At 32.4% G+C, this 140,306-nt stretch overlaps 19 protein-coding genes across 31 annotated transcripts in view; 10 read left to right on the top strand and 9 right to left on the bottom strand.

The window, feature by feature from the left end:
* Nucleotides 1–6,277: 6,277 nt before the first annotated feature.
* LOC123206728 (phenylalanine ammonia-lyase-like) lies at nt 6,278–10,067 on the top strand. The gene is made up of 2 exons (XM_044623939.1): nt 6,278–6,818; nt 8,095–10,067. Exons 1-2 carry the CDS (start codon nt 6,445–6,447, stop codon nt 9,842–9,844), a joined length of 2,124 nt encoding a protein of 707 aa, XP_044479874.1. The 5' UTR covers nt 6,278–6,444; the 3' UTR covers nt 9,845–10,067.
* Nucleotides 10,068–13,495: 3,428 nt separating this feature from the next.
* LOC123206708 (adenosine kinase 2-like) lies at nt 13,496–16,795 on the top strand. The gene is made up of 12 exons (XM_044623912.1): nt 13,496–13,732; nt 13,924–13,977; nt 14,264–14,310; nt 14,432–14,463; nt 14,548–14,649; nt 14,731–14,798; nt 15,368–15,444; nt 15,540–15,637; nt 15,758–15,828; nt 15,906–15,972; nt 16,056–16,239; nt 16,450–16,795. The coding sequence occupies exons 1-12, from the start codon at nt 13,650–13,652 to the stop codon at nt 16,590–16,592; spliced, it is 1,026 nt and encodes a 341-aa protein (XP_044479847.1). The 5' UTR covers nt 13,496–13,649; the 3' UTR covers nt 16,593–16,795.
* A 4,556-nt stretch (nt 16,796–21,351) lies between these two features.
* Nucleotides 21,352–22,212, top strand: LOC123206723 (polyadenylation and cleavage factor homolog 4-like). The gene has a single exon (XM_044623931.1). The coding sequence runs from the start codon at nt 21,352–21,354 to the stop codon at nt 22,210–22,212; it is 861 nt and encodes a 286-aa protein (XP_044479866.1).
* Nucleotides 22,213–28,108: 5,896 nt separating this feature from the next.
* LOC123206712 (probable lysine-specific demethylase ELF6) lies at nt 28,109–40,769 on the top strand. The gene is made up of 7 exons (XM_044623919.1): nt 28,109–29,657; nt 30,060–30,138; nt 30,342–30,409; nt 31,570–31,720; nt 36,486–37,054; nt 37,567–37,764; nt 37,962–40,769. Exons 1-7 carry the CDS (start codon nt 28,481–28,483, stop codon nt 40,574–40,576), a joined length of 4,857 nt encoding a protein of 1,618 aa, XP_044479854.1. The 5' UTR covers nt 28,109–28,480; the 3' UTR covers nt 40,577–40,769.
* Nucleotides 40,770–41,074: 305 nt separating this feature from the next.
* LOC123206713 lies at nt 41,075–44,368 on the bottom strand. 2 transcript variants are annotated; one of them, XM_044623921.1, is made up of 7 exons: nt 44,192–44,368; nt 43,790–43,840; nt 43,592–43,652; nt 43,015–43,055; nt 42,636–42,695; nt 42,443–42,541; nt 41,075–41,281 (listed from the first exon to the last, which is right to left on the bottom strand). In XM_044623921.1, the coding sequence occupies exons 1-6, from the start codon at nt 44,255–44,257 to the stop codon at nt 42,476–42,478; spliced, it is 345 nt and encodes a 114-aa protein (XP_044479856.1). In that variant the 5' UTR covers nt 44,258–44,368; the 3' UTR covers nt 41,075–41,281; nt 42,443–42,475. The 2 variants fall into 2 exon arrangements, with proteins under 2 accessions (XP_044479856.1, XP_044479855.1); XM_044623920.1 differs by lacking the exon at nt 41,075–41,281 and having other exon boundaries at nt 42,088–42,541; nt 44,192–44,365.
* Nucleotides 44,369–45,195: 827 nt separating this feature from the next.
* LOC123206714 (proteasome adapter and scaffold protein ECM29-like) lies at nt 45,196–67,212 on the bottom strand. Its single transcript, XM_044623922.1, has 35 exons — nt 66,915–67,212; nt 66,617–66,784; nt 66,459–66,548; nt 65,993–66,129; nt 65,816–65,906; nt 65,651–65,733; nt 65,426–65,532; nt 64,537–64,689; nt 62,745–62,809; nt 61,870–61,957; nt 61,706–61,784; nt 61,511–61,619; nt 60,740–60,799; nt 60,467–60,585; nt 57,924–58,305; nt 57,657–57,841; nt 57,487–57,559; nt 57,073–57,223; nt 56,039–56,208; nt 55,580–55,930; nt 53,134–53,301; nt 52,725–53,018; nt 52,307–52,483; nt 51,406–51,669; nt 51,006–51,104; nt 50,734–50,918; nt 49,038–49,373; nt 48,314–48,467; nt 48,065–48,175; nt 47,654–47,821; nt 46,758–46,884; nt 46,173–46,328; nt 45,977–46,089; nt 45,838–45,897; nt 45,196–45,583 (listed from the first exon to the last, which is right to left on the bottom strand). Exons 1-35 carry the CDS (start codon nt 67,080–67,082, stop codon nt 45,374–45,376), a joined length of 5,451 nt encoding a protein of 1,816 aa, XP_044479857.1. The 5' UTR covers nt 67,083–67,212; the 3' UTR covers nt 45,196–45,373.
* Nucleotides 67,213–71,520: 4,308 nt separating this feature from the next.
* Nucleotides 71,521–73,386, bottom strand: LOC123206710 (blue copper protein 1b-like). Its single transcript, XM_044623914.1, has 2 exons — nt 73,057–73,386; nt 71,521–72,146 (listed from the first exon to the last, which is right to left on the bottom strand). The coding sequence occupies exons 1-2, from the start codon at nt 73,253–73,255 to the stop codon at nt 71,653–71,655; spliced, it is 693 nt and encodes a 230-aa protein (XP_044479849.1). The 5' UTR covers nt 73,256–73,386; the 3' UTR covers nt 71,521–71,652.
* Nucleotides 73,387–77,419: 4,033 nt separating this feature from the next.
* LOC123206726 (protein FAR1-RELATED SEQUENCE 5-like) lies at nt 77,420–80,314 on the bottom strand. Its single transcript, XM_044623934.1, has 2 exons — nt 80,156–80,314; nt 77,420–79,837 (listed from the first exon to the last, which is right to left on the bottom strand). Exon 2 carries the CDS (start codon nt 79,827–79,829, stop codon nt 77,610–77,612), a length of 2,220 nt encoding a protein of 739 aa, XP_044479869.1. The 5' UTR covers nt 79,830–79,837; nt 80,156–80,314; the 3' UTR covers nt 77,420–77,609.
* Nucleotides 80,315–88,725: 8,411 nt separating this feature from the next.
* Nucleotides 88,726–95,153, top strand: LOC123206703 (Holliday junction resolvase MOC1, chloroplastic-like). Of its 4 annotated transcripts, none has more exons than XM_044623902.1 (6): nt 88,726–89,083; nt 90,472–90,577; nt 92,374–92,426; nt 92,771–92,902; nt 93,671–93,743; nt 94,690–95,153. In XM_044623902.1, exons 1-6 carry the CDS (start codon nt 88,748–88,750, stop codon nt 94,821–94,823), a joined length of 834 nt encoding a protein of 277 aa, XP_044479837.1. In that variant the 5' UTR covers nt 88,726–88,747; the 3' UTR covers nt 94,824–95,153. The 4 variants fall into 4 exon arrangements, with proteins under 4 accessions (XP_044479837.1, XP_044479838.1, XP_044479836.1 ...); XM_044623903.1 differs by lacking the exon at nt 94,690–95,153 and adding an exon at nt 94,376–94,644; XM_044623901.1 differs by lacking the exon at nt 94,690–95,153 and having other exon boundaries at nt 93,671–94,179.
* Nucleotides 95,154–95,631: 478 nt separating this feature from the next.
* LOC123206707 (protein N-lysine methyltransferase METTL21A-like) lies at nt 95,632–99,601 on the bottom strand. Of its 2 annotated transcripts, XR_006500108.1 has the most exons (9): nt 99,444–99,601; nt 99,307–99,374; nt 98,535–98,654; nt 97,842–97,915; nt 97,694–97,751; nt 97,517–97,618; nt 97,001–97,112; nt 95,774–96,020; nt 95,632–95,729 (listed from the first exon to the last, which is right to left on the bottom strand). XR_006500108.1 is itself a non-coding variant. In XM_044623911.1 (8 exons), the coding sequence occupies exons 1-8, from the start codon at nt 99,512–99,514 to the stop codon at nt 95,900–95,902; spliced, it is 726 nt and encodes a 241-aa protein (XP_044479846.1). In that variant the 5' UTR covers nt 99,515–99,601; the 3' UTR covers nt 95,632–95,899. The 2 variants fall into 2 exon arrangements, 1 of the variants encoding a protein (XP_044479846.1); XM_044623911.1 differs by having other exon boundaries at nt 95,632–96,020.
* Nucleotides 99,602–102,060: 2,459 nt separating this feature from the next.
* On the top strand, nt 102,061–103,345 carry LOC123206700. The gene has a single exon (XM_044623898.1). The coding sequence runs from the start codon at nt 102,088–102,090 to the stop codon at nt 103,225–103,227; it is 1,140 nt and encodes a 379-aa protein (XP_044479833.1). The 5' UTR covers nt 102,061–102,087; the 3' UTR covers nt 103,228–103,345.
* A 75-nt stretch (nt 103,346–103,420) lies between these two features.
* On the bottom strand, nt 103,421–107,848 carry LOC123206699 (F-box protein At2g32560-like). Its single transcript, XM_044623897.1, has 5 exons — nt 106,067–107,848; nt 105,812–105,891; nt 105,552–105,730; nt 104,943–105,017; nt 103,421–103,920 (listed from the first exon to the last, which is right to left on the bottom strand). The coding sequence occupies exons 1-5, from the start codon at nt 106,730–106,732 to the stop codon at nt 103,733–103,735; spliced, it is 1,188 nt and encodes a 395-aa protein (XP_044479832.1). The 5' UTR covers nt 106,733–107,848; the 3' UTR covers nt 103,421–103,732.
* A 10,671-nt stretch (nt 107,849–118,519) lies between these two features.
* Nucleotides 118,520–122,392, top strand: LOC123206706. 4 transcript variants are annotated; one of them, XM_044623910.1, is made up of 7 exons: nt 118,520–118,660; nt 119,338–119,438; nt 119,565–119,627; nt 119,719–119,766; nt 119,872–119,925; nt 121,991–122,048; nt 122,181–122,392. In XM_044623910.1, the coding sequence occupies exons 2-7, from the start codon at nt 119,346–119,348 to the stop codon at nt 122,222–122,224; spliced, it is 360 nt and encodes a 119-aa protein (XP_044479845.1). In that variant the 5' UTR covers nt 118,520–118,660; nt 119,338–119,345; the 3' UTR covers nt 122,225–122,392. The 4 variants fall into 4 exon arrangements, with proteins under 4 accessions (XP_044479845.1, XP_044479844.1, XP_044479843.1 ...); XM_044623909.1 differs by having other exon boundaries at nt 118,521–118,660; nt 122,175–122,392; XM_044623908.1 differs by lacking the exon at nt 118,520–118,660 and adding an exon at nt 118,697–119,081.
* A 1,065-nt stretch (nt 122,393–123,457) lies between these two features.
* On the top strand, nt 123,458–124,286 carry LOC123206722 (50S ribosomal protein L18, chloroplastic-like). Its single transcript, XM_044623930.1, has 3 exons — nt 123,458–123,681; nt 123,777–123,938; nt 124,018–124,286. Exons 1-3 carry the CDS (start codon nt 123,553–123,555, stop codon nt 124,165–124,167), a joined length of 441 nt encoding a protein of 146 aa, XP_044479865.1. The 5' UTR covers nt 123,458–123,552; the 3' UTR covers nt 124,168–124,286.
* An 817-nt stretch (nt 124,287–125,103) lies between these two features.
* Nucleotides 125,104–126,479, bottom strand: LOC123206721 (ABC transporter I family member 17-like). Its single transcript, XM_044623929.1, has 3 exons — nt 126,139–126,479; nt 125,837–126,024; nt 125,104–125,722 (listed from the first exon to the last, which is right to left on the bottom strand). The coding sequence occupies exons 1-3, from the start codon at nt 126,452–126,454 to the stop codon at nt 125,468–125,470; spliced, it is 759 nt and encodes a 252-aa protein (XP_044479864.1). The 5' UTR covers nt 126,455–126,479; the 3' UTR covers nt 125,104–125,467.
* A 1,077-nt stretch (nt 126,480–127,556) lies between these two features.
* Nucleotides 127,557–129,923, top strand: LOC123206717. The gene is made up of 5 exons (XM_044623924.1): nt 127,557–127,740; nt 128,215–128,326; nt 129,226–129,297; nt 129,378–129,589; nt 129,683–129,923. Exons 1-5 carry the CDS (start codon nt 127,631–127,633, stop codon nt 129,786–129,788), a joined length of 612 nt encoding a protein of 203 aa, XP_044479859.1. The 5' UTR covers nt 127,557–127,630; the 3' UTR covers nt 129,789–129,923.
* Nucleotides 129,924–130,315: 392 nt separating this feature from the next.
* Nucleotides 130,316–135,496, top strand: LOC123206715. 2 transcript variants are annotated; one of them, XR_006500109.1, is made up of 11 exons: nt 130,316–130,540; nt 130,754–130,823; nt 131,796–131,920; nt 132,285–132,393; nt 132,514–132,577; nt 132,671–132,726; nt 133,089–133,196; nt 134,077–134,226; nt 134,614–134,784; nt 134,946–135,229; nt 135,309–135,496. XR_006500109.1 is itself a non-coding variant. In XM_044623923.1 (10 exons), the coding sequence occupies exons 1-10, from the start codon at nt 130,332–130,334 to the stop codon at nt 135,177–135,179; spliced, it is 1,296 nt and encodes a 431-aa protein (XP_044479858.1). In that variant the 5' UTR covers nt 130,316–130,331; the 3' UTR covers nt 135,180–135,496. The 2 variants fall into 2 exon arrangements, 1 of the variants encoding a protein (XP_044479858.1); XM_044623923.1 differs by having other exon boundaries at nt 134,946–135,496.
* A 539-nt stretch (nt 135,497–136,035) lies between these two features.
* On the bottom strand, nt 136,036–138,881 carry LOC123206698 (DNA repair RAD52-like protein 2, chloroplastic). The gene is made up of 4 exons (XM_044623896.1): nt 138,377–138,881; nt 138,249–138,286; nt 137,704–137,795; nt 136,036–136,373 (listed from the first exon to the last, which is right to left on the bottom strand). Exons 1-4 carry the CDS (start codon nt 138,724–138,726, stop codon nt 136,236–136,238), a joined length of 618 nt encoding a protein of 205 aa, XP_044479831.1. The 5' UTR covers nt 138,727–138,881; the 3' UTR covers nt 136,036–136,235.
* Nucleotides 138,882–140,074: 1,193 nt separating this feature from the next.
* Nucleotides 140,075–140,306, bottom strand: part of LOC123206727 (hsp70 nucleotide exchange factor FES1-like) — a 4,804-nt gene continuing 4,572 nt past the window's right edge. For all 4 annotated transcript variants that reach the window (XR_006500110.1, XR_006500111.1, XM_044623937.1 and 1 more), the window contains one exon: nt 140,075–140,306. This exon is cut by the window's right edge. The gene's annotated coding sequence lies outside the window, so the exon portion shown is untranslated.

The following is a 140,306-nucleotide window of genomic DNA, read 5'->3' on the forward strand; positions in this document are numbered from 1 at the left end:
AAAAAAATTAAAAGAAAAAGAAAACCCGGAACACAAATTGTAATATATACTTCAATAACTTCAGGACTTTCTATGAGTATTTTGAGTAATATTATGTATACATATTTTTTATACATAATTTAGATATATAAATGATGTATTATCATATGCTAGATGAAAACAAGTCGGTAGGAAGATATACGTTGGAAGGGAGAACTAACAGGGTTAGAGATAACGAACTATATAGTCTACAATGATAGTTTCAAAATCCTACGGGTGAAATTGATATTTTTTAAACTTTAGGTGAGGAAAAATTATTATATTTTCAAACTGAAGGAGAAAAATGCAATAAAATTTTAGTAATATTGATTTTATTGTAATTATATACTTATTTATTAATTTTTTAAGACAAAAATAATCATATTTTCAATTAATATAACAAATAATATAAAAATATTTTAGAACAATTATATCTAAGGACATTTAAATAAAATAATATACTAATATTCTTTTATTACTTCTAAAAATCAAATACAATAATTATTTATACCTACATATTTTTATTAAATTTTATTAATTTTGTAAGAGAAAAAAATCTCATCTTCAATTGATATAATAAATAATATAAAAAATATTTTACAATAATTATACCTATGTATATTTAGGTAAAACAATATATTAATATTTTATTATTATCTCTAATTAAACATAATAATTATTTATTTTTATTAATTTGTCTCTAATTTTAATAATAAAATATTTTTCGAATTAAATACACTACAAATGCACAACTGTGAATCAATACCAAATTGCTTAAAAAAAGGTGAATTATATTTTCCCAGCCAAGCATTAGATACCAAGGAATGTTAGAATTCCGAAGCTATGTAATTTGTCCGGTACGGTGATCCAGTTGGCTGCACTACTAAAATGAAATAATAATAATAATTTTATTTTTTAAAATCATTATATAACAATAAATTAATCAAAAAATAATAATAGTTTGAATATCTAAATTATATAAAAAGTTTTTAATTTTTCTTTTTTTCTAGTCTCATCTTTTTGTGTATTTTGTCATATAAATGTTTATTAAAGGTAAACTATAATATTTAAAAATATTGTGAGTCATTTTTAAATTTTGCAAAGGGTTATTGGAAATTTGAAAAAGTTCAAGAGTTTTTAAAATTTTTGAAATATCAATCTACTCTCAATAATTTAAGAAATTGACATTTACATCTCTAAAGAATTAAATAGAATATAACAAATTATAATATAAATATCATATTACAACTATTGAGAGCATATAATAGTTTCAAAATATATATAGACTTGAAAAAATTTCAAAGATTTATTTGTGAATTATTAACAAATTTTAAATATTAAATTATCATATTTAAAATTATTGTTTTTATATTTTTAATTAATATGTAATAAAATTACTATTTTACTGCTATGATAAAATTACTTATAGTCAATTTCTAATTCATCCATCAAACTTTTTTTTTTTTTAAGTAATTCAAACAAATATTTCATAAAAGTGACAACGATTCGAATTTAAGTTTTTACCTTAAAAATTTTAACACGTTTCTCATGTGTTCTAATTGGTAAAATTAGGTGAAACAATTCCACAAACAGCATGCTTTTGATTGATATAAAGGTTGGTTTGTTTGTTTGTTTAATAATGAAGTAATTAACACACAAATAAGTGCTTAATCAATGATTTATTTATTTAGTGACTGTTTCAATCAGTTGGGTAGGTGAAAGCATTTGTATACCAAACACAAGTTTAATTTTAAAATCAATGATGCATTTTTTCTAGGAAAATTTTCAATGTAATTGTAATCTATTGGGATAGGATAGGATAGAGAAATTTTCAATAAGGATAAAATTTAAAAAAAGAAAAATCATTCTTTGATGTTCCTAACTGCCCCATATTATAATATTTTTTCAGTCGGTCGAAAGATTTATTCCCATTTAAGGTTAGGTGTAATCTTAAATTCGTATTTTTCAATTTTTAAAATCTAAAGTCTTACTTATGAAAAAAATTCTGTTAAAAGTTTCAGTTAAAATTAAAGACAAAACTGTTATTTAACAAAAAAAAATTTTAAAAACTAAAGTTTTATTATATTTTCCTCTCTTAGTTTGAAAATCTAACAATTTTTTTCAATTTAAAGTTTGAAAAGTGACAATTTCTCTTATAGGGTTTTGAAACCATTACTAGAAGCAGTGAAGTTCATCATTTTCGATCGTATTAGCTCTCCCTTTAAACTTATCTCTTTCTACTGATCAAACCCCACCGACGAAAATAAAATTAATTTTGTTGGAGTGTTTTTATTTGGAACGAAGATAATTACAATCTAATTGTCATACATTTGGATAGGATAGAGAAATTTTCAATAAGAATGAAATTTCAAAAAAAAAAAATCATTTTTTTGATGTTTCCAACTTCCCCATATTATAATATTTTTTAGTAAGCCAAAAGACTTGTTTCCACCCTAGGTTAGGATCTTATATTCACACCTTCCAACTTTTAAAAACTCAGTATCCAACCTATAAATAAAATTCTATTAAAATCTTAATTAAAGGCAAAACTCTCATTTAAAAAAAAATTAAAAAAACTAAAGTTTTGTTATGTTTTCTTTTTTTAGTTTAAAAATTTAACAATTCTCCTCCCTTCTAAAGTTTGAAAAGTGACAATTTTTCTTATAAAGTTTTGAAACCGTCGTCAAAAATAGTGAAATTCACCATCTTCAATCATGCTGGCTCTCCCTCCTGACTTATCTTTTATTATCAATCAAACCCCATCCTTTGATAATGACGGATTTATCTGACGAAGACAAAATCGTCATTGTCTCGAATAAAGACGATTTCAATATAATTGTAATCTATTTTTTAGTATGACAACTAAGGAAAACTTCAATTAATCAACATTTGAGTCAATAATTAACTAAAATAGATTAGTAATGATAGTGATTAAGAATGGCAATTGACTATATTAATTATTTTAATGCTTTGCAAAAATATTTGACTTGGACCAATCAAATAGATAATAAAATTTTATTTAAATCGCTTGAATTTCAATTTGGGTTCACCAACCCTAAAGCAAATTTACAAACAAAGCGGAGGTTGGTTGTGAGCATGACTTGTGTAATCTCTCACCAACCCCCAATTTTGATTTATTTGTTTGTTTGTTTATATCTATGTATTTTCTTGTTTTCATTCATTTCAAGGATTTGTATGTAGCTTTGGATAATTTGAGTCACTGTTTTCGATAACAATAAAATTATGTGTATCTATTTAAGTATATAAATAAATACATATTTAATATATGTTATTAAAATATTGGATAATCTTGAATTAAATATAAATAATATTTAATCATATGATAATATATTTTATGTATATTTATTTATATGTTAAAAAATAGATATATATATATATATATATATATATATATATATATATATATATATATATATATATATATATATATATATATATATAGCATTGCCGTTTGAATAATGTAATTTCAGCTCCAAACCCTTGACAGTGTCAACTTTCATGGTTAAAATTTTTGTCAATATTTTCAATTTCAACAAATTAATATATTAATTATTAGCTAATTAATTATGCTTTGCGATGATTAATGATTGTCATTGTTTCTTAATTATAAAATTTTAATTTTGAACACACCTTAGAAGTAGTCCATAGGGGCAATCTTTGAATGAATTATAAAATTAGTTTGAATTTGTATTTTAATGTTATAATATTATAACATCAAATTCTAATATTATAATATTATTTATAAAATAAATAAATTATTTTTTTATATTGTTTGTTTGATTCAATAAACCCTGTTTACCACATGTCGTCCTAACAATGTTTACTATTTCAAATTCAACAGGGTGATTAACCAAGTCAAGTCAATAATCAGGCTAATATTATAATATTAATGTCAAATTAGTAATTATAAATGCAACAAAAACTAATTAACTATTAATTAACCTAATAAAGTCATTGGCATCCTTTTGCCGGTTCCTTGTGCCCATTCAAAGGATGTTAGGGAAGATTTTATTCAACAGAAATGGAATTACTCTATTTAAAATTATAAATTAAAAAAAAACCCTTGGTGGGTGGAGACCACAAGGCATGATATTGAAAATGTCTTACCAACTACAAAGCAATTAAATATTAATATGGGGTTGGTAGGTTTTCCACCATGTAAGACTGGATAGAAAAGGAGATGGGTTTTTCCGGGGAATTTATATAAAAAATAGTAAATATATTAGAAAGAATAAAATTATATATACAAATAAAATTTTTAGACTTATTTATATAAACTGAGATAATAGTACGAGGATAAGGGGTAAAAATGTCTTTTTATAAATTTTATTTTATTTATGTATTTTGTTATTTCAATACATTTTATGAGTTATTATACATATTAATTTTCATATGCGATTGAATTATGTAATTATTTTTTTCTATTTTTTTATATATTAAAATTATTTAATCAAATATGGGTTGTATGGTTAAGTTAATAAGATTTTTTTATACGTAAACTTTAAAAGATAATTTTTACATGAATAATATAATAAAAATGGACCATATTTTTATTAAACGTTTAAACTTTATATCATTCCCATACAAAAAAGTTAAATTTTGCAATGGAAATCAACTTTTGGAAACCATGCATGCTAGCACTTTATTAAAAAAAATTATATAAAATTTAAATCCTTTCCATTCAATAATAAATGTAAAAAGAAATGGGTATAAATAATTAAAGTGATTGATACATTTGAGAGAACTTTACAAATGAAAAACCTAGGAATGGTGATATATATATCATAAATAATAATATTATAATGTTGTTTTCTAAATACATATTTTTATGGATTGCAAAATTATATTTTTAACATACACATATTGGTGATAAAAAATGCATACAATGAGAAGTAAGCAAAATTAATCCTCGAGCAACAAAATGGTGATAATTGATGATATAGTAATAAAATTTGATGGTGTGATTAAGTGTAAGAGATAATAAAGACAAAAGAATAATTAAGGGAAATAACTGGTCTATGGCATGATATATGTTGAGTAGAAATTTGGGTCCAATGCCTAAAGGTACATTGTTGCTATCTTTACTAGTAGTCATTGGAGTGGAGCAGTAAGCTCGTGGTATGACACACCTTAGAAAGGATTGTATTTCCTTTGGTCAAAAACACTTTGTGGGTACCTTGTTCAATGACAATAAGAGATGGTTATGTGATAAGTATGAGACCTTATAACAATGAATGGTTGAAAGGGGTTTGTAGACCCTAATGTTGATACCAAAATGATATTATTTTATTATTGGATAAGTGTATTAATGAAATGGATTAGACCACCAATGTTATGTAGTTTTGCTTGTTTATATATATCGAACCTAGAAAGACAAAGACAAGGCTTCTCATACGGCTAATTAAGATCAAACTTCATTGTTATTGTTGTTGTTGTTGTTGCTGTTAATTTGATTAGAATTAAATAAATTAATCTAAGTACTTACTTTATTTTATTACCTTAATAATTACATATATTAATTGTAGATTATTTTTAGGAAAATTCAATTTTTTGCCACTTTATTGGGTTGTCTATACAAATTTATCACATTTCTTCATTCTAAACATTTATCCCATAAAATCTGAATATTTTCTAAAATACCCCGTTTTGATCAAAGTGTAGCATATGCACAAGATTACTGTTCAATTACATAAAAATTCTTATATTTTGTGAACAATTTTTTTTATCTACACAAAGACATAAAAAATGAACTCAAATTTTATATTTTGAGTTATCTATCTATAAAAAAATAAGTTGATATCATCAACCCTTAACGATCTCACCAGTTTTATTTTTACTCAAAATTGAAAATAAAAATAATTTATATATTATGTAATTTTTGTGATATAAATATTTCATATTTGAAAAGTGTAATAAATTTATATAAATAGACTCATTTAATAGTTAAAATTTTATTTGGAAATAAAATAATTGAAAACCATGTCTTTTTCCTAAATGGATAATTTAGTACTTTCACTTGGCAAATAGATGACGTTCTGCTTTCGTGCTTCCACACCAACCCCGAAGTCCATGGCACCTAATCACCATTTCGCCACGTGTCAAAATCTTCCCCGTTCCAATCTCATAAAAATCCAACGGCCACGTGCAACTTTCAACCAACCCGTCGGCCAATCCACCAAACTCTCAATGTGCCTCTATTTAAAGCCCTCGCTTTCGGTTAACCCAACCAAGAAATTTTCACAACTTACTCCTGAAAATTTCCTTCACAACAAGACAATTTTTGCTTTCTTTCTTTCCAAAAACACTCAAAACTGCAACGTTTTATATATACTCTCTCATGCACTAACACCATCTATAATTGTTTAAAAGCAAGATTTTCCCATTCATTTTCTTTTCTGCCAAACAATGGAGTTCTGTCACGACAATCGCAATGGAGGCTTGTGCACTAGCGACCCGTTGAATTGGAACTTCGCGGCGGAGTCACTGAAAGGGAGCCACCTCGATGAAGTTAAACGCATGGTGGAGGAGTTCAGAAAGCCGGTGGTGAAGCTCGGGGGGAAGACGTTGACGATAGGTCAAGTGACTGCGATTGCGAGTCATGATTCTGGCGTCAGGGTGGAGCTCTCGGAGACGGCGAGGGCCGGCGTCCAGGCCAGCAGCGACTGGGTGATGGAGAGCATGAAGAATGGGACGGATAGTTATGGAGTGACCACTGGCTTTGGTGCGACGTCGCATAGGAGAACGAAGCAAGGTGGCGCCCTGCAGAACGAGCTCATAAGGTAATTAAGAAATATTAATTAAATTAATTGATGAAATTAAGGTTATTTATTTCGTGTAATTAGGAGTAAATTAGGTGGTTTCTTAGTGACCTGCGAGTCTAATTCTAGGTGAATTAGGAGGCCCACATTTAATAACTTTTTTTTAATAGCCAAAAAATACAGGTAGGAGACAAATGCATTTACCTCTAAATTTTCTTTTATTTGAAAAGTATAATTATGTATACAAATAATAAGTATAAAATTATGTATAAATAATGTTAATAGGTTAAATTTTAAAATAGTGTTATATATACAATTTTATACATAAATAATGATATATTATTATATAATTAAATAATAAAAAATAAAAAATAAAATAACATCTGATTATATAATGATATATCTTTATTTGTATACAAAAGTTATGCGTACAATTTTATTATAAATTTTATATGTGTTTTTGGTAAGAAAATAGGGATGATTAAATGACCATTAATTATTTTTTACTAAATTTAAGTTTTTGTACTAATAAAGAAATTGAAGGAAAATGAAAATTCCCTTAAATGGGGATTAGATTACTAAAACGGGTTGCTCTAAGTTTGGAGAAAAAGGTAAATTTATGGCCTGTTTGAAAATTTCTACCTAGTGAAGTTGTTCACTACAAGTTTCAACATTTCTGTCTGGACAGAGAAAGTGACAAAGAATAAATAAAAATATAAACTCATAATTAGCTGGCCTACCTTAAAATCTTTTAATTTTTTGTTGCTTTCTCAAAATTAGGTGCACCATATCATTTAGGTGTAGGGAAGAAAGAGATTGAATAATACTAATTACACATAATTTTAAATACCTAATTAAATAATTAAGTGATACATTATTATATAATTAAATATAATTTTATTTTTAATTTCAAATTATTCAATCAATATCAAAATGAATACTTAAAAGTATATACATATCGTTTTATTAAAAGAAATTTATTGCTTACCCCAAAACTATGTGTTTATTTATAAGAATTCCATATAAAACATTTTATTTTTGTGCATGAAAAGGACATGTTCATGCTCAACACAACACAGTAAAATTCTTTATTTTTCAATTAGGCCGGCTGAGACCAGGACCAGGTCCTTTCAGTGGGCCGTCCAGTCGCAACATACCAAAAAAATTATTCCAGGTCCTGGAAATTTGGTTTACCCTGTAAATGTCACCATACACAAAAAAACATTACATGAACTGGAAATTTGGTGGATTTATGTACAGTTTTACTGATGTAGTTTGTAAAATTTTGTTTTTTCAGGTTCTTGAATGCTGGAATTTTCGGCAGTGGTACAGAATCCTGCCACACGTTGCCTCATTCTGCGACAAGAGCGGCGATGTTGGTCAGGATCAACACCCTGTTACAAGGATACTCAGGCATCAGGTTTGATATCCTGGAAGCCATCACCAAGTTCCTTAACCATAACATCACCCCTTGCTTGCCACTCCGGGGCACAATTACTGCATCGGGCGACCTGGTTCCATTATCCTACATTGTGGGGCTCTTGACAGGCAGGCCCAATTCAAAGGCGGTAGGGCCCAACGGGCAAGTCCTGAACGCCAGTGCAGCCTTCCAATTGGCTGGTATCAGTAGTGGATTCTTTGAGTTGCAACCTAAAGAAGGTCTTGCACTAGTGAATGGCACAGCAGTTGGTTCCGGCTTAGCTTCAACGGTTCTTTTCGAGGCTAACATACTTGCAATTCTGTCAGAAGTTTTATCAGCAATTTTTGCAGAAGTTATGAATGGAAAACCTGAGTTTACTGACCACTTGACACATAAATTGAAGCACCATCCAGGCCAAATTGAAGCCGCAGCTATCATGGAGCACATTTTAGCTGGTAGCGGCTATGTTAAAGCAGCTCAAAAGTTGCACGAAATTGATCCTCTTCAGAAGCCGAAACAAGACAGATATGCTCTTAGAACATCTCCTCAATGGCTAGGCCCTCAGATTGAAGTGATCCGTGCCGCAACCAAAATGATTGAGAGGGAGATAAACTCTGTGAACGACAATCCATTGATTGATGTTGCAAGGAGTAAGGCGTTGCACGGAGGCAATTTCCAGGGGACCCCAATTGGTGTTTCCATGGACAACACACGTCTTGCCATTGCTTCCATTGGTAAACTCATGTTTGCACAATTCTCCGAGCTGGTTAATGACTTTTACAACAATGGATTACCTTCGAACCTTTCTGGGGGTCGCAATCCAAGTTTAGATTATGGATTCAAGGGTGCTGAAATCGCCATGGCATCTTACTGCTCCGAACTTCAATTCCTTGCTAATCCTGTCACCAATCATGTCCAGAGCGCCGAGCAACACAACCAAGATGTGAACTCTTTAGGCCTCATTTCTTCAAGAAAAACAGCTGAAGCTGTTGACATATTGAAGCTCATGTCCTCTACATACTTGGTTGCTCTATGCCAAGCCATTGACTTGAGGCACTTGGAGGAGAACTTAAAGAACACTGTGAAGAACACAGTAAGTCAAGTGGCCAAGAGAGTCCTGACAATGGGATTCAATGGTGAACTTCACCCATCAAGATTCTGCGAAAAAGACTTGATCAAAGTTGTCGACAGGGAATACGTTTTCGCATACATAGATGACCCCTGCAGCGCAACCTATCCATTGATGCAAAAATTAAGGCAAGTTCTGGTCGAACATGCCATGGCCAACGGAGAGAGAGAGAAAAAATCAAGCACTTCAATTTTCCAGAAAATTGGAGCCTTTGAGGAGGAACTAAAAACCCTGCTTCCCAAGGAAGTCGAAAGCACAAGAATCGAAATCGAGAATGGAAATGCAGCTGTTCCAAACAAGATAAAGGAATGCAGGTCCTATCCATTATACAAATTCGTGAGAGAAGAACTTGGAGCAAGTTTCCTAACTGGTGAGAAAGTAAAGTCCCCAGGTGAGGAGTTTGACAAAGTTTTCTCGGCAATCTGTGCAGGAAAGCTGATTGATCCAATGATGGAATGCTTAAAGGAGTGGAATGGAGCTCCTCTTCCTCTATGCTAGGATGTGTTCACTACACAATAAGGATACTGTTTTTTTTATTTTTATTTTTTGATGTGCTTATGGGTTTAACTACACCCTTGATTTGTGCTTGGAAAATTAAAATATCCCTCTTAAGCCAAGTCCAACTGTAACGCCTTCCTTTTTTTTTATATTGTTTCAGTATATGTTTCAACAAACAAATGTAATGTTGATAAGAAGTAATAGTGTTTCAATTCATCCATTAGTTTTTTCCCTTCAATTTATTTATCTTATTTGACAGAGTCTCAAACATAAAATTATTATTTAAAAATTTTAATATTTTATCAGTTTTATTAATCTTAATATTTATATCATAAGAAAATTAGATTTTTAAGTCTCGTGTTTGGAAACACCAAAAAAGAGAAAATGGAATGTTTTAAAGCCACAACAATATAACACGTCCATTCAAAACCCCGTCGAATTTTATATGCAATGAAGAAAAATGGCTTAGTTTGGAAATCTCTTGTGAATAACATAAATATGAACAGTAAATATATATATATATATTTTTTTCAAACCACATAAAAAACGGGCCTGTTTCCCTTCAATCAGTAAATCAAGCACGCTTGTTGCTACCCAGTTGACATCTATTTACTTCCGTGCACAGAGCCCACGAACAGGACGTGACAGGAAAATGGAGGAGCCCATGATCAGATAACTTATTTTATGGGCAATTAACAAAAGGCCGAAGACTTATTTTCACCCGAAGGTTTAGCCCACACCCAAATATGTAATCATGAAATTTTAAAATTTAAATATTTATTTATAAATTGATAAATTTAATCAAAATTATTAGTTATAAAAGATAAAATTATCATTTTACTATTAAACCCTAAAAACTTATATCAGTTTCTCTCATTAATTTGAAAAACTTTAATATTTTTCTTTCATAATTAAGTTTTGAAAATTTTATTTTTTCTCAAGTTTTTTCTTCTTTCTGTGGCAACCAAAATCCGTTCATACTATCACCCAACCTTTCCGCTGTGGTAGTTTCATTGAATAAAAATAAGTCATCTTTATCTAATAAAGAAACAAGGACAATTCGTCGTCTTTATCTTTTTAATTAGATAAAGATAAATCGTTATTGTTTAATCAATATTAAAAGTAAATATATATTTATCTTTTTGTTTGTTTGAATAATTGACATGATTTTTAAGAAAAAAACGAGATGCAAATGGTAAAATCAAGAGAATAACACGGGTAAAAGGGATAGGCTCCACTATGTGAATTTGCATTTACATGGTTAGGGTATAATTTGACTTTTTTTTTTTTTTTTTGAAATTGGGGGTATTTTGACATTCTATGTTACGCACTTACACGGGTAACATAATATTTTATGGATATGATTTTATAAAATTAAATATATTTTTTCAATTTTTATTATTTTTAAATTTCTTATTATTTTCTAATATGTTAGTCTATAGATTTTATCCCAAGACTCTCGATACGACTCACAATTTTTTTTTGCCATGACCTTATAGATCATACCAAAAATGGGGGGTTTGGGTCAGCCAACCCTTTATCATGTCTAAACTCATATTATAAATACAATAAAATTATATACACTAATAATAAAAACTAATTTATGTATTAAAAATAATAATATATCATTATACGATTGAAAAATTTTGAAATAAAAATAAAATAACATCTCAAATAATTTAGATAATAACAAGTTTGTTTTCATTCTTAAACTTCTAACGATTGATAAAACCTTAACATTTTTCGTCTAACACTCACTTTCAACAATTTTATTATCAAAATCTCACACAAAAAATACTAAATCAAACAAGAAACATCACTAAATCCAAGTATAAAAATGAATATTTATTTATGTTTTCGATTATTTAGATGATTGATATGAATTTTTGAGGAAAATGTGATGGAGAAAGTAAAATCAAGAGAATAACATGACTAGAAGGGATAGGCTCCAGGTGAATTTAGGCATACTAGACTAAAATATAATTTAACTTTTTTATTTATCAAATTAAGGGGTATTATGATATTTTATGTTAGATGGGGGTGATGTAATATTTTACTGAGTGATTTTTCTTTTATTAATATTTTTCATGATGGGGTAGTCTAAAATTTTCCACTAAGGGTTTCATGTATTTTCAATATATTTTTAAAGTCATTTTTATATATTTAATTTATCATTACAGAATTAATCAAATTTTTTTATTTTGTTGTCATAGTTGGGTATAAAAGACAATGAATCTTGACGGAGAACATATGTTCGAAGAAAACAAAAAGTTGTAATAATTCAATTAGGAATGACATACCAAGAATTGGTAGAGTTATTAAGCTCTTGAGGTAGAATTGCATACAAATCACTGTAAAACTTGAATACTATATTATTGAGATATCATACAAAATTGAGGATGACGATAAACTCAATTGCATCATTACCTTGTCAAAGAAGATGACTCTAGTAGTCCCTTTCTATGTGACAACTATTCTTAAGATAAGAAAAATATCACTAATATTTGGTTTTGAAGCATTGGTTAGTCTTAGACTTTTCAATGAATTTTAAGAGGAATGATATCGTTTTCTATTAAAAGTTAATCTTGAGCTCAATACCCGTAATGTAATTAAAGAAATGATAGTGATGAATCCGAACAAGAGAAAGAGGTAATGGAACGTAGATGTTGATGAGATGATCTTGCATATGTCAGTAACTAAGAATTGTTATCAATTTGTAGCACTTGCATATTCATTAAAAGATAATTTTAATCATTTTGTTAATTATAAGTTATGTTTGATATTGATGATTGATAAAATAACTAGTTGTTGGAAAATTGTGATTTTAGTTTATTAAACAGTTATATATGAAGACTGTATACCTCTCATATGTATGACTAATTAAAATTTGATTTGAAAATTATTTTAATATTATAAATTTTAAAAAATTAGGTTTAAATTTTATAATTTATGAATTATTTTTATATTTAAAATGAAAAAATAAATTTTTAAAAATATAAACGAAAAATTTAAAAACTTTTAAAGAATTAGTGCGATGTTTGCAACCTTGGTTAACAATGGAACATACCATTTGCGCAAAAAAAAAAAAAAATTGTAGCAAATCTCAATTGTTTTCCCTAAACTATGTTAATTAATATAAATTTCACATAGTGGCAAATGTAAAAAATTCTCTCAATCATGATAGTCGAATCATTTATTGTATTATATATTAAAAATCAAATTTTTTATATTATATATCAAATATTAAATAATACATCTTTTATAAAATGATATAATAAAATAATAAAAAATTTTAATTGACATATTATTATTTTAAAAAATATCACAAATATTTTTAAAATTTTAAAAATTCTAATATATATTTTTATTTTTTCTAAAAATTTATATTAATTCTTATTAATAATATATATTTATTGTATAATATATATATTATACCGTATTAATACAATATATTTTATAGTATATTTATTTGTAAAAAGTCAAAACTTCTCGGAAAAAAGAAAAAAATAAACGAGAATTTTGCCATAAATGAAAAAGTGATCAAGAGGGCAAAACAGTAAATTAAATAGCCTTCACCAACCCGAATGAATACCAAAACGAAGCAAAGTCGGTAGGGGTTGGTGAGATCAGCGACAGTTTACCAAAAATAGCCTTCGCTACCATACTCAACAGCCGCACTCAATTTCTTTATATTCATCACAAGAACCAGTCTTCTTCCCACTGAGATCTTGCTCTTCAGCTTCACTTTGTTTTTTTTTTTTTAAGTTTCATTCCCACCAAAGCAAAACCTCACTCTCAGTTTCGAATGGCGTTCGAGGGAATCCTGTTGGGCATGGGTAACCCACTTCTTGATATCTCAGCTGTTGTGGATGAGGAGTTCTTGTCTAAGTAAGTTGCCTTCGTTTTTATTTCTATTTCTTTTATCTATACTTAGTGGGTTGTTGTTTATTTGTATTTTGGATCTGACATTTGTAATGATAGATCTCGAGCTGCATGTTAATTTTGTTTGCGTTCATCTCTTTGCAATTGTGGATCTTGTTTAATTTTGTAATTTTTTTTTTTGTTTAATTTACTTACAGATATGATATCAAGTTGAACAATGCTATTCTTGCTGAAGACAAGCACTTGCCCATGTAAGTTTTTTTTTTTTTTTTAAATTTCCATAATGGCAATTGCTTGGCTCACTATGATGATATAGTGTTTTGTTTTGAATTCTTAGAGCATGCTTTTGTTATCATTTCTATAAAATAAAGTAATATTTTCTAATTTTCTGTTAAATTATGTAATTTTCTGTGGCATAACACATTATTTCTAGACAAAATGAGGAATCGAAAATGAAAATGAACAAATCCTTGCATTTTTTGTTACTGTGGCCAATGCATTAATCTGAACTATTTTAATGTGGATGGTTTTCTCTAGGTATGATGAAATGGCTTCCAAACCTAATGTGGAGTATATTGCTGGAGGTAAAACGGCTGTTTCTTTGATTTTAATTTTTTATGATGCCATGCTCCATATTTAGCTTCACATTACTGGATCATGTATAGTCATGCCAACTGATCAGTTTTGGTTCATTGTATTTTTTAGGTGCAACACAAAATTCAATCAGAGTTGCTCAGGTTTGTTTGTTAGACACAAATCTTGTATTTTACTTTTTTTTTTTTTGTGATCTAGAGCCTTTTTGAATTTTGGGTGTCATGCAGTGGATGCTTCAAGTTCCTGGTGCCACTAGTTACATTGGCTGCATTGGGAAGGATAAATTTGGTGAGGAGATGAAGAAAAACTCAAAGCAAGCTGGTGTTAATGTATATTTCATTACATTTTCTTTTCACTATTATATTTGTTTGTTTGTTTGTTATGGTGATTTAATTATGCTATATAAGTAGGTGCATTATCTTGAGGATGAAAGGACACCAACTGGAACATGTGCTGTTTGTGTTGTCGGTGGTGAGAGGTATCTTTCATGTCTTGCCTAATCTGAAATCCCACTACAAATTTTGTTTTGAGAGTAAAATCCATTTGCTTTTTGTTTGTAATGACATTAATAGAAATTCCCGTTGCCCCATCAGTATAGTTTTATTTCTCTTGAACTATCTTTTAGAGTTCCAGTTCGTGGTATTCTGTTAAAAAAAATGATTTTTTAAAATCTTAGATGTTCACCTGTTACATGTTGGCCAGACGTTGCTATCTCTGCCTTAGCATTGGACTGAATTTATTTACTGATGCAAAAATTGGGTTTCCTAATTTGAGTTATTTTTATTGCTAAACTAGAGTTATATACATAATTATGTGGTTTGTTTTTAGATTAAATCTTCTAATTCCAAAAAAAGAAAAAAAAGAATGAAGATGTTTTTAAGATCTAGATGTGTGAAAAGTGTAGGAATGTTAGTTTTATATCAAATATCTGATGGTGATGAAATATTGGGTTGCTTCCTTTTCTTGGGTATTTGTTAACTGCATCTTGCATGGTTAAGTCAAATTTGTAATGCATAGTTTTATTTTAATTTCAAAATCCTTGGGCAGGTCACTTGTGGCTAACTTGTCAGCTGCAAATTGTTACAAAGCTGATCACTTGAAGAAACCAGAAAATTGGGCATTAGGTATATCCATTGCTTTCTTTTTTTGCTTCAACATTCAGTTCTCAGGTTGTTGTTGGGTAATACCATAATTTTTGTATAAATTCTGAATTGAACAGTTGAAAAGGCAAAGTATTTCTACATTGCTGGCTTTTTCCTTACTGTGTCTCCCGAGTCCATCCAGTATGTTGCTGAACATGCAGCTGCAAATAACAAGGTAAAATTAATTTAAACTTTTTAATTTTTAAAAAATAAAATTATGAAGTCATTTAGATTCTTAGATTTTGCAATTATTTCTCTCCAATAGGTTAAAATCATTTTTTTCATACATTTGCAGGTCTTCATGATGAACCTCTCTGCTCCATTTATCTGTGAGTTCTTCAGAGATGCCCAGGAGAAAGCTCTGCCGTAAGCTTTCTGCCTACTTCCTTGCTCAAAAAATCTCAGTTATTACTGCAAAACTGACATGCCTTTTGTTTACACAGATACATGGACTATGTGTTTGGAAATGAGACAGAAGCTAGAACCTTCTCAAAGGTTCATGGCTGGCAGGTAATACTCCAATAGTGTCCCTTCTGTTCAATTATCTATTAACACTCAGCAGTTTAACTTATTCAGTGATTTTTTATTTTCAGACTGATAATGTTGAAGAGATTGCACTGAAGATCTCTCAGTGGCCCAAAGCATCTGGAACACACAAGAGAATCACTGTAATTACCCAAGGCTCAGATCCTGTTGTAGTTGCTGAGGATGGGAAGGTGAAATTATTCCCTGTGATCTTAATACCCAAGGAAAAGTTGGTCGATACCAATGCGGCAGGTATGCCTTGCAACTTATAAAACTGCAGTTCTAATTGCAATCTTCAACTCCAAGTTCATTGTTATGCGAATTTCATTATGTTAAAGACAGATTTTGGACTCATTTTGTACATCAAAGTGACAAAATAATTATAATTAAAAGAACAGTTGTAGTTAGTCATGATCTCAGAGCTTTCATTTCTAATATACTGATATTCTTGTTTTATGGCAGGTGATGCTTTTGTGGGTGGATTTTTGTCACAGTTGATTCAAGAGAAGCCCATTGAAGATTGCGTTAGAGCTGGTTGCTATGCAGCAAATGTCATTATTCAAAGGTCAGGCTGCACTTATCCTGAAAAGCCCGATTTCAACTAAGCTTATAATTCCCAATGGGTGGTAGAGTTAGTTTTCTTCCATGGTTACTGTGATAAAGGGCGCCTGTATTATTTGCTCCAGAATCCATATATATGGTGAAGGAGTTTTGTCTACTTCAAATTTCCGATGAGAATGTGTGACATTATTTTTTCACAGATAGAACAGAATGGTTTATCTTTTATGATATCTAATTTTGAAAATAATTTAAGAGTTTTATAAAGTAAAATATTATTACTGTGAATTTTGATAATAATTATGTATAAAAAATGTGTATATATATATATATATATTATTATTATTTATTTTAAGTTAAAAATAAAATAATATTCAATCATATGATAACATGTATAAATATATATTTATTTATATATTTAAAATAAATATATATGGTATTACTTATATAATAATAATGGTCAAAAAACTATTTTTCACTTAAATTTTGATAAAAAGATAAATATATAAACCCACCGGGTGAAAAATAGTCTTGACTTATAATAAATAAATGCTTTATAGTGTTTTTGAGATGATTTTCTTGATCGGGATAAAATAAATGAAATCTGAGGTTCTTTAAGAATCATTCATTCTCATAGTTGGAGTAGATTAAATAGAGGATTTTAAAGGACGTCAAAAATTAAGTTATAATATTTGAACCCTTCTCTAATTCTTGAAATCTTTACATCTTTATACTACAGAAAAGAAAATATGTGGTAAGAAATATTACAATTAATCGATTATGCATGTTACATGCTATATTTTTTTTTACATAAAATGATGTAATATTGCAAATTAATATGATGTGAAATTTACTTTCATAAAAAGGAAATTAGAATAAATACCTAAAACTAAAGGGTGTTAAACAAAATTGCCCAAAACTCTAATGATTAAGTAAAAATACCCTCAATTCGAGAAATAACCAAACTGCCCTTGTATATAAACCCCACATTTCCCACGGATTTACTGTTCAAATTCAGGAAAATTCAGATCTCCCACGAGCGCAACTGGTTTTCGTCTTTTCTGTTAATTTTTTATATTTTTCGGCAACCGAAAATGACAAATAAGGATAGTACATTATCTTACTTTTTGTTTGAATCAATTTATTGTTAAGATTGTTGAGATTTGAGGGAGATTTTGAAGTTTGAATGTTTAGAGTTTCGAATCTGAACAATACATAAAATGTTTTGATTCTTAGTTGTTTTGCTCGAATTTCTTGAGGGATTTTATTCTATTGGATATGTAGATTTGATTTGTATTGAAATTAGAGACTGAAATGATGATTTTTTAATCGGAAAATGGGTTAGATTTGCCGATGTTACGTAATCTCTTACGGGGCACCGTGGGGTGAGGGGAAATTTAACATTTTCAAAATTTTAGGGAGAGGGGGAAGAGGGGGAGATCCACGGGGGTCTGTGGGAAATTTTACATTGAACCGTGGGCCAGTCCATGAAAACCATGGGTTGGGTGGAAATGGACTTTTTTAAAAATATAGGGTCTGTATGAGATAAACTTTGAATGATTATAACTTTTGATCCGGGAGGAGTTATGAGACCTGTAATACACGAAGCTCGTTTTGAGCTCTATAATGACAACAAGATTTTTCGATTGAGCCCAATTTGGAGGCCTAAATAAAACTGTTTCAGTGTGTATTATACAGTTTTTTTTGTTTTAGCCAAATTTAAGATTTTCGGTTTTTATGATTTTGAGCTTGTTTGTGACCGAGCTAGATTTTTTTGATATATAGTTTTCAAATTTAACATCTGTTTCTTTAGTTTTATGCTTTTCTAGACACATTTTATGATATAATTACAAAATTTTAGATCAATTTTTTGGTTTTTTTATCCTTAAATTATTATCAAATATCCAAATGCCACATTTACATGACATACAAACTATATTTAACAAATAAAATTAAGTTCTGAGTTAAGATTCATATAAATATATTTTTTTTCATGAATTAATTTTTTTTATTCGAATTCAGAAATACGAACTTCTTTCTTCTGAACGAATCTGTAGTAATTGATATTAAATAAAAATAAGAGTGAATGTTTAAATGATATGAAAAGTATATGTAATGAGAATGAGAGTAAGAAGTTTTATATAGATGTGGTGAATGTAATTTTGATATTTTAAAAAAAAATTAAGATATTTTTATTTAGAAATAAAAAAATAGACATTTTTATTTAAAAATTAATCAAATAAATATTTTTACTTAATAAAAAGATAAAATAGGTATTTAATATAATTTTCCTTCATAAAACTTCCAACTTCTATAGTGTATAGGCTGATCTGACGGCTAAAATTCAAGTACAGTCAAATTGTAACATGGAAGTATGAACAAATAATATTAATAAATGGGACATGTTGAAAGTGGTTTAATTTGTCTTTTAGGGGCATTCAATTTGGATAATATTTTTATTATCAAAATAGAAAAATTATCTTGAAGATAGATTATTTAAAAGATTATTAGGTATAAATGATTACTATGTTTAATAAAATTTAATAGGTATAAATAATTATTGTGTTTGGTTAAATGTAATAAAAGATTACTAGTAAATTATTTTACTTAAATGCCCTTAAATATAATTATTTTTATATTATTTACCATATTAATTAAAAATAAATTTATTTTTGTCTCAAAAAATTAATAAATAATAATATAATTATAATAAAATCAAATATTACCTCAATAATCTTTAAATACCTAAGGTGAATGTGGTAATCAGATTACCACCTATATTACCTGTCACGTCAGCATTGGTAATAGAAGATTACTGTAATATTTTATTACTGACAAACCAAACAAGGGAATAAAAGATAAATTACCAAGATAATCTTAAAAAACCCAAACCAAACACTCCCATGCTTAAATCCATTGTTATTTTTGAAAGCTCAAAGTGGTTCAATGATGTTAATATGGTTGGTAGTCAAATCAAGTTGATTTAACAGCTGAATTATAATTTAATATTATTCATTTTATTCAATTTTAAATTAATTTAATACTATGATTAAAATGAGTTTAGTCTTAACCTACAACAAATTTGACATTGATTGCCTAGAGGATTGACTAAACGGGTCTTAATTTTAAAACCGTTGACACAACAAAACAAAATGCTTAATGTACAAGGTAATTTTATACATTTGCAGGCTAATATATTCTTTAAAATGACAAAGATGTATCAATCAACTACATTTTTGCATTGTTTGAAAAGCAACATATTTGGCCATAAGAGGGTAGGTCGGAGTAGTAAAGAGGGGTGTTTAAATATGGAAAAAAAGATTATTTCTTATCCAAATTTTAGTTTAATCTTAAAATCATACTTACAATAGATAAAAAAATTAAACACTTATCTATGAATTAATTGTCAGTCAAATTTTTAGTTAAAGACAAGAGTAAAATTGTTATTTTATCTATAAACTATAAAACTTTAAAATTTATATCATTCTCCCTCTCCAAATTTTAAAAACTAATACTTCAATCCATTTTCAAAGTTTGAAAAGTTTAGATTTCACTCCTAATGTTTGTTTCCTTCTCTAACAACCATCATTCCGATTGATGGCTGATGTTTTCTACCCATCTTTCAGATCTAGCTAAGAAGAAAGATGAAGGACAACCATTCAGACGTGATGACAAAGGACGACGATGACAACGAAGAGTTATCCTTAATCATCTAGAAGATTAGACAACGAAGAACGACTCTTCAACGTCCTTTGTTGTCGCCTCTGGACGACTAGACGTCGTCCTTTATCTTTTCTTACTGGTCTAGATGACATTTTGTTGTCTAGATCTGGACGACAAAGGGTTGTCATTTGTCAGAGAAGACCTACACTTTTTTCAAATCGTCGATCGATTCCCTAAGCCACCGGAGAGCAAACCTAGAAAAAGAGAAAATGAATTTTTTAAAGTTTAATCATGGGGGTAAATGTGAGTTTTCTAAACTAAGGAAAAAATGATATAAGTTTTTGAAGTTTTAGGGTTTATAGATAAAATAACGATTTTACCCCTATTTCTAACTAAAAATTTGGATGACAGTTAGTCTATGGGTGGGTATTTGAATTTTTCATCTATCGTAGGTGTGATTTTGAATTTTGACTAAAACTTAGATAGAAAATTGCCCTTTTCCCTTAAATATGAGACTATGAGTTTGAAACTTTCATGACATATCGTGATTTGCTTAAGAAAAAAAAACTAGGTCTATCAATTTTGGCATTGAATCAACCATATTGAATAAGATAAATTTCAAGTACAGTAATTAACCTTATAACCACTGAACCAATTAGGTTTTCTATAAAAACTTACATGACATATCACACGATTTGCTTCCTAAAAAAAGAAACCATATTTTGAATGTTTTTCTTAAAAAAAAAGTCCATCACTTTTGAGACCGAACCACCTATATCGAACATAACAAACTTCAGGTTTAGTGATTGACCTTACAATCATTAAACTAATAAGTTAAATCAAAAATTTAATTTTGATATATCACTATAAAATATTTAAACTCATATTCTTTTATATATACAACCTGATATTTTATCACTTAAGCTAACCATCGGGATACTAACGGTCTCTTCCCCGACACTATTTTAATTAGAGTTGTATTAAGACTGTATTTACTACACTTTCCTCTTTGAACGCGGTTTCCTAATTCCTTCCCCGCCAAGAAACCACTCTTCTATTTAAACTACATATTCACCTTCCTCTTTGTTAAAGAGAGTGAGTAGCCGTTAATTTGATCTGCAAATGTCTAAAATAGGAGTAGAGATGATGAATAACACCATTCTTGATTCTTGCTTCAATGGCGGTCATAACTTTTTAAACCCTAACAAAAGATCTCACCCTTTTCGCAACCCATATTCAGAAAAACGCCCAAAAACTCAACATTACGAAACCAGGACATCACCCATTAATCATCTTCCAATTTTTCCTTTTAACCCTAATCTTGTTGTACCTCCTCTCATGCCTCCTCCGTCGTCACAACAAAGGGCTAATCTTTATCTCAGTCAACCAATTGTCAATTCTTTTCTGGAGGGACTTATTTCGCTGTCTAATAATAAACAAGCCCCTACTGCCGCTGAGGATCCTATAGGACTTCAGTTCGATTCCGCCAAACTCAAACTGCGTCATGAGATTGTCATAAGTTCTCTTTACGGTGATCTCCCGAGATGGGAATGGCATTTCAGAAAGACGAGGAACCGGCTGGTCAGGAAGAAGGCAAAGAGAGCACCAGTGTCTCGAAAGTACTTTCCGGGCGTTGATGCGAATGGAAGAATTATAAACTATGGCGAGGAAGAGAGCGAGATCGAAGAGAAAACATTCGGGGTTTTAGCAGATGAAGATCAGAGAGAGTGCCAAGTGTGCAAGGAGGGTTTTGAGGAGCTCTTTTGTGAGGAGATGAATGACTGGGTCTATCCAGGCACAGCTTATTTGGATGCAACCCAAGGATCAACGAGAGCTCCGTACAAGTCTTTGATCGGTCGGATTGTGCATGCTAAGTGTGTCTGTACAAAACAAGAAATCAAATCTTTGTTGGTGTCTAAGGGACATGAAATCTTTTTAGGTTTTGTAATTTCCAGTGGAAGTTTTTGTCTGAACATATGTATGTATCAGCCTGTTAATCAATGAGAATGACTACGATTTTGCCATGTACATGAATGTATTTAATATGAGCAATGCCATATACACATATTTTTAGCATATAATATGAGTATGCAGATATGATTTGGTGATATATTATTTACATACCAAATTATATAATGTGTACATATAATTTTATTAATTTTACATGAATAAAAATTTTAATTGGTATATACTGATATGAATCTTAGAAGAACTATACTTTAAAAACAAGATATTGAAATTAGAGAGTTTAAAATCATATAAACTTTACATTAGAAGTTCATATTTTTCAATATGAGATTTAAGTCTCATACTTTATATTTGAGATCTTGATATCCTAATATATGCTGTTCCTTTTCTGACTTTATTTTCAATAAGCTTAAGCTTTGAGTTTCAGGAAATATGGGTCAAACCACTTTAAAATTTTCTCTTATTTTTATAATTCTCTCTCATTCCTATATAACATAAACAAATCCATTTTATATGTTGATTCCCATTCATGTTTTGCCATAAATTAAAATTTTTTCTCTCTTCAATATAAAATATAGATGATAGTTCGGTACCTACAAGTGCTTTGATCTCTTCATTATTCAATTAAATTAGGGTGCATACAAATGGTTTAGTGACACAACTAAGCAGCATCAGATGATAGTTGTAGGGAGACATCAGACATATATATATACACGTATGTGACGCTACAATATATCCTGAATGTGGGCACCAAATGGGGAAACTAATTAACTAATAATGGAATTTAATTTATGGCAACTGATAAATAAATATGTTTAAATATACGAGCTGTTGATCGAGTACATCTTCTGAGAAGATTTAAATAAGAAACACTAATTCATAATCTTTGTCATTTAATACATGGCAAATTGGTATAATAAAATGTTGAATTTTGTTGGTTTCTGTTGAACTTGTAAATCTCATCTCCATCTGTGAAGCAAGAACTTGAGTGAGCACACAGGTGTTGGCAAATATTTATGCATTATCTTTAGAGCAAACAACGGGCACATAAATTTATGGATGCATTGAAAATCTCTACTCAACAACGGTTGGGGCTGCTAATATCACTTCCCTTTCTTAAATTAAGTCACTATGGTTGTCACTACATTATTTTAGGGCATCTCCAATTCCAATGGGGTCATCACCAAGCCATCCACGATAAATAAAGCCAAATGATAATAATGTCTAAGAAATTGAAAAAAAATTCTGTGTATATATATATACACACACACACACACACACACACACACACACACCTAGATAAAATCAAATGTTTATGAAAAATTATAATTATATTATTTATATTTTACAAAACTAATAGTAGATATGTCCTCTCGAGATGAAGTCTTCGGAGGAGATTCCAATTTTGTTCTTAAGTTCTATCAAGGTCAAGGAATAAAAACTGACTTGAGAATCAGATTCAAAACCAAATTTAAGGTACCCAAATAGAACTGAAACCTATCTTTTACTACCTCAATCCAATTTGTAGAGAAAGAAACCGTAGTGAGAGAGGTCGAGTTGGTGATGGTGGTGAGCCTTGCCATTATGTTGGGTCTAATCCTAGTGCTATTAAATGGGATTTATCGCTCTCTATTACTCTGTCGACGTCGACTGAGAAACACCACTTCAAGTCTTCAAATACCATAACAATCATCAATAATATTACTTCTCAGCCTCTTCAAACCCAAGCCAATTCAATCATCCTTCTCGATATCTTATATTCTCCAAAAAAGCTTCTTTTTCTTCGTAGTTTCTTCTAAAGAAAACAAGATAGAAAACAAAGGCCAAAAATGTCAACTTTATTGTGTGCTTCATATCCACATATACTTGGGAATCAAACACAAGTCCACAACACAAAGGTATTTTATATATCTCCATCGTCCCCGCCAACTTCCTTCATCACTTCACCTCACATAATTCATTAAACCCCACTTCAAGTGGGTAAAAATAGTATTGTCATGCCCATGAAGAAGCTAATTATGGTCGTAGTTTTCTTAAAACAATTCAATGAAGCATCTTAAAAATAGTTGGTATTTAAAGGGAGGAGACTGGTTTAATCAGTCGTCTTCATGTGGTGGAACCGCGATTGGCTTCGTTGTAGTCAACGAATCATGACCCATCTTTCTAAAACAAGTTATCCTTCTAAAGCTTACAAATTTAACTTCTCTATGTTTCAGTTTAGCGCAATGGCGGACCCAGAAATGATATTTAGGGGGTCAATGTTATAGTAATATAAATATATTTTAAATTAAAATAAATACAAACATATATATTAATATATATAGTGTGGCACAAGAATATTTATTTTGAAAAAGGGTTGATAATGTTACGGAGAAAGAGATAAACAAGTAAGAAATACAAATGACTTTCTTTCATATACTTTGTCTCTATTACTTGATTACAACGTTAGATTCAAGTTAAGCTAAATTCAAGCTTGACTTGATTTGAAAATGAGTTAAACTTGTGCTTAAGCTCATCAAACTCCCATTAAAGTTGTTTTAGTTTAACTCACTTGAAAGGAATAAAGTTGGAATTGAACCAAGTCAAACTTTGAGCTTAACTCGATGCCATAATGAAGCAAAAAAAAAACTAAAATTACGTTGTTTTAATGCGTACTGGTCAAAACGATATTATTTTAATTTATTTATATCAATTTTTCAAGCTTGTGAGCTTAGTGAGTCGAATATCCCTTAAACTTGAGTTCGAGTTTAAATTAAGAAATTTTTAATTTTCAAACTTAAACTTAAGTTCGAGCTCGAATTTATTTGAATCAAACTTGTTTTAAGCTTGTTCGAATCAAACTGGTTTTCAAATTTAAATAAACTTGACTCAAATTCAACTATACTTGTTTACTTATTTAAAAATTGAAAATACACTTGATAACATAATCTATTAGACATATAATATAAAGTGTTAAAATGGTGTGTGAATGTATGTGTGTGCGCATATATATATATTGATTTTTTTTAATGAGTCAAGGGGGGTTAAGTGACCCCTCTCTATCCGCCCCTAGTTAAGTGAGTAGATCAAGTTATTGTTTATGGAGGATGAAGATCGACTAAAGGGTATTGAATTTGTTTAGAAGATGAAAAAAAGTGGTTTTGTTGAAAGGTTGTATTACCCAAAGGAGTGTATCAAGGTTATTTTAGTAATTTACATCATTCATGATTTAATTAAGTATGATGTAAATGTTGGTTATAAAAAATTATGTCTAAGTTAAAAATATAAATAATAAAGTGTTAATTCATAATCGTTCCAAAGAGTAAAATATTTGTTTAATATTTGATTAATAGACAATATTGATAATATCACGACAATAAATGATTTAAATGATAAACCATTATTCCAAAGAAGTAAATGTCTGTTTTAATAGTTATTTAGTCAAAATTCTATAAAAAGAATCACGATTCACACGATTACAGTTTCCTTTCCATGTTCAAGAAACATGGTTTTACTGAAGAGAATGAAACTAGGATTGCAAAATTACTGCCGCTACATCAATAGATAATTGTGGATTGAAAACAGAAGTTGCAAAATGGAAAGCAACTGGAAACATATGCGTGCTCAATTGATCTGGCTGTTCTTCTTGCTTCCTTCTCAGTGTGTGCCTGAAGATGTTGCCTCTTTAAATGACTTTTTCTTTTATGTTAAAATGGGATACTATTACAGAGAATATCAAATTTGCTTTAAGCCTGAAACTAGTACTTTGCGTTGTGGAAATTATTTATAGAAATCACAATATCCGAATATTAGAGTAATTGACTTATTCATTAATCACTGTAATTAAGGCACATGTCAAAATCCTAATAGCTTCTATAATTAATGCTTTCCAAATATATACTTTCCACCTCCATGTAGAAACAATCAGCCTCTCAGAATTATACATCTCATCAACAAAAACAAAAGAGATCATCAAGAAGGCAAATAGCTATGAAAAGCAGAAGCGGCAATGGCTTGTTATTGGTTTTCTTGGCATTGGGTGTGACGCCTTGTGGGAAAGCTGGTGGCGCATTTTCCCCAAAATGCGTGAGAGATTGCTTGCAGACATGCGTAGCAGAAATCAAGGGAAACGATGCTGGTTGCTTACTTTACTATAAACAAGCTGAGGGACCAAACAGTGGTGATGATGGTTACGTAGGAGATTATATGAAACAAGAGACATAAAATTTTCTAGGCCTAAATCAATAACTTTTCTTTCATTTCCATGAGATGGATAATGCATTGGGTAAGTTAATTCATGAATCCAGCTCAAGGTTTCTCCGGAAGTTGGTTTTGATTCATTGTATTTATGAAATCTAAATAATAATATAGGTAATGTTATACAGTGTTATATAATTAGATGTTATTTTATTTTTAATTTAAAATTATCTAATTATTTAATAACACATATTAAATATATTTATTTGTATACTCAAAATAAATAATATAATTAAAGTAAAAGGCCAGAATGGAACTACACCAAACTAGCAAAGATAAGCCCTCAAGATTTCATTGCTTAGTCTAATATAGAAATATGGCCAAAAGTCTTTAATAAACAAGTATTTACAACTATTAAAAAAAATAAATGATTTATAAAAAAAAAAAAAACATAATGATAAGAACCTAAAAGAATTTGAAGGCTTTTTTTTTTAATTAAAGAAAACTTTATTTAAATTGTATTTTCTTTGCCAGTAGAGTTGATCATGAAAATTTTAAATTTAATAATTAATCTTATAATTATTATATAAGTCAAAATCTGCCGCGGCAATGCGAAGACCCTGAGAAAAGATTGAAGAGATAAATCTCACCTTAAAAGTATCTTTCCAACAAATTACACACATCTCAATGTTAACATGCGCATGTAGCTACTTGCATACCTACTCCACCTGTGCCTTATTGTAATTATTAGTCCAATGAACTATTTCCTTACCAGAGTTTTAACAATTTTTTAAAATATATTTGTAATGTTTTAAAAATTTAAATATTTATTTAAAAAATAATTTTTGTTAAAATTAAAAATAAAATAATTATTTTATATTAAAAATATAAAATATTATTTCATTTTTATCTCTAAACGGTTAAAAAGTGATTTTTCATTTCAACCATGATTTTAAAAATATGATATTTTACCCTTATAAAAACTTAAGGTTTTTTTTTCTCTGTGATAATAGCGACAATGACAACGACGATAATGATCACTATTTCCTCCTTTTTTTTCTTTGCCACCGTTGATAATGTCTCATGACAAAAAAAGAAATACCGATGTGATGAAACTTAACTTCGTTTTTCATCAATTTAGCTTCAGACGAAGATGAATTGCATGACAAAAGTTTTGTTTAGAAAAACCTGATGGATTTGAGAAGTTAGCCCAACCTTCTTCATCTTTGATTTATTGTTAGTTGATATTTCTTTGTCTGTTGTGGGATGTTGTTAATAATGGTTGAAAGAGAAAGGAGGATAATGATGATTGTTGTCATCACCATTATTACTATCATTGTCATCGCTGTCATTAGAGAGAAAAACCTCTTAAAAATTTGTTAGGGTGAAATGCCATTTTTTTAAAATTAAAATTAAAGTGAAATATAACTTTTCAAAATTTGAAAGAATAATATTATAAAATTATATACTTTTTAATATAAAAGATAAAATAACGATTTTTTCTTTATCTTTAATATAAAATTTTAATAAATATTAATTTATAAATAAGTATTTAAATTATCAAAACCCATATATATATATTTATCTTTGCAATATAATTTGGCGTCACCTAATTATTATTATTTTTTTATTCCACACTTTTGCCGATCCACCCCGACAATACTAAACCGAAATCCAACGGCTCACAAACTGTTCAATGAAAGCGGTGCGCCGAATCATATCAGCGCATACCAGTGTATTTTCCATATAGATTGCTATTTTGCGCCTTGTAAGAACGTTACTGAAGAGACAAGACCTAGGTGAGCTAAATGCAAAACACAATCTCTCTCTCTGTCTCTCTCTTGGCCTTCGGTTCTTTTTGAAGACAAAACCATCTTAAAAGTCTCTTGCGGTTACCAGGTTCTGTTATTTATTAGTTATTGTTAGTTCTTGTGTCTTATGGTATTTTCTGGTTTATAACACAGCAAACCCTTGTGAAATTTATATTCAGTTTTTGTCCCGGGGTTGCATTTTCAATACCCACTTGATGTTTTGATGTAAGTTTGGCAATAGGCTTAGCAATGTTCCAAGATTATGCTGTTTTGGTGGTTACGTTGTTCGTGTGGGTGTGAATCTTTGTTTGGTTTAGATGGGAAATAATAATCATAATAATGTAGAAGTGCCCACTTGGCTAAAAGGGCTGCCATTAGCACCCGTCTTTCGACCGACTGATACTGAATTTGCTGACCCAATTGCTTATATATCCAGAATTGAGAAGGAAGCTAGTGCTTTTGGCATATGTAAAATTATCCCTCCATTGTCAAAACCTGGGAAAAAATATGTTTTTGGTAATTTAAATAAGTCACTCTTGAAGTGCCCCGACTTGGGTTCTGATGGGAATTTCCTGAATGCGAGTGATGTGTTGAAAGTTGGTTCTAGTGACAGTGGCAATGATGGGGAGGTTAGGGCAGTTTTTACAACTAGACACCAGGAGTTGGGACAGTGTGTGAAAAAAACAAAAGGGGTCATTAATGATAATCCACAATTGAGTGTGCATAAGCAGGTGTGGCAAAGTGGAGAGGTTTATACATTGGAACAGTTTGAGTCAAAGTCCAAGGGTTTTGCTCGTAGTATATTGGGTATGATAAAGGAGGTTTCACCATTGATTATAGAGGCACTATTTTGGAAACTAGCTTCGGAGAAACCTATATACGTGGAGTATGCAAATGATGTGCCTGGGTCAGCTTTTGGGGAACCGGTGGGTCAGTTTCGGTATTTTCATAGACGGAGGAGAAAGGTAAAATCTTGGAAATCTTATCGTAACAGAGGAAAAGCTGATTGCAAGAATAATGAAATAGGAAGTGTAAATAATTTTCATAATGATGACATTAGAGATGCTTCTGTTAATAATGAGGCTAGTACATGTTTAGATACATCCAGTTTGTCTACAAATTCTGCAACTATCTCATTGGCTGAAAATTCACAATCTTCTAGACGAAAGATTGTAAATGGTGGTAACGATTTGGAAGGGACAGCGGGTTGGAAGCTTGCAAACAGTCCGTGGAATCTGCAAGTGATTGCACGTTCACCAGGTTCACTGACTCGTTTTATGCCAGATGATATCCCTGGTGTTACTTCTCCCATGGTTTATATTGGTATGTTGTTTAGCTGGTTTGCATGGCATGTCGAAGATCATGAACTTCACAGCATGAATTTTCTTCACACTGGTGCTCCAAAGACTTGGTATTCTGTGCCGGGAGATTATGCATTTACTTTTGAGGAGGTTATTCGCAATGAGGTCTATGGTGGTAATATTGACTGTTTAGGTATGTCAAATTTTCATTGTGAATTTTATTTCCAAAAGTTTAAGCTTGACAAAGGATAATAACCAGATGTTTCTTGGTCTAGTAATTTTTTTTAAAGTATTTGGATAGAATTGTGTGATATGACTGCCCAGGGTAGTAATGACCCTGTTGATGTATTTGATATGTTGATACAATATTGAATTTGATATACTAGCCTAATCATGTTGGGTGATTACTTCTGATCCTAAATGTTGTCTGTTTATGGTGGTTGAGAAATTTCAGTGGTTTTATAATTTATCCTCCAGTCTCATCTCATATTTAAGATATGAGATTCAGTGGAATTTTTCATTTCTATCTCAAATTATTTGGAATTATTTATTCTATATCCTTTTTTGGCTAAAATCTTGCTTCCTTTGTTTTCAGCTGCTCTCACTCTATTGGGTGAGAAGACAACTCTACTCTCACCTGACGTAATTGTTGCATCTGGCATTCCGTGTTGTAGGTGGGTACCTTTTTTAATTTTCAATTAATTTACATAGTTTTGTTGATTGATGGTTTATTAATATTTGAAAAGTGAAAAGATTAAAAGAATTCTATGCATAAATATGGTTCAGTTGGTTTTTTGGAAATAGTGCTGACCTTTGGGGTTTTCTGCTGAAAGTACTTGTTGGAGTTATACTTATGATGTTCTGGTTTTGTCTTTAGGTTAGTTCAGAATCCTGGTGAATTTGTCGTGACTTTTCCAAGGGCTTACCATGTAGGATTCAGCCACGGTAATTGCTTTACAGTTTCTATATTTACAATAACTTTTTGCGCATTATTGTTGTTATTACCTCTAACTGGCATTTGGTAATGAATAAATTAAATGTTAATTATTGAGAACAAAATTGAATATGCAAGTTTTACAAGTATCTGGATAGAGTCCAAGGCTTCTAGAACATCACATTATCTTAAAGCTAAAGAATTTAAATCCTTGTGCATATTGGATGACTATGATGTAGAAGACATAATTAAAATTCTCAAGACGTGTCCTCATTCCTAGCTCTTTATTTAGATGCCAAAACAAGCTAATTATCTGCTTGACGAGGAGATATCTTAAAGTATTGTGTGGGATAGAATTACAAGGAAATTTTATTAATCATATCTATTTATAAGAGAAAGTTGTATGGTTTGCTAACTTTTGGCCAATTGGCTATAGGAGGATTTTTAATAGACCCATGGATGTGCTAACTTCCTTAATTATCCTAATTTATGGGGGATGCTGCTTGAAAATGTGCATTTTAGATAAACTGAAGATAGCAATGAAGGTAGTAAACTCTTAACTCTAGGTGTACCATTTCTGCCAAATTCTTCATCAACATACAATTTTGAGATGGCGTATATGCATGATCACACCTTAGATCTTTCTTGATACTTCAGAAGCCACAAGCTTATTCCTGAACTCTCACTGATGGGTATTTAGCAGTACAGGTCAAAAAAGCTGTTTGATTGGCCTATCTCCTGCAGAATATTGCCTCAATGTTTTACTTCTATGAAGATTTACTCATTAATGCTGTCTTCAATTAATAATTGAGAAATTGGGTAGATAAAAAATTTTATTGAGGTTTATACAAGATGCACTCGAAGATGTCATGTGGATCTTCAATTTCCATAGCTATTAGAAAATAAACAATCTTAAATATATTTATTTGATACCTGATGTACTTTTTTACCTTCATGTTTATATATAGTGTCCTGTTCACTATATGTTGTCAATCTATAACTGTGTTTGGAAAATCTCTTCGTTGCCCATAGAATTTGGAATGCTAAATGCAATGTTTTCTACACAATCTTGTGAAGCTGCTACTCTGTAATTTCCCTATAACCTCTATTTTCCCTCACCATATCTTTACATACTTGATTGATTGCTATAGCTGTTCTCTCTTTGATCTAGGCTTTAATTGTGGAGAAGCTGCTAACTTTGGAACTCCACAGTGGCTAAGTGTGGCTAAGGATGCTGCAGTACGTAGAGCTGCCATGAATTATCTTCCTATGCTTTCCCATCAACAGCTGCTGTACCTGTTGACCATGTCTTTTGTTTCAAGGTCAGATTCTTTCAAACTTTCTAGGGGCCCTAAGTGAGTGACTGTTGACTGAAGTTATTATGTTAACATTGCTTGCTACTTCACTTTATGATTTGGGGTCTCATGTTCATCTGTCATTATAATGAAGTCAAAGTGTCCTAGCTGGTCTTGACTTCTGAAGTTTCCTTCAAGATTTATTTGTGTTCATCGGTAGAATTTGGGCTAAACAAGGTATTTTAGCCCAAAAATGCTTTAAGACATTGTTTGGCATTACATTACCCTTCTCGAAGTTATGAGTGATGTAAAAATACCAGTGTTTATCATCATTGACTTACACAGGCAGAAACACTTGTCATAAGTAGCTTGAATGCACATATTTGATATTTCTCATATCTCTTGAATTTTTTATCTGTGACTTATATGTTGGTCAAGGCTGACATATTTGTTATTAGTATCAGTTCAAACAATCTTGATCACTTGAGAGACATTTTAGTTTATAAAGTACTACGATTGGGCTGAATGGAGGTAATTATGTTGAGAGCACTAATCTACAATACAGGACATTATGGTATACAGGGAGACGGTTATCTTAAATCTGAATGGCACTAGGGATGTTGTAAAATGGTTCAAACCATAAAACCCGATTGCACTGTTCTGTTAGATCCCCATTTGTTGTTAATAAGCAAGATTTACTTATCTAGTCTTGAATATCTAAATTAAGAAACGAGTAGTGAATAAGGGTAACTAAGGGATTTACTTAATTATATTAGAATATCTAAACTAGGAAGCAAGTAGTGAATAAGGGTAACTAAAGGATTTACCAGGGTTTACTTAATTAGATTAGAATATCTAAATTAGGAAGCAAGTAGTGAATAAGGGTAACTAAGGGATTTACCGGGATTTACTTAATTAGATTAGAATATCTAAATTAGGAAGCAAGTAGTGAATAAGGGTAACTAAGGATTTACCAGGGTTTAATTAATTAGATTAGAACATCTAAATAGGAAGCAAGCAGTGAATAAGGGTAACTAAGGGATGTGTTGGGATTTACATAATTAGATTAGAAGATAGGCTAGAATAAGGGAGATGTTATCAGTAGATTAAAAGATGGACTTGGAGGGATTCTCTATTTAAATAGGGGAGATTGGTAGTGAATATTTATCCATTTTTTGGCTAAGCATTGTAAACAAAGAAGCTTTGTTATTGATGGTTAAGAACCTTGTTTCCACCCAAGCGCAACATCTAGGTTATTTAACTATTTTGTAACTTTGATTAATAATCAATAAAATTCTTCCCAATATTTATTTTAGGCATTATAGAGTCCTAACGATTGGTATTAGAGTGCAATCCACAAACATGTCAACAGTGAGAGATAAGTGGCAACAAAAGCTAGATGCCCAAATCGAACAATTCAATGCAATTGAAGGGAAGCTTTCCGTCATCGATAGGTTTAAAGAGATGTTGGCTTCCATGATTAAGTTAGATAACCAAAAAGGAACTAACTACGCTACCTTGGCCAGAGAAAGATTGTCAGGTGAGAGTAAAATAGAAACACCGCAAATCACCCACAACCTACCACTTAAAATTACCTACCATTCAATCACCAACAGAGCACCCACAGCCTGACCAGCCGCAGAACACCTCAACCTTATTCAAACAACAACCACATCTCTCCATTGGAGGGAAAAAAAACCAATTATGCTTAATCAACACCTCAATTTCACCCCTACAATCCTCAATGTAACACTTTATCCATGCATTGACACACCACGCCGCCAACGACCCACACCAAACTGCAACAAACTCAACCTACCCACCCAACCAATGTTGGTCAACTTGTCAATTCTACCACTCCTAAATTCCCCTAGCAACCTGCCCAAACTGCACTCCCAATCGCAATCACATTACCCCACATTCACCACACCAACACACACCCCACCAACCATGCAAGAATCATTTGCAAAAGACACTAGGAGTATTAAGGGTGCTCCAGAAACTAATATGACAAGAACCACATTGCAACAAGCTAAAGGAGTCCAAGATCTTGGTATCTCAATTGAGATTTTACCCTTAAATAGGCCTGGCTAGGAATTCAGTTTTTCATTTTTTATTATGATTTGATTAGATTGGAAGGGAGGAGTCTTGCTTTATTCATACCCTCAGTAGGACATGAATGGCAAGATATGAAAGATTAGCTGCAAAAGCGGGTGATTACACAAATTTATTCTACAATAAATCACCCTTTAAAGATTAAAAGATCATTTATTTGTGCTGGTACTAGTGCACTAATGTAAGAATCTCTCTTACAAAAATGAGAATATCACATTTTCCTTTGCAGAGCTATCTAAGATTAAAAGAGTTTCCATTGGAAATTCATTCCTTGGGTTCAAACCATTAAGTTGCGTAAAAGATTATCGCAAGTTGAGGCCACTAACATTTTTTTCCCTAGTGACAAGGAGGTGGTTTGCGGCACTCACATTTTTATGGTCTTTCATAGACCCAAGTTACAGGTTTAGTGGTATATAGTTGCCTTTTATGGCACTCCATCTAATACTCATTTGGTCGCCCTTGATGCTGAAGATGAGATTATTAGTTGAGGAAAGAATAATTGGAAGAAATAATATGATTAAACTGTTTTTTTTCATACAATGATTTATACCTTCCATATTCTGATGACATAAAAAATGTTGATGAGTTTCATTTTAGTACAGGTGTTGTACCACGAGCTATTAATGATCAAGTTAAAAAAGCCACTGCATGATGAAATGCATTAACTTTAAAGATCTTTCAGTATGCCAATTTGCAAATCCTGCTTGGCAGAGTCACCATGCAGTAGTATCGGCCCTAGCTCTAGAAGAAGATGAGATATCAGATATCAATGATGAAACTCTCCTTTATGAGGAAGGCATGGCTAGAGTTGGATTTACTAAAGCTAAAGAAGAATTCAAGCTTTTTGTATATGAAGAAGCTTATGATAAGGAAAGTGAGTCTGCAGGCAATGGACAACTGAGTGAGGCCTCAAAAATAAAAAAAAGGGAATGCAGTTAAAGAAAGTGCAAATTATGATTAGACAAACCTGGTTGAAAAAGAAAAGCTGAAGAAAATTTCGAACTTCAACCTTCGTGACAAGGCTGTTGCTATGGGGGTGGAATTGTTAGGTCACCAATTATTGTTAGTAATCAATCTTTACCTATTTAGTCTTGAATATCTAAATTAGGAAACAAGTAGTACTCAGGGATTTTCTTAATTAGATTAGAATATCTAAATTAGCAAGTAATGAATAAGGGTAACTAAGGGACATGAGGATAACTAAGGGATTTATTGGGATTTACTTAATTTGATTAGGATATCTAAATTAGGAAGCAAGTAATGTATCAGGGTAAATAAGGGATATATTGGGATTTACCTAATTGAATTAGAAGATAGGTTGGAATAAGGGAGATGTTATCGTTAGATCAGAAGATGGACTTGAATAAGGGGAGAAATGATCTATTTATACAAGGTAGATTAGTAGAGAAGATCTATCCATTTTTTGGCCAAGCATTGTAAACAGAGAAGCTCTATCACGGAAGTTGAAGAACCTCCGTTTCCATCTAGGCCCAACGTCTGAGTTATTTAACTATTCTGTTATAACTTTGATTAATATTCAATAAATTTCTTCCCAATATTCATATAGGCACTAGTCCAAACATGTTCGAAATTCGTGGTTTGGTTTGGGTTCAAAAAATAAAAGAATATAACAGACTGCAGTTTGAGTTGCAATTTGGGTGGTTTACAATCTGAACCAAATTATAAACCGTATTTTAATATATATATATATATATATATATATATATATATATATATATATATATATATATATATATATATATATATATTTTATGCAATTAATATGTATTTGTAAGTTATATTGGAATGATTGATAGCTATAATTTTGTTTGGCTTGTTTTTGGATCAAAATTGATTCCTACATGCGTGAGCATTGTTGATTAACTTTAGTTTGCTTATTATCATTATTTATAGTTGCTGCTATATTTAGTCACGGTTAGGAAGAATGAGTATCTTATATAGGATTTTGCACCGAAAATGAAGTACTTTAATATTATAAAATAAACCCTTATAATTAATAACAAAGTGCATTGTTAGGAAGGAGTAGTTATACATTACAGAAGGAGTCGATTTGTTGAAGTGTATTTAATGATTTGATAGAGCCCACACCATATTAATCAAAATTGAATACAAAAATTGTGTCGTTGCTAATCAAGATTCAAAGTTTTCTGTCACGTACATTGACAAGCACTTCACTTTACTTATTTACAATTAGAAATGCCTTTAATTATGTAGACAACAATGCATATCTGTAGTTCTTGGTATATTGAGCTTGAGATAGTATTGACACTAAAGATGATTAAAATTCAAGAAACTTCATAGATAGATAGAGAAATAGAATGTTGAAAATGTGATTGGTAACACATCCTTCGTAAATAATATTGTACCTCATTTTTTTAGGCCTAAATTGTAAACCAAACTAGACCAAACCACAATTTTTCAGTCTGGTTTGGTTTGAAACTCAAAATGGTTTAGTTTAATTTGAGATTTATTCAAACCATTTTTATCAGTTTTGGTTTGAAAATTTTTCTAAACTAGATCAAATCAGACTGTGCACACTCCTAAATGGCCTTAATAATTTTCTGTTTTGTCTGTCTATTTCTTAGTGAAGATGTCAGTGACCACACATCATTATTTATTTCTCATATCTCCTGTGCTGGATTGGTTTTTATGCCAGGGTGCCAAGATCCTTACTACCAGGTGCTCGGAGCTCTCGCTTGAGAGATCGGCAAAAGGAAGAAAGAGAGTTATTAGTAAAGAAAGCTTTTATAGAAGATATGTTAAAAGAAAACAACAGTTTATCCGCTCTTCTGGGACAACAATTGACTTCTCACGCTGTACTTTGGAACCCGGATTTACTTCCATGTTCTAGTAAGGAGTCTCAGTTGCCCTCTAAAACTGATGCTGTCACTTCAACACCTGGAGTAACTGTTTCAGTCATTGATTCTGAGAAAAAAAGTAATCATAATAATCTCCTAGATGAGATGAACTTATATATGGAAACTCTGAATGATTTGTATATGGATGATGACGACTTATCATCTGATTTTCAAATTGATTCTGGGGCGTTGGCATGTGTGGCTTGTGGCATTCTGGGTTATCCATTTATGTCTGTGGTTCAACCATCTGAGAGGGCATCAATGGAACTTCTGCTTGCTGATTTGGTTCAAGAAGGCCCAAGAGTTTCAGAACCTGAAAACAGTTATCCCTGTATGATCCTTGATCGAACTAACAGCACTGTTTCAGGTATTTGTCTCTTGTCTGGTAACTTTGTGTTATTTTCACTAACTTCTTCTCCTTTCACCCCCTCCCCTTCCCTTATTATTGTTATTATTACTTTTGTGACAGGGAAGTTGTCATTTTGATATTTTGGATTTTATTTTCCTGGCTAGCATCATTACATAGGATGGTATAAAAGATGTTTTAGGACATACAGAATGTTTCAAGGTCCTTAACAAGTTGTAACATTTCCACATAATAGGTCTCATGGTGTCTTTTGTGCCTCTGCTATTCCACTTCCATTTCTGGGTCAATTTAAATTTAAGAGGACTAATTGTGATATTTCCAAAGGAAGTAATTATTGTCGTCATTCTAATAATCCTTTATTTGACTTGTATATATTATGTGATATTATGAAAGCTTGTGTTAATGTTCAAATAGTCTTCACATTCATATATTGGTGCAATATTTATTGCATTATCACCTGCTGGCTTGCCAAATTGCTTAAAAGTGTTGCATTTCAATTCATTTATTTGCAGAGGATCTTTTTACTGGTCCTAAGAGTTCTATGCTTCAAAAGGATCTGACATTGTCATCAAAAACCAAGTTCAATGAGAGATGGAATACTTATAGTAAATATCTGCGGCCTCGGATTTTCTGCCTGGAGCATGCTGTTCAAATTGAGGAGATATTGCGGTCTAAAGGTGGAGCAAACATCCTGGTCATTTGCCACTCAGGTGAGATATTCATTATGATACCCTCAAATTTCTAGCTGTTTCAGTCATATCATTCCATTGCTTGGTTAGTCATTATGCACTCTACTGACTCATTATCTACTCTCCAATTATAGCACCTTTTTGTAGTTTTCTGATCTGCACTGCTGATTGTGAATTGATTTTATGACTTTTTTTTTTTTATTTGAATGAATATGTAGACTACCAGAAGATAAAACCACATGCTGTGGCCATTGCTGAGGAGATTGGTACCCCTTTCAATTGTAGTGACATTCCTTTAGATAGTGCCTCCCAAGAAGATCTACAGTTGATTGATCTTGCTGTTGATGATGAAGAACACGATGAATGTAGTGAAGACTGGACTTCTAAACTGGGAGTCAACTTACGGCACTGTGTGAAGGTCAGGAAGAATTCACCATCTAAGCAAGTTCAGCATGCATTGCCGTTGGGTGGTTTGTTTTCTGAAAAAAGTTCCAGCTCAGATATTTTAAATATCAAATGGCAGTCCAGAAAATCTCGCTCAAAAGTTAAGCTATCCAAAACATGCCACAACATGGAAATAAAAGCAGATGAAGTGTTGGGGGAAAAGTTAGATGGTGGTGTTTTTAAAAAAGAACAAAAAATAATTCAATATTCAAGAAAGAAATTCCGTTTAAAACCAGAAGCGAGTAGAGTTCGTGGATGTCCTAACATGTTTTTCCCAGAAGAAGTTTCAGCTGCTACTGGTGATCTGGATAGGTATGATGCTAATAATTCTGAAATTAATCTAGACAACATTGGGAATACTGGTAGTGTTTTGGCTGGATATGGATTATCTCACCTTGGGCACTCTGAAGAGCTACATGAAATTCAGGTGCTTGATGCAACTAGGGATATGAGCTTGAATTACTCACCTTCACGAGTTGCAGATTCAGTTGCAGTTGCGACTTTAGTGGTTGACAATATTGGGCAGATTGAGACTGGAACTTTGGAGGAATTGAATATGGGGGATGGAACATGTTATATTGCAATCTGCAATAGTCATCAGACCCAACAAAACATCAAGGACACTAACTATATCAGTGAGAAGAAGGAAATTTCTTATGCAGAGAACTGTTCAAGCTGCCATACTGATGCGGCTGATGATAGGACCATGGAAAATATCAATATCACCGATCAAACTTGTAATCTTGCTTCTGAAACTCAGAACAATCTAGTGGCTGATAAGGATGTCTCTATGAATGAGGTCTCTTATCCAGCTAATTCACCAAGTTTACATGTTGCTCATCCATCTGTCGAGAGTTTTGATGCAGAGAAAGACAAGATTCTTGATAATTTTTATATGAAAAGTGAGGTACATAATTGTGTGACTTCTAATGATGAACGGACACAAGATATGCAGCCAACAAATGGAAACAATGATGAGGAATCCATTTCATGTGATGATAAGCTGAGTCAGCCCACTCTTGCCTCAACAAGAGAAAATTGTGAAGATCAGAGATACATATGTGCTGATGTAGACTTTTGCAATCAAGCACCTTTAGATGATAACATGCTTGATGAAATTAAGATTGTGAAGGGGACTAGTGAGGAACACATGTCTGGTTTGGTTGCACTGACGGTTCATACCACTCTCTCACTTGAAAGTTCAGCCAAGGAATGCATGGCTGCAGACTCATGTCAAATTAAGACTGCAGAGAAAGAAGCTCTAGAGCATGATGTCCTTACTACAAGTACGGAGGCACTTGTAACAAGATCTATCATGCAGATGCAGCCTTCCTCAAACTCAGTGGAACGATGTTCTGGAAAACTAGGAGCTACCTGTGCTGATGTGACCTTAGGCTCTGAAATACACCCAGAAATTCAGTCTGGGATTGAAACTAATGTGGATGAACTTGTCTGTACTTCCAGTTTGCAGAGAGAAGAAAATTATCTCATCCCTGCCACAGTAGGAGAATGTTCACATCCGTCAGATGGGATCTATTCTGAAGAGAACTCAAGTGGTAATGTGGAAACAGATGAACTAGCAAAACCTGCTCAGACCACAATTGCAACTAATGAGGAACTGAAAGCTAGTTCTTTGACATGGATACACCAACCTGCTCCTTCTGTGATTCAGAAGTACTACAGAACCCGCAGGGAGTTCTCTTCTACAGAAAAAGTGCTCATTAACAAAGAAGTTTCTTCATCAAAAGATGCCAGAATGCTCAATAACAAGTCCACTGCAGGAGAGCCCAGTTCCAGTGCGAGTAAAGGAAGAAAAAGGAAGAGTGAAGTGGAGCAGTTAACAGAGAACAAGTCCAATTGCACTGGGTTTATCAGGAGTCCTTGTGAAGGGTTGAGACCAAGGGCTGGGAAAGATACAGTGAGCATAAGTGAGGTTGAGATCAGCCACATAGCCAATGAAAATCCAGCAGTAAAGAAAATGCAGAAACCAGTAAATGCTTCTGTTCCTGAGAAGAAAAAGTTTTCCATAAAGAAACATTACAGGTGTGACTTAGATGGCTGCCGCATGAGTTTTGAGACAAAGACGGAGTTGACTTTGCACAAACAGAATCGGTGCCCACATGAAGGATGCGGGAAGAGATTCAGTTCTCATAAATATGCAATAATTCATCAACGTGTTCATGATGATGACCGGCCTCTTAAATGCCCATGGAAGGGTTGTTCCATGTCATTCAAGTGGGCATGGGCTAGGACTGAGCATATAAGGGTGCACACGGGTGAGCGGCCATACAAGTGCAAGGCTGAGGGCTGTGGCCTTTCTTTCAGGTTTGTATCTGACATCAGCCGACATAGGCGGAAAACAGGACATTATGATAACATATCCACCTGAATCTGCCCAAAGGCTAGTAATCAAGCGGGTTTTTGTAATATATTGATATGGGGCCGTATTGGCCTTCAGAATTTGTACTATAAACTTGATTATCTGGTCAGATATAGATTTAGGATTAGGCTGATCCTTGGTGTAGGTGAGCATTCTTCAATTCATTGAATGCAATGATAGTTGAAAAAGTCTTATTTGATTATTGATCTTTCCGAAACTTTTGATGCTGTTTTTTTAGATGGGGGTCTTAGGCCTGCATTTTGTACAATTGAGGAGAGACTACTGATTTCACCTAAGGTTCATGATCCTTGTATTTGATCAGAATGTGACAAAATTGGTTCATTCTTAGACTGATTCAAGAGGGGTTTGATTTGAGTCAATTGCAATATTGCTAACGTGTCAACAATGATGTCTTGTCTTGAATATTACTTTCACAGTTTTTGCGTAGTCCAGATAACTTAATCATACATTTTTTTTTCATTTAAATTTAAAATTGCAGATCATTTATAGTAAATTCTAAATTTTATTTCATAAAAGATATTTGAGAAAAAGTAAAATAAAGTCTAGAATACAAATATAAATTCAACATTAAAAAGGGAAAACAATATGTTTCGTGTAGCCGAACTCATTCGTCCATTACTCCATTTCCAATCAGCAAATGGCGGACGCTGCCTTACAAACCTCAGCACCCGAGCCCTCTCACTCTTTCATCTCCTGGAAAAATCATGGGAAGTTTTAGGGATTTGGAGTAGATTAAAGGCCAAGAAGAAATTATGTTTTTTAAATTGGATTAACGATCTTCAATTGATTTAATCGGATAATCAACTGATTCAGCCTATTTCCAAATTATTATTTATTTATTAAATAATATCAAACATTTCTCACTTTTTTGAAATATAAAATATATAAAACATAATTTTAAATATATTAATTAAATAATTAACATATTATTACATAGATTAAAAAAAATAAACAAACAAGTTTATCAAATTTATCTAAATTTCAAATCAATCAATATTTATATATAAATCGAATCAGAATGTAAAACAAAACTAAATTATAAACTAGTTCACGGTTTAATCGGTTGAACTAGTTGATTCAATTTTAAAACACTTATATTTAGAGTGATTTATTAATGTTTACAAGGGATCATAATTTCCATTTAGATGATAATGCCATTATTGAGTAATAGCCCCTTGCTGTCTCTACCAAATAAAGATACAGAAACAGGTAAAAAGGATGTCAATGTTAATGTAGTAGTTTAAATGCTTGGCATATATGTTATAACCCTATTCAATGGTTCCTTGACCTGACTGATGGAGAATATTGAACTTCAATCAAAGCTAACTGGAAACTGCCCTTGGCATTGTCAAAGTCTTGGGAATTCTTGTGACTGAATATTAGTGTTCTATAATACATTTAAAAACTGTTGTTGGACTTGAGAATGCTGTTTTGATATTCTTGAAGAGAGCAAGGTCAGAGATCAACAAGCTAGAGCATTTCAGTAAACAAATTGCAAATGCAACAAACAAGGCTTTTTTCAATTTGCTTCTTTTATTCAAATTTCAAATAAATTGAAGGTAAAGAAATGGTTGTAGTGAAACCTAACTACATATGTAAGGATTCTTGAATCTAAGTGTACTTGTATGAAGATCTTACTGGGCAAGTAAACAAGATTATAATGCTACTTCATCTCAACCATAAGATTCAAGATCCCCTCAATAGCTTCAAGACTAACAATGGGAAGCACAAGGGATCTAGAGATGTCCTGCCTAGGGAGATTGACATGCAGTAATTATACTTCAGCAAATAAAAATCATGGAAAGCAAAACTGGACAAATATTGCAATTCAATATCTGAAAAAATATCAGCAACCTTGTTCAGAAAATCTGAAAGAACAGGAAAAAGCTATTCCTCCAAACTTTTTGATGAGTTGATAAAGCTCCTAGCAGCATCCAAATTTAGTCCATAGACCTGGAAAAAATTGAAAAAATTAGGAATTGCATTGCTCTAGTAACATAGGAAGGCTGTTGTATGATGCAAGGATTATGTAGTACATTACACATACAAGTTTCTTGTGAAGTTGTTCAAAAGCCTGGCAAAACTTTTCTGCATCTGCAGCACTTACCTATAAACCACATCACCAGCAGCAATCAGTTTTCACCATAAGTAAGACATTAACTACACATTTCTATAAACTTAAAAGAAGCTTGTATCACAAAAGAAGACAGACTTATAAACATTGTAAAAAAGAATAATTTATTTCCATCACTCATCCAATGGTAATCTCAGATTCAGTGAATGGAAATAGTAGATAAACATTGTCTTAGACTTGATAGGCAAACTGTAAACATGAGCTAAAATGCCTTGGATCTGCTAGATTGTCATAAAACATCAAAATGTAATTAAATTGCACTTAAGAAGATGTTCTAACAAGCAAGGTATACCTTCCTCCCAGCTGCCAGTTTTAGCTTCTGCCAAAATGCACCTGCAAAACAGATCCATTAGAGAAAAATCAATCTGATACTAGCACCAATTATCAGCATAAAACCAAGGCAACTTAAAAGATAGAATTACATCTATACCGTGTCCACCCATTCTGTTAACTTCCATCATATTTGAAGTGAAAAATTAACTTTAAAAGAGAAAAAGAAAAGAAAAAGAGCATGAAGCAACAACAATCTAGAGCAGGCAGGCTGGGGTGGTTTTATTTTAATATTTCACTTTGTATCACAAAAACAACATAAACCATATTCTTATGTAACATATCCAAAAAGTGAAGACTTCCAAAATGTCACTTCGTGGGTAGCCTCATAAATAAAAGCAGTTGGTGAATTTTGGTGGTACATTAACAGGTGATTGAGCAGAGAGTTTATAAAGTGTAACGTCTTCGTGGACAACAAATACAAAATCTGTCAGAATGATAGCCATCCATATGCAAAGCATGTCGAAAACCTCATCATAGTCGTCTAGAAAAAAAGCAGGAAATCCATGTCGTGAAATAGATAGCCTGAAACAACATACCTTGACTCTCCATCTGCTTTTTATCTTCTTCGTCCCAAGCATCTTGCCACTCATTTAGTTTCTGTCCAAATGTCAAATTAACTTAAGCCAGAGCAAAACATACACTCAGAGGCATAGTATACTGCAGAAAAAAATTACTAACAACAACAACAAAAATAAATAAATAAAGGCACTATGGAGCAGTTCCAGCAATGAAACCTCATCTTGGGCTGAGAACGAAATTAATTGTCTTGACGTATCCAACTCAGCCTGAACTCAAAGAAGGGCATTTCAAAAGCTGGAAAAACACAAGCAGCAGCGAAGATAAACAAATCTCAAAAGCAAAATTTTCCGAATTTTCTTCAGGATCAAAACTCCAAAGAGTTGAAGATATGTTAAAATAAAAACAAATAAAACCGCAAAGAATAAACTTAGTGTCATAGCTCTCTTTCCTCAGAACACTAAAACCTATCAACTGGACATTTAAAAAAATGATAATAAAAAAATGGATTGGGTCTGTGGATGCGGAAGGGATGAACTTGCTACAATAATAATGGAGAAGAAGAGTTGTGCGATCTTAGTAACAAGAATTACACATAGAAATTATAGAGATTGATTTACTTGGTAATCGCGAGATCGAACAACGGGGAAAAGATCCAGAAGGCGTCGAAATTCAGTTTCATCCATAGCTAGCTAGCTGCCCGTTTGTCTTTCATTCACATCACGTATATTTTACTTGGAACCAAAAAAGCCTTTAAGAACAGGGAGAAATACCGTTTCCCACCCTAATTCTACCTGAATAACATAGTTTACCTTCAGACTTTAAAAACTATGCTTTCCGACCTTTCGTCCAATTTTTTTCTCTCAACTACAACCAAAAAAAGATATTTAGATAATTTCAATTATCTAATTTTAAATTTTAATTATTATCTTAAAAAATAAAAATAATAAAAATATTTCTTTTTTTTTTTTTCATTTTTTCTGATTTCCAAACCCTTTCTTCTTCTTCTTTGTCTCCAGGCTTCATCCATTATTTGATTCTTGATTGACGTATCATTTCATTAACATGACGGAGCAAGGATTCAAATTCTCACCACTAAAAATCTACAACGTATGCAAGTGAGTGAGGGTCGCGGTGGCCCATCTCATAGTTGTGGTTCATCTACACCACTCAATGATATTAATGCTCTATCGGGTAGTTTTTATGGTCGTACAATAATGCATTATACTAGCAATAGTCGCAAATAAATGGTGTGATTTAAGTGCAAATTACAATAAAATTATGAAATTCCAATCATAATAGTGCAATTTTAACTACATTCTCAGCTAATTTATGTTTTCCTATGGGTTTAAAGTTTGATTTGTGTAGAAACTAATTATTTTGTCAGGAATGATAAATTTTCTGTCAGTGAAAAGTTTCGACATGAAAAATCCAATAGACTCAAATCACATCATTACGCCTAATCGCTATTTATCACACCTTGTTACTGCTCATCAAGACGTTGATTCGATGTTCATCTCGTCTAATCAGTCTTCATCATAGATCCTAGGGTTGGACATAGTGGACAAAACCTATATTTATCAACTAAATTCGTATACTCCATAAAAATAAAAAAATAAAAAAGTTCAGTGATAAAATTAAGTAAAATTAATCCCATTTTTATGTAAATTTATACATATTTTTTCAAATAAATCCCATATTGTTCCGGCCCTCCTATCACAAAACTTAAATGTAACACCATCTTTATAAGCCGCTATGCTAAGAAAATTACATTGCTACACAATCAAGTAAACTTGTAAGCTTCATGCTGGCATAGCTTGGACTTTCTCTACTTCCAGGTTTTCAAGGATATCAATACATTGTTTTAGAAATGATTTTGCCTCCACATTTTTTTCCACCTCGTACTGATGAAGAACCTCACCCTTGAATTCCACATCTATGGAACAGCCTGGGGAAATTTGTTTATACAGCTTAAAGATCTCCAGGAGGCACTCTGAAGCATTTACATGAACCTGAATAGGCCACACAAAGTAATCACATAAACTAACAAATTCATAGATTCAACAAATTGTACCAGTTAGTGTTAAGCAGGTCTGCTCGTTAGCTGAAATCAAGTCAAATAACATCACAGTCATAAACCGAAAGCTAGTTTTAACAGAATCATTGGCTGAAGCTTTGGTTCTTTGCAAGAAAGTTTTCTTCTGAAGATTGCATTTTAAAAAAGCCAAGACTTTGGTTTTTGTCACCAAAAAAGGTAAAGAGTTACCTGGGCAATCTTTACAGTGCTTATACATTCTACCACTTTGGGTGACACTGAGTGCAACAACTGAACAGAAAGAATATTAGTCAGAGACTAGACATCTACTTCAATGGTATATTAAATGAATGATATGGGCTCTTATTACCTCCTGCGCCAGAGAACTGATGCCAGCAAGTGAAGAGGTTTCATCAGAGTTGTTCAAACTTTTTTGAAGCCTTGAGCAAAGTTCTTTAATTGATGAAAATGCGGACATTTTGACTGCCATAACAACGGAATTGACAAAGGTACTAACATTGCATTGCATCTAAAGGAAAAACAAAAAAAAAAGACAAATAAAATACCTGTCCACTGAAATCCAGGTGACAAGGAAATCAAGAAGACCTGCACCAAGTTCTTCGTATGTTCAAGCATATGATTTACATGTGCCACATGAATGCATGATGTCAGGCAGTCCAGAACTTTGTCAAGGGGAACCGAGACATTTCCATCATCTGATTCTGTGCACAAAAGCATACTCAGATTACTAATATAACTTGTTAAGTAGAAATGCCTGATCTGAACATTTCATGAAAATCCAATGAATAGAAGTAACAGCAGTAGGGAAGCAACAAACTGGTGTCATTTTTCACTAGTAAGTAAATGTAGGTAGGCTTGATGTTTTCATTATGCTAGCATTGAATCCATTTTTGACGGGGCTGTTATGATCCATTCAGCTCATGACAAATCAATAAAAAAAAGGTTGACGTCTATAACATTTAGCTTATATTAATGAACCAATCCAAGATGGCAGATTTTTTAGGCCAAATTTCATAACATTCCCAGAAAAACATAATAAAACATCTCTTATCACAACCTGTTTTAATCTCAGAACTTGGCAAAAACAAAAGTTCTGACATCTGAATTGAAAACTATGGTTGAGTAAAGACCTTGTTTAGAACCATCCCCAGTTAAAGATGTCTGTCCAGATCTATCAAAAACTGCTGAATTGCAGATCTCCAATAAAAATGGAAAAATGATATTGAAGAACTCTGGATCACCAAAGGCTTTTACAACCTGAAACCATGAAAAAGTGGTTTGCAATAAGAAAGAATAACCCAGGAAAGTTAGATATTAAATTAAGCATTAGGATCAGAACATATAAAGATATAAGATAAACATTCAGTATGTTTCTAGTGCACTTTGGAGAATGTCAGTGCCTTTGAGAGAGGAAAGAAAAACAAAACTCTTTCAAGAAGCTTTAATTCGGCTATTCTTTGGGTGATTTGGCTAGAATTGTGTAACAGGTTTTTGGGTGAAAAAATAGAAGAAAACCATAACAAGTTGTGGGATAGAATTTGCCTTTTCACTTGCCTCTGATCTTTGGTTGAAAGCAAATTCAAGACTTTTTTTGCTTTATTAATCTAAGTTGGAAAGGGGGTTTGAATTGATTTTGCATATTTATAGGTTTTGATTCAGGAAAGGTGTGATTACTGACTCAAATATGTATAGATTTCTGTCTACTTCGCTGTTTAAACTCTTAGACAACACCTAGTCACAACTGTATATTGTTTTTCTTTTACTCAATTCATAGTTTCTCATTTAAAAAAAAAAAAAAGAGCATTTAATATGAGATCATATTCTTACAGCCTAGATAAAGCAAACCTTGGAGTTACAATAAAACATTGCATGACAAGGTCAATCGTAATAATAAAGCTATATGATCCCTCATCCGCTAGTTCATATTTTAATGCTTTTAGCACAAGTAGACATTAGAGTCACAGCTTAATATATTTTGGCATACAGATAGTGTTTTGATAATCACTTAGAAACAAGGAATATTCACCTGATCAAGACAGGAAAAAGCTGCTTCACGATATTTCTTCACTTTCTTTGTGCATGCAGCGGATACCATATTCAAAATGGCCAATGGAGTGGCAGGATCAGCAATGGAGATTGCCTTATGGCAAGATGTAGAAATGGCACCTATTGCATACAGAAGTGATTCCTTTCCCTGTGACATCTGAACGTATTAGCAAGGCAACTAACATTGTAACATGAACTACAAGAATGTCTATCACATTAAAAATTAAATAGAACCCAACACATTTTCATAACAAATTACTATCACAAAGTGCTACACAATAATTTGAAAGTTAATACAATCACATATTTGGCAGGAGCATAAGGTGAATATCTTTAAAATTTTTTAAGTCCAACATTTCTCTTCTAAAAGCTGAAGAAAGAATATTCCTACCTCCCACAAACGACCTGGAACTTCCTTCATCACAGATTCAAGGAGAATATGCTGATGAGAAGACAGAGATTCACCCAAAACTTCACCCAGCTTGCAAACTCCCTTGGCTGACTGAAACAAGTCAACAAACATCTTAAAAAAAATGAATAAGCATATAAAATAATAATAAAAATGATTGACCCAAAAAAAAACTTTGAACCACATGAAAATAGAATGAATGCCCAAGGAAAAACAAACTATATGACTCACCCTTCTTTTACTTGCCCATGATGATGAAGCAATGCACTCACAGATAAGAGATATAATTTCTCCCAAATACAATTGCAAGGTGATGCGGTCACCACTCGTATTTTCTTCCCACAGCTCCTCAAAAAGCCCAGAAACATACTTGTCATCCTCAAATCTGTAAAAGAATTAACATACATTTCATCTTAATTGACAAGCTAAATAAAACAAAAAGAATATGCATAAGTACACACACATATATAAGAAACAAAATGAAACAGAAGTAAAAGGGTTTCAGTACAATTGTCAAAATTTTCTAAATAACAATAATTTATGGTGTTGAAAATTTGAAGATGGGATTTAATCTGGCAACCTTATTGAGAAATCGGAATCCTTAATATTAGGTTAAATTTGGGAAAAGTAAAATTAAAGCAGAGTACATGACACAGCTAGTACCTAATTAACCCTTTACCTAAAATGTCACAAATCTTCAGGTCATGAAAAGTGTTGAGCTAAATGGTTTCTATCAAATCAGAATATATTGTTATATGGGTAGTTCACATGTTTTATTTTTTGGCATTTGTAACATACATTTCTGCAAAAGTTCTCTAAAACCTATACACGATAGTTCAAATCAAAATTAGAGTCTCAACCTCCCAACAAAAGCATAGGTAATAATTTGGTCACAGTATAGATGATGTATTAAAGTAAAATTAATATAATAGTAAGAGAAGGATCTAATTCAGACCTAGAAATAAATATAACTGGAATGATGACTGCATGATATCCACTCAAAACATCTGATGCCATGGATGAATAGGCCTTTAATAGAATTGCACAAGAAATTTGAGCATTCCTATCATCAGTGTGCAAAGCAGCAGTTTCCTCTATCAATGTTTGGGCCTGAGAGGGAGTTGCATACTTCAGAACTGCTGCACAAGCACTTGCAAAAGCACGTTTTGCAGCAGCACTTTTCTCCTCTTTCACAACTGGAAACAGCAACTTCAGTAGCTTGCTTGTATATGGCTTAATATCTATACCAACCTTCTGAACCAATAAACTAATAAAGCCGGCAACACCAACCCTGCAACCATAAAAATTAAAATTTACTGATGGGTCAACAATGTTTGCTACATTTACACTAGTTTACATGACAAGGACACTACAATCCAGAGATATATCCTCATTACTGGATTTCTTTAATGTAAGAATAATGTTATCATACAACGTCATATTTTCGTTTTCGTCATCATAATAGTACTCAATGCAAGCATCAGAGGAAGTAAATTGAGAAAGTAGTCATCGACTGAGAGCATGACAAAAAAAAGTCAACTTCTCATCAAGCTTGATCGTTCGAAATACACGAATTTGAGTACAGGAATAATTCCTCTGAAAAGTGTTCAGGCTCAAATGGCCTTAAAATTGGGAAACATACCATAAAGGGTGGAGCCAGAACTCTCCTGTGGCAATGACCCTCATGCAAACTATTTTGACAAGGCAAACTCTGGCAACACCAATATATTTTAGTTTTAAATATTAATAAGAGCAAGACATCATATTTGCACCTTGTCCACATTAAATACTGCTGTTGTATCCCTTCCTATCAACTTAATCATTTGGGATTAATGATTCCTCTATAGTATCAAAACCCAGTCTCAAGATCTGTATTCTCTAGTAAATAGGGCCTACTTAATTTAGAATTTAATTATTTGCTTATTCTGGAAACAAGGATACTAGACTTTCCTAAAGATGTCTTTGATTAAAATATTATCAAAAACATTTTTGAGATATATGCCCTAAAACTATTCTAAAATTGGGAAATAAGAATAGTAATTTCTCCATTTTTATAGTCTTATTTTTTAATTTTTATAAAGATATTTGCATATGTTATCAAATGTTATTTTGAATGTTACAATACTGACATACAATACAAATTTAGACTGAATCATGACGTTTGAAAATATTTTTGAATAAAAACCAACAGGCCCAAAATTATATGTTTGTTTGTCTCTGGATCCATGTGTTTATGCCTGTCTAGATCTATGAAAATTTGTGCATCAGATAAAAGCCATACACGCAAGGGAACAAGTTAGATTTAAACATTTTATTGGTTCATATCCTATTAGCCTAAAAATGTAAACAGCATGCCCAACACTAATCTATCATGATGTTTGTTGAGGAATTATTCAACTTTAAGGTACAGCCCAGTGGCCATCAATATAAATGCACTTTACTGAGACTCAAACTAGCCAGCCCACTTAGCAATGCATAAAGCAAAGTCAATAATGGGTGCATGTGTGTTCATTTGAACAATATTACTATGTCTTCTGTGTCAATATAGCTAAGAAAGTTATGGTACACGTTTAAATATTTTTTTGATAAGTCAGAGATCTATATCGTTAACCAAATTTGTGAACTACAAACAAATTTATTTATATGCCTACCTTGTGTTAAGACCTACACCAGAATGAACCAAGCGAGCCAGACGAGGAACCAACAATTCAAGTGATTCAGTATCTACAACATTTATGCAGAGGTCCAGAGTGTCCCACATTGGAGAGCCTTTTGCAATTGAAATTCTCAAATTTTCAAGCTTCTCAGTTTGTATTCCAGCATTTGCTGCATGCAACTAGAAGAGGAAAAGTAAATACACAGACATATAAATAAAGTATAAAATGTTTTTATTATTTTTTAAATGACAAAAATTCTATCAAACCTCAACATAATTGAGCCCTTGGTCTTCAAGGCTTGACAAACTTTCCAGCATGCAGCAAACTAAATCAGATAAGTGTGGACGAACTGCAATGCCTGCACCCTGTAAAGAAAGCAACTGATACAGTGAACTGAATATCAAAATATCCTTTGGACTGAAAGACATAGAAGCAGGAAAATTTTAAACTATCAAAGACTGATGCAACCACCATCAAAAACATATTTGTTTACACAGTGTGAATATTTAGGATCAGCATGTCATACATCAGAAGATACCTAGAAATCATACAATTACCAACTTCCAATAAGATCAACACTCTTTTATGAAAGCAACTCTATAGATTAAACTTAACACCTAAAGAAGCTAAACATTTAACATACTAGAAGCAAATAATCTAGCTAACCTTCACAAGCTTCATAATAACTCCAATAGAAGCCTTACAAATACTGTCAACTTTACTTAATATTCCTTCTGCTAGAAGAAAAGGTAGAACAATTTCCATTGCTTGGCTTGCATTTGATACTTCAGTAAGTGTAACATCACATAGTCGGATTGTTAATGATGTTACAGAACGGCATAACTTATCACCAGAAATTCGCACAGTCTCCTTTACGTCATCCATGGCACGAAAAGCAGCTGTCCATATTTTTTTCAAATGCTTCCCAACCTATACGACAAGAAAACAATAAAGAAATACCAACATAACAATTATGGATCATAATGGAAATTTATGCAAAATTACCAACTTACATATGCATCAACAAAAATGAGATAATTTACACACCATGTAACATGTTTAAATATGGAAAGCACAGCAAAGTCTATCATTGCACAAATTAAGGAAATTATGAAGATTTGATCTCGCCAGAAAATATTAGAACTTACAAAATCACGCAGATTGACTCAGTGAGCCAATATTAATTTGCCTAGTATAACATACAATATCAAAAACCCAGCACAAAACTTGTGATGTGGCATTGGGGTTGTTATAATTGACGGCAATGAAACTATTAGTATCTTTGTCTCCTTGCAGTGCATCCTCATTTCATGTGGACAGTTTGCTTCTCATTTGTAAATCACAGTATACTTGAAACACATCGTCTTTGTTTTTTAATTAAAAAATGAAGAAATGATCACATGAAGTAAAGTTAAAAATATTTCAAATTAATGACGGAAAATTTTGTTTGAAATCCAACACACAAAAGAAAGTTGGTACATTCATCAGTTATCTATACTTTGGGACCTCTCAAAGAACTTGATGCAATAACAAAAAAGAATAGGAAAAAAACAATATGCATCTTAACCTGACAAAATTTTCGTCCCTGGATAATATCAGCCAGGGCTAGACAGGAAGCCTCACGGGAACGCCAAAGCCTAGATCCACTTTGTACTAACAGATCATCAAAAATAAGGTCCAGATGCTCATCTATAGTTCTCTTAGGATCATCCACCAGTGACTTCCATATGTGTGCCATTGCATCCTAAGAACATCAAAATACAGAGCAATTACTATAGGATAAACTAAACTAATATTCAGAGCAAAATAGTGAACTATAATATCATAATTTTTCAAACGATCAGAAAAATATAGAAAGTATTCAGGGATAAGATTTTTGCATGTCGAAATATGCACATTAGAAACTGGAAGACAAACGTTATCCAGAAAATAGTAGAAAAGTCAAATGTTTTTTCTCTTAATATCAAGCATTCATGGATGATTACCTGAACATTTTTATCAGGATCATATTGATAACGTACAAGCCTTGGAATCAATGAATGCAAGTGTGGCTGGAGAGCATCCCCTGCTTGCTTGGCTATTTTAGAAAACCCAAAAGCAGCACCATGCTTAGAGTTCAGAGATGCTTGATAATTAGCCAGGTCCATAAACTTATAGATTAGGTCTGGTTGCCCCATCTCATTTGCCAGACTGCAAAGCTCCTTGTAAGTGCTAAGTTTCCCTCCACTTGGACTTTCACCAACAGCACCCTCTTGGAACACCTCAGAATCTTCAACCAGCTACCACAAATATTCAGTAAAAAAAAAATGAGAAGGGAAACAATAATAAAATAATAAAAATAATTTCCCCGTCTATTTATTTATTTAGTTAAGAGTGATTAAAACTAATCTATACCTTGATAGCTCTTTTCCTCTTCCCTGAACCAGTCAAAGTAGTTACAAAAGCATCTACCAAGTTTTTCTTCATTGATGCATCGCCAAGTTCATAGACAATACTCATGCCTTGGGATGCCAGTTCCTGTGTAAGTTCATTCTGTTCACCAAGTAAGTGTGAAAAAGCCTCCTGCAATAAAGTATTACTTAATACCCTGAGTCCACAATATAGAGTATTAGCTAAGAACATAAGGAGGTAGAAATAAAGAGATCTAGTGACTTAAAATATCCGATAGAAAATTTGAGTGTTCACAAGATATTCGACACTTATAAAAATCTTCATTGACAATAATGGCATTAATACAAAACCAAAAGAACTAAATGGTTTCACGCAGAAAATGTGATCCTTGGACCTTGATAGAGAGTATTTGATGTAAGACAAATAGGACATAAATAGGGATAAGAAATAGAGAGAATGTGGGGGGAAAGGGGAGATACATTGAAGAAAGAGAAAGCAGAAAAAAAGCACAGGAATTTGGAAAAAAAAACAGATAGGAGAAATAGCTCATTTTCAATATTTAATAATCCATCAAATATTTTTTATCAAAAAAATAACTGATTATATATAGTGGTCAAGTGCATAGGAAACAGTAATAGGGATATTAACCTACACCAATTTAAGAAAACAAAAAGTAAATAGCCTTAGCTACTGTCCTTTAACTTTTCTTTTAACCATTGTCACAGGATACTTACAACATATATATCAATTTCAGCATAAAGCACAATTAATTCTGAAATCATAAAGCACAACTTAGCATATTGTGGGCAGCATTGCTATTGATCTGTTAAGATCACGAAAAACCCAGCATCTAATAACATGTGAGGTTAAGCAATCAAAATGTGCTACAGAATGGATTTATAAAAGAAAAAGATCCAGTCTAAGTTCTCTGTGTATAAATGAATTTAGTATGTCTCAAGGGTAATCTTCGTAAAGCTTGAAGCTGGAGTTGCTCCTGGTAGTAGTTTCTAATTTTGGGAGATTGTAGGCAGGGAACGACCCTTTCATGCATATTATCCTTGCCTTTATTGGCTATATATTTCTAGTGGGAGCGGAATGAATGAGTAGTTGTCCTCAAGAGGCTGGCATTTTGATTTCTTTGAAAAAACAATAAAGGCACAACTTATGGTCCTTTGGTTAAACTGGAAACAGTGTCCCTAGATAACTCAAGGACAGCAGGGTTTGAAGCACCCAGCTTTCAGGCAGTTTTTCTACAAAAGGTTATGTGAACCAGTTGACAAGGGATTCATCCTATCTTCCATATTTTCTGAAGAAATTATTGGAAGCCACACTCCCAAGTTAAATTCAATCATGAGCAACTAGCCTTGGGTAGAATTAACACATGATAATTTCCAAACAAGAGGGTAGAGCTCTCCCTGTGCCCGCATTGATGTGTCATGCACAAAACAAAACGGTGAGAGTATTAACAATATTTTTCTTCACTGTCCTTTAATTGTTACCTTGTGGTAGAATCTCTCTTATTTTTTCTTCTTTTTTTTTTCGTTTGTTTTATAGGAAGATTTTGAACTACATTTAAAAAGAGATTGAGGCAGGATCTCTTTAAGATTAAAAAGCTGATATGGGTTGTTTCAATCTTGAGCATCCCTATTCCTAAAGGACTTTTGTCTTTTGTCCAGGGAAAAGCACTAAGGCATTCTAAGAAGCACAGTGCTGAAGATCCATGGTGATTTCAACCTTAAGTAACAAAAGAATCCTTCAGAAATTAAATTTTATTGGGACAGAGTTCCTATGCTGGTCTTGTTATCATTGTCTGTTGCCAAAGAATTTTCCAATTGTTCTTTATATTTTCATATTAGATAAATGAGAGGCTGAGTTACAATAAAATGTGAGGCTGAATCACATATAAAGAATATACAATATAAAATTATGCTCCATTAACTTGTGATTTTTTTTTAGTAGACCACTGGTTCATCCTGCTAATACTACTTTTTTAATAGAAATAGATATTTTACCAATTCCTATTGAAAAAAAAGGGAAAGGAAAATGACTCTTCTGCTTTCCCACCCTACAATCATGAACAAATGTGACAGGACACAAACCAGGAATTCTCAAATGCAGAAATGCACCAATTCAGGCAGCATCTGAAGTGTTGCAGTTCACACATTATATAGTAGCTCATAGAAGTCATAGTTCAATGGGGAAACACAGTTTTCTACTGCTCAAAACTTAAAAACCTCATAAATTCATAATATTCCACAAGCAAAGTAAATTAAAAATCTAGGTTAAGTAGAAGGTTCTCATAGTAAGTTGCAATAGACTAATGTAATGACATTGTTTTCCTTGCAACATACATAGGTCAATCATGAAGATGTTTGAAGAGCATAAAAATAGAAAATAAAATTAAAAAAACAAAGATATAGATGTTAATCCTTGTGAACTAAAAGCAAACCTGAATTTCTGGAAGCAATTGTTGGATGGTTGGATGATGGCCGCAGTACATTGTTAGTGATAGTAGCCAAACTGATCCAGCACAGCGCTCTTCTTTTCTGCTACTGTATAAAAGATCATCAAAAAGCTTTCTAGTGATTGAATCTCTGACAGTAGCACGACAATTTTCATTTTTTTCATTTTTCCCATTAGAGCCATATTTTGGCCATGATGAGATAATGTCTCCCATAAGGAAGTTTGAAGTCATGGAAAGTGAAGTATAGTTTGTTTTGAGAATGATATCAGCTGTCACAGGAACACCACCCCATATAAATGCTAACGCCTCCCCAGCAGCAAATAGGATATCCTCAACCTGTTCAACTCCAGAACTGCATACATTAGACATAAGTGATATCTAAAACAAAGGAAGCAACCAACTAGCACATTTGACCATAAACAAAAAACAATTATTCATTCCCACCTTTGACCGACAAAGACTAAAGATTAAATTAAGAGCAATATTTAGGTGGGAAGTTGATGTTTCCTTTGCGCAGATATGTCCAAGCGAAATGACAATTTTTTGAATTGCTTTAGTATCACCACCAGAGAGTAGCTTGCTCAACTTCTCATGTAAAATTTCTAGAATGTCAACTGCAGTTTCAACTGTGTTAATGTGACTCAATCATTCTGGGTGCACATATATTAAAAAGACGGGAAATTTGCTTAGGCCTTATTTCAAGGGGCCTTCTGAAAATAAGCAAATCAAAATCTTTACCATGCTAGCCAAACAATCCCCTAGACATAATATACCCCAATTTACATCTACTTCAACTCCTATAGTCAGGCTTTTGTCAAGGGGCTACCACAAACTAGTCACCAAAAGGCACTTAACAATGCTTGACAAATGCAAGTAGCTGAAACTTCAAAATTCATATTCCTTTTTTTTTTTTCTCAGAAAATTGCATGGTAAAAGTGTTAAAAAACAAGACAATGACGAAGAAGATAAATGAAAAGAGAAGAGGAAGAAAGAAGAAGAAAAGGGAGATTGACAAATGTGCCAATCTATAATATCTTAAAAACCCAGCATCCCAATTTTTCTCTATAAAAATGTAAGTCAAAATGTTCAAAGAGAAGAGAGACAAAGAGAAGAGAAATAAAGAGAGAAGAATAGGAAGAAGATGAAGGCCCTTGGCAAATGTGCAGATCTCCAAACACCTCTTATCATCTCATTTTTTTCTTGGGAGAAATGCAAGCCAAAGTGTCAATGAACAAGACAAATAAAGAAGAGAAATGGAAAGAGAAAAAAAAAACGAGGCAGAAACAAGAAAGAAGAAGATGATGATGAAGAAAGTGTGAGAAGAGGTATTTTGGACTTCCATGTCATTATTTGGCTAGGCTGGTAAAGGTATTTTACTCTTGCTAATTTTCAAAAAGGCCACCCACATGGGTTAAGGCCAATATTCCAACAAAGAACAGTCATAATTAATGACACTAGCACATATGTAACAAATTCACCTGAACTAGAATCATTAACAAGAGGGGGTAATGATACACGCAGACCAATATGACCTAATGCTTGCACAGCAACAGAGGCTAATGTTGCAGTCTCAGAGTTAACCACATCAATCAGACATTTAAGTGTATTTTGAAACAATGTCTCCTGCATCTGTAAAAGAAGGTAGCAGTTTAGTAGCTCTAATCATCAGATATTCATGATTAAGAACTTGGCAGCATTCCAAATTTCAAGTAGCATACACTATTTATAGTAGTTAAATTATTACTTTAGGTACAAATTTTTTTATAGAAAACGTAGATATGTACAACAGTTTAGGTACATTTTGAACTTTTGTTATTAGTACAGTTTCTTTTAACCCTTTTCTATAGTCTTTTTTCAATCAACTTCCCAAATTGCCAAATTATACAACTTACAGGAGGTGTTCTTGTCATAGAATCTGCAGCGACATATCCAATAGCGCATAGTGCTCCATGCTTTGCCTCAAACCTGAATGACATGTCAAATTAAACCTAGAATCAGTAACTATATATTTTGAAACTCCCTAATGCATATGTCAAATTACTCTAGAAGAGAGTTTACAAACCTTAAATTATCTGTTCCATTAATTAAAGAAACTAACTCGCCTATCAGACCAACAGATTCAGAGGAAGGAAGAGCAGATGAAGCTATGCCAAGTAATCGAGCTACAGACTGACGAGTATCTAAGTCCATGTGACTCAATAATTGCTTTAGCCATGAAATTCTTGGGGCATAGTGTGATGCTATAATCTATAGAAAGTCTGTCAGAGCAGCAATATGCAACACAAAAAAACAAACAAGAAAGCAACCAAGCATAAGAAAATTAACCAACCTCTTGAAGATGAGAGCCAATAGTAATCAATGCATTAGATGCAGTGGAATGCAACTCAACAGACCCTACAACTGCCATGGCATGCTCTAGCAATAAAAACATCTTTTCCACTGAAGAAAGAAATTCAGATGAACATTTTAAAGTTTTGTCTTGCTCCAACTCCCACTCAAAGCACTTCAGCAAAAATTGGATCATGGCCACGTACATTTTTGTTGGAAAAAGAAGCGTATGTTCCCTCATTTCAGTTAAATGTACCAACTCAGGCTGCTGCTCAAGAATATAGTCTAACATGCTTCCAAGTTTTGGGTATTTAAGATCAAGATTTTGACTAATTGTACGTTCTTCATCTTTTCCAGGAAATAGACCTTCAATTGCCATTTCCCTGGATGTAGAAAACAGGAGGAACCATCAGTTATAATATTGATCGATAAAGCAAAAATAATAATAATAATAAAGGATTTGAGATGAAATATTTAAGATGAGAAATTTGTTGAGTTGTCTATAAAGAGGCCAAAAAAGAAGATACAGTAATAGAAAGACAAAGAACATTAGGCACTTTCATTTCCAAATAACCAGATTGCAATATTTACAAGTTCAATATATGGATTTTTAAAAAATCATATGGTGCTTAACCATTTTGATATATAAATTCTACTGCAAGCACATGTAACTAAAAGGTAATGATTAGCATTAACAACATGATAAAAAAGAGTGGAAGAAGATTAGCACTGAGGCAATCTAATGCTATATCTAGACTGTTGGGAACTAAACCAATTGATTAACCAACGAAGCTCAATACAAAAATTAACAGAGATGCTAGTGGGATATATTTATATATATAGATGAGGGAAATACAGATGTTTAGTGGGTAACTTGACTATATATCTCATTTCTTGATAGAATTGCTAGCCAAAATATGCTGAGACCACATCTAGAACATTGGCAAGTTATATGTTGTAGACTGAGATGCATTAGGAGTCCACCTGATAAAGAATAATTTCAAAGTTTCTCCAATTTGATAGAGTTGGTTTTTCTCATATAGAAGGGCCCAAGGTTGCATCAATAAAAGGTTTATTCATGGTTTTACTGATGAAATAAAATAACTACAAAGGATGAGAAATAAAACCTTATCTCTAGATCAGGTACTGAAACTGAGCATGAAAACATAGCTTATACTATATGTAAAATGCTTTATAGAAAGTATATCTTGGGAAAAAAGGGAATTTCAAGTGATAAAAAGTCATAAATGTTTTATTATAATCAGACAGAAAAGAATACAATGTCTATGCAATGTTTCAAGATGGGACTAAGGACATTTCAGTACACAATCATTCTATTGGAAATTTAGTTATGAGCAAACAAATGCTAAAATGTAAGTGAAGATAGAAAATCAGTTCGCTGAAGCTTCTACTTAAGTGTAATGAAAAGGACAATTCCCAAAGTTATTTGACAGGTTGGGCTGACATAGATCTATGATCTAGTTGAGATATTTTCACAAAAAAAATAAAAAATTCTTGTAAGTCAAATTTTTATAATAAGCATAAATGAAAGGACTACCAGGGTTTTTGGTGTGAACTCGACTTTTTAATTCATATCTCTAGTCTTTCTCAATGCAAGTCAGAACAGAAGCAATGGGGATATTTAATGGTTAGTTGAGATATTTTCATAAAAACTTCTAGTAAGTGCATATAATATAAGCATACATGAAAGGGCTAACAAAGTTTTGGTGTGAAACCCACTTTTAATTCTTATTTCTCATCTTTCTGTCAACATAAATCAGAACGGAAGCAATGGAGACATTTCTTGGTGTTATAGCAAAATTTCTGAACAGATAAACAAAAGTCTGAGGTAACAACTTTTGGAGAGCCATTTTACGCAAAATATATACATATACACACATAAAATCTAAGCACAACTCAATTAAATTTACAGAGGCTATTTATTCTACTTTCTTTTTTATTCAATCTCTAGTGGGTGAAGAGCCAATAAAGCAAACCTAATTGATCATATTATGCTCAGTATGGAATTTATAGAAATAAGATCAAAGACCAAACCAAGACCCACTTCAACAGCTAAAGCACCAGATGGTAAACTTTAAGGAAATTAAAATGTTAAGACTTGCTAATCAAGGAAACCACTTTCTCAACATCAAATTGGATCTTAACAAAATCTTTTTAGCAGAAACTGGAGAACATTTTTTTTTAAAAGCATTCACTCCTAAAATAACCTTAAATGCCATTTCTAGCTGAAATGATAGCTTCTATTTGTATACTTACATAGACTCTTAAGTTTCAGTTTTTGTTTACCATTCAAATCATTTCATGTCAGGCTTACAAGCAAAAGGCCATTTCTCATCTTTCCATAAGAACACCACTGCTTTCTTACTGATGTAAGCACCTTAAGTGATTAACTAAATACAGGATTTTACCAAGGTCAGGGGCCCATTAATGTCTGATGAGGCATGCAAAAAATATCAACACTCCAATGTAAAGTTTAATGCTTTCTGCCAAAGAAGTATATGTTTTTCTAACATACAGTATTACCTTATATCCAGCTTAGAATCTGCTGCCCCAAGCATACAGACAAACCGACTAGGACAGTGTTGCAAATCAAATAAAGATGTCGCCCATCTTACAGCACAGAAACGCACTTCACTCTGTTCCTGGTGAGCAGAATATATTAAGTTAATATTGTGATCCTGGGTTGTATGAAACAAAAAATCAATTCAAAGAACCAAACCCATTTCCACTTTTAAGCAGCAGAACATGGATAAATTAAGCAATGTCTAAACAAAGTTCACAGTACAAGTGTCATACCACTTGAGAATTGTTCAGCAGAAGTTTCTCCAAATTCACCAATACAGCAGGTGGTGCTCCCTGGTGCTCAAAAAATAGCCAGTATCAGTGACAACCATACTGGGACAGCTAGTCAAAATAATATAAGTAATAAATCATATTGCATTAATAAAAGAACAAATGACAGCAGAATATAATGTAAATCAAATGCACTGCAATGTGTAAACATCATTGAATTATGAACCAGAGATGCCACGTCCTAACTCAGTGGCTCTGATTTCACCAAGATGTCATGCACCAACTTAGAAAAAATGATTCCAACTAAGGAAGCGATTCAATAAACTACCACAACTTATAACTATGACTAGGCGAGCATAGGAAGAATAAGAAAGATCTCAATATATGTTTATTGAGACGGCTTTGTGATGTAGATGTTGGGTTTATTTAGATATTTATTTAATTGAAAGTGTTTGTTTTGAAAAGGTAATTTTATACTTTTGTCTGTTTTATTAGTAATTAGGGTTTTGTTACATTAGGATTAGGCTTCCACAAACGGTGCCTCAGTTGTATTGTTCCCAGGACTTGGATGATGAGCTAATATTATAGTAATAATTTTCACCCAAATGTCTTATATTATTTCTCCCATTACTTCTCTTGTTTCTCCCCTTTCTTATTTTATGCAATTCCTCTATCTTTGATGACGAAGAAAATGACTAGGCATGAAATCTACATTACTGGGATAAGGGCAAAAAATTCAAAGAGGCTCTTGGATAATGAGTGAAGTCATAATACCTTGTATGCAGTAGCAAGTGCACTGGTAGCTTCCTGGATAACGAGACGAAGATATGGGGACTCCACTTTCAATGCATCAAAAAGGCGAACAGCCATTTCAATCTTGTCTCTGAGATGATATAAAATAGTTTAAGGTCACTCCACCACAGTGAAGTAGATGAAACTTGTACAGAGCATAAGAGATAAGTAAAACACCTGAAAAGCTGAGGAAGGCGCTGTGCAAGCAATCCAATTGCCTGAAAAGAAAAACTTTTGGTTTCCCTAGCAATTGCATCTGTTATGTATTCAGTCAATCTCAACCAAGTGAAGATGTACAGAAGTATCTCAAAGAAACAAAAAATTGCAATTGCATTGCACACCTGATTCTGAATATGAATAACCATCAAGAAATTTCAGAATCCCATTTAATATAACAGGGCCCATTAGCTTTATCTGATCAATGCTTGCCTGTATAAATAAGCAAACACATCTGTTATATTGGATTTGTTTTGTATTCAGACTTGTCCTCATCAATGCGGCCTTAAGTAATGCTTTTGAGACAAACTGATAAAAAAAACTGCGCCCTTCTTATTCTTTATCCTGCGACCATGGGGAAAACCTATTTGCTTAAATCTTTTGCAGAGGTTCAAGAATCAATCCACCCACAAACCTTGGGGAAAGGAGGATTTAATTTTTGTGTTCACATTTGGAGAAGATGAGATGAGTCTGTGGCAAGGAATTTATTTCCTCCTGTCTAATTTTCTTTATCTTCTACTCTTCTCCCTAAAATTTGTCTTTTCCATTAATTTTTATTGTTTACCTTCTTTCCTCTTCTTTTCTCTTCCCCATGCTACATAAATGTGTGTAGACACAAAGATGTACACCATGAAAAAAGAAAATGACTTGAACAGAACAAGCACCACAAGAATCTGTCTAAGGGCATTATTACCCATTCTCCATAGGGAATTACAGCACTTTACATATGAGTCCATAATTTTTGTTTCAAATATCTCAAGTGAACTGTAAATTTTCAATTTATCAACTACAACTAAAATATCCTTCAAGTAAGACTGATTAGGAGTTGAGCAATCCTATTAAAGCATTACCGGAAATTCATGTTCCAGTAGATTTTTCTGTACTTATTGTAGATTTAGTATTTAAATTAGAAAAGGCAAAATGGTTGCAGTCATCACCCCTTCAGTAAAGGCTTCAACAGATGTAAGCATAATGCGAAATATAACTTTCAGGTCCTTACATGTTTAAAAACCCAAACAGTGAATTCCATTCCCAGCTGCTTCAGCCTTAAGGTAGTTCCACTTCCTATCAAAATCCATAATTTCAAAGGCAAGATAAGAAATTGGAAGAGGAAATCCATGTCACAAACTTAGTATGATTTTGCAACAGATCTTAAGAACATTAAGCAGAATACATAAATATAATAATTCATATAAACACCATTCTCTATATAGAATACTGTGGACGGACAGAGAAAAGTACTTGGGTTATTTCATCACCGAAACCAACAAGTTTACCAAAACGAAAATAGGTAGTCCTCATCGTTATTTTCCATTTCAGAACCACATCAAACAACCCGCTATGATATTCTCACCATTTTTGTCCAGGATAAAAACATTTTTAATCAAATAAAACTTTAACAATTTAAGTTCCAGGATCTCTGGCAATAAGAAGCTGCCTATCTGTATAGTGTACATAAGTACTTGCTAATGAAATGAAAGCTGCTAATCTCTAGAAACAATAACCAAAAAATTGTCCCCCTTTTATTCAACAGGGATTAATGGCGCATAAATAATTTTCTTAAGTTCAAACTTAACATTGAACAAATATTTTCTTGAGATCAACCTTGACAAAGAACAAGTCAAAGATTAAGAAGTAAACAGAAGCAAAGAGAAAATGTTAGGTCCCCAATATATGTCTCCTGCAAGAAGAAACCCAAAGGAATGAGACACATAGCAGTGGCAAAATTGACAAACATGGCAAATTGGAACTGGAACAAATGGCAGACTCACAATTGTTTGGACCACCAGAAGCAAGGGTGAAACGTGGCACTGCAGAGGGAGATTAGCTGTTATGGACAACTACAAAAAGGAGGACGCATGTGTGGAGAGAACAACAGAAAATTCAGAAGAAAAGTGGGGAATTAGGGGAGAGATCTAGGCCTCTCGAATAGCCTGGAAATTTGTTGGGATCTCTATTTTGTTTGTAGTTTGATCACCTCTTCATTTTTCTTATTTTGTTGAATCAAGCAGTGTAGTGAACTGATGTAAAATTGCACCTATTTTCCAGAAATGAAATGATAAATTTATGTTGCTCAGCTCTTGCTGTTTGTTACATTTTTATCCAATTTGGGTTGATAAATTGAGCTGTGTTGCCATTGCTTGAGAAGAAGAGTTAGAGAGAAGTGTGCAGAAAGCATTATTTTATTGTTGGGATAAAAAATACAGAAGTTTACATAATTTTCTCTGTTGGAGTAAGAATATACAGAGGAGTTGCTACCAAAATTTCTCCAGGTACCTAACAGAAAACTTTTTAGTACAACTACCATAATAAATTTCACTTTTGTTCCTTGATAAAGGTTTAACTGGGTCGAAAGAATTTATTGGTTTGTGCCAAATAAAAATAAAATTAAAAAAAAAAGTAATAAACAATAGATGAAGATTTTGGAGCATTAACACGCAATAAAGGTATTAAGATTGATTGCAGTATACAACCCCCTCCATTATAGTATTAATGCGGGGGGAATAACCACATAGCTTGATGTGGGGCATTTCATGCTTGGATTCCAGAAAGACATTTTAGAGTTTTTTGATGTTTTAAATGTTAAATCTTCATGTTTTTTTTTTTACTTTTTTCCCCCTTTCTTGTCTGCATCACATCTGGAACCTAGTTCACACTCCAGTAGAAACAGCCTACCAGCAAACCACATCCTTGCACTTAGACAGTGCCAAGTTTCTGAAGATATCATACCGAATTTTGCATTTGAAAGAACATGTATTACAAAATAAAAAAAAATAAAAGACTCTGCATACCATACATACAACCAAATATGCATTGCAAAGTTGCAGGGAAACTGTTTGCTGCTGTAATAGACCGGCAGAAGATAGACACCAATTTGGCCTTCAGAGCAGCATTTCCTGGACTGACTTTAAATTCAGGAGCTATATTTTCATTTCCCAGAGTACCTGCATAAAACACAGTCCAGCACACCCAAGTTAATATTCAACATTGCAGTTACAGCATGATATTTCCTTCATAAAATTTCTTATTTATATAGAGGAACTTCAAAAAATGGAAAGATAATAATTAAAATGACCACAAAATAGATTTCCTATTTCTTTTTCTACAAGTATGATCTAAAGCTTATCATTCAATTTTGTACACTTGTTAGATAAAATTTAGATAGCATCTGGACGAAAACATAATCCACATCCAATCTCATATAAAATATATTAAATACATTTTCTATCAAGAAATATTGGATAATGGTCAAACAAATGATGGAAACCACCTGCCACAACAAAACTAATGATAGAAAACTGAGAAAAGGATATTAGACATCATTAATAAAGTTAAGTGAAGGGAGTATTACAGTCGACTGTGATAATGCTGTAAACTGAGCAGGCTCTATATTTGTATATAGGCAAAGAATTTTCAGGGCCTTGAATTCAAGGTCCATATTGGATTCCTATTTCTACAGTCAGAGCTATCTTGTCGGGAAGACATTTAGAGGTAGGGGAGTTGAAGTGATTGCAGTATTTCTATTGCAATCAGTTCTCACGGTAACTTTGATTAGATAGGCAGAATACATGCATATAAAAGAAAAAAAGTAACAGATCAACAGTTCTAATTCTTGGCATTTGAAATACAAAAGTATTGAGTTTCTTAATAGAAATTAGCAATATAGTTCTGCATTCATACCATTAAATAGTAAAAACAGTTTGTTTATCAATTTCTGATCATCTAAATTTGCAGCAAAAGCCTTCTTCTTCAAAAGTTCTTCTCCTCTTCTCACAACAGGCTCTTGGCTTGATTCAAGAGATCATCAAACAAAAAACATAGTTTCCAATCTCAAACACAAGAATAAAGAACTGAGAAACAAAAATAATTTTCTTAGGATACTAAATTAAAATATAATACACATACCAATCTACAGAAGCTGACAAATACAAGGGATAAACGAGTTCAGGCTCCATCTCCATTGCTTCAATGACATTCAAGATCCCCAACTACTTAAAGTAAGGAAAAAAATAAAGATCATAATATAGTCTTTTTTTATATCTATGTAAGATGAGAAAGTTTAAGTTTCACCTTTATTGTTAAAATCACATCCTTATTCAATGGGTGTTTTCCAGTAACACGATTGGCTTGAGCAACTGATAGCCCAGGCAGGCTTCCCCCTCTGCAGAAAATACATCTCTAAGTGGATTTCGAAATGTCGAAAATATTCAAAGATTATAACATTCTAGCAATAACATAGTTCCAAACCCTTGAGAAGGCATTTGATACAATACTGAATGGAGGCAAAATTCAATAAACTGTTCCCTGTCCTGCAAACCACTTATTAATCTATACTTTGCAGCAACCTCGTCATGAATTCTGCTAGCATGACATTCACCTATCACCTGTAACGAATATCAGTTAATAAGCACAAAAAACCATAAAATTCCTTACTAACAGAGTCCAAAAGAACTCATATGTATCATTTGACATATGCAGTAGAACGTGAATAAATTCCCTCAAAGAACTCAGACCATATCTTCATAGTTAAAAAAGGTAAAAACCTCCTCACATTTTAACACATTAAAATTCAAATTCATTTTCTGCCACAGTCAGCCACTAAATTATGAAAAAAATAAAGCAGCTATAGAAACAAAATTAATTAAACCATCCATGAAACTGATATTTCTGATCACACAATTAGATAGTGAAATAGACAGAAAGCAAGACATACCCTAACAGCAATCCTGAGGATAATGTCTTGGTGTTGTTGCGGAAGCTTTGAAATACTACTCACAAGCTCAGGTGCCATATCTTCCTTTTCCTGCAATACAGTCAAGCTTTAATTTCCAACAAATTTTCCTAAAACGCCAGAGAGTCGAAGAAGCAAACCTTCAACTGAGCACGCTCGAATGCCATCTCAATATACACTATACAGAAGTTCTTAACCATCGGGGCAGCATTAGGTTCTGTATACATTCTCCATAACTCAGCCAACGGCAAACGAATCTCAGGTTGATGCTTTAGTCTCTTGTTCACATGACTCAATATCTCAAGGGCCTGTCATGTCAAAACGCATAAGAAGTGAGATTATGTAATGATAGTAATGGTAGTGGATAGTAAGTACTTGATAAAAGAACTTAGATAGGGTGATCCAAAATGGTTAATAAGACGAAGTTAAATGAATTGCCTTATTGCGCAGGGAATTAGAGGGAGAAGAGGAGAGAGCAGAGATAGTGTGAGGGAGAAGCTTGGAGATCAAAGCTTCGAGATTGGAGTCGTTGCAGAGAGCCAATCTCGTCAACATTCGGTCCAGCAATTCTTCAGTTGACGGTGAAGTGGAAGACGATTCCGCCATGTCTTTTCCCCCAAGACAACCAGACCTAACAGCAAAACCAAAGACGCTCAAAATTCAAGAATCAACGCCGTTTGCACCTCTTACCGTTATATAGCCGTCGGAAATGCGCAAAATAATTCTACTTCATGGGTCCAGCCAGGGGTGATAGTGAACCGAGCCAGGCTTAACCCTCATAAAAAGTATAACATGCATGATCCGATCCATTTGACATCCCTACATGGGTCATTTTGTAATTTGACAAAATATGCATTCAAGCAGGCCCATGTTTTTTCTGCCCGGTGGCAATAACGAAACTTGTTCTCATTAGACTTTTATTTCAAGTGTTTTAGCCCTAATCCTAAATATTCCATGTTGAGCCCTTTTTTAACCTCATGGCTCTCATTAAATAAGGTTTTAAAATATTTTTTGGACAATTTTAACCTTAATGGAATAATAATTTTCAAATGAACGTATAACTTTAATTCTTCCTTAACTCTAAATCTTCAAAATCATTGAAACAATTTTTTAATTTTAGATATGTCTTTGTTTGATTAAAAAGTTATTAGACAATCTATGGAGAAGTAACCACATTATCCGAATCGAAAAAAAAAATTCAGATTTGATATGAGAAAAATTTATACAAATAAAAACTATAATTAAAAAGTTGTATTCAAAAGTCGAATAGTAACCACATTATCCGAATCGAAAAAAAAAAATTCAGATTTGATATAAGAAAAATTTATACAAATGAAAACTATAATTAAAAAGTTGTATTCAAAAGTCGAGTCTAAATTATAAATAAAATAAACTATTTTTTAAATTAAACTAATTTAAATTATTTCGACATTTTATTAGTTATTTATAGTAAAAACATAACATTTTGAATAATCCACGGAAAGACATTTTGCTAACGGAAAAGTTTTCAACATTGTCATTATGTTTGAAATTGGGAGAAAGTGAAGCAAACAAAAATCTTAATTAAGTTTAAAATTGATGGAAATAGGACAAACAAAAACCCTAATTAAACAACGATGTTGTTTTGTATCAGTGAATTTTGGTTGTGTAGGTCACTTTGGCCTTTTTCATTTTTTATTAATACTTATCAAAAAAAATTATATGTATATTATTTTAAGTACATAATAAGATATATAGATGATATATAATAATGTAATTAAATTATTTTAAATTAAAAATAAAATAATATTCAATGACGTAATAACATGTTATTTGAATACTTAATTATGTATACTCAAAACTATGTGCTATTAGCATTGTTCTTTTGGTATTAAATGACGTTTAAAAGGAATTTTTCTAAATATAATAAAGGTATATTTAGCAATGGATTATATTGAATTATCGATCGGTCTGAAAACAAATATTAATTAAGATTTTTTACAATCAAATTTTATGAAATACATATTGGATTTAAGAAATAATATTTCTTTTTGAAATTTGATTTGTGCCTATTTGATTAACTTTTGAACAATAATTTGTGTTTGAATATATTTCTTTAAATTTATTTGTCTAAAATAAGAAATAAGCTTAAAATTACAATATTAAACCAGGGTTATTTAGAGAACTGGTATTTTGGGGGAATCTCTCAATAAATAGTACGATCCATCTCACACAAAATTACCCATAGGGAAGGATCCCTAAGCCTTAACCCAACAACATGCTTGGTTCTACTTATAATCCCAAATTGTTGGGTTATTAAATTGTTCACAAGAAAGAAGATATAAGTTTTATTATTTGAAAGTTGTTTAAAATCTTAAATCTTGATTATGTTACATGAATGTCTTGGACCAAGAGACGTGTCAAATAAGTTTTTTTTTTTTTCTTTTTTCTAATGATATTGCTCTTATAATTGATTCACCTTGTGTTTGAGTTTAGCATAATGAAAAAATTTGTGGTTTTGACAAATCTGGAGTACAGGCATCGAAAAATGTAGAAAATGTTGACCTAAAAAAATGGTTGGAAGTTGAAGATAGGTTTTGACCGATGTCAATTGATTTCAGACAAAATAGCATGATATAAAAGGGGTAAATGTTGGGTTTATGTATTTATTTTATTAGAGAAATTTTCTTATATCTTGTGTATTAATATTCTAGAAGTGAGTAAAATAACATGTGTTTGTTATGGTTAGGTAAGACAACAGTGGACTATAATAGACAATAATAGATTCAACATAGTAAGTAATTATATAGTTTTTAATTTGTTTCTTCTAGAGAAACTATCTTGATATAGAATTGGCTCTTTGTTATAGTTGTTTTCGTGTAACTTTTTCCCATGAAAGTAATATCCTAATCAAGGAATTGAAGTTGAGTAAAGAACAAATTGAGAATCTTGGCTTTAATTGTATCTTAACCTATTTGCAACCACAAATAACTTGTCCATGGGTTCTTTAGATTCTTTAAGGAACCCCTTTAGGCATGATTCCCAAATTGTCCTCCCATTCCACTAAGCTAAGGGCCACCATTTCTCTTCAAATGTACTTCCTATTTAATCAATCCAAACTATGACCAACAAAAGTCCCAATATATCTTTACATTTCCTCTTTATGATAATGAGTTATAACTGTAGAGTGGAAACTTTCATCTTATAGTTATGTTTCATGGAAGCCAACTCTATCATTACACCAATTGGGCTCTTCAATCAACCTGACAGTCCTTTGCTTTCCTTTTGAAAAGCTAATACAAAACACTTCCTTAAGAGGAAAAATAGGCATTTTCGAAAGCTACAAATGCAAACAAGTAGTAAGTCGAAACCTTCAAAGTATGATCAAATAAACAACTACAAAGGTATAGTCAGTTACTTCAATGTCATGGCCACGAAGCCTTAAGAGATTTGTTTGAAGTCTGCTAAGTTCATTATGCCTTCAAGGCAAGGGCATGACCAACTCAAACGCTTAATAAAACCTTGCAAGCTCAAGACGGGGAGGGAAGACAAACACAAAAACTTGATCTCCTTTAGTAAGCTTGTACAAGGTTTCCCTCCATATTTGCTTCATGAAAAACCATCACAATGCAAAATGTTGTTATGCACCCAGGCAAAACGCTAACTATTATCTACCACAGTGATGAAAGAATGTTCATCCCCTATCGATTGTCTTGGAAAATCAATAGGATATCTATCCACCACATTGGCTTCCTTCAAATAAAAATCATACTTTGAACACCCTTCTTCCACCGTGGATAAATGAACATTATGCAATGTCAATTTTTGCATGCTTAGATAAACAAACAAAGTAAGTTTGCAAGCAACAAATGAATCTTAAAGTTAAGTACTCATCATCCGTAAAGTGGTATAGGTAATCATTTGATCGACCAACAAAAGCAAGTTCTTAGGAATAATAGATCACAAAAGACTTAAAAACACTCAAGATGTGAGAAACCAAAACAAGTCATTCTTTCTTTATGGAACAGCCAAGGCAAAACAAGAATTGATTGTGATTGTTCAAATCAAACTTGTGAGATGTGTTTGTCATCCCGTGTTGCAAGTAGGATACATCCAAACAAATTTCATGGAGAAATGAAACATGACTGGTGTGTGACACAAAGCGCATGAGATAATAATTATGACAATTAAAGGGTTTATTAAAATATCTTATAAATCTCCATGTAGCATTCATTCAAGTTGTTTGTCAAACAAGATTTTGAAGTTTTGTCTGCATCCTAACAACTAGTGGTTATTGTTATAGAGTAGAATTATACTCTCAGAACACCTTTCAAAGAAACAACTATCTATAAAAGTAGCAGTTTGTGTTACAACCTGCAAATAGACATCTCTTACTTAGAGAATGTAATTTACTAATTTACATTCCTTCTCTGGCATTTACTTGCAATTGAAAATAATTTCTTATTTTATCAACTCTCGATCGTGATTTTATCTTCTAAATATAACAAATTAAAAAGTTAATATTTGAATTTAAATGTAACTGATAATGTTATAACCTCTTCCTTGCCTCCTATTAAGAGGAAGGATTATTCAAGGCAAAGTGGGAAAAAGGATTGCATAAGCATCATCCTAAATTTGACAAGAAGACTTTCATAAAATTTAACAATTTTCTTCGATTCATACTCTATCAAAGTATTTTCTCTGAACTGTTAATATTATATTCGTGAATATAAATTATTGAACAAGTCGAACCACGTGTCTAACTTTCTTTATAGGTATTTTATATTACCATAGTATACAACAAAACTAATTATCTAATTCTTCCTATATCACTTGGGGAGGATATATCTCATCAACAAATTCAAAATACAAAAAAATAATTATATTGAGATTATAAAAAAATATTTTTTTTTCTTTATTTCCATAACAACCATGTACCAAAATCATAGACTAACTTTGTAATCTTTGAATAATCTTATTTATAGATTCTCTTTTCATTTGATCTTTGCGTGCATGCCAAGGCAAATAAATTCCTTGCAATTAATCAAAATCTATATAACAAAAATTTACTAAACAATGAAAATCATACCCTTATTATTTTCCTCTAGTATGTATACAAGAAATCATACAATATACCCCAAACAATAATAATAATATAAATAAATTAAAATTAAAAAACCAAACCTATCAAAGCAATTCAAACAAATATGCAAACCAACCCTAACAAGACCATAAAACTATTAACTTTCCTAGCATATAAAGAAACAGACCTAGATGCCTTCTTAACATTATCATCATCTTTATGATCACCATCTTCAGGACTACTGAAATTGGAAGGCACAACTATATCAGGAGCTGAATCATCATTATTATAATCCGGACTATTGGGAGCCGGCGCTTGTTCCGAGGGACTTTTCAAACTATCCGGCAACCCTTTTCCATGACTGACATATATCTTAAAACGTTGCCCATTGTTGCATTGATCCCCATCATAATCGCTCGAGAAGAAATAAGTAGTTCCTTCTTTCAGTAGAGGTACCGCTATCGTCACGGCAACTGTTGCCGTGTTCGAGGGGTCAGCCGCTGACCATATTTTGGTGTCACTGTCTAGGGCGTCGTCATAGTCACAAAGGTTGTATGTGGTGAAATTGTATGTTTGCACAACTGAATGGTTTGTATCAGTGTTGAAAACTGCATTAACATAAACAGCAGAATCCCAGTTGGAATTGTGATGAAATTTCACATGGGGGGCAGCTAGGATTAAAGAAAATCTGAACAGTTGGGTGGTGAGGTAACTAATACTTTGCTGACAAACCAATGATAAGTTGCCACTTAATCATGCTGTAAAGAATGCAGCAGATGGTCCTTTTATGGCAGTGCACATGGAAGACAAACAAACAAACAAACAAACATCTCTTACAAAGAAATGCATCAATTTTTTTTTAAATTTTTTGTAATGGCAATTTTTTTACAAACTAACAATAATCTGGGTTTAATATTATCTAGCAGTCTCAGTGATAAAATTTTAAATTGATAAAGATATGGTAGCAATTTGATATTTATTTTACGTGTTAATGGTATTTTTGTATTTAGGAAAACTTAACAAATTCATTAACAGATGTGAATGATGGTGGAAAATAGTTTTTTGCAACATAAAGGGTGAGAATGTCATATCAACAAACCTTGGGTGGAACATAGTTATTTGGCCTTTTTTGTACACTAGTAAGAAATAGTGACGGTTCACGTTTCTTCAATTCCATGGTAACGTGGGGAAAGGCATAAATGCAATGCTGGAACGAAAGTTCTCCTATCTAAAAAGACGACAAAGCATATTCTTATCTTCTCTACTTTCATCACACAATCGACTGAACCAAATTAATTACTGTCTAATAACAGAAAACGCAAGAGATCGACCAGAGTTTAAGGCTGTTGAAGAGATTCAAGATGGAAGTAAAAGAGTTCACAAAAATTCAGATGATCGGATCAAACAAGTAGAAAGATCTCGGAGTGAGTAGTTGAATTTTCAGAAACAATCAATATCCGAAAAGATGAAAGATCTGTCATCATGACCAAATATATGAATGGAATAATGAAAACTTACTGAGGAAATCTCCCAAACTGAAGTTCTTGGCATCAGCCCATTTCTGATAATTAACGTTAGCCTTTTCAGTGTTGTCGTACCAGCCCAAGGAGTCACCAACGGTGTAGTTCTTGTAAGCTTGAGCAGATCCTGAAAGGGAAAGAATTAGAAGAGGAGAGATTAAGAGGAAGATTAATGGTGGTAGGCTTCTGTGTTCCATTGTTTCTTCTTGGGGTTTGTGGAGTAGATGACGGAGAAGGGAAAGAAGTACTGGGGGGTTGAAGGCCAATTAAACTCTGTGGTGAATCTTGTTGGGAAGCCTCAATTATATACTATGTACTATGCAGCCCATCATGGCTTCCCCGTTCTGTCGGTCTCAAACAAAGTAATGACACTCTATTATTGTGCGGGCAAAAAGAGTTATTTTCTATTTAAGTTTTAATTTAATTTTAAAAATATATATTATAATAATTTAAAATTTTAAATATTTATCTATAAATTAAGTTTTATTAAAAGTTTTAATTATAAATAAAAATAAAAATATTATTTTATTTTTAATTAAAAATACATAATTTATATTATTTTTCTCCCTATATTTTTAAAAGTGATATTTCAACCTAGCTTCTCAACTTAAAAAAAAGTGATATTTCATCCTACAAACCCTTAGGTTTTTTTTTCTCTTTAATGATAGAGATGGTAACGATGACAGTGACAGACATCTTTCTCCTCCCTTCTCTTTTTGCCACCATTGGCAACATCTCACAACGAACGAAGAAGGATCGTCTTGATGAATCAAAGATGAAAGAATTCAACTTCTCCAACACCGGCACAACGAAGCAGCACCAACTTCATTTTCAATCGATTCAGTTGTAGACAAAGACAAATAGCACGACAGAAGCTTCACTTGGAGCTAATTCGACGGAAAATGCGATGAATCTGAGGGAGAAGGGAGGAAAATGTGATGGCAGCTTCTTTGTCTTCGATTCGGTGCATCAGTACTTCTTCATTCGTTATGGGATGTCATCAACAGCGGTGGAGAGAGAAGGGAGGAGAATGGTGGTCGTCATCATCGTCATTGTTGTCACTGTCACTAAAGAGAAGAAAACCTAAGGGTCTGTAAAGGTAAAATATCATTTTTCAAAATCAAGTGGAGGAAATAACATAAATTATATATTTTTTTAATATGGAAGGTAAAATGACAGTTTTATTCTTATAATTGAAAATTTTGACAAAAGTTAGTCTATAGATGGGTATTTAGGTTTTTAAACTATCATAGATATACTTTTGAGAGTACCCTAAAACTTAGGTGGGAAACAGTCCTTTGCCCTTATTATGCTTACAAGATTTTTACTAAATTTTGTATTCACCTGTTTGTTATTGGGTTGGACAAGAGTTTAAGATTATTCTCGAATTTGAATTCAAATTTGAAGTTTGGTTCAAACAAACTCAAAACAAGTTCAATTCAAATGGACTTGAGTTTAAGCTCGAGTCTGAAAATTAAATATTTTTGAACTCAAGTTTTAAAAGTGTTCAGTTCACTAAACTCATAACCCTACAAAAAAATTAATACGAATCGACTAAAACGATATCATTTTGGACTAATACATATCAAAACAAAGTCATTTTAATCATATTTATTCAATTATAGTATCAAATTAAACTCAAAATTCAATTCAAACTCGAACTTAACTTCTCTCAAACAAGCTGAGTTTGAATATATATTTGAAATAAACTCAAGCTTGGCTCTAATCAAGTCAAACTGAACTCAAACTCAGATAAACTTAAATCCAGTTTTAGTTTGTTTTTGTATTTTAATAAAATTACTTACATGATGATTATAATAAGTTAAGAATATAAAATTCTCAATCATGCCAATTTAACTAAAAAGTTATTTAGCATGTTAGGGAATTATTGAAATTGCAAGGTTATTTCAATATTTATTTATTTATTTATTCGTTTTTTCATCACTTCTTACAAAAATTTAAAAAAGAAAAGAAAATTTTTCAACCACTTTAAGAAGAGCAAAAGAGAGAGTAGTGTAAAAAATAAGACAAACCATGTGCAACAAGCAAAAGCAAAAGATAGATCAATCAAAATACCCCAATATTAATAAAAGGGAATTTTGAAGAAAAATGAGTTTCTTGTGAAGCCGAACTAATCCACCATCTTCCCATGCAAGAAAATTGAATAAAAATGAGTCCTTTTAACCATTTTTCTTCATCAATTATTGAAGACAAGTGATGATTATTGTATAGAGAAAGTTGAAATAAATATAAAAAATATCAAAAAATTATGATTTTCTTTTGTTACGGGAGGGTTTATTTTGGTATTATTAAGGTGTTTAAAGTTACAAATAAAATTTACACATTCTACATATGGGTGTAAAAAAAATTATGAACAACACCTACTAATTTTTAAAAACTCAAAATTTCACATATAAGTTAATTTCAATTAAAATTCTTAGTTAGATATAAGAGTAAAACCGTCATTTTAACAATATTAAAAATATATAAAATGCATAACCTTTTTTCTCAGATTTTAAAAATTAATAACTTTATCTTATCCTAAAATTTTCTAATTTTCCCTCAAACCTAGGGGTGTTTTCTTTATGTCTCCGACTATTATCTTTCGTTGTCTATGATTTTCTCTTTTCACCTTAAACTATCGTTGTCTCCATTTATTATTTTGAGAAAACTCTGGATTTAACGAATCTAGATAATTCATCATCGAACACATCATCATCCAGACAAATATAATTTTTTAAAATATATAAAAATATAATAAATTATATATTTTTTAATATTATTATTAAAATAACTATTTCATACTTATATTTAACTGATAATTTTAATAAAATTTGCCCAATTCATCCTCAATTGATTTTACCCTATTTGATACATTTTTTTTTTTTTTCTGGCTTGGAATTAGTTTTGATTTCATTGAAAATCGAAACACTCAATGAGTTTGCATCAAAAAAGACGATACAATTGAAACGAAACCGTAAATCTAAAGAAGAAAAGTTGACCAATTTTTGGCATAACTAGAAGAACATGGCGGTGTCGGTGTCATACCAAATCCCGATGCAATGATAACTGTAGCTGTGCCATTGCATCAATCGTTATAATTGGGACAGATGGCTCAAATCAATTTCCTGCTAATTTTTCACATCAACCCTCGATCAAATGATAACCAACCCTTTACTATATTTTTTATAATTTATTTTTTATAATTTTATATTATTATCCATTATTAAAATTTTAATACTTTAAAAATTAAAAAAATATCAAAATAATTGTAATTTTATTTAAATTTTATCTTATCAATTTTTTAAAATAAAGATATCATTATTTTTAATTAATATAATAAATAATATAAATATTTAATATTTAAATAAAATAATATAAATACGCTTTAATTACATATGCTGCATCATAATTAAGTGGCATCATTAGTTAAGTTCAAAGATCAAGATTCATCCAAATCATCCATGCGTAACACTACAGTAGCAAAGGAACTCCTATTATACATAAACATCTCTGCACACTTTAGACTCCACTACAATCAAACAGTAATTAGTTGTGTGTGCTTTTTCAATGGTTCATTGGCAATTACGCCAAGAAACTGTGAACAGTTAAGCAAGTGACCAAAAGAAGCGGTGCGTTTCCATAGCAATATAGCACAAAATTTGTTATTCACAACAAGGCGAATAAACCACTGAACAATTCTAACAAAAATGCTTATCACAAAATTATATTTTCAACTTTAGCTCCAGGGCATTCCAAGAGGGAATCACACATCCTGAGAACATCCGAAGAAAATAGAAAGAAGGCATGCTGGAAGAAACAAGAAAGATTAATTATTCACCTAAATTTCTCAACAAAACTAACAGTTAATGATGTGCAAGGGTTATTGAAAAAACATTTAACTCGCAGATTATTTCATTACCACAAAATCTATCATGGGAAACAGTATTAATAGGAAGTAGAAGGAAATTGCAACAAAAAATATAAATGACACGAAAGGGATAAATAAGAAATCACATTAATTTTTCACCCTTCAATGTCGCTGCTTGGAGAAGGTGAAGGTGTGTGTTCCACTTCTTTCCAATGACATTAGAACATATTTAAAACCTAATACAATTTGACATAAGAAACCACTAAACAAAATTAGAATTATTAAATCAATATACTCAGAGATGAAGGTTACCTGTCTGCAGGCGAAGCAACAAACTGGTATTGATATCTTTCTTTCCTTCTCTCAATTCTCAGATCATCTCCTCCCTTTCTTGATTCTGTGCTTTGTTTCTTGCTATAGAGAGCTCAGTTGGGGTTTTAAGAATTTTAAACAGTCAGGTAAATATGCACAATCCGCGAAAGATAACAGGTTAATTAACCAAAAGATGGATTATGATTTCATATTTGTACAGTGTCAAATATAGTGGCTTTTAAGTAAAAGTGAAACATAGATTTATAAAATTATAAACACTTAGGATTGATCTCAAAAGATTTTCCAAAAGAAGAGATCAAACCTAAAAAAGAAAATAGAAAATATCCAATTAACGCCAGAAGCAAGCATCAATTATGAATATCAGTCCTTGATTTTCTTGCAGGATCACTAGCAACACTGGACCTCTCAGAAAAACCCACCGATGAGATGCTGCCGCCATTGATTTTACTAGACTCCTCCATGCGCCGAGTTAGTTGATATATCTCCATTTTTGCCTTTCTATACCCTTCACTAGTCTTGGATGCATAAAAACATAATTTACGGCAGTCTGCAGTCAATGCTGCAAACCGCAACATTTCTGTAAAATCATTTGGGCTTTGACAGGAGCTGACAGCTAAGTCTTTGCCGTCCTTGGCATCTTTAGTCCACCTCCTTAGAATTAGGTTATCAGGTATACTTAGTAAGTGCTCAGCTTTCATGACAGAAAAAGAATGGCTACACGGCAGTCCAACTGTCTCAAATCCCTTGCAGGAGCATTGTATACGATGATCTTTTCTCCAGTAAGCCACTATCCATCTCATGTGAGCATTTCTGAATTTAGTAAGTGTATACACACGTCTATCTACCTCATTGGCACAACCAGATACAATCAACAAAGTCTCCTCTTGGATCTCATTGCGGACCATGTAGAAAGCATTTCGGGTATAAATCTGCACAGCATGTTTTTCCAAACGTTCAAGGTGGGTACTTAGGACTGGAATAGAGCTCGACTCAAAGTCATCTTTTGCTTCATTGTAGCGTATCCATGATACCGCCTTATCAATTTGGCGGACAAATTCAAACATCTTCAGCCGAGAATGGAAAAAACAGTTCAGGTATGAGTTCATACTCTGACAAAGTTGGCTGCAATGCATCCCAGCAAAGAACTTCCCTCGTAAGAAGGATCCTGCCCATAGGTTACGCTTTTTGTACATCTTGTTGACCCAATCATTATCCTGCAAACCAAACTTTGCAACCAATGTCAACCACTGTTGATCAAATTCTTCAGGTTTCATATGGCTGAAAATATAATCTTTAAATGACTCTATAAACTGCTCATCCTGCACATTTTCCCGAGCATCCCTCTCAACATGCCAGCTACAAAACCGATGGGTAGAGTCAGGTAGAATTTTCTTGATTGCCTGGCACACAACCTTGTCACAATCAGTTATTATTGACAATGGTTTCTTGTTGTTCATAGCAGACAAGAAGGTCTCCAGTAGCCAAGTATATGTGTCCAAGGTCTCATCCTTTAGCAACCCAAAACCAAACACAGTTGTTCTGCGGTGGTGATTTGTCCCAACCAATATAACAAGTGGCTTTTGGTATGCATTAATCTTGTACGTGGAATCAAATACTAAAACATCCCCAAAACAACTGTAATCAAAACGACCTACAGAGTCTGTCCAAAACAAGTTCCCCAACTTTCTATCCTCGTCCACTGTGTATTTACAAAAAAAACCGGGATCCATGTCAGCTTTGCCAAATAAGTAGGCAATAACAGTTTCCGAGTCCGCATCTGTTATATCAGACTGATGGGTAACATCAATTTTATTTTGTAAATCTTCCCTAACTAATCCAATATTCATACAACTCTCTGATTGATCAATCATATAATCCACTACTTGACCTGATTTAGCACTCATACTGCGAATTGGTTTGGCTTTAGCCATGTCCGTATCTTGGACGCCACAATTAGACCGAAGAACCTGAATATCACATGCAGATGGCAATTCATGAGTGTGTTCTGTAACAAATTCCTTAACAACCCATTTTGATGTTTCACGATGGTAATTAACACGAAAGGATGCACGACAACCGACTCGTGTCAATGCTCTTGGTTCCCGGATTCGGTCACGTTTTTCCAGCCACTTCTTAGGACGTTGACCTTGCTTTGAACAAACCCACCTTCTCAAGATAGTTGCACCATACTTGTTTCGGCGCAAGTCATCTTTCCTAACACTAAAGCCAACAACTTTTGAGTATGTGCAGTAGAATAACTCAGCTTGTTTAAGAGAATCAAACTCCTTGCCAACCATATCAAGTGTGGTCAAGCCCCTCAATTTAATGGGGTCATTGCACTGCACAACTGATGAACCGTCCACAGGGCTAAGAACATCAAAAGAAAGGCCAACATCCAACATTTCAAAATCATGTCCACTGCAAAAAGTTTTGTCCGATTGTTGGCCTGAAAACTCAACCCCAGAGCCATACGAAGTCTGAATAGCAGTACCAAAACCTGATGTCCCCGGATTATTGAGGTCAGCATCCAATTGCACTCCCATACCAGTTTCGTCTGTAGAACTCATCTCATTGCCTACAAAGTTTATCACCACACATGAACTGGGGACCATAAATTTTAAAGTAGCTATCAATATAACAATGAAACAAATGAAATTGCCAAACAAAATTGAATCATGCAAAAAAGTGTCACTGAATCTAAAAAAAAAAAGTTGGTAAATGCTTCAACAACTAACGACTAATTAAAAAATTCAATCGCTCTTAGTTCAAACTGATGCTAGCACAAATTTCAAACCCTAGCAAGTAAATGCGCAAATTCATCAGGGGTGAAAAACAAAATTAAAGCGTAAAAGACAAAAAAAATAATAATAAAGGATTTCAAAGTAGAAAGTACCTGAAGCGCAAATATTCAGGGCTTCAGAGGCGAAGACAAATCCCAACAAGAACGATCAAGCTTGCCAATTGATCAGTTGTAAAGTGCTTGAGAGCCTTCCTTTTTTCTGTATTTTGTTTTTTGCCCTGGCTAATACGACACCGTTTATCACTTCCCTGCTAAATTCCCCCTCCGCAGCGGGAATGCTTTTATTTAAGTGTCCGATAGGCTAGCCTCCTGACTTATTTTGGGTGGAACGATACGCCCTAATTCTTTTTTAAGAATATCAGGTTTTTATGATTAAATTTATGGTAATTAATTAAAATAGTTTTATTTTTTAATTTATACAATTTTAATATACATTCTAACAAAATTATGCAGATATAATTATTTAAATAAGATTTTAATAGACATTCGAAAAAGTTTATAGAGATTTAATCATTAAAATAAAATTGAATGAATTCTATATAATAAAAGAGATTTTAATCAAAATTGACCCGCATTCAATTAAAATCTTTATGAATGCAGAGATTTTTCGGCTAAAATCACTTTTTGTCAATGATTTTTTCTAAATTAGAATAGGTGTAAAGATTAGTATAAAGTGATTAATACTTTTATTTAAAAAAATTTTTGTATTTGTTTTAACATTTATAATTTATTTTATATTTTATTGTTTAATTACGTGTAAGTTAAATTTTTAAAAGTTAAATGAAATGTGGGGTTCGAATGCCACTGAAAGTTAAAACATAGTGTATGATCGATAAATATAGTTTCAAAAGAGACATCGAAGGAGAGAGAAATGACACCAATTGCAAAATAGACTCAATTGCATCCAATATACGGGCTTCCTAGCATGCATCGAGCCCCAAGTTTTCCAGGCACTAGCGAACCCTCTTAGCTGAGGAGTGGTCGAAGGCAATTTAAATGCCAAACCCTTTGGCTAATTTTGGAATAATATTCAAACCTTTTATCACATTTTATACTCAATCAAGTGATATTTCTTCATCTTTTATCTTCTGTGCATAAATTATGTATGTAACAAACGTACTTAGAATGGTAGCTTCATGATGACAGCATCAATGTCTGTGAAGATCTAATGTGCATATATGATGACTATAGTAGAAAGTTTTGTTACCTTAATATTATTCTAACTAAGCTTATAGATGTTTTGGTAAAGCTATCATCACATTAAATGCCCTAGCAAAAAAGTAGTAACAAATTTTATAAGTAAAGATAATTTATGATAAACTGATGCAATATATGATGCATGCTAATTGAATAAAAGAATGTCAAATTTTAATAATCTTTCATATGAAAAATATCAATTACACTATACTTTGTACATTGGACATATCTAAGACAAATATCACTAAAACCCCACCTTACATTCTCCCACCATACGTGACTTATATATTGAACGCAAATCACAAATGATGAACACACTACACTTAAATGTGCATTTTCATACGTGATTTCACTAACAGTCCATTCTAAAATTATTTAATCATAAAAACACTCACATAAATCAAAAAATCACAATCGATCAAATTTACTTTACACAAAAACACTATAGCCGAAAGGTTTCAATCTTATATGCATGACATTTCAATTTTCATTGCAAACCAAGTAATTCTCAATATTATAAGCAATAAAAGATAAATAAGAATGTTTAACTAATTTTTTCGCAATTTTTAGTTTAGAAAAAATAATGAGCGAGAATTGACTACGAAAGTTGGGTATGTGTGACTACACTTTATATATATGGGTTTTAAAATGTTGAAATTGCATCTAAGATAAATTTTTATATATGAGGAAATTCCATCCAATCCTATTATGTTACACATATCTGTATAACCAAGTAAAAATGGGTCATTTCTATCACCCTTGCAATGACGACCATTTTAAATAATTACTCTTGAAAAAATTTATATTATCCAAATATATTAATATTCGTATTAAAAGATAAAATATAGAAATAATCATATATTCTCCTACACTAAACATCCCCATATATTTAAGGCCAAAGGACTATTTCCCACCCAAGTTTAGGTATGATCTAAAGTCACTGAAGTCTCATCAATTGGCTAATTCAGATTAAAAAATTTTATTCAATGCAGAAATAAAATCGTCATTTTACTAATGAGAATAAAAAAATATAAAATTTATTATATTTTTCTCTTCAAAGTTTTAAAAACTAACATTTCACCCCTCATAAAGTTTTTTAATTTTGAAAAATCATATTTTCCTCCCAAAACTTTAGAATTTTTTTCTTCCTCTTCGACCACTTTCTCCAATGATCTAGAAATGATGACAACAAAGCCTTTTTATCGACGAAGAGATTCCAGATCTCTTCATAGATGAAGAGATCTAAATCTTTTTGTCGACGAAATCCAGATCTCTTCTCTCAGATCTTGTCGAATCTCTTTATCTTTGACAAAGAGATCCTTTCCAAATTTGTTTACGTGCGTCGACCAATGGTTTAGGGTGAAGAGTGGAGGTTGTCGGGGTTGGAGATGGTGACCAAAGAGGTGAAGACAAAATTTGCGAGGAAAATGTAACTTTTCAAAGTTACAAAACTTTATATAGGAGTGAAGTTGTTAGTTTTTAAAACTTATGAAGGAAAATGTAATGAATTTTATATTTTTTTAATATTATTGGTAAAATAATAGTTTTACCTATACTTCTAACTAAAAATTTTAACGGCAGTTATATTATAGGTGAGACTTCGAGTTTTTTAAACTCTATAAGTGTAATTTTGAAAATACACCTAAATTTGGGTGGGAAATAGTCCTTTGGCCTATATTTAATATTGAAGGAAAAGTCATATAATTAATTCAAATTACGAGATATTTAAAATCAATTATTTATTATTTATGAGCATGATTTAAAAATTAACCTAATGAAAATTTATTATGGATAAATAATTATATGATTGAAGGGGATAAACAAATATAATTGTGTCCAATGTGCTTTTAATAGTTGTCAATTTTTTTAATAAAAAATTCATATCACTTTGGGTTGGTTTTATGTCAATCTAAACATAATTTGATTTCAGTTAATTTGAACTATATTTCTTGTTAAAAAAATTGAACTTTACCATGAATTTTTTAAGATGTGTTTGGGTTAATGAGCTTGTGTAAAAATTTGTCAACCCCGTATAAGGAATGTCAAATTTCAATAATCTCTCGTATAGGCAAATATTGGTAAAGACCTCTTTCGACTCCCACCATTAGGGATGGATTTGAACCAAACTAGTTCGAGTTTGAGCTCGAGCTATTCGTCAGATTTTCTAATAAAAAATTTTGATACAAAACAATGTTATTTTGATCAATATGTATTAAAATAATATCGTTTTAATAATGAAAAATGAGTTAAATCGAATTTGAATCGAGTTCAAGCTTAGCTTTCACGAGTTCGAACTCAAACTTGAACTCAGTTATATGTGAACCGAATCGAGCTTGAACTCGGTTTGATTCAAATCCAACCCTACCACCCACCGTCCATAACTAGCATACAGACTTGAATTGCAAATGGTGAAAAAAACAAGTTTAAACATGCATTTTCATGCATGATTTTACTAACAATCCATTATAATTTTATTCAATCACAAAAGCTTTGACATAAATCAAGAATTACCAAGATAGATCAAATCTATTTTACACAAAAACATTATAACCAAAAAGCTTTGATCTCATTTTTAATTTTCTTTGTAAACTATGTAAATTTCAACATTCAAAGCAATAAAAAATAATTAAGAATAATTTACTAATTTGTTTTCCCTTTTTTTAAAAATAAGTGAAAGTCGATGACGAAAATTAGGTATACACGACTACTCTTGTGTGCAGATTTTGAGATGTTAAAACAGTATATTAGGTAAATTTATATATGAGACAATTTCATTCAATCCTAATATGTTGGTCATATTTGTATAACTTATTTAAAATTGATTGTTTTTATCAACAGTTAAATGACTATCATTTTAACTAATTACACTGGGGAAATTTTTTATTCTCCAATTGGACTCAAAATATTAACTAAAAGAATAAAAAAATTGTAATTTCTCATGAGTCTAACCATTTTTATTATGCGAGGGGTTTTGCAATCTTATAAGAATTAAGTGGCAATGAAATGGAGTAGAGGGGTGGGGTAGATTTGATCTAATAATGAAGAATTTATTCACATTAGTTAAGAAATCAATTTCAATCGATAAATAATTAATTATGTATTTAGATAATATATTATTATTAATTAAATATAAATATTTAAAATTGAGAATAATATTGCTCTTGTTTTAATAGTTAACATTTAAGTAATGTTTTAATATTCATAGAACATGGGTCTTGTGAAAATCCGTTTTTAAGGCATATCAGGTTACAAAACTTTTAAAAAATTATTAAAAGTTAAAAATATATAAAAATTTTGATTTTTACTAGACTAGCCTAGAAAGTATACAAACAAACTTATAAAATAAAATTCACAGAGACAAGATCGAAGAATTATGAGTCATACCCTAGGTTTTGGTTCCGCGACAGGTTAACATGGCCTATGGCACAACGGACCATGCAAATCAGGCACAACCCGACTAGCCTGATGTGTGGATGGCTCTAATCGGATTCATTCCATCATGTTTCTTCCCCATCCATTTTGGTGCTCCAACTTTCTCTTAGGAGGATTAACATTTATTTTTCTAACAAGTAACCAGATTTGATAAATCAAAAGTTTTATCTTAATATATGACTGCAAGATTCTAACCCAAGCCCTCCACCTTAACGTTGGTTAAAACCCTTAAGTCTGCAAGTATTTCATACATGATATACACTACATTATTTAAACTTTTTCATCCCCGTATTATTAGGTATGAGATAATAGAGATGAACATTTAGGAGTTTAAAATAAAACAAGATAGAGCTATGATGCAGATAATCCAATTTATCTTTACATCTTTTTGGTTGGATTGAGGTCTGATATCAAAGGTGATAAAGAACTCACAAAAAGCTTAACAAATTATTTAATGACTATCATATATCAAACTTGAACACATCCAATCTATGCCAACTTCTTAGTTAATTAGCCCTTAACAACAAAACCTAATCAGCAAATGAAATGAAAAATCTACCATATCCTGCTTGAACATTCCTATCGACAAACTACAAACCAGAAAGCAAAGGTCTTCGAGACAGCTTTGAATAGAGAAGAAAAATGATGAGAATGGTAGCTATGTTAATACTTATCTATTATGTAAGGGATTTGGACCAGTGTATATTATCCTCTTCTCATCAGTTAAACTTGGATCACCATCTTCATTTGTATTTCTTCCAAACCCCTCGTTACTTTTCAAAGAAGCAGCACTCAACTGAGAGCTGAAGCTCCCTCTTTTATGATCAGAAGAAGTAGTTTTAGCTATGAGTAACAGCACCAGAAGCAGTAGAACGAGCCAAACGAACTGTTTTGTTCTTATGCCCATGTGCATAGGGAGGGATTTTCTTATAGCTCAAAACCCTAGAAGGGCAAGACAGAAGAAGCAACTTTGGTGGGTTGGATCTGATATTCCAAACGGCCAAGGCAAGAAAAGGAAAGGTCTAGCTAAACTGGGGAGGAGAGAAGATATGTGTGTTCTCTAAATAATCAATAATCTCCTTGTTTACTTGAATTTATGAAGGGTGAAGGCGACCTTGAAGTTTGAGCTCTGAAAATGAAAACAATCAATTGAATGCGGAGAGTCAACAAGGCATAGAGTTAGGTGCCGGCTGAATTGACATTAAATTTGGAGCAGAATATGTTTGTGAGTACTGATTCTGAATACGTTTATGGACCAGAGAGCATCGCTGTTTCTTTTGGAGTTGTGAGTTGTTTACTGTTATTGACTCCATCATTAATTTATACTAAAATTCGATAATATCATTTGAAATTTTCATCATGGAGTTGCGTCTTTTGCAGGAAGCTTGTTTGTTTGTGCTCATGATCATCACAGTCGGCAAGATGTGTTATCGCTGAAAAGGAAAATGCCACACAGTTAATAGGAAACCACCCATCCCCATCTAAAAGCACAGTGTAGTCAGATACATCCTTTATTGTCTATTTTTCCCATTAATACCAATATAACTAATAATTTACGCTTAGATAAGGCCAAAGGACTATTTCCCACCTAAAGTATATTATTTATTCAAAAATCCCCTTTTTAATTTTAAAAATCTCAAAAACTTATTTATAACTGGACGATAATAAAAATAAAATCATCATTTTATTTATGATATTAAAATAAACTAAAATATAATCTCTTTTTTCTTCTCTAAACTTTGAAAATTAAAAGTTTTCCTCTGACTAAAGTTTTAAAAAATGACAACTTTTCTTTATAGTTAGTTTTCAGATCTCCAACACTAAATCTGGTAATATTGACAGCCATCCCTCCCTCTCGAAGCTTCCTCTCCCTCCAACGATCTTTCTCCACTCATTTAGACATCTATTCGACGTCGATCTTCTTTTGAAAGACAAAATTTTGTCGAAGAAGATGAAACTCTTCGTCTCCTGTTGTCTCTCAATCCTCATTCAGGCATCCAAATTGGTAGAGAGAGATTGCTGAAAGGAGAGAAAACTTCGGGAGGGATAGACGATTGACAATAACATTAGAGATCTGAAAACTAAACCCTAAGAGAAAATTGTCATTTTTAAAACTTAAGTTTGAGGAAAACTTTTAGTTTTTAAAGTTTTGGGAGGGGGAAATAAAGATAAAATTTTAAAAGGTTTGAGTTTTATTAATTTTAACTGTTTATAAGTAAGTATATAAAATTTTCAAAGTAAAAAAGGGATAACGAGAAAACAACATACTTGGGTGAGAAATAGTGTTTTGGCCCTTAGATAATTAAAATCTGAACTCAAACCTTAACGATTACAATCCCAAATCAATAAGGAAACAAAAAGACCTTACAAAATCTACCTGATATCAAATTTGTAGATGACATTGAGCACAACATAAAAGTTTCTTACGATTCCTCCTCCATCCCATTTGTCTCGTGCACCTAGTGCCTCTGTTTCCACCGCGATCTTCTGGTAGTGATTGCAGACGGTCTCAAGCACAAGGCCGGCCAAAAATTGAGAGAGCCTTGAATTGTTGAAGTCATCGAGATAAATGGTTTTGATGGAAGTCAAAATCGAAGCTGAGAAAGTCAAATCGGGGCCAAGGTTGGTTACTGTCATTGGGGCAAAAATTGAGAAGAGGAAGAAAAAAGTGAATACAAGAAGGAGATATCAGTATGACAATTTTATATTAAGTAAAAAAAAAGTTAGTGATAATTTAGTAATTTTACTTGGGCCAAAAGGAGTTTATTTCCACCAAAGATTCACTCTTTTCACAAAATTTCATCCACTATTTTTTTTAAAATCTAAATATTTATTAAATCTATTAATTTTAAAAATACAACCAGTATTTAATTAATAATATTAAAAAAAAATTAAAATTTTATTTTTTCTTTTATAAACTTTAAAAATTAATAATTTTTTTAAATCAAATTTTAAAAAATAACATTTTCTCTTTAAGGTTTATTTTGTATTCTCCAACTGCTTTCTCTTACACTTTCTCTGTCCCAATGCTTCATTTTTCTCTAGTGATCTCTCTCACCAATTGACCTCCAGACTTCTTAAATGAATACGAGATTTGTTTTAATATATTAACTTGTGAGACTGATTCTGTTCTCATATATTAATTGAAATGACTAAGATTATTCGCAAGAGTAATAACAAAGAGTATGAATTTGTGTATTAATTGTAATATATCATCTAATTGTGTATTAATTTATATTCATTATATATAAATTAGTATTTATTATTAATATCCAATAGTTTCACTGTAATTGAACTGTACATGTCCAAGCCAGTTGTTTATAAAATTTTAAGTTCTCAACGATGGAATTTGTATTATTAACTAATTATTCAATAAAAGTAAAATAGATAGGAGAAAAACCCTAAGGGACCGTTTGGTTTCATTTAAGATAGATTATTTTGATAATCTATCTTTTATTATCAATACTGACATGACATGTAATATAAGTGATAATCTGATTACTACTTTCACCTTAGGTATTTAAAGATTACTAAAGTAATCTTGATTTTATTATAATTATATTATTATTTATTAATTTTTTAAGATAAAAATAAATTTATTTTAATTAATATAACAAATAATATAAAAAATATTTAAAAATAATTATATTCAAAGGTATTTAAGTAAAATAATTTACTAGTAATATTTTATTATTTTTAACTAAACATAATAATTATTTATCCTTATCAAATTTTATCAAATATAATAATTTTCAAAGTAATTTATCTTTAAAATAATCTTTATATTTTAATAATAAAATATTACCTAAACCAAACGCACCTACTGGGCATGGACAGGTCATGCTTGTCGCCACCTTTTAAAAATTCTTTCTTGGGAGACATACGTTGTCTCTTCAACAGAATTCTGGGCACATTATAAGTCTCCATTGAATGGCAAGATATGTATACTCTCATTCTGGGCCAAGGCCCACGACAGATTTTAGACATGAAAAGTTACAGTGAATGTTTAAAGTCAGAAAACACGCGACTCTGAAATTCAATTCCAATTTCTTCTTGATGGGAACAGAACTAATACTCCATTCACAAAGCCACCCCCAATATAATTACAATTACAGACTCATGGTCTCCTCCAAACTCAGACCCGTTTCTGCAAACACGTACTCTACATTTACGAGCAGACTTGTAAGTACAAGTATAGCAGCAGGGATTAGGGCCACTAAGGTCTCGAATGCTGCCCAATTCAAGCAAAACTGGCTCGATTCTCTTACTTACCCTTCTCTTCAAACTCCAACCCAAACACTTGATGATTCTAAATGGGTTCTGGGTATCGACCCGGATCTTTCTGGTGCATTAGCCGTCTTGAAAACCGACCACACCGGTTCCTCGGCTCAGGTAATTTTCTGTCTTTCTTTAAACATTTAGTTAACTTATATATGTTCAATATTAAGATTTTCTCTGTTCACTTTGACCTTAAATGTTGCAAATATGTGATATTGTGAGTTATTATGAAACTTGTTATCTTTGTACAATGTTAAATGTTGTTGACATGATGTTGCGTTTTGACCGTGTTATCATAGTCCAGTGGCATTGGTAATTCAATTATATGGCATATTTTATCAAGTAATTGTTTTCATTTCATTTTTCCACATATTGGTTAAGTATACTCAGAATCTCCTTGTAATTGTAAGCACTGAAGTTTAAGATTATAGAATTACAAGCTTTTGCTTGATAAGTGATGCTCTTAGCTTTGCTAGTTCTAACCTCCCTTAGTGAAAGTGTGAAGATCAGTATCCTTGGTTTAGCCTACCTAGGTGGTGAGTTTGGCCCTTTTTAGTGGAGGCTTCCACTGCCACACTGGGTCTTCGAGATTCCGTGGAGGCACACAATTTCCTTGAAATATAGATCAACATGAAGGAAGCATTGTTTGTCTTATGAAAAGGAATGAAATGAGCCATCTTGGAGAATCAATCAACAACCACCATAATAAAATCCTTCTTGCTTTGAGTCTTTGGCAACCCCAAAACAAAATCCATGCTAGCTTATTCCCAAAGGGCTTGAGGAATTGGCAGAGGCATATACAATGTAGTATTCTAATTTCCAAGCTTGACAATGTGACACATGATATCATGCTCAAGTTTAGGTCAATAGAGAATCTGCTTCACAAGAGCTAATGTCCTATCTTTACCAAAATGGCCAACTAAACATCTATCATGAGGAATACATAGTTGATTTCCTCTGAAAAGAAAGTCTTCCTGTTGATGGAAACAACGGTAAGGACTAGAAGAGCTCATCCTTCGAGAGTCTCCAAAATTTAAAATGGTACAAATGAGTATATTCCTCTCCCCTCCTTGTAAAACTATATAAACCTCTTTGATGTTCATTTTCAAGCCTTTGGTTGACAAGTGAAACCCTTAGTTTTGCTAGCTGTGATCTCTCTTAGTTAGATTTTGAGTAATCAATATCCTTGGTTTGGCCTACCAAGGTGGTGTGTTTGGCCATTTTTTAGTGGAGGTTTCCACAATCAGTGAATTTTCTCTAGTGCATTATAGGGTCAATTATGTTTGAGGTTTATTGTAAGTGGCAATCAGACATGGTCCAGGTATGTATCAATATAGTACGGTAGGGACCTTTACATGGCTGGGAAAGAAAATAAAGGAGTTCATCATTGCTTGAAAATTGGCATTTAGTGATTAGTCAAGCTACAGCTGGACTCCACATGTCCTTCTTTTCTGCTTTGGTAAATCTCTTTTAGTGATTAATTGGGCATTGATATCTTACAGGTATTTGATACTCCACACTTGCCAGTTTTAGTTGGTGGTAGAGTTCGAAAACGTTTGGATGCCAAGTCTATTGTTCAGTTGCTTCATAGCTTAGATGCTCCAATTGGTATGACACTTTGTTTCTCCTCACCATTATCCTCTTCCCTTGTGGTGTTTGTGTTTGTTTGGGTTGGCGGGTGGGGTGGGTGTTCAATAATGGCCACATAATATAATCTTCATTGGGTGTTACCTCGAAAGAATGCCTAATAATAAATGATATTGGTTCAAGTGCTATGAAGTTTTTGCCAACATTTTTTGAAGCTGTACAAATGAGTGGACACAATAGTTACATTATTTTAGGTATACCTTATTTTCTTTTGTAATACTCTATTCTAGTCTTCAAAGGCCATTGTTTTCTGCTTACTATAGATTAGGGTTTGATGAGGTCGAGAGATATCTGCTTATAATAAAAAAGCCTATAAAAGAATAAACCACATCAATTATTTTTGCTAAATTTAATTAGATAGCTTTTTCAGTTGGCCTTAATCAATCATTTGCAAGATTTTTGAATTATGCTTGAGATGGATTGATATTGGTATATTGTATTTTCCCTTTGTATAATTGATTTCTTAATCAGTTTTTTTTAATTTGAATTTCACTATACGTGATGTACTTTCTAGGTAATGAGTTTTTTCAGTTTATCTGCAGTCTTTGTTTTTGTGCTATCATGAAGAATATGTCTCCATGCCAAATGACTATTCCCACCCAAGGTTTGATGAAAGGACAAAATTCCCACCCAAGTTTCAAAAAGCCAAATTTCCACCCGTTATCAATTTCTATTAGTGAATTTGTTAAGTTTTTCAAGAAATGATTGTTTTTCCCTTTTATTAAAATTACAAAATTGCTATTAACACTTAATATAAATGTCAAATTACTAAAATATCGTTATCAGTTTAAAAATTTATCACTTGGACTCCTAAAAAATATCAAAACTCTAACCAACTTTAAAATGTTGTCTGTCGGCAAGTTCTTTGATGGTGTAATTGTCATTTTTGAAATTATTGAGAGATATGTTGAAATTTTAAAAATTCTAAAAACACCCCTAAATTTTTTTCAAATTTTCAAAAACCCTTGAAAAATTTCATTAATGCCTCTAATATTTTAAAAATTTGTAGTTTGCTTCCTAAACTTTTGAAAAAGAAAAATAAAAAGAATAAAGGGAAAAAGAAAAAAAAAGAAAAATCTATGTAAAAAGGACCTTCCTACCCATTCACTTAATGAAATTTCACTAACGGAATTAGATGACGGGTGAGAATTTGGCTTTTTGAAACATAAATGGTGGAATTTTGTCATTTTAGTAAACCTTGGGTGGCAATAGTCTTTTGGCCTTTTTCTTTTTTCTTTCTTCAACTTTGTGCATTTGTAATGATTTGTGCTTGATAGAAATCAGGAGTGGAAGGTATACAAAAGAAGACATGGTTCCAATTCTAACCAAATGGAGCAGGAAATGAGAGTGGCGGAAAGTGGGGTTTGGGGAGATTCGAATGATAAGGGGACACAACGTGGACCTATGGAATGAAAGACTTGGAGAAATTGTTATTGGAGAAGAATTTTAGTTGGAAAGGAGAGGGAAAAGACAGCGGGAGTGAATTTAAGAAAAGGGCAGTGAAAGCTGAAGGGAGGGCTGACACCTCGAACTGTTGGAAGTTTAGTTACAGTTACTGTTTTCATGAGGTTTTGAGAGGATTGTAATTAAAGGCTTCTGAGAACATATTTTCTCTCTCTTAATGAAATTAAGTTCTGGTTATCAACTTTTTGCATTGGGTGTGCTTTGGTTGTTTGTGGTTCTGTGTTGGGTTGTTGAGTTGTTGATTTGCAGAAAATTCCAGTGAGGATTATTCATAAGTGCTTTTCTTATTTTAGGAATGACTGCATATATAGAGCAATCAACCCCTTATCCAAAAGATGGGAAACAGGTTTGTGACAATTCCTCCTTTTAAGAGATATCATATGTACTTCTTCAATTTCTTTCTTGAATGACCATATCATGTTTGTGTATCTGCTTCTTGTATCTTTCATATTTGATCTTAAACCTTTTTTATTTTTGGGTAAGTTATTTGATCTTAAATTGATGTTCAGCATTTTAACAAAAGTCCTGTTTTTTACATGAACAAAAAACTTAGTTATACACTTCACATAGGTATGTCATGTGATTTTAGGATTGTTTGGTCTAATGACATGATTAGTGAAAGCAAAAGAAGTAAACAAATTCTGCCTTTTATTTCTTTTGTTGAGAGTATGAGCTTTTTCTTGACTGAAGGGTTGGTGGAGTGGAGGATATGGATATGGCTTATGGATTGGGATATTGGTTGCCTCTGGCTTTTCTGTAGTTCCAGTAACACCTGTGATGTGGAAGAATGAGTTTAAACTCCTGGGAGGCACTGCCGTGAAGGTATGTATCTATCTTCACATTATTTATTTAGTTACTCAGAATTACTCGAGCTGTCTCAAATGAGTGTATAGATTCCTAAACTGGAGACTATTTTTACCCCTAAAAGTCAATTGTTGACTTCCAAATCTCATTTGTCACTCATTGAAATCCATGAGGAAGTGTTTTCAAAAAAAATAGTCAAGAAAGCTGCAGAAGGTTGAAGAATAATTAGTAAAGTCACTAGGACTCTTATCTGCAAAGAACTGCATACTTCATGTGAACCATTGAAAATTGTCATAAAAAGGGATAATACTACCTAAAAGACAAGGTGGCAGAGTGGATCAAGTCACGAGAGACAACTTTTCTCAACGAAAATTCACTTTTGATTGCAATTTGTGTTCACTATTGACTAGAAAGGGAACGGGCAGCATCATTGGATCACATAGAGAAGAATTCTTTCCAGTCTTCATCTAAATATTTTCAACATGCACCATTTAAACTGATTCCAGTTATTTTCTTTTCTTTTTTAATTATGAATTGAATCCTTGCCTTCAATCATGTGGAATTCACTGTAGAGATTTTTTGTTATACTCATGTATGGGTTTTCTGGCTTTCTTTCTTTATGGCAAGTTAACAAGCTTTTTTATAAGCTGTATCATTTCCCTGTTTTGTTGCAACGCTCTTTGTGAGAAACACTTTGTTGCTCCTTTTCTCTTAAATTTAAAACTTTTGAATCAGTTGGATCTTATACACCTCCTTTATTTGCATAGATGATGAATTTTTTTTCAGGATGACAGTAGGAGGCTTGCTTCAACATTGTTTCCATCTTTGAGTTCCCTACTGAAACGGAAAAAGGATCATGGTACATTGTTCGATCCCATTTGCTTTATTGTATGCTATCATGCTTTTAGAGAAGTGTACTCCATTTATTGGAGTGTGAACTTGGTAACCTCTGCATATCATCTGCATTTTTTTTATTTACTTTTTTCGACATTACTTTTTCAAATTAATTTCAATATTAGAATGGCACAAGTGAAGAGATTGTGGTAGTTACATTCTGGCAGAGGAAATGACAGCACTACGCTAGTTGTGCAGATCATTTTGTGAGCTAAAACTTCCCTACATATGTTTTATGTTCACCCCATTGAACTTCTCAAGATTTTTCTTTGGGAAGGGACATGAGTGCTGTTGTACTTTAACCTTTGTGCTGACTGCCTGATTTGGATCAATCAGACATTTGTAATGATGAGTTACTCATTTTCAAAGATTGTCAATGGGAGGCAAGTCCTCATCTCTTCAGATTTTCAAGTAGCCCCGTGTGGTGCTTGCTCGTGTGGCCCTTTCGAGTTCTTTTCAGTTAGATCTGTAAAACTATGTCAGTTGCGATGTCTCACTAGGCTTTCATTTAAAAAAAAAAAAAAAACTAGCGAAATTGCTGTATTTTGCCTCCAAAATTGGTATGTTGAGTTCATTTGTGTATGATTTTGTCTTCAGTTTGGTATGTATCGATCCTGATGATGAAGAAGCAACTTGGCTTGAAAGAGGCATTTCTTCTGCTCAATCCTTTAAAAGTCATTAGAATGGGGTGACTCATCTCAAATGCTTGACGGTTGCACAAATAGGCAGCCAACACAGGAGATAACTAAATTTTTGTCAGGTTTATCACTGCATGTAACAGTCCAACTAACTATCAATACTAGGAGACTTCCTGAAATGTTCATTAACCATGCAATGTACACCCACCTTGTTTTCATTGTCTTCCATCTCAAGTTAGTGCTCTTTTTCAAATTCTATTTTCTTGATTGCAGGAAGGGCTGAGGCTCTTCTGATTGCTGCATACGGTAAAGGTTTGAAATTAGATTCATCAAGTCTCTCTACGGAATTGGTTCCTTCAAATGAGGAAGTTATCATATCAAACGATGTGACAACTTCGAAAGAATGAACTGCTAACATTAAACTAGCTTCTTCAGTACATAGACCTTGATTTGCTTTCAGCTTCTGAACATCAGCAGGGTGTAAAGGGATGAATTATTTCAGGAGAATTAGAGCAAGAGATGCAAGTAACAAGAACAGGGTGTTGAGAATGGCTATAAATTATGACCATTATTCACCGGACTTATACTCATTGTAGCTTTGAAATCTTTGTGTAGTCTAGTTATAGAAGATGTAGAATTTGTTGAATTAACATCAATCTTTGAAATGAAATTAGAAATACCCATTTTGTACATGTAAAAATAATGTTAATAAAATTTTTTTGTGCCTTTTATATAAATAGACTTGATTAATTGTTTTTGCTTAAAAAATATTATGGATGAGAACAGAATTTCAAGTTAAAAATATGATCAATATTTATACATCCCAATTTTTTTGATTTATGAATACATCTTTTAGATAGCTAATCTTTTATTTAACATGATGAGCAACCCTCCATCTAAAGTTAAGAAAAAAATCACAGGAAAAAGGAAGTAACCAGAGGCAAACATATGCAATTGTGCACAAGCATGTTGTCCGTTTACACATGCCAATACTGTATGAATGATTGAATGTCTTCAGCCAATTTGGTATCCATGTTTAGAATAATTGCGAACTCTTGAAAACCCTCTTCCAGAGCAGGCAGAGAAGCCTTTCATCAGAACAAATGTTTATCTGAATTAAAGATTATACGATAAAAGTTCTACTAAGAAACCCAAATGAGAACTAATAGAAAATTTTGAAAAAGGACCTATGACATATAACCATGGACAATCATAAGACAGGTAACACATTTTTTCTTTTCTTCTTCAATGTACTGCATAGAAGCTACACCCCCCAGGAAAAATAAACAGTTCTATTCAAATGATTAGCAGGATAAGATAAATTCTGAGTACCAAGAAATTTGGTCCCTGAACTCAACTAGTACTCTAAATTACTTTTTGAGCAAAATGAAAGATCCATAACTGTTTTTTCTTGTTTCCCAGTCTTACCCAGATTTTCTTTGGTTTCACTTAATAAGCTGTCATTTGCAATGTGTTGACATGTCTATTCAAGTGTGATCTCAAAAATAACTCCTTGAAGATTTCCAACAACAGAACAAGTTCCAGGTATTTCATTTATCAGCATTCCATGACGAGCAGCTTCCCTGATAACCATTGTGTCCATCCTGCCCACAAAGAATAGTATAATTGAACAAATATAAGATTACTTTGCAAAGTTATGTGCAGTGCCTCTGAAACAACTTGGTAATAATAATATTAGAAATAATAACATACTGTAAAATCAAACAGCTAAAAATATGAGTAAAGAGTAATCTAACAAGAATATTGAATTAAAGATGATTATATTCAAAATTTAAAGGGAACAATATTCAAAACAACAATAAATGTTAGTAACTGAAATACTAACATTCTTTAAGATCTTTTACCAAGTACTGAAAATTAGTACCAAAGAATTTTGGCATTGCTGGTTTAAGCAGCTAGATAGATTGTATATAATGATATTCCAGAAAAAAGAGGCAAACACAACGCGAGACTCTTATGCAAATGGTACACAGAAGTATTACAGGAATGGGCCTTGAATATACACAGAAACCTCTATAGAGCATAATCAAAGAGGCAATAGTTATGGCAACATCCAGAATTTTGTAAAAATAATTAATTACCAACTAGGTATTCTAAAGCTTCAAGAGTTAACAATTAGAAAATCTGTACTTTTCAGAAGGTTTTTGAAAAAAAATGAAATACATAGTTTCTTTTCAAATTTTATTCCAAATAACTGGCATTCTGTTTTGTATTTAAATATCAGGTAAGAGTGCAAAGACAATATAATACCCCCAAACAAAAGAGTGCTTAATTTTATTTTGTTCATTTCATTAAACAATTTTAACCAATTTAATCATTTGAGTCATATCAGTTGAAAATATCTTCACTTTCCAACAATTAAAATGCATCGAATCAATATCTGGGGAAGGTAATTTGCATAAATGTACAAAGACCAGGTGTACCCTGATAGAGCAGGTGAAACACAATGAACTGCTTTATTATTACCCTTTATAAACATATAGACAGATGGCCATACAGATCCAATGTGAGGAAACCTAAACATATCCAATTTGTGAAGATGGAAAAAAGAATTGGTGCTTACATCTTCGCTCGGGATACATAGGCTAGAATGAATTTGCACTGTCCTTTTTCCCTGATGCGGAGAAATTGTTCCACAGTGTCAAATAGTGGAGGAATGCTCGACTGTTGAAAGCTTATACACTGTCAAGGGAAGTTTTAACATCAACCAATAAAGGATGCAGGGGCACAAGGCAAAAGAGAAAGCAAAACCCTTTATTTGAAGAAATGATGATTTTATTGGCAAAAATAAATTAGCATCAGGAAATAGAAGATCTGTTGAAAAAATGGATATAGTGGCATGATTATCATGTAGTGTGAAACATGCAAAAAATTGGAGACAAGATTGCAGATGTTGGTTTTGCTTTATTCTAGCAACTGACTCTACTCCCATTTCGTTTGAATTGAAAGCTTTATCAATCTCAGGCTCAGAGAACTATTTTGTATGTTTATGACTTACCAATTTTTCTCCTACTTCATACATATATTTCTTCAGAAACCTGAGCTAATAACATAAATAAAAATCTGGGCCACAGGATATAAATGTCAGCTCCAAGAATTAGATCAAATCCTCCAGTATATTTTTGTAAAATTTGGTTGATCTGATCAGAATTCCCCCATTCTAGCTTCTCAACTCCTAATCCTACATAAAGGAAACAACCAAAAGGCATCAGCTAATACAAATAATTTTGTTCCAAATTAAGATTTTTTTCCTCACCAGCTTTACAACTAGGATTTTCCATGGATGTATGGAGATCAATATTTTTCTTCAGAATCTGAAAAATGTAGGATAGCTAAAATAGTCAAAATAAAGAAAATTACAGGCGAAGCCACAAACTTTTATAGTTTAATTTTTTTGACCTTGCCTTGAGCACTTCATCATTATGGTCAGTTAAAACAACTTCACTGCAAAATCTGCTGCAGAGGATGCCAGTAATTCCTGTATTCCAGGAAGTAACCATCAGACATGTCTTTCCTTCTACATGGACACCAAGTAATAATCCAAGCCTAAAATGCTACCAGGTCGGACTTAAAAAAACGTAACTTAAGAGAGGTTTTACACATAAAAACAAGTAGAAAGGATCAAAGCATGGAAGGCTAATGGATTGCATTTATGAACCATACACACTCTGAAGACACTTTTTATGTCTCTAGAATAATGTATGCTTTGTTTTCCCAACTACAGTTTTTCTTTTCATTCATGTGCATGCAAACATAGTTACATTATACACACAGAAATAAACTGTATTTGTCATTATGAACTTATATATGTATGCATGGATGACTGCGTGATATTGGCAGGTGAATGGTTGTCTATCATCCAGCTACATTAGATCATGTTTAATGATCATTTTTTCTTGATAATATGAAAACCCATATGATTACCAGTGCAACTAGGTAGGACAGTCATTTCTTATCATTCTAAAAATCTCCACATATAATTATAAGATTTATCTAGAAATTCTACTTTGTTCACTAACCAGTAAGTGGAAATACTTTGGATTTAGATTTCATTAAGTAGACAAGGTCACAGGTAAAACTGTTGACAGAAAATTTACCAACACCAGAGCCTAATTCAACAATAGAAGATCCTTGCAGCAGCTCAGCATTTTTTGAGATGTAATCATTCATAAGCATAGCACCAGGCCACACCAATTGTCCTGTCAAATCAAAATCAGCTGTTCCACAAATGTTTAGATCGTTAGCTCACTCTACCCATTTATCAATTATATATATTGCCAGTAAACGTAGTGAGATTATCTCCAGCCACAGTAACATAAGCTTTTCCATTGTACATCTAAGAACCATTAAATATATGATGAAAGCTGACTAACATTTCAAACTCAAACTCTTGTCCTATGCAGGGAGATGTGGTTTTAGAAATAACTCGATCATTGTAAAATTTCCACCAGGCTATTGAATTTAGCTCAGGCAAAAGATTAATTGTTTGTGTCCAATATTGGTCTTTTTAACCATATAATGAAAAAAGGGAAAATCCATAAAGGGATGACAGTTATATTCGGAGCACATCATGATCATACGATGCACCTCTTTGCCCCAGTTCATCTCATGCCATGCTAAAATATAATTTTGAAAATGAAATACTGCAACATTTGTTTCTTAAACCCAGCAAACTAATTATCTCCAAGTTTCACATGAATCCTGCAACTTTTTGACCTGGGTTCTTGACACAAACAAATAGTTCCTAGGTTTGTTGATTTTGCCAGTTATTTTAGCACACCATACTAAATAACAATAACGAATTAAAGCACAGAATTATTAAAAGAAAAAAAATCCTTTGAATAAATTAGTTCATAGAAACAAACTCACTAGAAGCAGACTGAAGGCAGAAGAGTTGAAGAACTTGAGAGCCAAAAGTGAAAGTGGTGAGCTGGTAACTGCAGAAAGACAGAGTGGGCGAAGTGAACCATAAATCAATTTAACAAAGACAGAACGATTATACTTACTCATTATTGATAAAGAAGGATTCCAAGCAAACAATTTCTTCTTCTTCTTCTCCTTTGTCTTCTCTGTTCATTCTGAGAGCACAAAATTGGAACTTTATGTTTTCAGCCGCTGACAAAACAGAGTTTAAATGGGGTTATCACAATTAGACCTCCTAATATTCAATTGGTAGACATGAGTTTCAAGGATTTGGATTTGTTTATCCATTGATGAATTAAAGGCTTATTTATCAATTAGTAAATGTTATTGGGTCATTATGTAAATATATGTTTTTTATAAACCTTTTCATTGCAGTAAAATTTTCACTACATGCCAACAGCTAAGTTAAAGTTTTCTCTTGAAATGCCGTTGAATAGAATAAAATTCTTGTTCTCGAGTTATCCTTTGAGGGCTATCAAGGCAAACCTTAACCATTACTCGTAAATAAGGGAAAAAGATTATTTTTTATCCAAGTTTTAGTTAAAATTTAAAATCACATTTACAATAGTTAAAATATCTAAATTTTTACTCATAACTCAACTTCTATTAATTTTTTCTATTAAAAATAAAGATAAAATAATTATTTTACTTTTTATATTAAAAAATATAAATTTTGTTACTTCTCTTAAGTTTTAGAAATTAATATTTCACCCTTGTCTAAATTTTTTAAACTTTAAAAAGTAACATTTTCATCCCTAAAACTAAGATTTTCATATTTTTCAAACTCAGTCACCCTCTAGAACTTTTAAAAGTAGTAGTTTCATTCTCACTTTTCACCTTCAGTGTTTGGTATCTCTTCTGATGTCATCTCCGATGTCCTCCTTCTTCTGATGCAATGACAAGTGGTTTAGAGTAGAGATCTCCATGAGATCTCTTCATCACACGATGCTGCGATGAAAAGATATCTCTTTGTTGCATAGCGTAACGAAGAGATGGAGATCTTTATCCTAAACCACCTGTTATCTTATCAAGAGAAGGAGGAGACCAAAGACGACACTGGAGGGCTGTTGAATACTGAAAGTGAAAAATAGAGGTGAAACTGTTATTTTTGAAAGTCCTGGAGGGCGGCTTAGTTTGAAAAATATGGAAACTCTAGGTTTGGGGTGAAAATGTAAATTTTTAAAGTTTAAAAACTTTAGCAAAGATGAAAATGTTAGTTTCTAAACTCTAAGGGGAAAAAGTAACAAATTTTATATCTTTTTAATATAAACAGTAAAATAATTATTTTATCATTTTTAACAAAAAAAAGTTAAAAAAGGTTAGATAATAAATAAGAGTTTAAATTTTTTAACTACTATGGATATAATTTTGAATTTTAGCTAAAACTTTTTTGGTAAATAAGTATTTGAAGCCAGGCTGTACATGGCGAATTCTGGATATGATCTCGCAAAAATCCAATTTAATCGATAAATCATGGCCGCTGATTAATTGCAGTGTCTTAAAAACACAAAATATAAACTTCGATGCTTTTACAAAAAAATGTTTCATGCACAAATAAAACCGTGGACTACGGCGTCTTCTGGGGCTTGTCACAGAGCAGTCCATTTCCATTTGTTGCCCTGTGACTCACACTTCACCTAAAAACAAACGAGTCCATCGAATTTGGGATGCTTTTGGTCATGTCATCTTCTTCACTTTGACAAATTGGATTAGAAGGTCGAGTACACATTCACATTTGGAATTTTTATGTAGGTATATATTGATTATTTTTCTATTTGATAAAAATAACAACTCGGAAAATATATAGTTCAAAATCAATTTTTCATTGGCATTATGTGAGTATATTGTAAAGACCTATTGCATTTCATATATAGTTATTTAACTTGAGTTAGGTCTCTTTTTCAACACACACAAGGGATATAACTTCATTCAAAAATTATCATTTTTGTAAATATTATTAGAAAGAAAGATTGTTTCTACAGATCTATAGTTGATCGAGAAGATTTATACATTAAATCGATTTCTTCATTAAATGGTTCAATTAGATCTGTTTAAAATTTTATGAATTACAATAAAGTTTGAGACATTTAGACGAATCTTAAATTGATAAAACATAAGAGAAATGCTGGATATAAATATGTATTTGACATCATTTGAGGTGCTAAGATGATGACTAGTTAAACAGTTTATAAGCTCCTTAAGTTGTTAAGATGTATTTAGCTTGCGAAATCCAGAAGTAACTTAAGCTATCAAAATGCGTTTTGGTTTGCAAAGCTTAAAAGTAAAACTATGATAAATTATGTACCCAAAATAAACAATATCCTAATAGTGAATTGAACTATTGGATCTGAAATGTTACAGAAGTGTTTTATAACCGTATACAAGAATAATGAAATTGATTAATGATCATTGCTTGAGGCAATTTATTTTGTTCACACAATTAGGCAGCATATCCCTTGAATCTCAAAAACAGAGTGTAATAAAGACAGTGATTTGGTCTTCCTTGAAATATTCTCATTATGTATTATATTCCATAATTCAAACCCTCTTGTCCCACTTCCCACATGAATGCATTATTGACTTGGCATGCATTAATGCATGACATTATCTTTGAACCATACTTTGGAATCATATGAAACCCTACTGTTCTTATTTTAATGTCACCCTTTACTTCCCTTTTATTCAGGAGTGAAACCCTCTCCACAATTATGTGTTCTTCTGAATATTATGGAGTTTATGATGCCTGGGCGTGATTCTTTCTGTTTGAGAGCACCTACCAGCCTCAAAAGACTCAACATGAACCGTTTGTGTTTCTCTAGTGTCCCAACTAGCCCTACTACAAGCCCTTTGAAATCTTTCTATGATGTTGAAACCGAGCCAACCACACCACTTTCCTATGGAGATGCAAATTCTGGTTTCATTGACTTCGAGTTTGATACCAGTTGTCGTTTCAAGCTCGCCGATGATGAGTTCGAAACGAGCCCAACTTTCGAGATGCCATGCATGCAACAAGAGCAGCAGCAGCATTGCCAAGGGTCATCACTTCCTGCCATGGCATTTGCTGATGAATTGTTTTGTAATGGGAAAGTGATGCCTCTAAAGCCTCCTCCTCGCCTGCAATATGGTAATAGTGTTGAAAATAGCTCAACTTTGTCTTCACCAAGGTCCCCAAGTGGGAGGCTCAAATTCCCATTTCAACTTAGGAGCTTGTGGAATGATGATTTTGATCCTTTCATGGTGGCCTTGGAGACTGTCAAGCGAGAAGAGAGACAGAAAACTCGTAGACGTGCTCGCTCTATGTCACCGCTGCGAGCCAGGAGCCCAAAAAAGCACGCTAATTGCTCAATTAGCTCCAAAAATCATCAGGGCATCAAACAACTAAGACCAAATTTAGATGGGGAAATGGAGCTCAATCAGAAAGGGAATATGGGTCGTCAAGAACAGGGAAGATCCATAAGGCTGGCCGAGCCCAAAGGAGTATTATTTTCTCGACAAGCCAGGATTGTGAAAATGGGCCAACAAAAACTGGGAAAGCCCAGTTTCAGAAATGGGCCTGAACCTGGGGAGACCAAAGAGGGCAATAAAGAAGGTGAAGGGGCAAGTACAAGGGGATCAAAGAGGCCAAAAATTAAGAAATTTCTACTCAAGAGTGCATCCATGGGAAGAACAAGCAATGAAGAGAAGCAAAAAGATGAAAGTGCAACATTGCCCAAGAGAATTTACACAAGGATATTCAGCTTTAAGTCCATGAAATCAGGCCAATACAATGAAGAGGAAAGGGTGTCTGAAATGACCAAAATGACAACAATCCAACACAGGCCTAAGCTCTTTCTTTGCATGGGTCATGGGACAAGTTATGCCGATTAACACATTTGGCGCATAATCAAAGACATCATTTTGTGTGTGCTTCTTCACAATTTTATCATAGCCTTTGTATTAAGTTTATCAAATATAAAACTTGCGATTGAAATAAAGATAGGCACATAGAAAAGCAATTGCCCATTTAATTTGAAAGTTGTTATAGTTTATGACAGAAGAAGCAGCAAAGTGGAGAATCAAGAGAGAACCAACTAAAACCTATTATATATTGTGCCGTAGAATATGGTACATCAATTTCTGCATCAATGGGAGGCAATTCTCATGGATAAGAATCCTATGAATAAAAGCCTTAAATATCTCCCACGAAAATTTTCTAAAGAAAAAGGCAAAGAACATGACCTCCACATCTAATGCAACAGAATCAGAAGCCTATAGTAAGCTTCTTAAAGATGCTTTTGAAAAGCTTGAATTCAATAATCTACTAAATCACAAGAAAAAATAGGTTTTGGGATCACATTGTGGCAAAGTGTAGTGTTCTTTTTGACAGAAAAGCCTATTCCAAGACTTCCTCTGGCCATAGCCGCTTCCACGTGGAGATTTCCTCTTCACTCCTCAGCTTTCTGATTCCCCCATAAAATCCATCTGCCTCGTTTCCCTCCTCCCTATGATCTTTCCTATCTATCATTGTTTTTCTCCACCGTGAGCCAGGAGCATACTGATTGAATTCCAAGACCACAGTGTCTGTTACAACCAATGCAATGTCAGAAATTTATGCTCTATCACAAAAATTCAACCATACAATTGACCTTAATAAGTTTTAGCTTTACAGCTGATGCTACTATAAATTACTGAAAAAGAAATATGTTGACAACATTTCACAAAATACTATGCATGATCCTATAGATTGCAAAGATCTTTTGACAAGTTGCTTGGCTGAAACAAACAATAAAATTATTGCTAGTCTTTAAAAAACTGACCTATGCAAATAACAAATAGAAAATGCAAAAGTGAGGGTCAATTGCATTCCTGTCCCACTAAAGTGTAAGATTATTTATGTGACATAAATATATACATTCTCTGTTTTGTCAAGTTGCAAGCAACAAAAGAGATCCTTTGCTTTTTCTTTTATGATGAGGTAACGGAGAGATAATTTTCATTAGTGGGTCATCCTGAATGTGCTTTACTTGAAAACAACAGTGCTCAGATTGTCTACAAAGGCAGGTATAAAATAAATGAAAAATTGGGAGATGAAAATAGCCAGTGCTGCCCCGCATAGCCAAAAGATGACCAATTCGCAAACAACAGAACATTGAGTTCTTTCAGTGCGGTTGGCCATAAATATTCCACTGAGACATGAGTTATCACAATGTTGGTGGAAATTATGACAAAATGACAATGATTTTTCCCGGGGACCAATCATATAGGCAGACCAAGTGGTCTAGGTATTATAAAATTGGATTCAAGAAAAAGACCTAACCAAACCTGGGTCTCATCTATGGAAGTGAGTTTTATATTCTACAATGGATGTTGTGTTTTCTCTTAATATTCATATACACTGAACAAGAAGAAAATTTTTATCACCCTATAATGGTTTAGTCAATTTCTAAGATCACAAAGAAAGTGAAGATGCAGCAATAACACAAGACCTCCGACCACAAGGTGTTGTTAAATTCCCAAAGTCCTGTTTCCTTCTACTTTATATCTATGCAATCACATGGAGCATAAAGTGCAAATTGAAAGGGGAAAAGGTGAAATCAACTCACCGCTATTATGACATCGACAGAAATTTTCATTTCCGTCACACGATTCTAAGTGGCCTACAACACCATACCACCAGCCTGCAATGTATATGTGAGAAATCTTAGAAAGCAGTAAATAATTACAAACATATTTCAAATATAAATCAAGAAGAATGAATTAAAAATAAATTAGTTGTCTACTGTTATGGCTACTTAGTGAGATATGCATTTTGTATGATGGAATTTTAGTTGACTATTATGAACATATCATTAAAACGACATCTTCCATTTTCTTGACAATTTATAATATAACATGATTCAGTTTGAACTGGCCATCTCTCAATGAAAGAATATTGTCCAAATAATTTGCAGTTTCTGCAGATTGCAAGAAAATGATGACACAGCAAAATTCTTTTCTACTAGATGCAATCATTTTACTACATAAATTCTTTGCATCACTTTCCTTTTTTCAAGCAACCTAAAACCAATTGACATTCTGGGAAAAACTCCAGAAGAAAACTTGACAAAAAGTCTTTAAAAATGAACAATTTAAGCTACTTCAATTGATCTATAAGGCATTGATAAGCTGAAATGAAAGACAGCTAACAGAAGAAAATAGTAAATGAAACATACCATACGGGAATTCTTTGTTTCTTCTCCACTGAATCTCGATGTTATCACCCGGGTGTAACTCATTCAAGCAATCAGAAATGTGAAGATCATGAGGAGTAGTATCATTAGGTGGTGCCCTAAGCCTTTCCCATGGTACACCATGCTCTATTGCAACTACCTTCCTTCCATGAGGTGGATACCTGCAACACAAACCCAACTCCAAAAATCAACCCACGACAGTAAGAAATTTCCTAATTCTTAATCCATCTTTCTAAAATTACCTGGCTTGAAAGGAGTCAGTGCGCGGATCATAGCTAAGTTCAGCGTCATAGCATGACAGCATAAACCCAATATGACCATTCTGCATAACACCCCAAAACAAAATTTGCTTAAAAACTGAACAAATTTCATCGAGTTAGCTTTTTTTCTTCTTTTTTTTTGCAACTTTTTCGGAGTAAAAAATCACTTTTGAAGCTTCGGAACAGATGATAACAATATGGAGATAAAAACGTTAGTTATTGTTGCTGTGTCAGTACCTCACGATTATAGACCTGGGCTGGGAACCAAAAGCGGCCACTCTCAAGAGCAAGATACCAGGACATGATTGAATCAACAGGCAAAGAATTGGAACTCTTCTGATTGTAACTATCTTCAACCTTTGGTCTAAACCATGATAAAAACTGAACTATAGAGAAAAGCTTCATCCAAAGCTTTTGTTTACCCTGTTTAAGATTGGTAGAATCTTTTCTCGTTGCCGTATGCGACTGCCACTGTCTATAAGCAGCAGGGCCAATAATTCTACCCCATTTCTGCTTCATGTGTTTCTCCCAAAGATGATCACTCATACACCGATCTCTCAACGAACTACAAACACCAGCCATGCTACAAAGCCCTGAAGGAGGTAACTTTTCCAGGATACATTCCAAGACCAATTCAGGCAAGTCTAAAACTGACATCCCCCCACAACTTTCACCAGCAAAATGATCAAGTTTAGAGGTTAGAGCCATGTTGTTTACAGAGGGAATTATAGAGAATTTAAAAGTATTCTTTATGGAGGCAGAAATGGAAAAGATTGACGAGTGTTTCCAAAACCAGAGAGACAATAATCTAAACTCAGTTGCCCACAGTGGAAGTGGCTTTAGAGGAAGGGAATTTAGAAAGAGAATAAAAGAGAAACAGGTGATGAAGAAGTAAAGTAGCATTATAAAAGTGGTATTTTATTTAACGGGTCAAATTCAAGTTTGGCAAAAATGACAAGGCCAAAAGATTAATCAACGGGACGGAGAAACCAAATAGTGGAAAAGACAATGGTAAAGAACAGGAAACTCAAAAAACAAAAAAAAAAAAAAGGTTTCTTTCTCCTCTTACTGGGAGTGATCAATCCCCTCTTAAAGGGCAAAAACCAAAGTGAGATATTCACATAAACCCGGGTTTTTAATGGTTCAACGAAAGCCCACCAAACCCGGACAGTGGGCCTCCTGCTTGCAAATTCTAAATCAGAATAAAATGAAATGTATATGTAATTGATATATAAATTTTGGTATGTATTGTATACGTAGAAACCTTAAACAGCGATCAATCAGCAAGCTTTGATGACCAAAAAAAAAATCTTGTATAAAACCAAATCTACAACATGAAAAGAAGCTAAACTACTTTAAGGGCTCCTTGTTCTTGTTTTAGTAAAAAATAAAAAGGGAAAAAAACGTCATTCTTCACAGAAAGTGGGGTTGAGAAAATGAGTTAAATTGAATGCATCAAATGAGGAGGGGAATGAAGAAGTGGGGTAGATTGAGATCTGATATGGGAATAGATGACACCTTGAAATCTTACGAAAATAAAATTAAAAGGACGGATAACAAGTCTAGATACAAAGACCCAAATCTCCAAAGATCTTTGAATGTTGATTTAAGAAACAGAAACGTTTTGAAAAATTCGATAAAATGAGAGGCACAGATCTGGGTAGGTGAGATTGAAATTGAAGCACGATTAGGCGCACCACCCAACTCACACAGTCACTAACACATAAAAGCGAACACAAAAGAGACAAAGAGATAGAGATTGTGAAGATGGTTATGATGAAGCTGGGATTGTGGGGTCAATTCACAACCCAGTTCACCAAAATCTTCTTCAACAAATCTCAAATGATAACTAGTTGATTTTCTTGGAGGCAAATTAAAAAACAGATAATTTACACAAGTTAAGATAGAGAGATACTACTAAAAATAAGAAAGAATGAAATGGGCGGCAACGGTTGAACGAGAAATTTGTAGGGCATTCAAAGATTTATCACTCTGTTTTCGTGGATATGAAACCACCCATTTTACTATATTCCTCAAATATCTCCGTCAATTTATGTGCACAACCCACTTGCCCGAAAAGACTTGCAGGTCGCTTCATGCCCTCTCTTCCAAGTTCCAATAATATCACATCATATTATAAAAGGCCAAAGGATTTATTCCCATTAAGTGTGATATTTTTCCAAATTTTTTTTTATGTTTAAAAATCTTAAATATTTATTTATGAATAGATAGAATTAATAAAATTTTAATATTTTAATATTTTATCTCATTTTATTTTTTAAATATTAAAAAATAATATTTTTCTCCTTTAAATTAAATTTTAAAAAATAACTATTTATTTCTTAAGATTTTTTTTATTATCTGATGATATTTCTTTTCTCTTCCTTTAACTGTTACTCTCCCACCATTTTTCCCTTCAATTGATAGTTCTAAATCCAATAAGAAAGTGATGTTTCTCATGTTGACTTCAAATCATGCCCCAAGACCCTCAGCATGGCTAATGCCAAAATCAAACGGGTTGGACCTTATCATGAGTTGATCTAACCCCTTGAACATATTTAATTATATATGTATAAACTTTAAAGTATTGACAATAATTGTAATAAGTAATCAACCCTACAAGGGGGATATTTTAATTAATTACCCAAATAATAGGTTTACTTAATAAATAGTTAATGTTAACCCTTTAACTATTTATGCCACTCAAATTCATTTGAATCAACCAAAGTTACTAGCAAATTAGTGTATCTGAAATCAATAAAATTATGTATATTTATTTTTAAAAAAGAAAAAGACATATTTGATATGTATCATCAAGTGATTAATTATTTAAAATTAAAAATAAAATAACATCTAATTATATAATTAGTATATATTAAATATATACTAATTTATATACTTGAGTGGATACAAATAACATTTCTCATCTGAAATATATTATAGATTTTTCATTACATAAATGTTTTGCTATTATTTAACAAGCTCAATATTTTATTTAGATAATATATTTAGCTATAAAATCTAATGATTTGTCTATTAATGAAATGGTAGATAATGTATAGATAAACTATCTTAATTTGGCTTGACAATCTAATTAAAACATGTTAAATAATTTATAGTATTTGGAAGCTATTTTTGTTTTTATTATTTTTCTGGTTAAATACAAACCCTTGATATTTTGAATATAAATATTATTAAAATTAATTATACATAGAAATATTTCAGTGTACTTTTAGGGTTTGCATAATTTGCTATTTTTACTATGAATATATCTTGACAAAGCTAAATAATTAAAGTTAATGTTACATGTCATCAATTACAAGTGAGCAATATTACATAGGCCAAAGGACTACTTTCCACCTAAGTTTTAATATAAAAATAAATACATATCTATTGAATTTAAAAAATCTAAACACTCACTCATAGAGCAACTATTATTAAAAATTTTTATTTAGGGTAAGAGTAAAATCATTATTTTATCAATAATATTAAAATATATCATTTTATTTTATTTTCCTCTTCAGGTTTTAAAAACTCGTATTTCAACCCTTAGCCTCAATTTTGCCTCTTCAAATCCATAGGGTTTTCTCTCCTCTTTGGCAATGGAGACGGTGGTTGCCACCATCTCTACCTTTAGTCCAGTTGTCTCCCTCCTCAGCATGCGATGTTGATAGAGACAAAGAACTTCGTCTCTGTCGACGAAATCGTCTCTGTCGACGAAATCGTCTCGTCTGTTTCTTCCTTGACGGAGAGACAAGAAGATAGAGTCGAAGTTCTTCATCTCCATCGACGTTGTTTGTTAAAGAGGGAGACGACATGACTAAAGGTGGAGATAGTGATGGCCACTGTCGCCATCGTTGGATAGGGTTGAAAAACCTAGTGATTTGAGATAGAAAAAGTTACTTTTCAAAGTTGAGGTTAGAGGGTGAAATGTGAATTTTCAAAACCTGATAGGGAAAATGAGATAAATTTATATCGTTTTTAATATTATTGATGAAATAACGATTTTATCTTTAGTCTTAATAGAAAATTTTAACAGCAGTTAATCCATGGATTGATGTTTGAGTTTTTGAAATTCTACGAGTGTATATTTGTCTTTATATTAAAACTTTAGGTGGGAAATAATCTTTCGGTCTATTATATATGCACTTTTTTTTTTTTAACAAGAAACCCTATGTGAGTTCAATCATTTCTTCAGGGTTGAAATAACTTCACCGTGTAGGTCAAACTCGACACCTAGTGACCCACTTCACAACCACTAAATCAGATAAATTAAAAGTTTAATCTAAAAATGTCATCATAAAATATTTAAACTTATATTCTCTTATATATAACGTCTTATTTTTTGTCACTCAACATATCATTTAAGAGAATTTATATACATTTTGAATACATAAAAATGAATATACAAATGATACTTCATCATGTAATTAGATATTATTTTATTTTTAATTCAAAATTATTCAATCACATAATAATATATTATTTATATATCTATTTATATACTTAACTATGTGTCCACATAATTTTTTTCATTATAATAAATTCACTCAACCACATTTGATGTCATTTTGCTATTATAAATATTGCCGACTTCGGCAAATAAAAATAATTGTTTGACAATTAATGTGAGGCTTCAATGAATGTGAGTATCTTCATAAATATTTGATAAGATCTTAACATGCACCTAAAACGGCCACCCAATTCAATTAGTTTTAGGTCAATGTTCACATTGAATTAGGACTAGCATCTTCAATCAATGATGGGCAACCACACATGATTATAGCTAGGATTTAAATACCGATAAAACTATAGATGTGTTAAATAAGTCAAGTTAATTTGAGACTAGATTTAGAATACAAAAAAATGGTTTGACCTAAAAGGGCAATAGTGGGCTAAGTCGACGCTTTAGGTCTTGACACAAAATCTATTATTGTTTTCATAATTATTAAAAAGTAAAAGAATTAATTAATTAATAATTATAATATAAATAATTATTTTTTATTAAAATTAATTGATTGATCCGTTACTGTAAGACTCAATTCGTTGCTATAGAGTCTAACCTAACCTTATATATATAAGGTTAAGTCGTGAGAGTCATACTTTCCATAAGCTATCCGCTCTATAAGACCTGTTACTATATAGGTCTTAGGCTTAGGCCCAATGGGTTACATCGGAGCTGGCACAATTCATTATCACCTCTATCTATGCGTATATTTTTTTCACACAAATAATTTATTATTATATAATTAAATGATTTTAAATTAAAGATAAAATAACATATAATTATATAATAACATATTATTTATATATCTAAATTATGTATTAAAAAAAAATATACAAAGTATTGCTCTTTAAATATTAAGTATTTCATCTTTATGTGTCTCAATAATTGAAGTGATGTGGGGCGTTAAAAGTGAGTCGCTACAAAAATTACATTGAATTCAACACAATAATCAAAGGGACTCCTTGCATTGGAATCAAATGAACTTGAGGTGTGCAGATGTGATTTGTTGACACCAAACGACACACATAATTCAAAATCCTGTGCAAATAGTTAAAAGGCCAAACGACTATGTACCCCCGAAATTTTAGTACATTTTTAAAGTCATACTCGTAGTTTAAAAAACTAGAAATCCCACTAATAGGCTAATTTCTACTAAAAGGGGTAAAAATAAAATTGTTATTTTATTAATAACATTAAAAAAATTCATTATGTTTTCCCTCACAATTTTAAAAACTAACAAATTCACTCATACTTAAAGTATTTTAACTTTCAAAAATAACATTTTTCTCTCCCTAAAAAAACTTAAGGTTTATTTTTCAAAGACTCTTCGACCACCAGAGAAAACGCTTCAATCCACCATCTTGTCGACCACCCTTTATCCCTTCGAAGCTTCCTAATGACACAACGAAGATGTATTTTTGTCGATTCTAAAATAATTGATGAAAACGAGTCTTCTTCAACTTCGTCGATTCTTCTAAAATCGATGAAGACCCTCATCTTCGTTGATTCGTCTAGAATCAATGAAGATGTGTTTTCATTGCTTCTTCTTGCGTCAGATAGTGAAAATCTGGTGGTCGCCAATTGCTGGAGATGGTGGCCAGAAAACATTTAGAAAATAATCTCTAGGTTTTAGGGGAGTGGAATGTTACTTTTGAAAGTTAAAAAACTTTAGACAAGGGTGAAATTATTAGTTTTTAAAACTATGGGGGGGGGGGGAACATATAATGAATTTTATATTTTTTTAATATTATTAATGAAATAATAATTTTACTTTTGTCTCTTTTAACAAAAATTAGCTCATAAGTGGGACTTCTAGTTTTTCAAACCCTGCAAGTGTGACTTTAAAAACACACTAAAACTCGGGGGACATAGTCCTTTGGCCATAGTTAAAATAACTACTATTAGAATTTAGATAGATTTTGGCATGCTTATTATTAAGTAATAAAAATGTAAAAGTAACAGCGTTTCAAATATGGTTTGGTTAGATGGTCGAAACATCTACATCGACAATACAATTATGAACTTATGTGCATTTCATTAGTGAATATGAATTTTAAGAGCTATCTATAATGTTTTTCTCTTGTTTAATGATTTTTGTTAGGTAACTTTTCATATTTATACGATTATTGAAAAGAAATTACATTGAAATTAGGAGAATTGAAAGATTCTTAATCTAAATAAGATTTCCAACTGTTTGTTCCAATTTCAATTGAAATAGAGGAGAATATTAACAATATCAAAAATACCTCTATTAGGAATATGAAGATGACTTTTAGCTATGGTTACAACTAATGCATGATTTTATTCATCAAATAATATAATGTTGCCATCATTCAACTCATTATTCATGCATTAGATTTTGCGTCGTGTTTATCTAGTTTTTTTTTTTTTTAAAATTAAAACACCTAAACGTGTCTACGGATCTGCTTATAGCATAGCTTAACCATTTATAAAAAAAAGAACACAACCAATGAGAGTCATGACAAGCAGAATGAGCAAACTATATAAGAGGCCTTAAGATCTAGCCTAGCATGACCTAAAATAATGGTTCGTACCTTAAGTCTTGTCTAGCTAGCATGAGTCGTTTTTTGACAAGTCACGGTATGACATAACTTGTGAGTATGATAAGTCGTATAAAATATAACCTAACATGATTTACAATGTCTAAAAACACATTCTTTTAAGGGTAAATCTAACTTAATAATTGAAGTTTTACATATTGAAAAACTGTAACTTGGATTATTGAAAAAATGTGGTTAGACACTTAGACATGCTAAATATTAGCAATAATTGAACTTTTTTTTTTCTTGGCGAAGAGAAATACTATAGGTATATATTTTTAATATATAATTTAGGTATATAAATGATATATAATTATATAATTAAATATTATTTTAATTTTAATTTTAATTTATTTAATTATATGATGATATATCTTTAATTATATAAATAGTATATAAAAGTTTTATACAAATAATTTTATTATTAAACAAAGATATATGCTACAGGGACATGAAATATTCAACCAGCAAATCATATGCTTAAAGAGATTCTAAAGGAAAATCAAAAGCTACTCAAAATTAGAAAAGACCTTTCTTAAAGGACCATAACAGGATAAGGTTAGACCCACCTGGCTTTAGCCTCTTTCTAGATTAATTGACAGCTTCAAAAGCAAAATTTTATTGGTCAACGTGTCCTCTTTAAAATGCTGTAAAATAGAAAAGAAAAAAAAAGACATTATTCTATTCTCTGTACTATATCACTCTACCCCCAAAATCTTAAAAAAAAAAAAGGTTATAAATTGATAATTATATTAAAATTAACATGATCGATTGTTATGGTATAATCAGACTATTGCTATTTCTGTATGGGGTAATATTATTAAATCTGTGCAAAAAATCAGACATATCAAAATGGGCATAGTGACTAATATAGTTAAATACATGACTCACTCTTCATGATTGATGTGCTTAAATTCGACTTATTAAATTTATTTATTTTATTAAAGGAATCTTGTCAGATTTCATCAAACAAGTAAATCTCTCGAGATAGGATGACTAGACTAAATCCTTGGATATTCAAACTTGAAGAGGGTATGAGTTTATGTTATTCGAATTTTAATCTTTTAGAAGAGGATCTTTCTATTTTACTATTTAAGTTAATCTTTGAGATCGACTTATTAAAAGTTCATATGTTATATCAACATAGAGTGAATTATATTTTTGCACCTAAAGTTCAACCCAAAACATTTTTTTATCTCTTGATGACATAAAATTATGTATTCTCATTTAAAATCAAAAGTAGAATTTCGATAAGTTTTAAAAAGTTAAAATACCATATTATCCCTAACTATTTCATTCGTTAATGTTACCATGTCACACCAAATTAAAAAAAAAAAACACATTTACAAGTTTAGATTCCCTACCATTATTGCTATCATTAGTCTGACACCCCTTGTTTTACAAGTCATCTGACACTCTCAATCACACAAGTTATCCTCTCTCTTGCATCAACCATCTCTTCATTCTCTATTGCCTATCTAGTCGACCCCAACACTTTATCTCTCACATACAAGATTCCCATTACAATTGAGATTATGAATTTTCAATTTATAAAGGTAGTATGAGATCCATAGTGAGAGAGGATATCCACCTCTGGATGAGTATGGTACTAATAAATTTTTATCTCTTATTTTAATGTGTACTTTCCAAAGGGGCACAAATGCAAGAAGGAAGTTTGAGCTTGATGAGAATGACTAGGGTATCTTCCACATTATATGATTATTGAATCAAATAAACATTTAAGGTAGCCACGAGAATTCTCAAAAATTATAGGGATTAAATTGTAAGTTTTCTAACTTATAAAAAGGCCAAAATATCATGTTTAAAAAATTTAAATGGATTTGTGAAAAAGTTGTTATTTTTAATTTCTCAAAAAATTTTGAATTATAAAAAAATTATTATTTTCTTCCTATATCACTTTTTTAAAATAAAATTTAATTTTGGATGAGAAAATATAAATTACCATCAAAGGGTGGAAAATTTTCTTGGGCCAAACATTGGGTGGTAAAATGTAATTTTACTCGTTGATAAATTTGTTACTATGTTTAGGAAAAGAATGACGGATTATTGTTTGATATGAATATTGTTAGGAAAATTTCCATGGATTTGCCTTTGAAGTGCATAGATTTCTTTTAAAGAATTATGTTGTTACTTACATTATTGGCATGCTAATGGAAAATGATTCTTCTGGAAAATGAGTGCGTGGGGGACAAAACAATTTGAGGGCATTGTGATTGCCATGATGCCACGTAGCACCATCTTCTAAGAACCTTATCTATTTTAGTGGATATGCTTTCTTTGATTCAACCAAAAAATTTTCCTTGGAAGGATATATACAAAAGCATGCGGTCCAAAAAAGGTTTATTTTAAAATCAAAATTTTAATTTATTTAATTTAATAATTTAACTTAAATAAAACTTTTTATTCTTAAAAAAAATTCTACAAAAACCCAATTGACGACTTTTATTCACCATTCTTCTAATAACTTTTATTGATCTGATGTAGGACTAGACTCGAATCAAGTCTGTTTGAATTCTAGCTCTCTATCGAGCTCAAGTTCGAGCTCGAATTACTCGTTAAATTTTTCAATTAAAAATTTTGATACAAAACGATGTTGTTTTGATCAATATATATTAAAATAACGTCATTTTAATAACAAAAAATGAGTCAAACTGAATTCGAGTTCAGTTATATATAAATCGAGCCGAGCTTAAACTCGATTCAGTTCGATTCCAACCCTAATCAGATGTAATTGGTTTCATTCAAGAAAATATTTGATTTAGATAAAAAAATTAATTATCAAAGAAAAATCCTTCAAAAACCCAATTGACAAATCTTACCATTTTTTCTATAGCATTTTTTTTTTCTTGATAATCAAAAATCTTATCCGTATTTATTAGACAAGTAAATTTATGATACAATGACTGAATTCATAATCATTATATTGTATATACTCAAATCTAAATTTTTACTTTAAAAATTTTAATCTTTCACCAGTAACCCAATCATCTTTTTATGGCTTTCATTGATTTCTTTCATCTACTCTTACCTCCATAGATTATGGAGTAAATAGGCACAAAATGATGAATCAAAAGGCACACCCAACGCATATTCCTTTTGGTAACTTTATTTATTTTTTGGACATTTTCAAAGTTACATAATCTTTGATGCTTGTCCCCTAAAGTTTAAGCATTTCATGCATCACTTCCCATCAAAGCTTTTATAAATTGCCCCACTTCCATTATTTTTCAAATCATTATATAAATAAATTAATAAATAATCCCTTCTCTCTTTCTCCTTCATTCTCAAGTGGACCCGTGCACACCCACTTATGTGTAAATTTATGCAAGTTATCATTTTTTTTACATATTTTAATAATAATTATTAAATTTAGAATGGATGGTCTTAAATATTAATGTATGTTCTAAGCACACAAAATTATGATCCTTGAAAAGGACAGTTATGATGATATTAATACATGAAAGTGGTATTTCTATACTTCTTTTCATAAATTAATTTAATTAAAGTTTTAGCTCTGATATGGGTAACAACAAAATAGGTCATTCGGCCCAATGAAAAGACTTGTTGGGCTTGAACAAGCCCATGATTACCACAATTAGACTCAACAAAATATTAACTTTCATAAGAGAGAATTTTTTTCTGCTGAGGACTTGGTCTGTATTAGTTGTAGCACTAGAGTTGACCCGGGCTTAGTCAAACTTGAGTTTGAGCTCAACTCTTATAAACCCAAGATAAGTTCAACTCAAGTGAGCTTGAACTCAGTTTGAGAATTTAATATTTTTGAGCTTGAACATGAAAATTTAATATTTTTTAGTTTGAGTTTTAAAGGTGTTCGATTTGTTAAACTTGTCATCCTAAAAAATTTAATATAAAATAACATCATTTTAATAAATATGTAATAAAACGATATCGTTTTAATACTGAGTCAAACTTAAAACTCGATTCGAGCTCGAACTAAACTCAAGCTTAACTCTTTTAAAACGAGCCAAGTTTGAGCTTTATTCCATGAAAAATGAGTTGAGTTTAATCTTAACTCGAATCTAACCCAAATTGGTTAGATAGATAAATTTGAGATATAATAATCATACCCATAATCACTACTGTAATTCATTAAGTTAGAATTTCACAAACATAACAAAGATTCAAACTCATACCTTCTCTTTAAAAGTTCTAGAATTTTGTTACAAGTACATCATGTTTCTCTTGTGACATGAGAGTAACCAACTTTGTCTATCACCCGTATTCCTCTATTTTAACTTTAAACACTATTTTGGTTCTAAAATCTATATTTTTTTGCGGTTGAATATTGGATAAAAACTAGAAAGAGCACAACAATTTTCATTTGATTGGTTAAACAGTGGCTTACATTTCGAAGTAACTCAAAGAAGAGAACAATCAAATTAAATTTCGTAGAGTTGCTTGTTCGACAAGAGTTTGGCTGTAACTTAACACTTCCAATGAAATCAATTTCCTCAGGCTTCATTGTTGCTAGATCGAAGTTATCAAAGCAAAATATTTCAACACACAAATTTGTTGATACGATTTCTTATCACCAACTAATGTATATAATTTAAAATTTTACAAAAGATAAACTATAATAACAGTGATTAAGATTTGAAAAAATCACTTTGAAAAGCTATGTTATGTGAGATGATAAGTAAATGTGAGTAACTAGAGGAAATCCTTATAAGATTACGCTGATGATTTATTTTTTATTATTAAAATTAATTTATTATCTTTATCAAGTTTGTAATTTGTCATCACATACCCGCATATTCAATTAAAATAAAAAAGTAACCCTAAAAGTTCATTATAAATACTCTCTCCAAAATCATATAATTTTCCAAACAAAAATATTTTTATATTCAATTAAAATTACAAGCCACCTAACCCACCACCTGCATGCCAACACCACCACATTGCCACCACTACCACCACCCTTTCTGCCATCCACAATACCAAAATCACTGGTTGAAACCTTGGATATCAACTATCAAATGTTTGTATTTTGATGATTTTGTCCATGATACATAAAGCAAACACTGACAAATTTGTAAGAAGCCACCTCCATGTCTAGAAGAAATTGCCTCTAGATCAATTGACTGCCCCCCACAATGCAACAAGGTGAGGGAGAAAACCCTAGTCATCACCACACACGTTATTGATCGCCTTGAACACTAGTAGTTGCCAAACTCTCATTCTTCTCTCACATTTTAATTTATTGCAATTTTCCATTCCATTTCTCATATAACTTCCCACATTTGATTTGCTATAATTTCCTTTATGTGTCCACGCATTTGATTTACTTTAATGAATTTAAAGGTATTTTAGTAAAATAATATATTAATATTTTTTTAATTACTAACAATTAAACATAATCATTATTTATGGATACTAAATTTATTAAATATTGTATTAATTTATATTTAATATTCTTTATATAGATAATAAAATATTAACTAAACCGAAAGTATTTTTTGTAGGGATGAATGATATAAGGCAAAGCCCTTCTCAAACCCGATCCAATATTTTGCAAGGCCGGGTCCAAGTATCATCTGGGCTTGGATACGCGCGTCCTGAATCGAATCTCCCAGGTTTTCTATCCAAGGCGGGCCCACCCTGGATTTGCCGTCCCTAGAAATTACCTCTTTGAATATCGGATCGGGTACCATTCTGATTAGCTCCTCTATCATTTCTTAGCTTTTGACAGTTATTGATTTATAATCATTTATTTCCTTCTGGGTACGTCTCAACTTTCTTAAATATTTTTACCTATTGAATTTTGTTTAATGAATAGTTTTTTGTTTTTCATTCATGGGGGCAGTTTAGAAACTGGGTATCATTAAATTTGAATTTTTGTTTTTGGGTTTGTTTCAGCTGTTTCTGTTTATTAAGTAGTTGAATTTTATGTCGCAGAGGATTGGAATTTTGTTATTGAATTACAAATCTTGTAGTATGAAGTTAAAAAGAATTAGAAATTGATATTTTAGAGATCTCTTAGATTTGAGTTCCTCTGGTAACATCATTTTGGTTTTTTTTTTTTTTCATTATTCAATTTCTATGTTATTGGTTAAACAAACTAAATTGAAGAGGAGTGCGTGGCGCGGTTTATTTTGTTGAAAGACTTGTTATAATATCTGTTCTCGCATTATGCTTCTGAGTGGTAAATTATGATTCTTTTTTGTTTAAATGCAATGTTAAATTGTCTATTTCCACTTAGATCAACTTTCTCTCTTTCGTAATTGAGAATGAATCAGGTTTTGAATGGTGGGTTGAATGTTCTAAGAAATCTTGGAGGTTATCATTTTTTAATATGAATCAAACCGATTCTGTTTTTTTTCTTGAATAATATTACTTTATGATGCCTATTGTCTATAGTTTAATTGATGAATAATTGAGTGTTGTGTGATTGTAACAAGGCGACATTATGTCGGGCACAGAGGATGTAAAAGATCAAGAGATGGTGGATGAGAGTGCCATTGAGGAGTCTCAGAAGTCTGTGCCATCATCTGAAGAGGAGGTTTTGTTGAAATCTTGTGCTTGCATATGAAATTTTGTTAAATCTTTGAATTTTAGCTGGTAGAGTTTTATTATGAGATGCTTGATTTCGTATCATTTTCCCTTTTTTGTTAAATTTATTTTGTAGGCGGCAGCTGTAAGAAAGAAGTATGGAGGGATCATGCCCAAAAAGCCTCCACTCATTTCTAAGGTGATTTCTGATTAGGAATGTGCTTTTTAATGGTAAAAACAGTGGTTCTGTGTTGTGTTGTTATTCATAAAGATTGAACTTGATGCGCTAGGACCATGAGCGTGCTTATTTTGATTCAGCTGATTGGGCCCTCGGAAAGGTAATTTATTTCTGTTCATGCACTGTTATTGTTTAGCTTGACTATGCTAGAGAATATGCATTAAGTTAGTTTCCAGATTTTTTTAATTCTTTTAAATCATAGCAGCAAGGTGTTTCAAAACCAAAAGGACCGCTTGAAGCTCTTAGGCCAAAATTGCAGGTATTACTTAATAATTTCTTGAACTGATATAATGGATTTTGACCTTCTTAAACTAGGTATTAGATGTATATTGGTATGTATGTGCATGGAGCAATCGTTATGTTTATGACTTTAACAAACAATCCATCGATTTTGGCCCACTGTACTAGAATTTTATGTCAGTAAGGATCTGTGCTTACTACTTTGAACACAGTGCTGATAAATGGCAGTCATTTTCCTAAAAAATAACTACTGATCTCAAGTCAGAGTAAAATATAAATGTTATGTAACTATTGCATTGCAAGCTTTAGATGTAATGAGATGTTAAAGGTCAGACTGATGGATTGGTGGAGGGTAGATTTTGAATTAGAATCCTTATGCCAGTTAACACCATCAAACAACCAAAGAAACAGTGGCATTAAATTATTACCATAACACTGCAGACAAAATGGAAAAGTTGTTAAAATTTATAAAGAAAATAATTTGCAATTAGAAGGAATAATTGTCAAATTGGACATGTACATTATTTTAACCAGAGCAACATGAGGTTACATTGACAAGTGGTTGTGTGAGAGTTGGATGTGATGAATGGACTGCCATTTGAAAATGTTTGGACACAAATTAAAAAATTCCCTTCTAGAAGAAACAATTAGTGACTTAGAAAATGTGCTAATTTGAAAGATGTATGTGGTAGGTTCAAGAGGAGGTATATAGAGCTGTTTGCCTGAGATATTGATGTGGTAATAGAAATTTCTTTTGAAATTTGTAGTATGCTTGAATGCCAATTGGGTTTTCGGAGATTGATTCCTACCGACTTTAGTTAGATGACTGTGTAGGACACTTGAGGGTAGAGAGAAAAAGTCCAATAGTCCATACTGGTGGTCAAACTGATTCTTTGAAGAAGTCCTGGCCATCTGTTTCTCCTCTTCTCAGTCCTGTTTATTTCTGGAATTCCAGAAGTTCCCAAATTTGAGTTCTTTGCTTTTTGATGTGCTTTCTGTTGTATACATTGTTTTCATAGAGTTGCTTCAGTGTTTTCTGCTATCTTCTTATACTAATGAAGGACCTAAAAGATTTTTAAAAAAATAATCATTTTCTAGTGAACTGGATGCGTTAAATGGAAAGGAAACTTGTTTTTGAACACATTTCTGTTTTAGAAAGAGAAATATGAACTAGCTCCCTGAGCTTACCTGGAATTGAGTTTTTTAAAGTATGCAGGTCACATTTCGCATTGAGCTTTTGCTCAAGGCTGTTAGGAAACCAATATTATGGGTGGTCAAGTTAAGTAGTTTCACTCTAGTTAGTGTTTATGTAATAGAAATAGGTTTTGAATTTTCAACTGAAATCATTTTGGGTCAGAAAAATAGTTCATTCAACTGATATCAGTATATGTTTTTCTAATAGATTTATTTCAATTTTCATGTTAAGAATGTTTCCCATCTCCTTTGAATTTGAGGCTTTTGTTTCTAATACTTAGGGTTCATAATAACTATGTGGGATTTTGACTATAGTGACTTTGGCTTTTTTTTTTTTCTCTTTTAGGGGGCGTTTGGTTTGGGTTTTTTAAAATTGTCTTAGTAATCTATCTTTATTTCCTTGTTTGGTTTGTTAGTAATAAAAGATTACAGTAATCTTCTATTACTAATGCTGATGTGACAGGTAATATAAGTGGTAATCTGATTACCATATTTACCTTAGGTATTTAAAAATTACTTAGGTAATCTTCATGTTATTATAATTATATTATTATTTATTAATTTTTTGAGACAAATAAATTTATTTTTAATTAATATGACAAATAATATAAAAAATATTTAAAAATAATTATATTTAAGGGTATTTAAGTAAAATAATTTACTAATAATCTTTTATTACCTTTAGTCAAACATAATAATTATTTATACTTATCAAATTTTATCAAATATAGTAATCATTTATACCCAGTAATCTTCTAATTAATCTATCTTCAAAGTAATTTTTCTGTTTTGGTAATAAAACATTATCTAAAGCAAATGCCCTTTTAATGTTTGAAACAAGTTAATGCCTACATGATTGCTAATGAAGCTGTATATTTGTCATATTTCAGCCCACACAACAGCAAACACGATATAGGAAGTCTCCTTGTGCTCCTTCTGAGGGTGAAGGTATGTAAATGCTTTTTTCAATTGCAAGCTATTCATTCAGTTGGTAAACACTGTTTATGCTGCATTTTTCCTTTTAAGAAGGGAAAAGGGAAGTCTCTAATAGTTTTATTCCTGTCTTTTATGCAGAGGCAGATGCAGGGAGTGCTCCATCTGAGGAAGCAAGCGGAAATGAATGAGAGATTGTTGTTGATGTTTTCAGTCTTGTGAGGATTATTGATTGTTTTTCTAATATCTAATTAGGTTATGAGAAACTCTCCCATAATAAAGTCGGTAAAAATGACATTAGCTAAAAGAAACAAGTGACAATATATATATTTTTTTATGTGGCTGAGACATTGTGTGAACTAAATTGTTCTTCCAATATTTTTTTCTGGGCGTGGGATATAATTGCTTCTTTTATATATGAGATTTAACACTTTTATATATAATGGGGGCAGCTGAAATTGAATGAGCCTCTTCTTATAGGTCATATGGATGTAATGAAGAATAAACTCTTGTTACTTAAGATGCCTCTTTCTTTCTGAAGAATCTTTCTATTTTTGACTTCAAAGTTATTTTTTATTTTGATTAAAATGAAGGACCACATTTTTGAAAACTAGCAAAACTATCCTTACTGTAATGTTGAGAGAATATGCTATATGACAGAACAAAAAATGCCCTTAAACTCTATCTCTGGTTTATAGAAATGCTAAAATATGATATACGACAATTGAGAAATCATATTTCATCTATAATTTTCTTATGTTTCCCCTTATGCAGTACAATTTTTTCTTAATCCAAGTCACTATTATCAAATTTCAATATGAGAATTACAAAAATATATATGGATCAAATCTGCCAATTCAGTCAATCTGACTAAGATTTTGAGATAATAGTGGTTTGAATTAAGTGAAAAACCATCTAACCTCTTTAAGCACTTTGAGTCACAATTCAACCACATGTTCAATCGTGGTTCAAGAAGATATGAAATAGGAATAAGTCGTTGGAAATGATAATGGCTAGAAATGACAACACCAGTGCAAGATGCAACTAAACCAAAGATAAAATTGTGGCGGGAAGGAGTTGCCAGAGTCAAGATTATTGCATGTGGGAATGGTAGCTAGGGTTTGGTGTGGTCTGCTTGCGACTCCATTCCCACAAAATTACTTCTAAACAATTTACTAGTTTGACTGTCGGCTGACTAAACCAGCCCCTTCACCTTGTTAATGTCTGGTACGGTCTCAAATCCATACAAAATCTATAACTTAGATGAAAAGAAATGGCTGTCGTGCATATCCAGTTGTTATTAAATGACATACAAAACCATTCAGCGGTTGCTTTGATAACGTTTTCAACTTTAGGGATATTTTTGATTATCTTTAAAAATGTTGTCCTAAATAGGAGACAAACCCATGAAGGGTCTGTAAATATTTTAATCCCCAATCCCTAGTTTGAAGACGTCTCCTGCCTTGTAAAACGAAGGATCGGAATATAGGATAGGATAAAGTGTTAAAGTGGAATATCAATGGCAGCTATTACAAGTTTTTTAGTTGTAGGCGGCACTAAGCTAATGCCATCTCTTTTCACGGTTGAAGCCAAAGCCAGAACCAGAAGAGAAGACCGCACTGCCCGCCATTCTCGAATCAGGAAGAAGGTTTCTTTTCTATTTATTATTTTTTTAATTAATTTTTGTTCATAATCATGTTTCTGTTAGGGTTTCGTTTTGATGATAAGGCACAAACCATTTAGGTTGAAGGTACACCAGAAAGACCGAGACTGTGTATATTCCGCTCCAACAAGAATCTCTATGTCCAGGTGATCGATGATACGAAGATGCACACTCTTGCTTCAGCTTCCACTTTGCAGAAACCCATTTCTGACGAATTCGATTACACTTCTGGTCCTACCGTTGTAGGTTATCCATCGTTTGCTTTAATTTAATTTATTTTGACATTTTACTAATAATGCTTTGTTCCTTTATTGGCTTTAGGAAGTCGCGAAGAGAGTAGGTGAAGTCATTGCAAGGTCTTGTTTGGAGAAAGGGATTACCAAAGTTGCCTTTGATCGAGGTGGATACCTATACCATGGACGTATAGAAGCCCTTGCCGATGCAGCCCGGGAGCATGGCCTTCAGTTTTAACATCTCTGTACTCACCCATTCCCTTTTCTCAATGTCAACTTGATTTTTTATTGGAAGAATGTATGTTTCTGTGAACAAGATATGAATTTGAGCATCTGATAACGGAATTAAGTTTTGCACTTTGATTTCTTTTGCTCATTTGCTAATTAAGAAAATTTTTAAAAACTAAATTCACAATAGAGAAAGAGTTGTGCCCATGTTTTTCACTGAATACTTAATAGTGTAGGAACAAAATTTCTTGTGCAAAAGCTTAGAATTGTGTTATGGTAAGCCTTCTTCTGCTGTGTTTTTTTATGTAATTAGACGCTGATTGAAAAAATTTTCGTCATGATTGGATTGCTGGACTTTCTGGATCTCTTAGTATATATAGCAATAGGTATTTTGTTTGCAGTAGTGTAGGAAAAACCTATTGTATTGGACTCTTATAGTGGAGTTGAGTACCATAGGCTAAAACTTTCCATCTTTTAGTTAGTATCATATATTGTACATTCATTATTATACAATGATACAAATTACTCCCTGAATTCTCCAATGGATGCAATGATTTGCCCTTCTCTTTTGAAAATAATCTCCTACTATTGTGCATATGCAAATTGATGTACTACTAAGAGAGCACACTTTTTATTGCTATCAGTTAGCTTTCAAAAGAAAATTGTCTCCTATTTTTGTGCATTGTTGAGTTCCCTTTGATAGTTATACAGGAAAAGCACTTGCCTAAATGTTTATGGCTGCGTTTACCTCTTCCTTTACCTGCATTTCTGTTGCAGTTTTGTTTCATATCTATGAACTTTTAAGCATCTTATAGAATAAGATGTGATACAGGTGAGAAGGGTAAAGAAAGTGTACTTTGTTCTTGAGCAGGCTAGGGATTTTGTTTGGTATCTCTATTAATATACAGCATGATTTATTTAACTTTAGCTTGGAACCCAAATGGCGTTTAAATCAAAGCTCCACAACACTTTCATTGTGTTTGTGACAATTCTTTATCAACAATTTCAGTTTGCTTCATATATAAACTACAAAGCATCACAGTCAACCCCTTGTGGGTGTTCAAGCACCTAGCCACAACACTAAAAAGACTTCTAGTGTTTGTTACAATTCTTGAGCCACAATTTTTCATGCTTATCAATGAAGCATCAACATTAATACAACAAAAAAAAGGCCAAGAGCCACTGACCATAGAATCTTCTGCATACAGTGAAGAAAGCAAACGACTCAAAACAGTGAAATACTCAAGGCTAAGTTGAAACAGGTTGCACAAGAGAATATAGCAGCTATAAAAAGAGGATCCTCTGAGCTCCTAAGCGCTGAGTTCAAGAAACCTTAGTGCCATAGGATGCTTGGCTTCAGAGAGCTTATCAGGCTTCAAAACTTCAACAATGACACCATTGACAAGAAGACAAACTACATCAGCAATCCTCTGGATTTGTTTAATGCTGTGAGAAACCATTACGATTGTCATTTCTTGTTTCTTCTTCAGTTTCACTAACACATCCTCTATATTTTGAGTGGCTATTGGATCCAAGGCACTAGTGGGCTCATCCAGCAGCAAAACCTAATTCAAAGGATCAAACCCAAGTGTAAGGTAATTTGCTTGTTCAAATGCATAAAAAAAGTTCAAAAAATAGAATGAACTTAATTAATCATTGAACCCCAAATAATTGGTTACCTCTGGTTCATTGGCTAATGTGCGAGCAAGTGCAACTCGTTGAGCTTGGCCAACTGATATTTCACCACTGGTTTTATTGAAGAAAGAGGAATCAAGGTCTGCAAGAGAGAGCAACTTGTAAACCTCATTGTCACTTATCTTCTTCCCCCTCAGTTGTGGTCCATATCGGATATTATCTGCAACTGTCCCTGAAATATGGCATCCATAGATGCTATAAGCACATGATTATCCAACCAAATACAGATAGAATAAATGATTATGGATAATTGTGCCAAGATCCAGCAGAAAGAAAAAACCCTGACCTTCGAAAAGAACCGGAGTTTGGAAAAGCATGCCGACTTTACGACGGTGATTAAGAACATCAAGATCAAGAATATCACGACCGTCAAGAAAGACAGTACCGGAAGGTGGCTCCCACAGGCGGTTGAGTGCTCTTAAGAAGGTAGATTTGCCGCTGCCACTGGGGCCGATGATCCCGACGATCATACCCTTAGGAATGTCCACGTTGATCCCATTGAGAATCGGAGCTCCTGCATCCGATACTTTGGTCAAATCGCGTATGTGGAATTTGCTTTCACTTGGGGGAATGTCAACCACCAGTAGAGGTTCTTGAGACATTGTGTTTATTATGTCAAAGTGGATACGGATGGTCATATATATAAAATGAGGACTGGAGAAAAGGCCTGCTCCAGTAGCTTGTTGATTGTTGTCCTGAGTTGTACCTTTCCCACTTGTACATAAGATTCCACTGATTAGTCTTTAACTTGATGGAAAGTAAAATATATATTTAATCCATTCCACTAAATTATTGCTTAATATACTTGTCAATCTATAAAAAGTTTGAGATATTAATTAAAATAGGGATTAATTTTTTTGTTTAAATCTTTTTAGATAAATTGATAGTGATTTTATTTTTTTAGTAAATTTTATTTTATTTTCAATAATACTCATTTTAACTAATTATGTCATTATCTGGGTTGATTATATTAAAATATTTTTTTTGATAACTTATGAGTATTTTATATTTATTAATTTATGATTTGAAGGTTTAAAAATTTATTTAAAATAATTAATTTTTGTTATAATACATATCCGAACGAAAACTTGTTGACAGGTAGACAAAATTTCAAACTAGGAAAAGAATGAGAAATTTTCGTTTGGACAAATCTTGGTTGGTGGGTATTAGACAAGACCCACACCGTCCGTTACACTGCAAGTTTATTTGGCCTTCTGCTTACGGTTGAATGACTATTTCCCACCCAAATTTTAATGAGATGATTTTTCATTTTTGAACTTTGTAAAATTCATTTTTTCATCTATTATCTATAATCTATTTCAGGAGGTTAGAAAGATTATTTAAAAAATAGAATCTTAAAATGAATGTAAATAATTAAAAAAGAATACAAACTCATCGTTTCAACAAATTTAACTCGTTCTCTTAACTCATAATCTAATTCAAACTTAATCTCATATTATTGGATCAATTTTATAATTCTCTTAGTCTTGATTTTTCTCCTAACTCTTTTTTTGGGTTAATATGTGATCAAAATAAAACTCTTAAAAACTTAATCGATTTATACTCATCTTCAAACCACTTGAATGAGGCATTGCTTGAATTCCTATGAAAATTGACTTTTTTGCTATTTAACGGAAATAGATGACGGATGGACAACAAATTTTTCAAACTTTAAGTACGGTTTATTTCACCAAAGTTGGGGTGGCCCATAGTCATTTCGCCTATAGTTAATCTTTTTCCTTTTCCAACGGATTCTAACTGGTTTTTTCATTTGATCCATGGCTCTCAATCCTCAACTGCTTCCCCATGGGATGCCGGTGCCCTTTGTCAATGAGCTATTCGTGCTCGATAGGGATGGCGTGGAATTTAATGTCGATAAGATTCCTGGGTTTGCTCCTTATTATTTGTTTTCATCTCTATTTCTTTTTTGCGGATAATTTCATCGCAGATCAAAGGAAATTAGGGTTATGGAAGATAATGTCTGCCTAACATTAATTATTATGTGGATTTTGGGCTCTAAAGTCAATTTTCTGTGAAAATAATCCATTCTAAAGATTAGTTGTTGTAGTGTTTGGTAAAATTTTATTTCTTCAACTTGCTGTTTGTTTCAAATGCTGTATAATTTCGTTTGGTAAATTTGATTTCGTATTTCTTGGTTAGGATTATCGATTATTGATGTCTTGGGCGTTGAAAAGCTAGTATGTTCTTGAAAATGATGCATTGTTTGGGCTTTTAAGAATAAGGAAACATAATGGGTAAAGAACAAAATGAAATTTTTACAGTAATAATAAGTACCAGGAAGCTTTTATCATGTAGATGCATTGTCTTAGCAATTTACCCTATTCTCTCTTTCTGTGTTCAGAACGCATGGGGGCAACGTTAAAGTAAAGGGGACCATTTACTTGTCGAATATTCGTATCATCTTTGTTGCTAGTAAACCTGTTGGAAACTTCGTTGCCTTTGACATGCCTCTGGTATGTGATTAACCCACGTACTGCTTTCCTGCTTAAATCTTGCTGCTTGATTCTAATGGAATTCACATTAGGGGTTGACATAATTTTTACAGACTTGAATATTATAGCCAGCTTCTTTTTTTTTTTTTTTTTCCCTTGAGTCAGGTGGTGGTTAGTATCATGCATCTGTGTCTGAAGAGTTTCTAGTGCAACTAAATCACTAAGATTTCTTATCTGATGATATAGCACATTCCACAAATGATTATATGACACATTCGTTGTGTATACTATTTGTAATTTATTCATATTTAATGAAAGGGTAAGAGGGATATCACATGGAATTGGTGTAAAAAGCTTAAGCAGTGAACAACTTTCTCCATACCTTGAATCATGAGTACACCATGGATTGCAATGATAATGAAGTGAAAGTGGGATTAGACAAGGAGTGATTACCCACTCATAAAAGAAATATCTTTGTTATGATTATGACTGGTTCTCTAGGAAATTTTTGGTGCAAATTCTGGAAGAAGTTCATTAACTAGTGCATGCAAGCTACTAAAAAGAGATTATATCCCACAATTTTCCTTGAATGTAATTTGCATTTGTGGCATTTTTGGTCTCGCTCTAGACTTTGTGTTCAGCCTTGTGAGTATACATCTTTTCAATGTAAATCTTGTGAGGCACGATTGTCATTAATAGTTTGAATTGTCTGGCCGCAGACCTTTCCTGATCTTCATTTCTCCACTTTTGACATCTTTGTGTGTGTGTGTGTGTAAGTTAATGTGACGATTCTTTACAAGGGGAAAGGAGGGATAGATAAGAAGGTTTTGGGGAGGGGGGCTGGTCAATCAGTGGGGTATGCAATTTGTTGTAATGCATCTATGAGCAATCTACTAATTTTTAAGTTGATCTATTGACAGCTCTACATCCATGGTGAGAAATTTAACCAGCCAGTATTTCATTGCAACAATATTTCTGGTCTTGTGGAGCCTGTAAGTATACCATCAAGACACTTCTTGTTCTTACTAATTTTGATTTATTAGATACTGATTATTGCATGTATAAATTACAGGTGGTCCCAGATAATGAGCATAGGGCTCTATACTCCACCCATTCTTTCAAGATTTTGTTTAAGGAAGGAGGTTGTGGTACTTTTGTTCCGCTTTTCTTCAACTTGATCTCATCAGTTAGACAGTATAATCAACAATCAAATATGGCAGCAGAAACTTGTGTAGATCCTTTACTAGCAGCTCAAACTCCAGTTGATGAAATGATGAATCATGCGTAAGTTGCATATTTAGCTATATGATTTAGCAGTGAAGACAATTTTATGAAGGGTTTGTCATTTAAAATTCTCATTTGTTTGCTTTCTTGCAGATATGTTGATCCAAATGATCCAACAAGAATCTTCTTGCAGCAGCCCACTCCAGATTCTCAACTCAGACGTCGCACCTACCAGTCCCGCCCAGATGAATCCATCTGATTTTAATCTTACAGTTGCAGAATGTTATACCATTTTCCAATCAATTAAATCATGTAATTACATTATATAGTTTGAGTACATAATAAACATACTTACATGGGTGTTGGATTGCAATAAATATCTGCTTTTAACTAAGCTTCTCTTTTTAGTAATTCACACATCCAATTCAATTGTCAACATGCTCGGAGCAAAGAACGTAGGCATGCTCCTCTTTTTCGTAATCCTGAATCTTCCAGTTTAGGCTTCTTTTCTGCAGTAGGCAGAAAAGTGAATGATTAATGCTAAATGATTTCTAAGCCTGCAAAAGATGATGCGTAAATGTCTCACCTTCAAAAAAATGTTTATCGGTGCTACGTTCGGTTAAAGAGAAGTATTTGTTGGAGTAAATGGAATGCTGATTTTGTATAGAACTTTGGAGATACAAATGAAAGAGAAGTAAAAGGTTTGGGGTCCCCTTTAATTACATGAAAATTGGGGGACAACAGAAAACACAATATGCTATAAATATGAAAGACAAAAAGTGAGAATTCATTTAGATGAAAAATGGCTACTTGTCTTCGGACCCAACCGCATCTGCTTCCTTGTCATCATCATCAACCTTGGAGGTTAACTAATTTTCAAAATCGATCAATTAATCTCTCTCTTTCTTCTCAGCTTCATCGTTCCCGCACAATTTACTGTAGCTACGATGACAGAGGCACAAATCAGCAGCCTAATTCTACTGGAATTCAACTTTACCGTGATATTGAGAGGTTCTTTTTCTTCGATTTTTTTAAAATCATTTTCTATTAAACATGTTATCACAGAAACTTTTTTTGTATCAATTCAAATTGAATTTCTTTTAGCCAAGCTTTATTTTAATGATGTTGAAGAGTTTTTTGGTTATACATAATTTATTCAAAACGTTTACCTTGTTGGTTACCATAACTTCATAACATGGCACAAGGACTTTATTCTACTTTCAGATTACTTACAGAGACGATTCAGCAATCACAGGATACTTGGGGTGCCTCAAGGGACTGGACTAAAGTTGAGGTGTTGTTTCATTACCCATAGGTTTTGCTTCATAACTTGTCAATATTTTTTCTTGTTACTGTTCATATTCTTTTTTTTTTTTAAGTTTCCCTCTTAAATCATCTGCTCCTAAATAATTCTGCCAAGTTTATGGGCTTCATATGGTTTTATTTTGTTAGTAGCTGATTTCTTCGGCAATCATTTCTGCTATTTTTTATTGAAGGTTGCATCCATCCTGATAGCTTAAGCATTTTACTTGTGTGTGAACAGCCCTCACCACTACTCGTAACCAGAGAAATAGAAGTAGGAGTAACTGTTGAGTATGATAAATAGGAACTCCGGGTTCCGGCGTGGCTTAGACTAGCTTGAGGACAGAAGCGTAGACTTTGATTGGCCGCTCCCTTAACATAACTTATCTTTCTATATGACCTTTAAAACTACCACCAATTCCAGTTCTTAGGAAATTGCCTAAAGAACGCCTATAAAACATTTGGATATCCTATTAAGCTTTAATATAAGAGATGCAGGAGCTCCTTTGACAATATGACAATTGGAATGCTAATACATAAATCACTATTTTATTCAAAACCCAGGAAACTATTGCATCCTGGAGATGACAAAAAACAAACATGTGCTGTAGAAATTATTGGCTAATCTGAACAATTTCTGCCAATGACCTAGAAGTAGAAGTCCATCGCCAATACAGACAATCACAAAATTTACTATGCAAAACATTATGATGTCAGATCAACTTGCTACAGATTTTTAACGAAATTTTAGAAAGGTAATGCTTGAATGTCAATTTTTGAAGGTTAATTAAAAAAAAAAAAAATCTGGGATTCCAAACCTGAGATGAGGAGCAGTGCCTAAGTCTCAGAGCAATGGCATGTAATGAGCAACACATTTTCATTTTTTGATTCAAAGTTTTTTTTTTTAAATAAATGGATGTTACCTATATCATGATTTAACTAGTCCACCACTACAAAATCACAGGGGGCATGGGTTCTCAAACCAAGGAGCAGTAAACCCTGGTCAGTGGTCCATTTCATTGGTGGCATATTTGTTGGAGCTGCCCCTCAGCTTACTTACCGATGGTTTCTTGAGCGCCTTTCAGAAAAGTAGGTTACTAGTACATACGAAGGTTGTTAATTTACCATTTCATGCTTATCGCATATTTATGAGCAGGTATAGGTGCTTTGATAGTCTTTATGTGGTACTTGTTGCAGCATATACGATGCCTGTTAATGCAAGCTTTTATGTCCAGTTGTAGTATATACTCTATATTTCTGCATCCCATGCATGATAAAAATGAATTATTTAAAATTTTCACTTCAGCTCATCATTTTTACATCAGCTGGAAAACGAATTCCAATTTCCCGTTCTTTTCTCCGTCTATTCTCTTTACTATTATTGGCTGTGGGCTCTAATTTATCATCTATGGCTGAGAACTAGAATAATTGTGATTTAATTTTTTTGGGGTAGGGGTGTTTTGGTGATTGCAACTCCATATCCTAGTGGATTCGATCACTTCTACATTGCCGATGAAGTTCAATTCAAAGCTGATAGGTGCATACGGTATTTACAAGAAACAGTGAGTTTTTACTTATAATCTACGGACTAACATTCATCATATTTAAGGCTTCAACCAAAGGCACACCCCCCACCCGCATAATGAAATGGTACATAGAACTCAAAGATGCTTCATATGCAGGTACAAGATCTTCCTACTTTCGGCATTGGCCATTCTCTTGGATCTGTCATCCACCTCCTAATTGGTAGGTCAAGATCATCCTACATTGTAATACTTTAAGGAGGCAACTACTTTGGTTTGCAACTTTTCTTAAGATCATTGACTTGACTGTGATCAGGATCAAGATATGCTGTGCAAAGAAGTGGTAATATATTAATGGCTTTCAACAACAAGGTACTGTAATTCTTCATCATACGTTAATTAACTTAATGAAGGGATTAATAGAAAAAATGACAGTATTGGCAATCTGAGATGATTTGAATGAGGCACTTCAAAAGAATCTACCAGTTACTTCTGGGGTGGAGCAATCCTTCTTTACCTGCATAAACAAATGGATGTAAACTGGAAAACAATCATCCTTCTTTTCTATTAGGTAGCAGATATATCAGATTATTCTTAGTTTCGGCTTTTTTGTGAAATATGTATCATCCTAATAATTTAGTTTCTGTCAGTAAGCTTTCATCCTAAAATAAGGACTGTCTAAACTCTCTGTTACTGATTTGATTCTGAAACAAATTCTTCTCATAATTTCACAGGAGGCAAGCTTAGCTGTCCCTTTGTTCTCACCTGTTATTGTGCCAATGGCCCAAAGCATTGGACCCCTTCTATCTCAAATTGCAGAATTACCAACAGTCCGGCTTGGGGTGAGAATCAAAGTTACCAAATCCTTTTAGTTTGATTAGTCATGAAGCATGGTATTAGAGCTTGTGTTTATGTTGCAACATGTTTTTCTAACAATGTTTATGAGACAACTCCTTTATTGAACTTCAGTTAAGGTATTTATAAAGAATCTGTTTATGTACTTTTCATGGCTTCAATTTTCAAGGACCATACGTTGCTTGTCCAACTCTTCCTAGAATTCTTATGCTCAATACCAGTCATAGAATCACTTGCATTAATGTGTGCTGATCTACCATGCTTTGAGGTTCTTTGATCATGCATAATCTACATTTCTTCCTCTGAACGGTTGTTGGTCCCTCTGATCTAATAATAATATTTCACCAAACTCATTTAATATTAAAGGTGTTTTGACTTCAAGTTGATTACTATGTTTTCTAATTTATGACATGTTCTTCTTTGTATTTTGTTTTTGTTCTTAGCCATCATCCACCTCCAGGATAACTTAGTCTTGTTATTACCTTTACTTAAAAATTATCAATTTTTCCTCTTAGCTTTCAGTTCTCACAGGGTATGTGATAAACTCCGACACAAAGTTGTGTCGTAGTAGCAAAGGTTATGATCTGTTTCCCTAAATCTACTTTGGGTTTTCAAAAGCTCTAGTCACTGTAATAGTGTAATGTAAATTTTTAGCATTATGAAGCTAGTTCTGTGGTACTTAAAATTATTCAATAATATAAGCATCATGTAGATATTTACTGTTTGAAAATTATGCTTCCTGCTTTCTCATGTTTCCTTTTGAACGTGTCTATCTTTGCCATGGTGTTTCGTCTATCTTTCCATAACTGAGCTTGCTAACCACTAGCATTTTCTAAATTGAGACCAGTTCTAATGGAATGCTTGCAGGCTGAAATGACTTTAAAGCAGATGGAAAACCTTAGCCCTCCCATCATGAAGCAAGTTCTTCCTTTGGTTGAGCAACTCCCTCCTTTGTACATGGACTTAGTAAAGGGAAGAGAAGATTTTACTCCCAAACCAGAAGAAACTAGACGACTTGTATGCTAAACCTCCAACTGTTTATTACCTCAAATTTTTTTCAGTTGTTTATGTGATGGATATTTTCTTATTTCTCTTAAGATTCCTCAATTTTCATGCATAGTTGACCTTACTTATTTTGTCAATTTTACATAATGGTCTTGTTTTTATTCTATTTCAACTTCTTTTTTCTTTCTGAAAAGTGTAATCAGTTCTTTAAAGTAGCGCATATGGTAGTATGATACTTCTTGAATGCAAGTATTACAAGTTTGCACAAGGTTTTCCTGAGATGGGATACTTCTTTAATGGATTGAATAGTTTGCAATAAATTGTAACTCTCTCTGAACTGCTGTTTTCTTTTTGGAAACTTACATGCTTCTTCATGAAAGATGCTCCGTTTTTCTTCAGATAAAATCATACTACGGCATTTCTAGGAATCTTCTGATAAAGTTCAAGGATGACGGAATTGATGAAACTTCAACACTAGCTCAGGTTCTTAGCTCAGAATCAGCTATCAGTTCAATGCTAGACATGTCAATTCGCTTGCTGCCTGGAGATCATGGGCTCCCTCTACAACAGGTATCTTTCTACCTATATCAAATATTCATCTTGAAACAAACCTTCATGGCCATGAACCCAACACTTGTTAAGATGTTTCTTGTCCATATGAGGAGACCCCTTGTTTTTGTTCATTTCTTGGTGAAAGAAGCAAACAACTTAGATGTTACTCCATCTTGCAGGCACTCCCTGATGTTCCACCAGCAATGGCCGATGCAGTAAATCGTGGAAGTGAGCTTATTGCCAATCTGACTGCGGGGACACCATGGGAGACTGTCGCCAAAGAAATAGGCAATTCATTAGGTGTGGACTCAAGGATCATACGAGCAAATGTATCCAAGGATATAGACCTTCTCGTGGATGTGATAACATCTTGGATGTCTTCAAACACAGGTCCAAAACTTCTGAGGCCATGATGTATACATCTGGATCACAAAAGTCAAGCTACACAGAGAAAATAGTTAAGGTTGCTACAATAGATAATTATGGTAAAAAAAATTGATGTGCATATATGTTAACTTCGGTACATTTCTGCATAATTTCAGGGCTGTCAATTGCACAAGTAAAGCAAACATAAATATCCACCAATTTGAAGTATTGTACATGTTTATTTGATCGGATTGTTTTGCAAACGTACTAATTCTTTGTAAGTAGAAATATTAGTGCTATCATATTGCATATTGATCAGATGTTTGAATCATATCACTGGAAAATGATTAGATTTTTTCTTAAATGTGTGGTATCAGTTCAATTCATATTAGGGCCTTCTATTTTTCTTCTTCTATGTCTTCAAATCAAGGATGCCAACCAGTCAAGTTAAGTTAGCGATTCGCAAAAGAATAAAAGAAGATTTACACCCTCAAGGGTTGTTTGTTTTTCCAGATGCAATTCGTTAGGGTTTCCATTACCTGATGATGCATTACGAAAAGAATTCAGTAGTTTCATTCAACATCGGCATTTTTTCTTAGTTTTGTTTATCTATAATTTTCGTTTTGCCTTTGTGACCTCTAACCCAAGTTTTGATGACTTGTTATGTTTACTGTATTAAGTACAATAATTATATATACAACATATGAAACTGATGTTCCACAGCTGGCTTCATAAGTGTATGGGGCTGCCCTTGTCATCAAGGTGATAGCGGTGCCCCACAATCTTAAAGACAGTCTTTAAAAGAATTGTGTTTTGAGAAAATTAATATCACAAAACAATCAAAAGATGGCTTAATCTCTCAGTTCCACAAAACAAACTTTATAAGCTGTGAATATCTAAATATTTACATCAACTGGAAAATATATATATTTATAATGACTCGAGTTCTTAACAACATAAACAAGTAACTAGATATATTTCGAGGATAAATTCTAATCGAAGTACACAAGCAACTACATATATTTCGTGAAGGTATTTCTCAACAAAGTAAACAAACAACTAGATATATTTTGAGGAAGTCAACGTCCCATTGTCTATAGCATCTATTCTTCATGATAGAGATACAAGCCAAGACCAAACCGGGCACACGCTCTGCAGAAAGCTATTTCCTCTGCTGAAGCAACTGGGTCTACAATGTCACTGTCACTTGATGATACTGTCCCAGTTGACTCACGATGTGCCTGTCACAGCATCCAATGTCAAAATTTATAGACACTATGAATGATGAATCAATCATGTGACTGGTACGGAAAATTTTGAATATCAAAAATGCTAAATCGGAAAGAATACAGGTTTTTTTTTTTTGTAATTTCACGAATATCAAATTCCTTAGGTCAGTCCTGATGATGCAAAATAAAACTACTCAAAGAGATGCATAACAAAGTATATCAAACAAAGACCTAAACTCCCGGTAAAAAATTCACAAATCACAAGAATTGCACTATATAGAACATATAGCTAGTACAAATCACCATAACTGGTTTTGCTATGAACCCCCATATTAAACTGCCTCAAATGTGAAACAAATAAATAACACAGCTTCTACAAATATTACTTTCAATGAAAGAAAAATATATTATTTGGATTTGAAAAAGATTCTCACAGATTCTGGTGGAGTCCCTAATGCCAATGTGTACAAGTCAAAATTCTAATTTTGCATTCCAATATATTGGTTATAATCATTTGCACAATTATATACACATCAAGAAATGTTATTTTTAAAAAGGAACCTCGTTAACTTTACATTGCAAATAATGCAACAACTCATTTGATATAGTTGTATCAGTTATCATATCCAATTATTTATATAGTATTGTCAATTGAATTGTTACATCACTTGGGATACTTATTTTTAACTAAAGGATTATTGTACACACATTTAATTGAAGGGAACCTACCTTTATCCCATAAAAAGCTTATCCTTAAAAAGATTGCCATAAAATTCTTAAATATTAGTCTTATACCTTCAGATAAATGATTAGAGTAGAATGACACATTCAATTTTTGCCTTAACTCAAAAGAAATAAATAGTCTAATTTACCTAAATTAAAATTTCAAAATTGCATAAATAGAGAACATATATGCAAAAGGGAGGGCTCTTAGATTTCTTAGGGAACAAAGAATTGTTTTGAATAGATTCTAGCTCTAAATTTCTCATGCAAACATTAAACGCCTTGGAACATAAGCACCAGAAATTGAAAATTAAGAACATGAGTATCTGGATATCAACCAGAGGGTGTCTTCAAGGCCAGCTATAAAAATTTACTGTTAGCTTAACATTAAAAATATTTGAAGTATAATGATTGAAAGCTTATGCTTTGTAGGTGGTAGATTTGAGAGAGCAGCAATATTGAATCATTAATACTAGCAACAACTCCAAAAATCTCACAGCAGTTGACAACAAATCAAAACTATGAATGGCTTAAATTAAACTTTCTCATCTATGATAATGCAATAGAGTTATGGAGATAGATGATATGAACTGAATATGATTTGGAGTGAGAAGACAACCTCTCCGTCAGATCCCCTTATAGTGAGTCGATATACAACAGTGACATTCCCATTGTCAGAGAAGATCACATCTCGCACTTCTCCACACCATCCTGAGCCACAAAGTTGTAGCTGTTAATAACCAATCCTAAAAAAAATCAAAGTCTAACATTACTTATGGCAGAGCTAGCATGGTACCTGGGGCACTTGCCCTAATTCCCATGTTAGAAATTTACTTTACCAATTTTTTCCCTAAACTTTGAAGAATTCACAAACTTCAACAAAGCATTTTAATTATTTTAAGCTTACATTCACTTAAAAAAAAAAAAAAAAAAAAAGAAACTGTGATCTTTAACTTCCACAATAAAAATATTAATATTAATTATATGCTGATTAAAATGAAAAAAAAATAAAATTGAATGCTTGCTTATATAGAAGGTAGTCATTTTAGTGATAGTAATATAAAAGAATGAGACGTTTTCAATATGTGAATATCTGGTGAAGTTAATTTTGAATATTATTGGTTGATCTTGACGATTATTATGTTCAGAGGAAGAGGTACAAACCAGGTGCATAGAAACTCAGCATCCTGTTGGCATGATACCTACAAACCAAACCAAAACAAAACAAAACAAAATTAAATCAGATCAGATCAAAACATGAAACAAGGAATCATTAAAAATTACATTCCTACCAAGGAATGGATTTATCAAGAGGATTAATGACATTATCAGGGATCCTCTTATTAAGATCTCGCAGAATTTCAGCGAGCGGACGAGTGATACACGAAGAATTGGTGGGAGAGAAGGAGCTGTTGAGCGGCACCACATAGTTGGAATTAGGGACTACTTTTTTAATACTCTTACTACTTTCACTTCCATTGGCGCTCCTAATGCAATACGCAACTCCTGACCATCCGATTCTCCTGCTCTGATTCACACTTACCAGATTGTTAGCGATCCAGGTGGACGAGGATGAGGATCTGGGAAGCAGCAAAGCGGCGCCGTTTTTGGAGTTGGTTTGAAAATGCAATTGCAATGCCATGGGAAATGCTTCGATTGGAATGGGAATCGGAAACAGGATTCAACCTAGAATTTGTAGTTAGTCTTATCTTCAACTGTCTCACGCAAACGTAAATTGCAATTTAAAATTATAAAAAAATAATAATGTGGTGATTTAGTCTCCTGTGATGAGCCCAGGTTACCGGGGCAATTTATACCCAATATTAACACAATAATTATAATAATATCCCAACTAAACCCCTCGTGTCTGCGGTAGTTGCATCTGGCAGTCCTTTCTTTTGCTCAACACAAACATGGTGCTTTACAAATTACAACCACCAGATAATTTTCTTTACCCCCCTGATGTTAGTCCCAATTAACTGGAAAATAATAATGTTTCAAAATTGGGATTTGTATTTGGAAGACTAGGGCGGAGAATTATTAATCTCACAACCACCACCCACTATATTTGTTCAACATAAATGCCTTCTCAATTAATAGAAGAGGCATCCCATTGTTGGTTATAACAGAATTTATTCAGTGCAGGCCTCATTTACACATCCACCCGTAATTTGGTCCCACATATATCGTGCCAACCATGCCATTAGTGGGAGGCCAAAGGTCTATTTCCCACTAAATGATTAATGAAAATGAAAAGACAAATTTCATACCATGATGGATAAAAATACTTATTCATAAGTTAATTTCTATTAAAAATTTTTATTAGAGTTAAAAATAAAATTATTATTTTAATAATAATATTTAAAAATATATAATTAATTATATTTTCTCTTATAGGTTTTAAAAATTAACAATTTTATCACTATCTTAAATTTTCAAATTTTAAAAAATAATATTTTTTCTCTCAAATTTAAGGTTTTTTTCTTCTCTCTCTGACCACCAACGACAATGCTATCAACCCTAAGTTATGAACGAAACTTTAACCACCATCTCTGACGTGATTTTTCATCAACAAAGATGCGCATTGGTTGATTCCAGATAAATAAACAAAAACATATTGATTTATTTGAATCAACAATGAGGAGCATCTTCATCGATGCCAAATCCTGTTGGAGATGGTGATCGAGGTTTCATCTACAACTTAGGATTGAAAACGTTGTCGTCAGTGATAGGAGAGAGGAAGAAAAAAAATCTTAAGTTTTTAAGACCTAAAGGAAAAAATATAATGCATTATATATATTTTTAATAATATTATTAAAATAATAACTTTATTTTTAACCCTAGCAAAAAATTTCAACAAAAAATTATCCTATAAATAAATATTTAAGTTTTTCATCTAGCATGAATATATTTACTTTTTCATTCAAACTTAGGAGAGAAATAGTCCTTAGGCCGTAGCATGACCATTCAATTTTGACTCATTAATCAAATATTGAACTCTCGTCTCACATTTAACTACCAGAGTACACAATGTTGAGATGCCAATATGCATCACTATTATGGCGGTATTAGAAGAAATGTCTTGCCATAACTCATCACCTGTCTCGCCTATGCTATGAATATGATAAGAACAACACAACAAAACTAATTTCGCTCTCACACATCCCTACTTTCTTTTATCTATCAACATTGGACTTTCACTAATTAATATAGAATTTCTTC

The sequence above is a fragment of the Mangifera indica genome, unplaced genomic scaffold (genome assembly GCF_011075055.1).
Source record: "Mangifera indica cultivar Alphonso unplaced genomic scaffold, CATAS_Mindica_2.1 Un_0046, whole genome shotgun sequence".
Classification (NCBI taxonomy): domain Eukaryota; kingdom Viridiplantae; phylum Streptophyta; class Magnoliopsida; order Sapindales; family Anacardiaceae; genus Mangifera; species Mangifera indica.

Bases quoted from the DNA above. Each gene is read 5' to 3' on its own strand.
- LOC123206728 (XM_044623939.1), top strand. From the start codon at position 6,445: ATGGAGTTCTGTCACGACAATCGCAATGGAGGCTTGTGCACTAGCGAC. The intron at 6,819-8,094 runs GTAATTAAGAAA...TTGTTTTTTCAG, and splicing joins CTGCAGAACGAGCTCATAAG to GTTCTTGAATGCTGGAATTT.
- LOC123206708 (XM_044623912.1), top strand. From the start codon at position 13,650: ATGGCGTTCGAGGGAATCCTGTTGGGCATGGGTAACCCACTTCTTGAT. The intron at 13,733-13,923 runs GTAAGTTGCCTT...ATTTACTTACAG, and splicing joins GATGAGGAGTTCTTGTCTAA to ATATGATATCAAGTTGAACA. The intron at 16,240-16,449 runs GTATGCCTTGCA...GTTTTATGGCAG, and splicing joins GGTCGATACCAATGCGGCAG to GTGATGCTTTTGTGGGTGGA.
- LOC123206723 (XM_044623931.1), top strand. From the start codon at position 21,352: ATGATGAATAACACCATTCTTGATTCTTGCTTCAATGGCGGTCATAAC.
- LOC123206712 (XM_044623919.1), top strand. From the start codon at position 28,481: ATGGGAAATAATAATCATAATAATGTAGAAGTGCCCACTTGGCTAAAA. The intron at 30,410-31,569 runs GTAATTGCTTTA...TCTTTGATCTAG, and splicing joins CCATGTAGGATTCAGCCACG to GCTTTAATTGTGGAGAAGCT. The intron at 37,055-37,566 runs GTATTTGTCTCT...ATTTATTTGCAG, and splicing joins AACTAACAGCACTGTTTCAG to AGGATCTTTTTACTGGTCCT.
- LOC123206713 (XM_044623921.1), bottom strand. From the start codon at position 44,257: ATGGATGAAACTGAATTTCGACGCCTTCTGGATCTTTTCCCCGTTGTT. The intron at 43,841-44,191 runs GTAAATCAATCT...CTTTGAGTTCAG, and splicing joins TTCGATCTCGCGATTACCAA to GCTGAGTTGGATACGTCAAG. The intron at 43,056-43,591 runs GTATGTTGTTTC...TCTGTTTTGCAG, and splicing joins AAAGCAGATGGAGAGTCAAG to GTGCATTTTGGCAGAAGCTA.
- LOC123206714 (XM_044623922.1), bottom strand. From the start codon at position 67,082: ATGGCGGAATCGTCTTCCACTTCACCGTCAACTGAAGAATTGCTGGAC. The intron at 57,560-57,656 runs GTTTGTAAACTC...CATGTCATTCAG, and splicing joins AATGGAACAGATAATTTAAG to GTTTGAGGCAAAGCATGGAG. The intron at 51,105-51,405 runs GTTAGCTAGATT...CTTTCTTTACAG, and splicing joins TTATTATGAAGCTTGTGAAG to GGTGCAGGCATTGCAGTTCG.
- LOC123206710 (XM_044623914.1), bottom strand. From the start codon at position 73,255: ATGGAACACAGAAGCCTACCACCATTAATCTTCCTCTTAATCTCTCCT. The intron at 72,147-73,056 runs GTAAGTTTTCAT...ATGTTAATGCAG, and splicing joins CAGTTTGGGAGATTTCCTCA to TTTTCAACACTGATACAAAC.
- LOC123206726 (XM_044623934.1), bottom strand. From the start codon at position 79,829: ATGAGTTCTACAGACGAAACTGGTATGGGAGTGCAATTGGATGCTGAC.
- LOC123206703 (XM_044623901.1), top strand. From the start codon at position 88,748: ATGGGAACAGAACTAATACTCCATTCACAAAGCCACCCCCAATATAAT. The intron at 89,084-90,471 runs GTAATTTTCTGT...GATATCTTACAG, and splicing joins ACACCGGTTCCTCGGCTCAG to GTATTTGATACTCCACACTT. The intron at 90,578-92,373 runs GTATGACACTTT...TTCTTATTTTAG, and splicing joins TAGCTTAGATGCTCCAATTG to GAATGACTGCATATATAGAG.
- LOC123206707 (XM_044623911.1), bottom strand. From the start codon at position 99,514: ATGAACAGAGAAGACAAAGGAGAAGAAGAAGAAGAAATTGTTTGCTTG. The intron at 98,655-99,306 runs GTGAGTTTGTTT...TTTGTGGAACAG, and splicing joins CTGCCTTCAGTCTGCTTCTA to CTGATTTTGATTTGACAGGA. The intron at 96,021-97,000 runs GTAAGCACCAAT...CTTTGTGGGCAG, and splicing joins TATGTATCCCGAGCGAAGAT to GATGGACACAATGGTTATCA.
- LOC123206700 (XM_044623898.1), top strand. From the start codon at position 102,088: ATGGAGTTTATGATGCCTGGGCGTGATTCTTTCTGTTTGAGAGCACCT.
- LOC123206699 (XM_044623897.1), bottom strand. From the start codon at position 106,732: ATGCTACTTTACTTCTTCATCACCTGTTTCTCTTTTATTCTCTTTCTA. The intron at 105,731-105,811 runs GTAATTTTAGAA...TTTGTGTTGCAG, and splicing joins ACTGACTCCTTTCAAGCCAG to GTATCCACCTCATGGAAGGA. The intron at 103,921-104,942 runs GTGAGTTGATTT...TGGTTGTAACAG, and splicing joins CTGTCGATGTCATAATAGCG to ACACTGTGGTCTTGGAATTC.
- LOC123206706 (XM_044623906.1), top strand. The intron at 119,439-119,564 runs GTTTTGTTGAAA...TTTATTTTGTAG, and splicing joins TGCCATCATCTGAAGAGGAG to GCGGCAGCTGTAAGAAAGAA. The intron at 119,926-121,990 runs GTATTACTTAAT...GTCATATTTCAG, and splicing joins CTCTTAGGCCAAAATTGCAG to CCCACACAACAGCAAACACG.
- LOC123206722 (XM_044623930.1), top strand. From the start codon at position 123,553: ATGGCAGCTATTACAAGTTTTTTAGTTGTAGGCGGCACTAAGCTAATG. The intron at 123,682-123,776 runs GTTTCTTTTCTA...CAAACCATTTAG, and splicing joins ATTCTCGAATCAGGAAGAAG to GTTGAAGGTACACCAGAAAG. The intron at 123,939-124,017 runs GTAGGTTATCCA...TATTGGCTTTAG, and splicing joins ACACTTCTGGTCCTACCGTT to GAAGTCGCGAAGAGAGTAGG.
- LOC123206721 (XM_044623929.1), bottom strand. From the start codon at position 126,454: ATGTCTCAAGAACCTCTACTGGTGGTTGACATTCCCCCAAGTGAAAGC. The intron at 126,025-126,138 runs GTCAGGGTTTTT...GCCATATTTCAG, and splicing joins AACTCCGGTTCTTTTCGAAG to GGACAGTTGCAGATAATATC. The intron at 125,723-125,836 runs GTAACCAATTAT...CCTTTGAATTAG, and splicing joins CATTAGCCAATGAACCAGAG to GTTTTGCTGCTGGATGAGCC.
- LOC123206717 (XM_044623924.1), top strand. From the start codon at position 127,631: ATGGCTCTCAATCCTCAACTGCTTCCCCATGGGATGCCGGTGCCCTTT. The intron at 128,327-129,225 runs GTATGTGATTAA...ATCTATTGACAG, and splicing joins TTGCCTTTGACATGCCTCTG to CTCTACATCCATGGTGAGAA. The intron at 129,590-129,682 runs GTAAGTTGCATA...GCTTTCTTGCAG, and splicing joins GATGAAATGATGAATCATGC to ATATGTTGATCCAAATGATC.
- LOC123206715 (XM_044623923.1), top strand. From the start codon at position 130,332: ATGGCTACTTGTCTTCGGACCCAACCGCATCTGCTTCCTTGTCATCAT. The intron at 132,727-133,088 runs GTACTGTAATTC...ATAATTTCACAG, and splicing joins TAATGGCTTTCAACAACAAG to GAGGCAAGCTTAGCTGTCCC. The intron at 134,227-134,613 runs GTATGCTAAACC...GTTTTTCTTCAG, and splicing joins CAGAAGAAACTAGACGACTT to ATAAAATCATACTACGGCAT.
- LOC123206698 (XM_044623896.1), bottom strand. From the start codon at position 138,726: ATGGCATTGCAATTGCATTTTCAAACCAACTCCAAAAACGGCGCCGCT. The intron at 138,287-138,376 runs GTAGGAATGTAA...TTTGGTTTGTAG, and splicing joins CTTGATAAATCCATTCCTTG to GTATCATGCCAACAGGATGC. The intron at 136,374-137,703 runs GTTGTCTTCTCA...ATGCTGTGACAG, and splicing joins TAAGGGGATCTGACGGAGAG to GCACATCGTGAGTCAACTGG.